The sequence below is a fragment of the Lissotriton helveticus genome, chromosome 4_2 (genome assembly GCF_964261635.1).
Source record: "Lissotriton helveticus chromosome 4_2, aLisHel1.1, whole genome shotgun sequence".
Lineage (NCBI taxonomy): Eukaryota > Metazoa > Chordata > Amphibia > Caudata > Salamandridae > Lissotriton > Lissotriton helveticus.
This window is the reverse complement of record NC_136064.1, coordinates 142954614-143098792: the sequence shown is the minus strand read 5'-3', so window position 1 is coordinate 143098792 and position 144179 is coordinate 142954614. Positions and strand designations below refer to the sequence as shown.

The following is a 144179-nucleotide window of genomic DNA, read 5'->3' as shown; positions in this document are numbered from 1 at the left end:
AGAGGATCAGGGGACTTGCGTGGCTTCTCCGGCGCGTGGGGAAAGGGCAAGTCCCTATTCGGGCGCCATTATGTGGTAAATAAATAAATAATTACCGGTACTATTTTTGACAATAATCAATAAACGGTTAGCTCAATAAATAAGAGTCAAGATACGAGGTAGCTAGAGTTGACAGGCTTTAATTAAGCATAAAGGACAAGAACAGGACAGCCTGTACGGGATCTGGGGAAGATGCGCATCTGGGGGCAGGAACAGGACTGGAAGGGATAACTTGTAATAACAGTACATTAGTATATATAGTTAAACAAAATACATTACAGTCAATACAGTAGGCGTAGCAGTAGGCGGAGTTTGTAGCAGCCGCGAAAGATAAGAGCAAAATGAGGTAACAAGAAGGCGTGTACAGGGCGTATACATAGACATGTGATGCAAACGTAACAGAATATGTCATAAACGGTGCGGAAACATGGAGGGGGCTACCTGAGCAGCTGGGACCTCTAACCTAGTGGTGCGCGCAAACTGACAATGACGTGTTACTAGGGAGAACTGGGGGGCTATGACTTCTGCGCTAGAAGAGGAGACTAATGTCTGGAGTGTCAGAGCGACATGTACCTAAGCATATCTAGTATCTGGTGTTTAGAGAACATGTTGATAGAATCCAAAAGTTATCAGAGTAAAGGCTAACAGACATTAAGACTGGAGCATACATAATTCTTCATGTAGTGCGTGTGCGAGGAATATTCTATGAATATTAATACAGTATTTCTCTTACATGGAGACATAAAGGCTAGACCATGACGGAAACTATTGATGCGATTCAGTAGCTTAGGAATGCAGAGAAGGAGGGCTGGACTGATAACTAGAATCATAACATACTCTTGGCAGACTAAGAGGCAGAGCCAGGCCGAGCCGGGCACTGCGAGGCATGAAAGTAAGCTAAGAGTCAGGGATACAGGTGGGGGCTGTATCGCTCCTCGGAGAGGGTTCAGGAAACAGGAGCTGAATCTGAGTCCGGGCCCTTTTGAGGCCTAGAAACGGGGACAATTCAATGATTTAACGTGCACACTGTAAAACGTGGCAACGTAGGATTACATAGGCCTGATATTCGTTGTATTCACGATAACTGGAAACTGGCATACTAGAGATGGACACAACTGTAATTTCGTCTTTAATCGATCAGGGGGGAATACATGCATATCGATCATGCACATATAACATAACATGGGGAACACGTAGGCACATATAACATGGCAAAATTTACTTTTCCACACTTTGCTTAGAGCTAGCTTTTAGTATGACTCTTAGTGGACACTTTCTACAACACAGGATCAACATAAAGCTGAAGCCACGTCCATTTTCATTTCAAATGCAAAAGAGACTTATAAATGTATTCGACCTGAACAAACCTTTATATTCTAAATGATGTACTTAATCATCCAGTTTTTAATTCTGATTAATGTATTTTGAACTTCCATTCATTTTCATTCATTTTATCATTCATTCAGTGATGTCATTACCTGCAGTACATTTTTCTGAAAATTGGGTTACTGATGCAGTGTATAATATGCTGTCTGTTTTAGGAATAATTGCTACATTTTCAGATCATGATATGTTAGATATTTATTCATATTGAGACGCTTCATACCTCTTACCTTCATTAAGGTTATCAACTCCTACACAATTGTAATGCATCTATAAATATGGTTGTTTAAACACCAATAGGAACTTTGCCAAACACCACCAAAGACCATCTCACGGGGGTGGAATAGTTGAGATACATCAGCAGGGACAACATTAGATTCCACTTACAACACAACAGGACAGACCCAGTTAGGAGATTATGGGTAGTTTAGCATTTTGACACAAATATCTGTCACAAAAATGATTCCTGAACGTCACCAAGGGACTCAGTATGGATAAGGCCAGACCTACGGTATGTACAGATAACATCCAGAGGTAGTGAAATCCTACAGTGTAGGGAAGTTGTGCCTTTTTGGCTGCAAGCTCCAACACTGACAGTAGTAAAAACAAAAGTTTCCTTTGTAAAATTCAATGTTTTAGGCAATCTGAAAACCATGCTTGTGCAGCACTTTTATTTTTCATTTCACTTTTTATTTTTTGCAAAATAGCACTCTTAAATACAGACTGGCCTTCTTTCCTTTTTTATAAATTGCATCTTTCACATACAAGCAATGTGATACACCTTGGGAATACCTCGAACAGGAACTATTCTTTTAATGGTTTCTTAAAAAAAAACAGTCTGAAAAGACTGCAACATACCTGTTCTCTGATGCCTGTTTTTTGCAGTGAAGAATGCGTGGTCATCATCTGTCTGACACTTCCAATGGAAACGCCAGTGGCATTTACCACCAGGCTGGAACTGCTGAAGTCCCGTGCTTGGCTGTGTCCCAAGCATATTCCCATCAAACCAAAGCATTCCTTGCAAATCCAGTGGGTGCCTTTTTGCTTACTTTAGCAGCACCAAGGTATCGATTACAGCACCGGCTGCCTCTGAACCAGCAACTGGCTGTACTGTTTATTCTGTGCTCCACCAACGATTCTGTGAGGTATTAAAAAGGTCTGTTGGCTGCAGCAGCTAGCAACGAAAATGTTGTGTCTCCCAGGCCGGAACTTTTTTTTTCTAATTTTTGCAAAACATGTCCTGAAACACATTTTTTCTCTTATTGTTTCAACTATCACCGAGTGCTTGGAGCTTTCCCTCTAAAAATTGACTTTTTTTTTTTTTTAAAGAAAGCATGGTCTTCTGAACAGTATGTAAGAGTTTTCAATTTTATAAACAGAAACTTTTATATGTAACTACTGACTCTAAAGAGTATTTTTTTAATGACACTATAGATTTTTCCTGTCTCCACAGAGTTTATAGTAATTTTACATATTTTAACAGCTGCTATTTTTTCAGCTTATAATCCACTCTCATGCAACTACCTGCCAATTATATGCAAATGCCTGTTTTAGTCACGTAGTTTGCTTTTAATGGGTTATTCACGATTGCCCATAGATTGGAGTGGGTGGTATGTGTTGGATTGAGGCCCTAAAATAGGTGCGCCGTTTCAGAGGCACAAATCCTTCGTGCCACAAAGACAGGCAGGCACTTTCACCCACTTAAGGATCTTTCACCTACATTAGCCCTCCATTCACAATAACGAGCAACAGAGAATGTCCCTTATCTGACGTGTGCTCTGGGCGCAGAAGACGGTCCATCCTAAACACGTCATCTCCATGTCTAACAGTGACTAACCTATGTCACAACAAATTCTTAGAAATAGAGCCTTAACCCCGCCCATGCTCATGACGAGCTCAGCTCGTCATGAGCCATAGTGGCTGTCTGCGCATGACGAGCTGAGCTCGTCATAACGGTCACAACGCTCGCACGCTGGGCTAATTCCCCCGCTGTGCTGAAGGTTCCACAGAAACGGGTGTGGCCGTGATGAGCTCAGCTCATCATGGGCACACGGCCACCGTGGCTCATGGCGATCTGAGCTCGTCACGAGCATGGTGGCGCTGTGCACGCCCCCCTCCCCTAGCACAGTGGGGGAATCAGCCCCACAGGCAAGGGGTTAAGCTCTTGTGATTTTCCCTAGCACAGGATTATTGATTTCTCCAAGAACTCATTAAATATGCATGAACCACTATTCCCTAAAGGTTCATTCCTAACGTCTTCCTCTGACCGCCTTTACGTCAATACTAACATTCCAAGGCACCTATCAGGTATAAATATACCTCCCTTTGCCCAATTAGGCCAGAGGAGACTGAAACTTCCATGCTGACACTCTGACCTGAGACGCTGCAACCTGCGTCATGCCACAGCTTCAGCTGGCAGAAGTCCATCCACCCATCCTGGAGGGTCCAGCTCGAGATCAGGATGAAGTCCCACTAAGTTAATGGGTTAGACTAAATCCTAGGGGGATTCTTGGCTCTCTAAGACCTACCCACATGCTAGGTACACTTAGGTACATCTAGTTAGGCATTATAGGGGTTTAGGCTTTATCTTAATGCATTCTGTATTTCATGTATGTGTTCATTACTATTGCAACACGGTAGAACTAGACAATGCCTTTTTATTTAACTGCACTGCTGGCCATAATTCTCTGCTACTGTCCAACAGTTGTCGCAGCACATATTACCAGGACTAGAAGAACAACTGTGCAATAAATGTTATTGTAAACACACCCGACTGTTTCTTCTAAGTACTTCTCTGAGATGAGTGACTGAATGAAAAGTAGTATATTGTTTCCATGATCCTGAGGGATGTGGGTTTTATGTTATGTGGCTGCCAGAAGCGATTCCCTTCTTGTCTTCAAGACGTTTCTAGTGGCCTCTGAGCTAGCTGGTACACAGTAATTAACTTTAATATACATGATAGGGGCATACTGACTTCAGTCCTATACCAAGCCTATCGTGTATGTTATTCCAATGCACAGACCTAGAAGGGAAATAGGAACTACACTACAGATCCATTGGTGGAAGGGAATCAGATTTGAGCACAGGAGCAGTTGCAAGAGAACTGTTTTCCTGGGTAAGAGGGGGCTTATAACTTGGCCTGCCCAGGGGGTCAGAGGGAGCTTCCGATGTGGTTTGAGATAGCTTCGGATCTCGCCTGCCCTCCTCCTGGGATAGCCAATGTTCGGTCAGCTCTGTCCCCTGAGATAATACATCGGTGGCCCTTCACATGAAGGCATAGTAGGTGTTAACTATAGCCCCTCCTCCTTGATCGTTAATGTTCTTCTTCCTGCCCATTTTGCATAGCCCTCAACTAGCAGTCCATCGGGCCTTGGTCCTTTCCAAGGTCCTTTTTGAGGTCCATGTGTAAGAGGGGGGCCCAGCCCAGCTATTAATGGGCATGGACGGGCACGCCCTTGGCCGGGACATGTCCGTGGGCATGTCTTGCACAGTGGGCTGACATTGCACTAGTAAGCATATTTGGGAGCATAGGGGGAACTGGGGTATGGAGTCCCACAGCGCTGCCCAACAGCATGGCAAGGCTTTCACCCCAATGGGGACAGCTGTCCAAGATTCAGTCCGACAGAGTAGCAGTAAGGCAAGTAGTTTGCAGCAACATCCACAGTGGGCTGGCATTGCACTATTAAGCACGTTTGGGAGCACAGGGGGAACTGGGATATGGAGTCCCTTAGAAGTGCCCAACATCATGGCACAGCTTTCCCCCCAATTGTGACGGGCTGTCCAAGAATCAGTCTGACAGAGTGGCATTAAGGCGAGTAGTTTGCAGCAACGGAGTCATCTTCTTCACATGCAGAAGAATACCCTCCACTGTGAGTGGGGAGTCCTAGGACCTGGGGGCAAAAATGATAGGGTGCACAAACCACGCATGAACAGTGGAAGTGCGTCCACCCTGGAGACAGATGCAATCTTTCTCCAAGTGACTCCATTCTTTACAGTTTATGGGACCTCCACATTCAAGAGAAGGACCTCAGTACACATTGTTGTTCATCCATCATCAAGGCGGAGACATTCACACATGTGACAGATTCTCTACATCTGGGGCAGAGACCTAGGCATGAAACAAAGTACTATATACACCTGAAACAATCCTACACACCTTATTCCTATTCTCTTCCAGCCTAAATACAGCCCCACCAGAGAGCCTGCCTGCTGATGTCCTCTTTATCTTGCTGAAATTTAGACAGACACATGCAAACCACACTACTCAATAAGAAATGAAAGTACACCATGGAAAGCAGAGCTCTTGTTATTATGTTTGCTGTAAGATACTTCCAAAAACTACATGTACCACCTCTATTCTCCCTCAGTATAATAATGGGAAACTTTAAAAATAAATGACATGGTGAGAGAAAGCAGGGTAAGGAGGACTCCAACATTTAGCTGGTTGAAATTCTGCCTACAGGGCTAATGAATCACATCTCCATCCCACCCCCTGGAGAATACCATCCTCTCCATAGTGCTTCAACCACTTACCAAATGTGCCAAAAGTGCTCCCCTCTTTCTGACAATACTAATGTGGATGTTAACAAAAGTAGAGACAGTGGGAGGGCTATTTTTAACACAGGCCCGAATACGTGCCCAAATACTGAGAACAAAAGGAAGTAGTATGCAGGTACTACAGGGTTAATGAAGTGACTAGAAGGTGGAAAGCTACAGAGTGATTCGTCCAAAAAGGGAATGGGGAATTCCTCCTTTCGGATAAAGTGCCTTCACACACGCAGCCCCCTGTGTGTCATGCTTCATCATTGGGCATGGTCCTCATCGGGTCGGCGGTGCAAAACCGACGGGCACCCTCAGTGGGGGCTCTTTAGTGAAGATCTTTTATCCTTGCTGTATGCTGTGTGTGTGTGTGTGGGGGGGGCCCTATAGTGTAGAAGTGCAGTGTATGATAAGGACTAGGTGAGTTAAATCAGGGGACGGTGTTCAGGGCCACTAATTTATTAATCCTGCCTCCTACCCTGAATAAAAAAGAGTGATGGCGACTATCTACAATAATGTTATAGATAGTTGCTCTTATGTGGTCAACATGTTTCTTGCCTATTAGTCCCAAAGATCTACACTGATGGCTGGTGGTGTGGTGCGATGACCTAGGTATTACCAGTTTGTGAGCACCATCGGCGTGAGGTGTCAGTCAGTGCTGTAGCCAATCTAAGTTTTATTTGTGACTGGCCTGATCGGTCAGCGGCAACGAATGAGCACGTTTAATCAATGCGTGGTTTCAAAGACTCACGCCCACTCGGCGGAGGACCTAACCAGTTTTGCCGGTTCCGGAGGGATACTAATGTGGAGCCAGGAAAGAATCTAGACCCAGATTTACTATGATTTTGCATCATGATTGTGTCCGTTTTGTGGCTCAGCACTGATGCAAAATTGTGTTTGGCATTTACTATGCCAGGCAAAACCACTTTGCATGCCTTTACGTGGTTTTCTAAATACAAAGTGATGCAATGCAGTGCATGGTGCTGCTTTGCATATCTTTCATCGGACAGTCATTACGTGGCGGGAGTATGGATTCTCCTGTGCATTCACCTATGTAATTTGATGCAAAACCAGATTTACTCAGACTTGGAAATCTAGGTTGTGGGCCACAATCATTTTCTCTTTCCATGGGTGCAGCATAGAGGAAAATGCCTGTTTGGAGTGTTTTTATGCTGGAAGGTATGCCTTCTTAAACAAATATAATCCTGTCCGTGATGCTAGGGTGTCTGTGGGTGCTAGGCAGCCACGGCTGTTCTAGCTTAATAGAGATCTGACATGCTTGACGTCTTTGTATGTTGTAGTAGTTATGCTCTCCCCCTCTCACGCTGTGCTGCTATGCGTGAAATAATAGTTTTCTCTCATCATACATGTAGCAATCTAAAATACCATCTAGCATGACTCCCATCAATTAATACATGTTTCATATTTTTTTAATATAGTTCTTTTATAATTGAACTCTTTTGGCTTATTTCATAGCTTCGGCTGGGGAAGGTGTCATTGCAACAGCAGCAGGGCAACACCGAAGGCAGGTCCTGCAATGTCATCATCTACACACACAGGTGTGTCCTAATGTTTACATTATCAATAACACACGATTGCCTATTTATATCACTTGTTTAGTTAAATCCTAATACTATAGATGCCAATGTTTTTGAAGGACCTTTACTTGTAGTAAAAGGTAACCTTGATATTTACACTTTTACCCTATTATATAGTCATATTTCTTAAAATTAAACTTTTTAAGGCCCTTTGTTACATCCACCACCTGCCACAGCTACAAAGTCTGCTCTTAACAGTGCACCGACATCTCGACTGGCACCACACAGGAGTCGGATGGTAGAGACTCGTAATTTAAATGACTGCTTCTTTGCCTTTGGGGATAACTTATTTTTTATGATTTGTAGAGAACCTGTATGTCTTTTATCTTACATCTTATAAGTCTCAAGAGCAATATGATATGATTTGGTGCTTTATGATACATGCATATACAAATGTAAGCATAGCAATATTAGATATCTGTTATGGCCCATCTTAAACTTTAAGAGAGGAATCTGTGTATTACAAAAAGAGTATTTAAAAGTTTTTATAGCATTTTCTTATATGATGTTGGATGGCTTACTCTGCTCTCTCTCTTATCGGCCTCTGTTATACAGCAGTCCCTAGTGCTTTCCTTGACAGCATGATCACCATTTTACATTCTTGGTAAAGGTATCTTTCGGCCCTCTACCATCTGTGGGCCAGGTGAGTCTAGAAACCTGTGTTTTTCCCTTTGGCACCTCTTCATTAGACTTTTGGGAGTGTAGCTAATGTTGACAATCTGTTGGTTGGTGTTGTTTGTTTTCCTTTCTTCTATGAATGTCTAAGTGTTATTATTTCTGCTCTGGTTAATTTTGCAATGGAATAATATTTATTGCACCCAATAGATATCTCCTTAGCTGCTGGACCAGCTACAAGGATACAGATTCAGCCGCTGACATCATGGGGGATCACCGAAACTCAAACATTTGTGACTGGAGCTGGTGAGTTCTCATTGTTGACATATAATATTTCCATACCTGGATCAACCCTCAATTTTATAAATATGTCTTGCACAATTGGAAATAATGATATATTTAGCTAAAACACAATATTTATTAAACTATGAAGAAATATAGACAGCACTGGATTCATTGTACTTCAAATGTTTAAATCTTTTTCTTCCAGGTACTGGGGACATTGTAATGAACCATGTTGTAGAACATCTATGAGCAGAAGATGGCAGGCAGCCCAAGGTGAGAATGCAAATCTCTTTAAAACAACAGAGTTGGCAGCCAGCAGTGTTTGCAAGTAGAAAAGGAGGAATAGGGGGAGCAGGAGCTGTTTGACCCTCATGACCTACGCAGATGACTCACAGATCATTTTTCCCTGTCTGAACCTAGCCCGTCATCTTTGTCTCCCCTCAAACTAGGTCTCCAAAACATCTTCAGCTGGATGACTAGAAACAAGCTGAAATTTAACGGAGATAAAACGGAGATCCTCCTTCTAGGGAAACAACATGACTTGTGGAACCCTTCCCACTGGCCTTCCCAGATGGGAAACTTCCCAACCCCTGCCACTCAGGTACGCAATCTAGAGGTCATTGTTGACAGCTCCCTCTCCATGAAACAACAGGCCAGCAAAGTTGTTGGCCTCTGCTTCACCATCTTGAAGTGCCTATCTCCACCCAAAAAAACGTAGTCAATGGCCTCATTACATCCCGGCTTGACTACGGTAACATCTTGTACCTAGGCTCAAATCAAGCTGTATACGGCGGCAACAGCTCGTCCAGAACTCAGCTGTCAGGCTACTGTGTAGAATTCCTAAAACCACCAGTGTTTCAAACTACCGACATGGCCTGCATTGGCTCAGGGTTTAAAACCGAATCAGATTTAAAGCACTGAACTCTATGTTTAGAATAAAAACAGGTAATGCTCCTAACTATCTACTTGCCCATTCCTACACCCTTAGTCGAAACCTTAGGTCACAATCAGCAGCCAATTTCTGCGTACCCAGGTTCAAACTTGCCAGAATGGGTGGCAGATCCTTCGCTCATCTTGGTCCAACCCTCTGGAATGCACTCCCTCCTTACATCCGCAAGGAGGAAAACCACGCCAGATTCAGGAAAAATATCAAAACCCGGTTGTTTGAACAATAATCTGGAACGACCTCGCAAACCTTCGCTACTTTTGTGCTGTGTCTCGGCGCTGGGAAACTCTTTTTGGGTAGCTGTTGCACCTTACAAGTTTAAAAAATAAATAAATAAATACATTTGAGCAGGACGAAGGCCTGGACCAGGAAAAGGACATCATTGTCTCCACACACACTATCATCAAGAAGGTCACTTCCCTGCTTGGCAGCAGCAGCTGTCCTAATTTGTTTCTGAGGATTATTATTTATACATTTTCCATTCTTTCACTAACAGCCATTCAAGATAATCTAAATTTGAATTCCTTTTTTATGCGTTAATTAATACTGACAAATACCAAGGTGACTTAAACAGTAATCTTAGTTCGTAGCACATCAACTTACCATGTCTGGGATCATTGCATTGAAATATAGTTTAAGGTAAAATGGGGTACTGTGCCATTGAAGTGACCTTTCATGCTTGTCTCGTACAAATATGCTCTTTCCTCACCCACTCTGACGGTAGTCGGTTTTGCATAAAGGATTGCATCTCCTGAATAAGCTTTAATCCATAAACTAAACCCTGAGGTGTAACATGAATTGCTTTAAGGTAGCCTAACTGAGTGCTCAGTGTAAACCATGCACCCTTCCTACCCACTTTCACTGCTGTTGTTATTCGCTATACCAGCAAGTTTATTTTCTTCCCTGCCCCCTCGCACCAAGGTGTTCCATTTTTGGCACCTCCTGATCTGTGACTGGGATCACTGACTAAATATCGACTGAGAAAATATAGACTACCCAAAATATCGATCCCAAAATATCGACAGACAAAATATCGAATTCCTATCTCCAAACAGGTAAATACCAAAATATTGAATCCAAAATATCAATTAAATATATATACTTTGTAAAAATATCAAATTTCTTAAAAATAATGTAAAATTAAAAAAATATTTTAAAAAAATAGCTAAATTATACTCAAAAATACTAACATTACCTTAAAATTATTAAATAATTAATTTACCTTATAAAAAATATACAATCATATTTGTTAAGGGGTAAAAATTACTATTCCCACTCCAGAGAGTGCAACAGTAGGGAAAGCGTTGGATAGCATAGGGGTACATTTTACTATTCTCACTCTAGTGAAAATAAATTAATATAATACACATAATTATCAATTAATTGATTAATAAAAATCAATAATCAATTAAGAATTAATTAATGACCAATTAAAAAGTAATTAACAATGTATTCAAAATAAATACAAAATAAATTAATTAACATTTTTAATTAATTATAATTAAATTACTTCCCACCCTACTACCCTATAAACTCACAACCCGCTACAAAAAATACATTAATATTATTCAAATAATTATCAATTAATCAATTAATAAAATGTAATTATCAATTAAGAATTAATTAATTACCAATTAAAAATGTATTAACAATTTATTCAAATTAAATACCAACAAATTATTTAACATATTTAATTAATTATCATTAAATGACTTCCCACACTATTCCCCTATAAACCCACAACCCGCTACACAATTAAATTACGCAAAAATTAAATACCATAAAATTAATTACTTAAAGTAAATTACAAAAAATATACACTTTTCACACATATACTAACATACAAACCACTTTAAAAAATTCGATATTATTAAAAATTCGATATTTTTAATAACCTATATTATGTACTTTGATACTTTGACTGTCTATATTTTTTTAAATCGATATTACATTACTTACCTTCAAAACGATATTTTTGATGTCTGTATTCTGTCGATTCGATATTGTCCATTCTATATTTTGGACTCGATATTTCTGTTGCTCGATATTTTGGACTCGATATTTAGACCATATACCCTGTGACTGCACTACTTCCCTACCCACTTGTAGCAATGTTGCCCATTCTTGTCATCCCCTGGTTTGTCACTGAACTTCAATCCTGCCTACCTGCAGCAGCGTGTTGTGTTCCTGCCAGCTTTCATTTTTTTAGCTGAAAGCCTTGCGGTGTCTGGTTTTCTAAAGACATTTTGGAGACATTCAGAAAGCTGACCTAGGAATGCATTCTGCCCGTTGCTTACCATTGGGTTGGGGTTTGTAACTCACATTTTCCTGCTTTCTATTTGCTGGCGTTATTTGCTTTAGGCTGCCCAGCTTGAGTTTGTCCATCCCATTGCCCAGACTTTGATTACTGTATTCTTCCACAAACTCTCTACCCCACTCCACCCAATCTATTACACTCCAATACACCCAATCTACCCCACTCCACCCCAATCAACGTCATCCCACTTTACATTGCACGCACATTACACAGAGACACTGAATCATAGTGTGTAAATCAATGTTTAGGAATTGTTACATCTGACAGACTACTACAAGTTGTAAGAGTCACAAGTTATCCATACTGGTAGACAGTATAGTTTAAAAGTTCTTGGTCTGAAAAGCACACAATGTGAATTTGAAATGTGACACCATGGTTGGGGGTTGGCTTTACTAATAAGAATTGATGTGTACCCAAGTTAAACCTTTTTGCAGAATTAGGATAATGAACGACTGGAGGAGGGGATTCATAGTGATCTACTCTATAACTTGCACTTTGTATGCAGCTCTTTGATAGTTAATAGCTCACTTTTCTATATTAGGATTTAAACGTATAAACTGCAAGTAACAAAAGGGGCTCTCTGACAGAAGCAGTAATGCAGTGATCTATTTATATTGCATGCAATTTCTGATCGGCATGGTTCACCTGCTTTGCATCAGGCATTTTGACCTACTCCGCTACCTTATGATGAGTCAAAACTTTCACTAGACATCTAGTGTTGCCACTTGACGTGCCTGAACAGCCCTCTCCCACAATCCATGTTTGCCTGGATGTCAGAGTTTTACAAACTATCTCTGGCGTGGTAGCCCACCATTACTCAGTAGCTTTCACATCAAATTGTAAATATGTTATGTAATTTTGTAACTTATTGTCTATATGTGATATTGTGTAGGTTCTAAACATTTTCCCACCCAATGAACAGTGCTCCAGTTAAGAATATTTAGTAAGAATCTTATGATGGCACCACCGTTGGAGTGTTGTGCTTTTCTAAATGTACTATCCTGTGCAACCAATTCATGTCATGGCGTGTTTATCTAATTTGCAAACCGGCCTTGAGACCCTTAACGTGGCTCTGTATGCGTGGAAATGAACCATCCTTTCACTTTTTTAAGTAAACATTTGGAGTGACATTTTGCTCTGCACATGTGCGCGGTCTAGTCCTGGTGCACATAGTCATGGGTGCAGCGCACAGAGACCCTCCACTGCCGAACACAGAGGATACAAATTAGAGGGAACATTGCCCACCAGTAGTAACAATGTCAATGTATGCCATCATCAATGTACACATTTACAATGTTGTTACCAGTAGAAACAACATCGATGCACAGAATGACCTAGGCATGCATAGATGTTTCGATATCAGTAAAAACAATGTCAATGTACTCTATGACAACTGTATGCACAAAGTTGAGAATGTTGAGAAGAATTATATCAGGGACTCCCATATTATTTTTCCGAAGTTATTATTAATATGTATTATTATTTGAAGTTTTTAAATAGCGCGAACAAGACTCTTGCGAGTAACAGAGCGCTTTACAAGTCAAATGTAAGAGAGAAAACAAAAGTAGCAAAAACAAGAGATATGCGAGGTAGAGTTACATAACTTATACAAATAAAGTCAACTGTCTTGGGGGATCAAATGCCCGATATTTAGCACAGAGACCACGATAGGTGTAATATACAGGAGGTTAGCAGAATTGCCAAAGTTTATGTGAATTGCGCCATGAGGATCGCTTTCACTTCTTTTTTGAAGGAGGTAGACGACAGGTTCATTCATGTTTCAGTGGGCAAAGCGTTCCAGATCCTAGGAGCCATACCAGAGAAAGAGCTCCAGTTTCTGAGCAAGGTAATGCGGGGAGTTGTGGTGAAGGGCCTTATGAGTCATACATGCGATGTTAAGATGAATTCTAGCGTCAAACGGTAGCCAGTTGAGGGATCTGAGGTCAGGGGATATGTGAGAGTTTCTCTTTGAGCCTGTGATGAGTCTCGCAGCTGAGTTGATAGAGGCTCCTAGGGGGGCTGTCGATGCCCTTGGGAGGCCCATATTCCATTTTAGGTAATACTAGGGCTTCAACTGGTTTGCAAGGTCTTCAAGTGGAAGTTGGCTCCTTTTGTGGAAGCGCTGATATGCTTCTGCATCTTTAAGTTGCTGTCAAGAATAATCCCAAGCGATTTTGCTGAATCGACGATGAGCGGTTGAGCTTTGAGAACTGTTAAATGCTTCAACCAATCTAGGAAAGTGGGAGATTCGTTAGGGGGGGGCGATAAGGAGGAATTCTGTTTTGAGAGAGTTTAGTTTCAGCCAAGTTTGGGTTTTTAATAAGGTGGAGTTGAATGATTTGATGTCATCAAGTGAGTGGATCTTGATGTAGATTTGGGTGTCGTCTGCATACATATGGAAATGGATTTTAGTGAGGGTGAGAAGATCAGTAGGAGGGTCCATAAAAAGGTTGAAGAGGGTTGGTGAGAGGGAGGAGCCTTGCGGTACTCCAAGTGTTACAGGCATAGGATTGGACAAGGATTGGTTGACCTTGAATCTTTGTGATCTGTTTTGCAGGAAGGAGGCGAACCAATTAAGTATCAGACAAACCCATTCTGTGTTTCAGGAGTTCAAGCAGGTTGACGTGTTTGACGGTGTCAAATGCTGACGATAGGTCGAGAAGGATAGGTAAACAGGCTTAATTTTGGTCCAAAATTTTTAGAGCTTCATGAATTACATGAGTCATGGCCGTTTCGATGCTATGACCTGCACTGAAACCTGATTGAAATTGGTTAAGCAAGTTGAATTGATCAATGTGATTATACAGCTGCATGTTAACAGATTTTTAGAGGAGTTTGGCTAGCGTAGGTATGTTAGAGGTCGGCCAATAGTTATTTAGGTCCGAGGGGTTAGCTGTTGTTTTCTTTAGGATCAGCATCACCTGACCTGTTTTCAGGCTGTCAGGAATGATTCCTTGAAGGATGGACGTATTTATGATTTTGGTCCATAGAGGTAGTACCAGGGGAATGAAGTCCTTTAAGTAGTTAGCCGGGAGTGGGTCGGTGAAGTGGTTGGAGGGATTCAGAGAGGTTAGTGTCTTTAGAATAGGTTTTTCACTCTAAGTGTTGCAGTGTGACCAAGTTGCGTTGTTTTTGAGTTTGAATTTAGGGGGGGTATTAGATTGGGCACCAACCAGGACCGCAGAAGGGTTCTTATCCATGTTTGAGATGGATAGGAGGTCATTGGGTAGATCAGATTGTATGGATTCTGTTTTGGAAGCAAATATGGAGGCAAATTCTTCACAATTGGGTAAATTGAGAGGGATGGCATTCGAGTTGCGTCCTAAAGAAGTCGGTTTTAGACTTTCTGACTTTCCTAAAATAAGAGTTTCTGGGGAGTCTTAGGAGCTTGAGATGGTCAGCTGAGGGAGCGGCTCTCCAGCGCTGTTCCATTAGTCTGAGGGATCGTCTGTCTTCATTTAGCCTACCGTCATACCAGGGTTTTGAATATTTTGTGGAGGCTCTTTTCAGTTGGAGCGGGGTCATGTTATCAAGAATATTAGTCATGGAGTGGAAGTAGTGATTGGTTAGTCCCTGGACATTATTTAGGTCTTCCTGGGGGCATAGAAGGTTAGAGTTTGTTAAAGCTATTGAACCAGCGTTATTCCAGTTTCTCTTCCAGATCTTAGGTCTCAGGGGTTGTGTTGGGAGATGTTTAACCTCTTCTAGGACTTGGAAAGTGATAATGTGATGATCAGACCAGTCGCAAGGGAAGATTGAGTCAAGCAGTGTGAAGTCCACATTAAAAATTACTAGGTCGAGAATTGCACCTTTGTCATGTGTAGGGCTGTTGCATATTTGGTTAGGATTAAGGTCAGCGATGAAGGCTTTGAGGCTATTTACCCCAGGGTCATTCTGGTCATCCGAGTGGAGGTTGAAATCCCCCAGGAATATTTGCTTATTTTGAGGACTGCTGTTTGACGCTAGAATATCCATAAGTTGCTCTATGAATGTGAGGTTATCTCCAGGAGGGTGGTAGAAAATGTGAAAAGAGCAGATTTGTTTGTTGTTCCTGGCGATGTTTAAGCAGAGGTATTCACAGGAAGAGAAGGCTGGGGCCTTGGAATTAGACACTGTTAGTCTGCTCTGATGTATGCAGGCTATCCCCCCACCTGGCCTGTCCGTTCTGTCGAGTCTGGTGATGTCATAGTTGGGAGGGTTAACAAAATGTCCAAGATGGGAGTGGAAGTGTCATTTAACCAAGTTTCAATCAAGAAGAGAATGTCTGGTACATTAGTCAGTAATAGGTTGGCTATCTCGGCTGCATGTCTGGATGTGGATCTGCGGTTAAGGAGAATACAATTCAGTCGTGTCGTGTTGGGAACTTTGTCGATTGTGAAGGGGATTCTAGTGAGGTTGTTCTCAACTATGCCTCTGGAGTTGTGTCTAGTGGCTCAGTGAGTGTTGATAGGGATAGATTGAATTTGGGATTCTGTAGGAGAGAGAGCTGGATGCCCAGTGCTCAATGGAGGGGGAGGTAGCTCATATGAACGAAGGAGGGCCCCTACTTCTGTGGCCGAAAGCAGGTTTATCATCCTACTGGGATGGGATGGGGCATTAGGGTACAGTAATGTGCTCCAGGGAGGAGATTCCTGAACCTGGGTCTTTGCAGGAAGATGGTGGGAGTGACTTGAGTTCTTGGATTGAGGGAAAGATCTATATTCCTGTTTACTACGAGGGAGCTTGGGTTGTTGTAAGATTAGATCATATGGGGGCCGGATGTCAGTTTTGACCTGCTGGAGGGTTGATAGTATCTGGTCGAGTTTTGGGTGTCCATATTGAAAAGGATTGATGATGAAGTGCGCTGAGTAGTAGCATCTGTGGGGTTGTTTGATGGGAGATCGTGGTCAGGGATAGAGCAAAGTGCTCTATCTGTGTGTGTCAATGGAGGGGGGAGTGGGAAGGTCAGGGTGGGGGGGAGCTGAGCGACTGCTAAATCAGGATCAGTGGGGTAGGGGTGGATTTGATGAGCTGATGGGGGAGCTAAGAGTAGTGGTGGGGGGGGGGCAGGGGGGATGGAGAAGGTGTAGGGTAAAGTGATAGAGAGATGGTTAGGTCAAGATCAGTAGGGGTACTGGTGGGGGTGGCAGGGAGGAGGGGGCAGAGAGACGGATAAGTCAGGATCCATGGGGTTAGAGGTGGGATTGGTGGGCTGGAATGAGGTGCTATGAGAAATGGTGCGGTGGGAGAGTGGAGGGTGGTACGAGGGGTTGGAGGGCAGGAGGGGGCAGAGATAAGATCTGTGGTGGTGAAGGTGAGAGGTTGAAAAGCGGTGATGGGATTAGTGGTGGTGGGCGGGGGAGGGGGTGGGAGTGTAGGGTGGGGAGATTGAGAGACGACTGTGCCATACTTAGAGAGGGTATAGGTAGGGAATATGGGCTAAGGGGAGATGCTTGGAAGGCTGGTTAGGAGGTGGTGATGCAGGGAGAGGAGGGCGAGATAGTGTGTTGGAGGGGTTTAGGAGGGAGGCGGATATGAGGTGGGATGAGTTCTTCGGTTGGGAGTTGTTGATGTCTAGAGTTTGTAACGGAGCAGATGGGGAAAGTTGGGAATCCTGAATTATAACTGGATGAAGCTGGGAGTTGAGGCTATCGCAGCAATTGGATGGAGAGGAGGGGTGCATTAGCGAGACTCTCTCCCTGATGAGTGGAAATATGTGGTCTAATAAACTTATTAAGGTTGTGGTCAGAGGATTGAGTGAGGAAGGTTCCATTGTGGTAGATATTAACAGTGGCTGCAACATTGGAGAACGTGAAAGGTAGGATAGTTAGGGTGAATCCATGCGCTGTTTTCTTCATGGAAGAGATCTTGAAGAGAGAGATAAAGGCTTTTCTCCATTGCGCGCTTCTTTTGGTGAAGAAGATGATGTCGTTCTTGATGACTCCTTTGTGCATAGAGAAGTATGGGTCAGAGACGGGGGTTGGAGGATGAGATTTTAATAGGTTGTGTTTGTAGCATTTTGCTGCTTTTTTGTGAGGTTTGGAGGGTAGGTGAGGGTATAGATTACATTCCCGGTGAACTCCAAAGTGTGTGTGAAGATTACAATTACGGCATGTAAACAAAAGGAGCTGTCTTTGTAATGAGCTGCTCAATTAGGGGGAGAGAGGTAGCATGAGGACAGTCCAAGATGGCTGCTCATATTACTGACTAGTGCTGGCATTGAAGTCCTCTGTCTAGTTATGTTAGACGTGATCAAGGGAGGTATTCCTTTTTCTGTGATGATCTTATTGTGGCCATTTTGTGGCCATTTTGTGAGTTGTCAGTGGATTTCCTCTCAGGGAAATGCAGGGTTTTTAATGGATGCCTAGAGATCAGGAGGCTTCTGGTTCATAGGGCCTCCAAACATACGTGGGCACACCTCCCTCAGTATGCGAGAGGGTGTCAGGGGGACATTCTGGGCATTGATCAGGATTAAAGAGGCTTGTGCTATGGAGACTCAAAGGAGAAGGAGTGATAGGGGTGGGAGGGGGCCACTGTTACCTTAGTTTGTTGCAGTTCGTGGGCACTGAGGACTCAGCTAGACGTCTCCTGCCTGTTCTCACCCCTCTGCTCTTGTCAGGGAGGCTTCTCGAGCTTTCTCGCAACTCCGCTCCGATGTGAGGAGTGATGCATATTCGGTATACCGTAATTGAGCTTGGCCGACGGGCGTGCTCTTTACCATCTGCCTGGAGGGGGGACCCTATTTCCGAGGATGCACTGATATTCCCATATTGTTTGTCGATCCGTGGAGGAATCCTTGTGTGGGGGGCACCAGGTGCTCTTCAGGCATCGATGTGGCAGGGGGTGCAACATGGAGGCACCGTTTAATCCAGGGGTGGGGCTGCCAAGTATGCAAGAATATTATCATAGATCCAGTGGCGAGACCATCCCAACCCGCAAAGATTAGCACGGCGGAGGTGCTTATAAGCCCACGAGGCTCACCCTCCGTGATATGCACATCGTCGTTCTTTGGCAGGATCGGCACATCGGAGGAGCTCGCAGACCAGCGGGTCTCACCCTATTCAGTGTGCGCTCCATCGTTATTTAGGCTGGATCAATGCCAGAAGGTGCCCTCACTCCAGCGAGGCTCCCCTTCTTTGTACAGCGTTCTGTGAGATATTCAGGTGGGGATCATCAGCGATAGCAATTACGTCATGGAGCCTGAGTCCATCAAATGGTGTTTCAAGAAAATTCTCCTATTACTCTCGAGTAATCCAATTACTTCACGGTCGGTCGGTGGAGAGATGAGGAGAGCTATAAGCAGGGATAAATACGGTAGGAAATCCCCCCGCTAGCAGAGCTCACCTATAGAGCTCCTCTCCCATTGGACATCATGAACTCTGGTCATTGCTGTTGGATTTAGCCAAGGTGATCTCGCCGGCGTCACTTGCAGGAGAGCTGCCGTTTACTGGTGAAGCGCACTCGTGAAATAGTTACTGTGGAAGTATCGAATATTGGATAATCGGGATTTTTTACACCTCGAGTGACGGACTACGTCAAGGAATTGCCTTGGGATATTAAACCGGGGGTGTGGTTACGAACTTTCTGAGTCTGACAGTGGACATACCAAGGGACTTGACAGATTGATTTTGAGTATGTTTTAAATGGTGGATACTATTGAGAATTATTACACTGAAGACAAAGTGGAATATAAGCCCTGAAGAAGTCGACTAATCTATTTAGCAAGACGAAACATGTGTTGGCTGTTTATAATTCTTGGAGCTGTCTGTGGATTATGAACTTGTGGATTATGAACTTGAACTTACAATAAACAATTTGGAAGATTACATATTGGAATGTTCTGACTGAACCTCTACGTACTACGGAGACAGACTTGAGTGGACATTGATAAAGACCTTGTGTGCTCGGAGGGGTCTTTTGTATTTATCTCCTCATCAACCCCGAGTCAGAGATACATGGTCAGGCTAAAACCCATGCCTATTGAATAACAGGTCACAGGTGCAGTCTCTCTTAACCCAAATACAAAAGCGCATCCAGGGAAAACCCTGATTGATCGCACAGCTAGATAGCTGAAACACAAATAGGTTAGAGGAAATTGACCACAATAAAATATGTTTTTCGAAAGGATCACATTCCCCAAAAATACCACAAAGGTACATTCCACATGTAGAAAGGAACACTCAGTGGTAATCACGCTCTTCTCATGCCGGACATCTGGACACATGCACACTGGCCCACACTAGCCAACCCCTAGTTCAAGAGCTATCTGTATTTTTATCAGATGTCCACACTTGTTGAATTATAACTGAAATACTTTTTTGAATGTAGAAATTGCTGTATTGTACCTCATGACCTGTATATAACAACGGCCAAAACGTTGTACACTGAGAAACTCTGAGCAGGCGTACTCTGCCGAAGCTCTCCCAACCGCAACGTTTAAGTAAACCAACTTGTTCCTGTTTGGCAGGACAATACCTCTTGTCTTTTCAATTTTATTAAGGTAAATTTACATCTGAGAACTATTTTGGTGAGCCAGATAGCAGAGATTGGTTCAATTTAACCCAACAGCTGTCAAAGGAAGGACCCCAACACAAACTGATTCACATATTGCAAAAAGATTGGTTCAGGAGATGCCATCATTTATTATAAGTTCTGCTGAATCCACGGGGTGAAGGTCAGTCCGGAGACAGCCGTTAAAGGGTAAGAGACTACATCTGATCCTTAGTCCCAACATGTGGTGTATGGCAAACTAGGTCATTTTCATAGGCCACTTTTGCTTTTCTCCTAGTCAACACACTAGAAGAATGCCAAGATAGCTACCTGACCTTGGGCATGGATCGCAAGATACATCCCTGGGTGTTAGTAAGGGATCGCTTGAACCATTGGATGTGGATCAGGGTATGCATAGTCTCTGATTGTTAGTAAGGGATTACTTATACCACAGGGTGCGGATCAGAAGATACGCCTCATCCCTAGGTGACAGTAATGGATAGCTTGGACCACTGGTTGTGATGGCAAGTTGGTAATATAGGTTCTGGGTGTGATATAGAACAAAAATGTCAAACATACTTTTTTTGTTGCAACATTTTTCTTAGTGCTATTGATTCCACACTAGTAGCATCTATCAAAAATGAGAGGTAATTCCCTTTCCTTCTCCGATTGGACCGCTCGGTGTTAGGCATTGACAGGTACAACCCAGGCCGGGTGATATAGGGTGTAATTCAGGAATTAGGAAAAATTAAACCTTGTTGAATCAGGTGTAGCTTGGACCAGGCCACAAGGGGGTGATAGTTGTCAGAATATTTGTTTTTCCTGTTTAAATAGTTGTTCATTTTTGTCAAACTATCATGCTCGCCTAGCGTTGCATATTATGCATGGGGAGAGGGACCACGTTTGTTTGGGTGAAATAACTATTTTACCTCAATCTCTTTATTCCCTATTAGATTTTTTACTTTTTTGTACATTTATTTGATGTTGTGATTCTGTTTACTTGTTACAAATCATGCTGCATGTCTAACTGTTATGTCAATTGAGTAAGTCTATGCTTTTGGTAATAATAACACATTTTTCAAGACAGAAGTTTAGGATTGCTAGTTTACTGCTACAAATCATATCATACTGCTCTGAACTAACAATTGCACTTTTTTTATAGATTGTTATTACTCCATTGCATTTTTTTGTCTCAATTTAATGTTAACCGACTCTTTAGATGCATCAATATTTTTCAAGCTCATGACCAAGTAGATTGGTTTTTGTTACCATCCCTTGTACACATATCCCCAAAATTAGAGTAGATATTGTGATTAATTAAAAATCTTGAGAGAATCAAAATTTTGAAAAGACCTTAAACAAACAAACTTCCCAATCCTTCATTGAGAGTCCACAAGACCACATGAAAGTGAGGTTCCACACCCAGGCCAGGAAACTAGAGAAAAACTGCTATGAGTGGCACACCCATACCAAGAAACAAGTGTTCTCCTGGCCAGAGGGGGGCACGTTTGACACAAACACCATATAATACACAAACACTCACATACAGACAAGATATACAGGACATTGGACGTCAAAGTGGGAGGTCCTACTAGAACTGTGACCCATCGTCGAGGTGGCCCCAGCTTACAAGACTATCCCTGAACCCATAAGTAACGCATCTGCACCACTGGCTTATACAAATCTACTGGCGGAGGTGGCTGATGGACCCCCTCAGGGCACAATTGGCCCTGGCTCAAATTGATACCAAGCGTTCTCAAGGTGAATCCTCATCCATCGCCTGCTACCCAGCTTATTGAGACCTCACATGGAGCCATAAGGTCGGAGGGAGGATTGTGGCACTCCTAGAACATGATTCCACCAGTGGAGGGGAAGTAAGGAGCTCCAGCCCTGCAAGATCTGACTCAGAAGGGAAAGCTCTGGTCTACAGTGCACAAAGACAAGCGTATGGTGTGGAAGAAACATCAGGGAGTGAGATTGAGGCCAAAACAACATTGCCTAGAAGGACAAAACGTAGCACTGGGAGAAGGAGGTAGCCCAGGTGGGAGTTAGTAGAAAGGTAAGAGATAAGGGTGGAGAGAGAGAGAGCTCTCGTTAGGTTAGTCACAAAGGAGAGGGAGTAACACCACCCTCTCCCCCAGGGGAAGATATGCTCGGTCTCGGGACCCATATAGAGATGAGCCATGGGATGAATCAGGGGGAAGGCCCCTAACGACTGCCCTTACATCAGAGAGGGGCTGACAAGGAAATAAGAAACCAAGAAATTCTGACAGAAACACAATTGAGAAACAGAAGGAGAAGCATGGCACCTTTACGAAATCATGAGGAGAGATGCAATGAGGACCTCCCCCGCTCTCTAAACAGGCTGATCAGATCCTTACGCTCCCATCACATAGTGTGTGTGTGCTATTCGTTTCTTAGCATCACCACGCCATTTAGAATACGATAACAACCACTAACAGTACCACCAGTACTGTTACACCTTTGCCGTTTCTAGTCTCCACACGAAGCACTTAAAAATAGGCAAACAATGTGACTTATGTGATCTTGCTACATGCTAAATGACTTTTTCATATATGTCTTGCTTTCGTCATACATGTTGTATGTCCAGGTATGCTTGAGGAGGGAATCCCCCCTTAACACCTAGAGCACCTTAGTGAGTGCGACACATAGTCTACAAAACACTCACTTAATGTTTTTAATTTGCACCAGCACTTTTTATGGAGGAAAGCCAGCATTAAGAAAAGGCACTGGCTGAAACATGTTGACCAACACCGGATGTAGGAGGTTGTAAGTCCGCCACCACAACATCCACTTGCCTTGTTTTTAACCGCTGACAAAGGCCCATTTAAAAAAAATTAATTAACCCTTGGGTATTGGGATCACTGCCAAGCCGTTTTAATCTCACTTCACATTCCACCACACTGCACACTCAGTAAAATACCTGCTCCGCTGTAATCAGGCGTTGCAGCACACCCGGGACACATTAGGTGTCACTGGGTGGGCGCGATGATGAAGCATGCCACCAACCAGGTTGGTGGGTGAGGGCTTCATGAAGACACCTAACAGGTGCCTCCTGACAAGACATTTCAGAGTCCAATAAACAGGTCACCCGTAGCTAGTTCTCTTTGATAACATATAATTGCAAGCATGCTCATCAACACCCAGTATGATGAGACTCCTCTAATTCAGGCCTGGGCAAAGCTGCACAGAAATTCACTCTGGGGAATTCCATGGAGTTGCCGAAAAACTCAGCACAATTCTGTGGAGTTCTGTGAGCGGTCGGAGTAGGCATCAGGATAGGCCAATTACCCTGCAGTACCTAATTAATTAGATTGCAATGGGCTAAAAGTTGTTCATGGTCAAGTTAATTAATTAAATATCTTTTCTCCACGGCCCTGTGCATGCAGAACAAAGAAAGGCCACCTCCATTTAAAGGCTTTCACCACTGAACACTTAAATGAAGCAATATTGACTGCTGCCTATTCTCTGTTTCCCATGGGTCGCCTGTTACTCTCACTGATGTGAGCATTTGCTTTGTAACTCTCTTGCTTGGTGGTCAATCATGTAGCAATTGGGAGAGCAGGAACGTGTCCTTCTACACACTGGCTGTACTGTGAAGCACCTTGTATCTTCTTTGCAGTGATAAATAAAACTTAGAAACAGGCTCCTTCGTCCAGAGAGGCGGGGAATGCTGCCTGGGAGAGTGCAAACACAGAGGAGCACACACACAAAGGCGAAGTACTTCTGAAGTGAACTGCCTGGTGACTACATTTCAGTTTAATGAGCTAGAGCGATGGTGTTGCCAGTGATACCCTGTTTTCGAGACTTTTTATTACAATGTTAAGTTCCTAAATAGTTTTCAACCAAAACACTACATTTTTTTACCACAAAAGCAAATGCTGTTGGCAGTCGCAGCAGGCAGGATCCGACAACCATCCCTGTTATGCAAGCCCTGTCAGATACTGGATTTTGTTGTGGTTGTGGCTGCCTGGGCCTCCCTTGCTTCCTTACCATCTACCACTGCTTCCGGGCTGGAGGGGGGTGACCGAAAATCTGATGAACCAATTATTCAGTTTTCCCCGGGGCTGTGAGAGCTCATCTCACCCCTGTATGCCCCGCCCGCCTCGCCCTTGACCGCTCTCATCAGCTTCTTGTTGTTCTGCTTTCCCTGGGTTTCCACAACCCCCGACATCTCCCCCTGGGACTGCTGAGCGTGCCTGTCCTTGCTCTCCCTGTGAAACCCCCGGTCTGCATTTACCATCAGTTGTGAATAAAGAGTAGAAGCAGCACATCTGTCTACTCTTAAGCACATGTCTATTTCAAATATAAAAAACACTTTCACTAAGAAAATGGAAACTATAAGGGAAGCCATGCACTTTAATTTTCATTTCACTGTCCTAACACTGAACCCTCTTCAAAAACTACAAAAACATATTCACTGAGAAACAAAAGCAAATGTCATTCATTAAACAGCCTGAGCGACAGTTTACTGGAGTCAAATTGTCCTCTTCCCACGGTGACTTTATAACAACCTTTAATAGTATTAGTCACATCCCTAGAATCGGGGTCCTTAGATCTGTTAATAGGGGGCGGGTGGTGGCACCACCGTGCGGGTAAACTAAACTCTGCAATGCGTTGGAGCAGAGCTTCTATCAAACTCCGCTTTTTCAAGCAGAACTCATAGTGGCAAAACTCTGTGAACTTCACCAGCGGAGCTGAGTGTGCCACCCAGCTTAGTTTAGTTCATTCAGACACCTTATCTGGATGTCTTGGAGGAAGTTTTTCCCAGACGTAGGAGGAGTAATGGCAGGGAGCATGAAACCTGGGGAAACTATGACTGAGTTCCTAGATAGAAATGAGAGAATGGAGGGGGCAGGAGACAGTGCAGGCCTGATCTGACACTGGTCCCCAGGTTGTACTCTTCCACAACATCCTCAAGAGGGAACTACCCACGAAGATTCAGACCAGAATAGATAGAGACCAAACCCTGGTTCACATCATACACTATTACCAGAAGAGACAGGAGAAGGACAGGGGGAAGCAGGAGCAGGCCCAGAGAGACACTGCCAATCTAGTTCAACAGAAGCTGAAAAAGAGCTTCACAAAAAACCATCCAATTGGCACCCGTCTAAAAGGGTGCTCCACACATGCACCCTAGAGGGTATTCACCAAGTCCTAGTCGCTGAGGTCCGGGAGGCTGGGCCACAGCCGGCATCATAGAGAGGCGATTCTTTCACAGACTGGGCTACATAGCTAACAGGCAATGCCTAAAAATATACCATGGCCAGAGCAGAAATCTGCAAGGAAAGCCTCTACAAAGCATTCACTCCCAGCGCCAAAGTCAGAACGCTGCCCCTGCATCACCCAATCAGCTGCACCCTCTCTACTGGGTGGTTTGGAGATCATACAACATTTGCTGCAAAAACTGGGAGTTCAGTTCAGCAGGGGCTGGAAGCCCTGTGTACAACAAGTGGGGTGACTGTCGGGGGGGTAGTGCCCTAACAAAATCAGAGGGTAAAAATATGCCATAAGTCTAAACCATTGCCCAAGACACTTACCCACGTCATACCGCTCCCAGTCACATTTCCTTACCTGCGTCTACAGCCGGTCATCAGGGCAGCCATTCTATGTCAATCAGGAATCCATGCTAGAGTTAACGCAGGGCTGCCTCTGCTAATGGTCTCCTGGCTAAAGGGTTGGCTGACCGTGCACTCTCAGTATGTGTGGGTGTAAATGTAAATGTAAATGTAAATGTAAATGTAAATGTGTTGGACTTGTAAAGCGCACAGCTGCCCGTGAGCGTCCCGGCGCTTGCTTAGGGAACCCGTCCTGGTATTCCCCTGTGAGAAACCCCGGCAGGGTGTCCACAAGGTGAAAGCCAGGCTTCCCGCCGCGAGGGGCCGTAGTGGAGATTAAGCAAGCTATTGCCCAGAGTCACAGAGTGTGACCCCGTGAGTTGAGTAGGCACCAGAGCAAGAATTGTCGAGTCCGTGGAATTTTGAGCCCAAGACCCGCCGAGGCGGGGAATCGAACCCTGGTCCACGGTCGATCTCAGCTTCTGGGTCTGCCCCCTCTAACCACTGAGCCACACTTCTCCACTCTCATTGGGTGCCCACTCTCATTGTAGCTCAAGCCCAATGCCCTCACAGGAACCTACATTTGAGGGGGGCATGCATTGCCACGTGTGCTTGCAGTATGCTCATGTGCCCATTCTCAATCTACCTGAAGCCCAATGCCCTCGCAGGAACCTACGTTTGAGGGGTACGTGCATTGCCTCGTATACTTGCAGCACGCTCTATGCCCATTCTCATTCAATGTCAAGCTTAATGCCCTCGCGGGAACTTACGTTTGAGGTGTGCATGCATTGCCTTGCATGCTTACAGACTGCTCGCCAGTGTGTGCATGCAGCTTCCTTCATTGTTCATCATGCCAGTGTTTATTCTGCCATCTTTGTGTGCTCTATACACATGCCACGTGAAAGAGGGATGTCTATCATACCTTCTGTACTGTATTTCTGAGTCTCAAAGGGGGTGAAGTCTATTCAGCATTTTGTGATTGTCACGCTGAGCAGATTCTTGTCACAGACTAGTGGAATTGTATTTACTCTTCTTGTTGAGGAATTGTATGCACTGCTGTTGCCACAAATGTCTTTGGGATCTTCACCTCACTTCATTTTTGTCATTCATGTTACAGTTTTTTCCTATGAGTGTCTGCCATCTACTGCTACAACTAGAGTGCACTTCTCCTTTCTATATAATGTACCTTTTTTTAGGTTTTGCCTGCACAGCACTGTGTTGTGTTTGCTAAATCTATTGTTTATATAAACTTAAAAGGGGCTTACATCCTGCACACTCTCTTTCCTGGGGTTTCATTGGCTCCTGTGCCTGACACTTACCATTCGGGCAATAACCACGCCCAACGCCAGTTCGGGGTAAAAGGCCGCTTTATTGGACAGGGAGGCATTACACAATATAATAACATAACATATCATAGCATCAACATTTCCCAATCTAACACCCCCATCCCCTAATCCAATATCCCCCAGACAACTATTTCCCCACCTTGTTTGGCCTAAACCTCCTCCCCGAGCCTATATCCCTCTCCTGCCTACCTCTTGACTCCAACTTCTCTCCCCTGCTTCCCTCTGTCCGAACCTATTCCTAATGCCCCCAACCCTTCCTGCCAGTCTTGATGTACTCCAAATCTGCTACCTGTCCAAGCGACAATAGACAATAAAACATTATGCGTAAGTAACAAGGAACATTTATTTTATTTTATTTTTTATTAACAACAAAAGGTGGACCAAAAATAGAGGGAGGGAGTGCGGGTCAAAATGCCTCCGCTCTCCTCCCTGCCGTCTCGAAGTGCGCAGCATGGAACGTTACGTTCCATGCTTGCGCCCAGCCCCTCCTGACCAATCCCAGCAAGCCCCCCACCCGCGAGCAGCAGAGGGCTCGAAATAGCCCGGGGGCAAACACTCTGCGAGCGTCACCCCCAGGACCCCATTCTATTGTCCGTAGCATATTTTACTGCATTTACCAATGCTTGTTCCTCATCTGCTTCTCTTATCAGTTTACTGTAGCCAAAATACTGTTAACATCTGCTTTGGTGGAACTATTTTTTCATAAAGTTTTACTTCTTTCTGCTTTTTTGTCTTGCTGCAGATTTATAGAGTGTAGATTTTCACCGGGAGAGATTACGTGATTTTTCCAGAATCACAGGATGTTGCGCCACCCAGACTCCAACTAAGATCCCCAGCTCTTGAATCACCAGCTCTGCCTGCTGTGCTACATCCTTTTCAATCCTGTGGTACTTATTTCCACATACATCATTCTCTGTGTCAAATCTTTTCTCTCGCACTGCAAGCTTTGTTGCAATCACCACACAAAGTGAAAAAAGTATTTAATAAGTATTCTTCTTCACTGCTGTATTGTTTAGGTTCTGAAGGACAGGGAGTGTTTGAACATCTCCCTGATGTGTCTGATGATAAGAAAGTGAAGTGTCATCCAGTGTCAAAAAATATGAGATGTTTTTACAAAAATTGGACAGGCATTACCTGCCTAAAGTGTTTATCATTCTGGCATGCATGCACAACAGCCAGATATATTACATTTTGGGGGAAGTACAGATGAGCAAATAAGAGACCAAGGGCCAGATGTAGGAGGCCATTTACCGACCGGTAACGGCCGATTTCGGCCGTTACCGACGGGTAAATGGGTGTCTGGTATGTAGGGGTCTAAATTTACCGATTCGGTAAATTTACAGAATCGGTAAAATACCTAATCGTAATTTTACCGATTCGGTAACTTCGGGATGTAGGTGGGACTCTTCATAGTCCCTAAGGCCTTACAGAATCGGTATTTTACCACCCAATCCAATTGGGTGGTAAAATACCGAATCCAGGTGTGCATGCACATGTGTGCATGCACACCTATGCCATGTGACAGACAGACATGCCCTTAGGGCATGTCTGTCTGCCACATGGCACACATGCCAGTATTTGGGGTGCTAGAGGGTGTCAAAGTGACACCCCCTGCACCCTTGCTAGAATCGGTATTTACAGAATCGGTAAATACCGATTCGGTAATGCCCATTGATTCCTATGGGCTTCAATGCCCATAGGAATCAATGGGCATTACCAAATCGGTACTGACCGATTCGGTAAATACCGATTTTTACAGAATCGGTATTTCAATTACCGATTTTACCTACATGTCACACCTTCATATTTACCGATTCATGAATACCGAATCGGTAAAATTCGGTATTTATGAATCGGTAAATACGAATTACCTACATCTGGCCCTTAATCATGTTGAGGTGTGTGAATGATAGGGTCAGGGAATTTCTGTGGTTCAAAGGAGGAACTGCAAATCCAGCAATGTGGTGCTAGTCACAAAACAAATTGAACATTGCCAAGCATGTGTGGCAGAATTAATTTAGGGGCCTTCTAAGAAATCTGAGCTGCAAGAGGCCAATGCTGAGGATAGGGTTTTAGATGTAACAATGTGGTGCATTGGGCCAGCAGCAAGGATGGTCCTGCAATTAAGTTATAATGCAGTATTAGTGGCAATTAAGGGCATTATCCTAAGGGCCGTAAGAGTGAACTAGCTCTAAACGTTTGTATAAGGGTAAAAGGACAAACAAATAAGTAAATATGCTGACTGAACCCTTCCTGCTGCAAGTCTCTGATTCTGACATTAGTGTGTTTGTTGATGTTGGCCCACCTACGATTGTAGTTCGGGTGAACGAAATTGAGATGGAAATGATAATGGAATCTTGTGTGCATTTGCATTAATATTGGATGTGAAATTTGAAAAATACTTTAATGGAAAAGTTGTATTGTTGGTACTTGACATTAAACATTTATCCTATGGAGGTAAACCCATAGAGTTGATTGGATATTTGAGGAACATTTCTGTTTAAGGAAAATAAATGAATGGTAAGGTTTATATTTTTGTTGTTCATGACACCATGCTGAGCTGGCCCCATCAGGCTTTAATAGATATTAGGCTTCAATTAATTAAACAATCAATCAATTCATACTTGTAAAGTCATCTTGTCACCTAAAAGGGTATGAAGACACTTGTCGCAAATCTCCATTGAAGAGCAAGGTGTTGTGCCCCTTCCTGAAGTTGGTCAGTTAGAGTGTTGTGCAGAGGTGGAGGGGGAAGTGTTCCAGGCTTCGGCAGTGAGATGAGAGACGGAGCATCCTCTTGGCATGGCATCAGCATATGTGAGGGCAAGGTGTGAGGGTGGGGTGTGCGGAGCGGAGGTTCCTGGGGAAGTGCAGGCAGCGGTTCATGGTGGTGGGTCCTTGGTCATTGAGAGATTAGTAGGCGTGGGTCTCAAACTTGTCACGGCATCTCTTTTGGACCAAGAGACAGTGATTTTTTTTAGGTGTTGTGTGATGTGAATTATCTTGGGCAGGTTGAGGATCAGTATGGCAGCTGCATTCTGGATCATCTGTAGTTAGATGGTGATGGTTGCATAGAGTCCATTGCTATAGTCTAGTTGGCTGGTGATGAGAGCCTGTGCTACCATCTTCCTGGTGCCTATGGGGAGCTACTTTAAGTTTTGGCAGATCTTGTGGAAGGTGGCTAAGGAGATGACATTGACCTGATGTTTCAATCATATCATTTGAAAAGCGCACCCGTGAGGGTCTCAAGGCGCTGGGGAGAATGCTGCTACTGCTCAAAAAGCCAGATCTTGAGGAGTTTTCTGAAGGTCAGCAGGTATTGGGTCTGCCGTAGGTGGATGGGGAGGGTGTTCCAGGTCTTGGCGGCGAGATGGGAGAACGATCTGCCACCTGAGGTCGCTCTTCGGAAGCAGGGGACTGTAGCAAGGGCAAGGTCAGCGGAGCAGAGCTCGTGGGTGGGGGTGTAGAAGCTGAGCCGTCTGTTGAGGTACATTGGTCCCATGTTGTGGAATGCCTTGTGTGCATGGGTGAGGAGCTCGAAGGTTATGCTCTTGTTGACCGGGTGCCAGTGCAGGTCTCTCAGGTGGGTTGTGATGTGGCTGCGGTGAGGGAGGTTGAGAATCAGGCGTGCAAAGCTGTTCTGCATGCGTTGGAGCCGTCTCAGGAGTTTAGCCGAGGCTCTTGCATAGAGGGCATTTCCATAGTCCAACCTGCTGCTGACAAGGGCCTGGGTGACTGTTCTTCTCGTTTCAGTTGGGATCCACTTGTAGATCCTACGGAGCATGCGGAGGGTGTTGAAGCAGGAGGAGGAGACTGCGTTGACCTGTTTAGTCATGGAGAGGGTGGAGTCGAGGAGGACCCCTAGGTTGCGTGCATGGTCGGTGGGTTTTGGAGCAGTTCCCAGTGTGGTCGGCCACCAGGAGTCATCCCAGGCCGAAGTGTTGGATCCAAGGATGAGGACCTCCGTCTTGCCCGAGTTCAGCTTCAGTCGGCTGTTCCTCATCCATTCAGCAACGGACTTCATTCCTTCGTGAAGGTTGGTTTTGGCGGTGTGGGGCTACTTGGTGAGGGAGAGTATCAGCTAGGTGTCAGCGGTGTAGGAGAAGATGTTGAGGTTGTGCCGACGGGCGACGTGGGCGAGCGGTGCCATGTAGATGTTAAACAGAGTTGGGCTGAGGGATGAGCCCTGGGATACACCGCAGATGATCTCGGTGGCTTTGGAGCAGAAGGGGGGAAGGCGGACGCTCTGTGTTCTGCCGGAGAGGAAGGAGGTGGTCCAGTCCAGGGCCTTCTCTTGGATCCCAGCATTGTGGAAGCGTATTCGTAGTGTGTGGTGACAGACCGTGTCAAAGGCGGCTGACAGGTCCAGGAGGCTGAGGGTCGCCGTTTCTCCGTTGTCCAGCAGGGACTTGATGTCATCGGTGGCAGAGATGAGGGCAGTCTCGGAGCTGTGGTTGCTGCGGAAACCGGACTGGGAAGGGTCCAGGATATTGTTCTCCTCGAGGTAGCGGGTCAGTTGTTCATTGATGGTCTTCTCGATACCTTTGCCGGGACCAGGAGCAGGGAGATGGGCCGGAAGTTCTTGAGGGTCCGCCTTGAGTTTCTTGAGTAAGGCGTTGAGCTCGGCGTGCTTCCAGCTCTCCGGGAAGGTTGCTGTCTCAAAGGAAGCAGCAGATGTTGTGTGGGAATGGATCTGATGGAGATCCGGAGTGGATGGTGTTCATGATCTTGATGGTGTCATCGTCGTTGATGTTGGTCCAGTAGAGCAGGAGGTTGGTGCGGATGGTGGTCGTGGGGGCAGAGGTCTCAGTGGTTGTCGGGGCGGTAGTGGCATTGAAACTGTTGTGGATGTCTGTGATATTGCCGTGGAAAAAGGAGAGTTCACTGTCGAGGATGATGGTGAGGTGTGGGTATGGTATTTTGGTGTCGGATGGGTCTGAGATCTGACAGCTAATGGGAATCTTTCCAGAGGGCGATGTGTTTGCCAAAGATCAGAAGATCAGTTTTGTCCATGTTAAGATGCAGGCAGTTGGCCTTCACCCAGACTGAGACATTCTTCATAAAGTTGTGAAAGTTGGTCGTTGTTGAGGTGGGGTCGGCTGAGAGCAAGAGGGTGAACTGAGTGTTGTTGGCATAAGAGAAGATGTTGATGTTGTGTGATCTGACGATGTCTGTGAGTGATGTCATGCAGATGGTAAAGAAGGTGGGGCTAAGGGGTAGACCTTGGGGAATGCTACAGATCATGTACTTGGTTTGCAATGTGATGGGATGAGGCAGACTTTCTGGGTGTCTCCCATTAGCAAGGATGCCACCGATCTGAGCGTGTTGTCTGTGATATCAATCTGGCAAAGACTATCAATTAGTGTGTGGTGGGTGACAGTGTTGAAGGCTGCAGAGAGATTGAGCAGCATCAGGGTGACTGATTTTCCTCTGTTGAGTGGGGTGTGGATGTTGTCTGTTGCTGTGATCAGAGCGGTTCAGTGTTGTGGTTGGTTCTGAAGCCTGATTGGGAAGTACCCAGTAGTTTGTTTCTCTCCAGGGGTTTGTGAGTTAGTGGTTGATGGTCTTCTTCAGTACTTTGGCAAGTAACAGGAACAGTAAGCTGGGACAGTACTTCTGGAGCTCTCTGGTGCCTGCCAAGGGTTTTCTGAGGAGGGGTGTTAGACTTGGCATCTTCTGGCATGTTTCCCCTTTCTTTTTGCTTTCTGACCTTCCAGTTTTGACTCTGTTTTTGCTGGTTTAGTGTCTCTGTGCACTTTCTCACTGCTGTTCAGTGTTGTTAAAGTACAAGTGCTCCGGTTGTAAATTATGTTATGGATTGGTGTTGTCATAGTTGGTGCATTTGATTTACTGATGAGGCCCTAGAAAAGTGCAATAGGAGTGCCAGGGCTGATAAATCAAATGCTGTTTTTTACTTTTCCAGACGGGCAAAAAAAGATTAATGCTCAAAAACGAACCTGTAAAATTTGTCAAACAATTCTTTCAAGGGGTGATCCATGTGGGCTTGCAGCACTGGTTGTGCTACCAACTGAAGTAGCGCTGAAGAGGTAACTCAGACCCGCCACCGCAGGGACTGTGTGCAGTTTGTAACTGCCATGTCGACCTGGCAAGGGCACCCACTTGCCACGCCCAAACATTCTCTTTTTCTACATGTCCGTCACCCCTAAGGTAGGCCCAGGGTACCCTTTTTGGCAGGGTATTGTGTATGTTAAAGGTCGGATATTTACTGGTATGTGAGACATGTCCTGGTGGTGAATTACAATGCATTTCATTTTTCACAATTTCAAGACTACCTTTTCCCATTGGACAGAATTGAGAGTTTGTTTATACCATCTTATAAACATAAGCACCTGTGGGAACAAGATTGAAAAATAATGTTTACTATGTCTGGACTCAGAATGTCAAAATGCGTCTTTCAGTGAAGATGATTTTTACATTCTGTGTTGGAAAATACCACATTTTAGAAAGTAGGTATTTTCTTGTTTAACCATCCTGTGTGTCTCTGCTCGGGTTGTGGGTTGACTGTCTGGCTTTGGAATGACAGGGACCTGGGGAGGTGCAGTGGCTCCCGAGAGCCTGATGGGTCAGGGTTGGGCTGAATAGACCTTGGCTGAATTTAGAGTAGTGGGAAGAGATATCCTTGTACCTGAATGGGCCTGGTCTGCCTTGTACAATGCAGTCTCCACCCCCTGCCAGGAAGCTTCACCAGTGAGGACAGAACTGGTTTGGGCTGGATACGGACACTCTCCGACTTCATAGAATAAAGGATTTGGTGCTATATATTTTGGGGCCCAGACCCCAGAACTTTAGAGCTCTTTTGGATCAAGAAGACTGCCAAGTAGAAGAGCTGGGAAGCTGTGTGGAGGAACTGCCATTCAGCTGTGTGCTTTTCTGTGTTAGCTTGCAGTGGCTGCTTCTGTTTTGAACAGTAAAAGGATTGGACTGAACTATCTGCAATCTACTTCTGTGAGTTTCTCCAAGGGCATGAGGTAGAGCTTTTCCCTGTTCAAGAAGTATCAGGAATAGCAATGACTTCAAGCTCTTCTGCACGCACCACTGGGGACTGTGTGTTTTGTGCTGCAATAAAAGAAAAAGCAATCTGAAGCCATCTATGACACTGGTGCTGAATCTGTGTCCTGAAGGCACGGCAGAGGGCACAGCCACAATGCTGCACGCAACCCTGGTCTGACCAATGACACCTGTAGACAACGCTGCTTGCACCGCAACCTGTGGGCACTGCACTCCGTACCACCTCGCTTCAGACCGTCGCCCTGGTGTCCCCGATGACAACACTTCACGTCGACATTGACACCACTTCATGCACCGTGGTTCGAGGGCACCGCTTGTGAGTTACACAATGTACCATCCTCATCCTGCAGCGCAGCCTTGGCCTACCTACGCCTGCACCGTCGACTTCAGTTCATAAGCTGATGACAGGGCTTCACCAACGATGAGCACTGTGGCGAGCACAACTTCACTCGCACCACATTACTTCACACTGCAGCTCTGGTCTAACCGACGCCACTGGACGACCGTCACTGAGCCGCTGCCTTATGGATTATTTTAGGAGTGTAACTCCCTTATCCTGACTAGAAGGCAGGGTCCCTACTTGGACAAAGGTGTAAACTCTTGCTAACTAGTGACCTCCATTTCTAACAAGGGGTCTGACCTCGCCGCGTATCCAGGCTTAGGAAAATGTGGCTATGGTTATAGTAACATTGAGTATGATGGTGAATTAGGACTGATCTTGTGTCTTTAGAGTCGTGGGGACAGGGGTTGGTGAGTGCTCCCAAGTAGATGGATGCATTAGAGTGGTTGTGTTTAGTTTGCAGAGTTGTTCTCATATGGTGAGCAGATGTTTGATCGGAGCCAGAGGAGGTTGGAGGGTTTTGGATTGAAGGTTTTTGAATGGTTGCTATCTTGTTGTGGAATCGGTTGGCGAGGGTGTCATAGAGTTCCTGTAATTAGGGGATAGAGTTTTCAGTGGCTGACCGGCAGGGGAACTCTCTCACGATGGTGAAGTGATCCCTGGATTGGCTGGCGCTAGTCTTGATGTAATTCGTAAGGACCTCTTTTTTTTTATTTTGATCTGTCAGTGGTAGTTGTTGAGGGCTGATTTGAAAGTTGACTTGGTCATTGTGGTTCCTGTTGGTTGTCCATCTTCTTTCCAGTTGTTTGATCCTGCGTTTTGACATGATGATTTTGGGATGTAACAGCTGGCTTGTTTGGAGGGTCTGGGCATTTTGGCTGGTTTGACAGGAGTGGCTTGGTCACTGGCATTGGTGATCCAGTCATTGAAGTTTGGTGCTGTCTGATCCAAGTTGATGGTATCTTTGGCCTTTGCGGTTCAGAGGGCATCAGTCCATTGTTGCTGAGTGACATTGGGCCAACGACAGAAGGGGATGATGTGATGGTTGGGGTGGGGTGGTGTTGTCAGATCCATCAAAGATAAAGTGTATGATGGAGAGGTCTGACAAGGTGAGTTCCAAGGTGTGTCTGTATCTGATTCTGTTGCTAGATGTAAAGATGACTTCCAGCTTGTGCCCTGCTTTGTGCATTGAGTCAGGTACCAGCTGCTTGAGTCTGATGATATTCAGCCTTTCTCGGAGGTCAGTGGAGTAAATGTCAGTGGAATCATCCAGGTCAAAGTTGAGATCTTCCTGAAAGATGTAGTGTTTGGCTTTTACGGTGAGTGGGGTGATACATTTTGTAATGGCATCGCTGAGTCTAGTTTGTGGTCCTGGTGGTCTGTATGCAAGGGGGCCTCTGATGGTGGTGTTATCATCATTGCAGAGCTGGAAATTCAGGTGTTCCATGATTAGGGTGGTTTTGTCATCAGAGATGGGGCAGGTGATCGATTCCTTGTGAACTATGGTGATGCTCCCTCTGTGTCTGTTGGTGCAGTCACAGTGTTTAATATTGTAGCTCATAGGTACTCCTGTGACGATATCCAAGGTTGATGCGGGGGTCAGCCAGGTCTCTGTGATGAAGGTCACATCAGGTTAAGGGTAGAGAAAGTAGGCCAGACTTCAGTGGCATGTCTGCAGAGATGTCTGGTGTTGATCAGGAGGCAATTGAGTTGTTCTCGGGGTCTCTGCCTCCAGTGTGATATGGCGCTGGTTGTTGGGATGGTGGTTGGTGCTGGGGTGGAGGTGAACCTGCAGCAGAAGCAGGTGAAGGGTCCTGCTGTTCAGCGAGGTTATGAAATGCAGCAGTTGTTGTTGTGTCCAGGGCATAAAAGTCTACGGTGCAGTATCTGGGAAGTGCAGAAGGCCAGGGTTCCTGGTGCTGGACAAAGTCTAGCTGTAGACTGTCTCAGATGAGCTTGCCAAATGCGCACCAGCAGCACACCTTCTGCATTCAGCCATGCAGTATCCTCCATAAGTAGTACTGGGAAGGGGCAAGCATTGGCACCAAAATTCCCAGGTTTACCCTAACCTTCTTGGCAGCAGTTCCTATTTCCCCTACTGCAAAAAATACATAGTACCCATTACTGCCTACATCTAACATGGAACAATCTTTCCCCCTTATTTCAGAGCCTGAGTGCCCACCCAGAGGTGCCATGGTATTTTCTTTAATGGAGATCACACCATTTCAATGTTTCAATAAATCCTAAAATGAAGTGTGTTTCTAGATGTTCCCTCGCTTGAGATGTTTAATTGAGGACAAGCTGGTCTTGCTACAGTGAAAACAGATTTTAGGTACTAGTCACTGTAAGGAGATGTTTAAGATTAAATCTTCTACATGCCCAACTTTAAGATAATGAGTACCCTGCTGTATGGGCTATATGGGCTACATAAGGGTGCTTTATTAATATTTAAATGGAAGGTTTTGACTTGTCAAAATTGACAGTTCAAAATCCAGTATCATGTAACCTAAGTCTCTCGTTCAGCTCTACAGGGTTTGTTTTCACACCCATGGTCCTACGAGTAAACTTAGTTCAATGCACCAATGCTTTAATGTAAAAGACAGGTTGTTATAGCCCCAGAGGACTCTACCCAATACATAGATGAAGGAGCTGCAATGCTTTTTCATTGCTAACAGTCCCTAAACCGGGATTGAAGGACTCTGTGGTGATTGGAAACAACCCTATTTATTCTATTCAATATCAAACACACAAACTGCACTAAGAAAAAGACACCTTTACTAAAAAGTGTATTTATTTCAACAGGTGTGCCCTCTTGCTTAGCATATCTAAAACAACCATACAAAAACAATTAAAAGAGCCTAAATGCATGTTACAAACAAACAGAATAAAATGAACATTTCTTCTGTGGTTAAAATGTCTTCTAAAATAACCTAAGACCCTAAAGTCCACTACTATGTGCTGCTCTTAGAGAGCAGTGAGTGGTATAACTTGCATCAAGATTTTCTTATGGAGGATCAGCAGAATGCCAATCTGATTACAAACACATGTTGAAATTATCAGGCGTCAGGAAGGTAATGTTCCCCGCAAAAGTTAACCCTGTGTCACATCAGTATCAGCTCCTCCCGGACTCAGACTCAATAGCATATTTCAAAGGAACGTACGATACAGTAATATCTCGGGCAAAAAGACCTTCTGTGGCATTATCTTGTGAAATAATATTTGGTGAGGAACCTCTCCTGACAAGTGGCCTGCATCAATGCAGGCCAAAAATCTTGGTGTGGTCTGTGACGTAGATCTGTCTTTTAGATCTCAGATCAATGCATTATCAGGGAAATGCTTCAGCATCCTGAGAATGCTCAGAAAATTCTTACCGATGTTATCACTGCAATATAAGAAAATTGTAGTTCAGGCATTAGTTGGATCACGTTTTGATTATGCTAATGTCCTGTATGTAGGTCTGCCGAAATACCTGCTGGCAAGATTGCAGATAGTCCAGAACTCTGCTGCAAGGGCAATCTTTGGCCTCCCACGCAGAGCCAGAGCTTCCAGTTTGCTTAAGGAGTTACATCTCTAAAAGAGTTATTTTTAAAACTTTGACTCTGGCCTTCAAGGCCCTGCATTCTGTAGGCCCTGCGTACATCAAAAAGAGATTGGCTTTTTATGTTCAAAGGAGGATGCTGCGATCGGCTTCATCTGCCACGATTGCGGTCCCGTCCATCAAACGTGCCCGGATGGGTGGTCGGTCCTTTCGCTATTTAGCGGCCCTCCATTGGAATGGGCTTCCGATCTCTTTGCGGAAAGCCAATAGTCTCTTTACCTTTAGAAAGGAGTTAAAGACGTGGCTCTTTTCTGCGTGATCGCTCTGACCACCTGAGTTGCTGAACGGATACACTGGTCTCTGATCTCTTTGCAAAAGCGCCGGGACACCCGCATGGGTAGCCGTGCGCTATAAAAGAGTATGCACATAACATAACATAAGTGGTGAAGTGACAGTCCTTTTACACTATATCTTATCTAATAAAGAACTTCCAAGATCACCTCAGGCATGTCTAGTAGAACCAATAAGGTACAAATATGCCATGGTTCTTATTTGACTTTGAAATTGAGATAACAAGGCACTTGTTCCAGAATGATGTTGCATGAGGTGTCTTGATGATGTTGATTTCAAAGTGAGTTGACACTTTCACAAGTTCTTGGAAATATATAGACAGACACCACCTGCATCAAAGGTAGACATGTTGAAGAATTCTCAGAAATACATAAAATGGAGTCTTGGCCTAAGTAAAATGGAGTTGGGCCTCATAGTGTTTATGTCACCAGTTTTTACACTGCTACAACCAGGCTACAACAGTAGGCCTGAAGCAAAGTTTGAACTGCCAGAGTAGTGGATGGCACAATAAGAGTTGCAGTTCGCTAGAGGTGCTAACTTACAAGCCCATGGTACAACTTGTGTCTCATGGTAGAAACATAGAGGCGAGTTACATATGCAAGTTTGGGGTAAAGTACTAGACCAATTCAACCATGTTAAAAGGGGATAACCAAAGGCAAAGTCCACAGTGTTCTACAGCCTGAAAAAATAGATAGGGCAAAAATATGGGGTTACACTGTACGCCCTTTCTCCTTATTAGAGCACTCCCCTCTTTAGTCAGTCTACTACCTGTTTCCCTATCCCTTCTCTCCCCCCTTCTCTCTCTTTCTCCTGTTGTTGATCAAGACCAGGAAAAGAACCAAAAACATTTTCCTTCTGGCTGGAATGAAGCTAAACATTAAGGCAGTGAATACATTTACAAATAGTGTAAATAGCAAATATGTATTTTATGTGTATATGTATTTTATAGCAGTAACCTCCATATGCTATCTCAAGGCACATTACATTAGCAAATAGAAATCCGAACCGAGTTTCAAAGGTGGGTCAGATGTGAATACCTGAATTAGAAAAAATATTCCTATTGTTCTCTTTAATATGACCCCGCTATTTGGGCCCAGAGAACCACCTACATGATGCACGTACATGTTATGCATGCCAGCTAGCAATATAGGCAGCTCTTCTCCCAGAAGCCTCCAGTTAGAATGGATCCAATGACTGTGTGTGTCTCATTCTCCCAGGTATGAAGGTCCACTCTGATCCTTAGATCTCTCTGCACAGATTGTGTAAGATAAGCGCACCGCCGTTTGCCGTGTCCGGGTCCCGGGGTTGGACTCTTGTGGGCGCCATTTTGGCTAGGGTTAGTGGAAATTTAGGCGGGCGCCATCTTGGAGCGTCCCGACGCTCGAGCTCTTCATTGCGACGCCTACTTAAGGCGAACTCGCTTGTCTTTCACTCAGATTGGGTGCTGCATTAGCGCAGGTCACGCTGCCAGTGCGCTGTGTTTTTAAAATTACCAGTTTTGTATTTTCGTTATTTTGCTTGGATTCTCCCTTGTTTTTACTATTATTCTGCCTGGGTACTCGTCCCCTTACCTGCACTTAATTTCTGGAAAGCGCACCGCCGTTTGGCGGGTCCGGGTCCCGGGGTTGGACTCTTGTGGGCGCCATTTTGGCTAGGGTTAGTGGAAATTTAGGCGGGCGCCATCTTGGAGCGTCCCGACGCTCGAGCTCTTCATTGCGACGCCTACTTAAGGCGGACTCGCTTGTCTTTCACTCAGATTGGGTGCTGCATTAGCGCAGGTCACGCTGCCAGTGCTCTGTGTTTTGAAAATTACCAGTTTTGTATTTTCGTTATTTTGCTTGGATTCTCCCTTGTTTTTACTATTATTCTGCCTGGGTACTCGTCCCCTTACCTGCACTTAATTTCTGGAAAGCGCACCGCCGTTTGGCGTGTCCGGGTCCCGGGGTTGGACTCTTGTGGGCGCCATTTTGGCTAGGGTTAGTGGAAATTTAGGCGGGCGCCATCTTGGAGCGTCCCGACGCTCAAGCTCTTCATTGCGACGCCTACTTAAGGCGGACTCGCTTGTCTTTCACTCAGATTGGGTGCTGCATTAGCGCAGGTCGCGCTGCCAGTGCGCTGTGTTTTTAAAATTACCAGTTTTGTATTTTCGTTATTTTGCTTGGATTCTCCCTTGTTTTTACTGTTATTCTGCCTGGGTACTCGTCCCCTTACCTGCACTTAATTTCTGGAAAGCGCACCGCCGTTTGGCGGGTCCGGGTCCCGGGGTTGGACTCTTGTGGGCGCCATTTTGGCTAGGGTTAGTGGAAATTTAGGCGGGCGCCATCTTGGAGCGTCCCGACGCTCGGTTTCTTCATTGCGACGCCTACTTAAAGTTGTCCTCTCCCGCGCAGCGGGACCGCGCAGGGGGACACCGTCACTTAGACGGAGTCGTGCCAGAGTCCTGCCCGTCTGCGCTCGTCCGCGTCGAGGAAGCGTGAGCGGTGCCTGGACTCTGGCATTTAGTCATCATACCATCATGCAGAATACCTTGACGCTCAGGTACAATCGCGCCGCTCTGCTTTCTATTAGAGAGAGGCTCACGGTGTGTGTCCATGATTCTGTGCACCCGCTGTCGGGTCCTTATGATTGCGCCTGTGGCAGTTTGTCACTTGATACCCCGTCTGGGGTGCGCTCTGTGGAAAGGAATGCCCCTAATACTCGTACTAATATCTCTGAGCGAGCGTGTACTTAGCATCTGGAGTCTGAACGTGAGATCATTGGTCAAGCACCATCAGCCCTTACGTGACATGATCGAAAAGGACTCTCCTGACCTCATCTTCCTCACTGAGACTTGGCTTCAGGATGCGGACACTGCAATAATCAATCTGGCATTCCCCTCCAATTATACAGTGTTCACTCGTAACCGCACTTCTAGAGGGGGTGGCATAGCTATGGTGATAAAATCCTGCTTCCCGGCTGAATGGAAAGCTCTTGACCTACCAGCGTGTGAGAGCGCTTCTTTTAAGGTAGCCTTTAGTCATCAGTTTACACTCAGCGGTATGCTTATCTACCGCCCGCCAGGGAACGACACTGTCTTCAAGGCCGCTCTTGCTGACGTGGTCAGCTCTTTAGCTCCGAGATGTGCTAATTTTAACATCGTAGGCGATCTCAATATCCATTTTGATCAGGGGTCATTAGCACCTATTAATACCTTGCTAGCGGACCTTGAAGCCATGCAAATGGTCCAACTAGTTACCTCCCCTACCCACACAGGAGGTCATATCCTTGACTCCTTCTTTACCACACTGGAGCGGGCTAGGGTCTCTGACCCGATGGTTGTAGGCTGGACTGATCATCTGCTGGTTAAAGTGTCATGTCCTATAGATGACCCACAATTTAAACCTGTGGACAGACTGATCCTTAAAAGAAATTGGCATAAGCTCAAACTGGAGGAGTTTTATAAGATCTTGGAGGCGCAGCCCCTGGGCAATCTGCTGAATGTGGAACAAGGATATGAGCAGTTTCGTAACTGGGTCCTAGCCGCCCTTGACTCTCTTATACCGATGCGCTGGTCGAAATGCCATGCTAAAGTTCCCAGCCCATGGTATAATGATACTCTTGCCGAGCTTAAGAGAACGTGCCGGCAAGCTGAGAGGGCGTGGAGGAAATCCTTTGATCCCACCTTGAAATTTTGTATTTTGCCCAGCTTAAGATCTATCACAGGGCAATCTGTCAAACCCGGGCCGCACACTATGCCTCCGAGTTTCAGAATAGCTCCAACCCGTCTAAATTAATTTTTAAGGTTCTCAAAGACCTTATGGGGAAACGGGCCACCTCGGTGGAAATCTGCACGGACTCTCACTGTGAAAGTCTGGCATCCTTTTTCATGGAGAAAGTGCAGGCGATCTACCGAGGATTCACGTCATCTGTGCCCGATGTTGAGCAAACCGGTGTGATAGCTACGGTTCATGAAACTCTGTCCTCCCTGCCAGTAATGTCTGACGAGGTCTTCGATACTCTGAGCCTCAAAATTAAATCCGGCTCTCCATTAGATCCACTGAAGCCAGAGTTATTTAGACTTCTCCCTCCCCTATGTTGTGAGCCTATACTGGATCTGATCAATCTATCGCTCACATCGGGTGTGGTCCCTTCTTCCTGGAAGCAGGCAGTGGTCAGCCCAATTTTAAAGAAGCCTAACCTTGACCCCCTACTACCAGAAAACTATCGTCCCATCTCCCTCCTGCCCTGGACCGCTAAGGTCACTGAGGCACACGTGAACTCCATCTTGTCTGCCCACCTTTCTCGAAATAACATTCTAGACCAGAGCCAGAATGGTTTTCGTGCACAACACAGCACCGAAACTGCACTGCTTTTTATGACCGAGCACTTGCGAACGGTGCTGGATGCTGGGCAGACAGCGGCGCTCCTTCTGCTAGATTTGAGCGCCGCGTTTGACACGGTGTCTCACGACATTTTGATCCGGCGCTTGGAGGGTGTGGGAATTGAGGGGACTGCTCTCCAATGGTTTCGTTCTTTCCTCTCGGATCGGTTTTTTAAAGTGGCTATTCCACTGTGTCAGTCCTCTTTCCATCCACTGGGGCTGGGGGTTCCACAGGGCTCTGCGTTGAGCCCCACTCTGTTCAACCTATATGTGAAACCGCTGGCTGCAGTCGTCAGACAATGTGGCCTAACCATGACATCGTATGCCGACGACACGCAACTGGCGGTGACACTCAGTGGTGATCCCGAGGTGAACGCTCCCAGATTCCGTGCAGGACTCATTGCCGTGGCAAATTGGATGCGCACTAACTGTCTGCAGTTAAATGCCAAAAAAACCGAGGTCCTGATCTTAGGAAAGCAGGCGGAGCTCTGGGGAGACCAGTGGTGGCCTCCAGAATTGAGGGTGACTCCCATCCCAGCTGCCGAAGTTAAGAACCTGGGGGTCTGGCTGGATCCTACACTCTCCTTCACCAGCCACACGAAGAAGGTTGCAGCTACCTGTTATGGTATCCTGCGAGGGCTGAGACCGGTCCTCAAATTCTTCGACCCCCCTACTCGGCAACTGGTGGTCCAAGCCTCCATTCTTTCTCGGCTGGACTATGGGAGTGCGCTGATGCTCGGAGTGAATCAGGCGGAGGCCACTAGATTGCAAAGGGTGCAGAATGCCGCGGCGCGAGCCATCGTTGGCCTCCCTAGACAGTGTTCTGTTTCTGCAGTTTTGACTTCTCTCCACTGGCTGCCGGTCAGACAGAGAATTAAATTTAAGGCTCTCTGCCTGACATTCAAAATCTTGAAGTTTTCCTCTCCTCCAGCCCTCGCTAAGCTTGTTTCCTCCTATGTTCCTACGCGGTCTCTTAGATTGGAACTTCTCCATCTGGCGGTCAATACACGGTTTAGACTGAGTAGGATGGGAGGTCGCTCCTTTCGAGTATTAGCGGCAGGATTATGGAATTCTCTCCCTGTCCATATTCGAGCCTTGAATAGCCTTACTTCCTTTAGGCGCGCCATAAAAACTTTTTTGTTCCCAATCGCTGACTGATTCCTTCCTCTTCTTCTCAGCATCGATTTGTTGTGTTGTGGTACCTGATCAGGCGCCGGGACGCCCCGTGGCTGGGGCAGCTGCGCGCCTTATAAAAACTACTAACATAACATAACATAACATAACATAACATAACATAACATAACATAACATAACATAATTCAAAAGCTTTGTTGAAAACCTTCAGAATAAATAATCACTGTAGAGTGAAGAAATGTCCTTCCATCTATTTCATTCCTTTAGGTAATGTTACTTCAAAAAGACAAAATGAAGCATGCAACCATCAATTTTCTAGAAAGTCTGCAATTTTATAATATTAATTTAAACTTTAAATGATCAACTCTAAGAAAACACCATGAATATTTTACACAAGCTTGCTTACAACAATTGTCATGTTATGTTATGTTATTTTATTTTTATATAGCACACATTACCACTGGTCTCTAAGCGCTTAAGAGAAGAAACAGGGCACTACAAGACTACAATTCCAAAGCAGAACAATATGAAAAGAATGGTACTAAATATACTCATTCAGTTTTGATGAAATGAAAGGTAATGTGACTTACACTTACAGTTATTTTGAAAATTGTAAAGTGACCTGTACTCTCTCACTTATTTAACTGATATTTATATTTTAAGCATGCTACACATCTATATATGAGGATAACATTTAAAAGTTCTCATTATTTCAAACAAAGTTCTTTCTTCAGTTAAAAATGGCCTCAAATTTTTTAGGCATCTCTGAAATCAAATAATATTTGCACAGCACTTAACATAACATGTGTATTTCTAAATTCCAGTGTACCTCTCGAGGTAAATTAGTTTTGAATATCAGATTATCATTGTTACCTCCTCATTTTATCATCCTCAGAAGGATTAGGTTCCTGAATAAAACCATTGGCATTTGAATCTGTAACCATGAGAGAATCACAGTTTCATGCAATGGGTACATTAGTCCACTGAGCCACCAGACTAACATATTAATCTACAAACAAATTAACATATTGTTTTTTTCTGCAGCAGACAAGCCAAGAAGTGAGGTTGTGATAATAAAAGATTTGTGTAATCAATTGTAGATATCTGTTTTTTTCATTTGGAAATATGCCTTTGCATTAAGTACTGTTTTGTATTTATATCCGGCCTCCAAATGATGATGTAACATTTAGGAATGAAGATACAACCCAATAGTCCTGCACTCGATGATAAGATGGCAAAGATCTCCACGGCCACCAAATACTTTCCATTTGTGCTGAGATACGCGGGTATGAAAGAGATCCAGACGGCCAGAAACACAAGCATACTGAAGGTGAGGAACTTGGCCTCGTTGAAACTCTGAGGCAAATTACGGGCATAAAATGCAACCACAAAGCTGACAGTGGCCAACAAGCCCAGATATCCCAACATCAGATAGAAGAAGAGAACGGAGCCCTCGTCACACTGGATGATGGTGGTGTCCTGTATCTGTATCTTCACTGGGTACGGAGGATCAAGGAGCAGCCAGACTGTGCAAATCAGGACTGGAGCAAATGAACATAGAAGGACCACTGCACTGGGCATTCTGGTCCCAAGCCACCTTGAAGAGCGGCTGGTGGGATCGCGAGCATTGAACGCTATAATCACAGTGATGGTCTTGGAAAGAATTGTGGAAATGCTGATGGAAAAGATAATTCCAAATAAGTTTTGGCGGATCATGCAGGACAACCTCATGGGATGGCCAATGAAGGTGAAGGGACAGAGGAAGCAGAGCATGAGAGCGATGAGAAGCGCGTAGCTGAGCTCTCGATTGTTTGCTTTGACAATTGGCGTGTCCTGGTACTTCTTGAAGATGCAGAGAACAAGAAATGTGATTAGGAAGAGGAAGCAGGTGAGGCATGAGAGTGTGATTCCCAAAGGCTCCTCAAGGGACAGGAACTGGATAGTTGTTAGATCACAGCGGGTTCTGTCCTCATTGGGCCAGTGGTCTTCAGGACAAGGCCAGCAGTCACGGGAATCTGAAGTAAAGAATGGAGCTGGTTACTGATTACAGTCCTTGTACTTAGGACGTGTCACATTGGTCTTAGAGAGAAAGGTGCAGATTTTGTGAGGCACAGAATCGCGATTACTTCAGTAGTCTTTTCTGTATCTCATTGCGGGGAAAAGACTGGATAAAAAAGTGGGTTCTCCCTAATACCCCTCCGCACAGTAAACTAAGTTAAGGAGGAAAAAAGCCTGGAGACTTAAAGTCCAACAGGAGACACTACCAAGTAGTTTTTATGTGGACGAGTGCCCGGCCAGTACTGAGAGTCATGGCCATCAGCAAGATATGTCAACTAATCTAGATCATACATGATCCTAGCACAAGTTCACAGCTGCCCTGGGGCAGTGCATTCACCTTACTGGGGTGCATTGTCATTGTTTGCACCTGGCACACCTTGTAAAAGGTACACTGGCTGCAAACAATACTAATGCGTAATACGGCCCCCTAATTAGATAATAGTGTTGGCCTGGTGGTCTCATAGCGGTGGTCTACTGACGGAGTGAGTCTGTTTAGGGACACAGTGAGCATTGCCCTGAATCTGTGGCTGCAGTAATGATGCTAGCATCACACACCTGTTGTCGATTGGATAATTGTTAACATCTGGCTACTACGCTATAAATACACACAATTTCAGACCATGATCTTTTGCCATTCCACAACATCACAACACTGAAACAGATAACCGGAAGTGAAGCAGGTTTTTTTTGTTGTTCCCTCTGTTTCTTCTTGCTTTTCATACATGTAATATGTTCCCTTTTTATTCATTTAATATCAATTAAGTACAATGCCTGGCTCCACAAATCCCTGTTATAGAGACAGAGAATTGTCAATCATGGTGGATTAAATCATAATAGTAGAGCCACAATTGTTTGGAGCACAAGTCTAAAATACACCCCTGTCACAGAAAAAGATGATTGGATCACAATAATTGACAGAGTGAAGACTGTAGTTAACAATCAGTGCACACAAGATGAAATTAGGAAGCCGTGTAATGACCTGTGTGGGAGAGTATGTTCCTCGTCCTTCAAGCAGCACATGCTGGACCAGAGGACTGCTAGTGGTACTCCCAGCCTTCCAGTACATTTCATGCCATGGGAGGACAAGGTCTTATCCACCTTACATCCTGAAGGTTTGTCAGGAATCCCTGGTAGAGTGGAGAGTGGTAAGTTATACCTTTTACTGTGTCACCAAACACAAATCTTGGCCAGGCAGCACATTCCCCGGCAGCTCCGCTGTTGGACTTGGCCCTTCTGGCAGTTTCACCCCTGAACTTTTTGCCTTGTAAGGTTACCTCATTATAGTGATTTCTGGTCTTTGCGCACTTTAGCACTGTGGCACAGTGTAAAGTGTGTGCGCTCTCTGAGTGCGTGTGTGAGAGTTGCCTGCCCTCCCATAGGAATGCATGGGGAATATGTGTGATCCCTGGTAGTTCCTGATGCATGGGGAGTGCAGGTGCAAGTTTGGTATGTGCGGACTCGTGTGATTAAATTCTGCGTGATGATGTGTGCGGCATAAATGTGTCTAGTGTGGAAGTCCCACTTCTAGAAGTTGGCCTGTCTGTGTAATTTCTGTGAATTGGCTCTCTGGCTTGAGATTGACTGGAGCTGACAGGTGAGCCTGGCTCTAGGAGTCAGGATGGGTCTGCCCCGGTGGTGAGTGGAGAGATCTGCATGATCGATGTGAGGGAGGAGTGCACCTGGGACCTGAATAGGACTGGGCTTTCCCCACACAATGCTGACTCTGCCCCCTGTGGTGCGACTGATGACCCTAGCCTGGTCGGTGAATGGGGAGAGGGGCTGAGCAAAAGAGTGCTCCAAAACCAGCTGCGTCTGGTTTTTCCCCCACCCTGTACCCTAGAGACAAAGGGATTCTGTGTATAAAAAGAGGCTGTAACCTCCTGTAAAAAGTTCTTGTTTCCTGACTTGAATCTACCAGGGGCGTGCTGCTGCTGGGGCCCAGGGGAAGGCTTGCCTCCCTGGGCCCGGCCCAGCCCCTGGATGCCTGTATTCCTGGAGTTCCTGCTTGGGTCCTAATAGGAGGGGGCTGCTGCTGGTGGGGCCCAGGAGGGACCGCCATGGGGGCTGTCTCCTGCTCAGTATGCTGGCCCCTGAGCCCTGCATTCCCCTCCTGATGCCCTAGGACTATTTTTGCTCTGTTTTTGTCCTTTGGGGCTGGGTGGCAGTCCCTTTAGAGCCTGGGGCACTGTATCACCATTTTGCCTGCTTATTTCATTGTGCCCGGTGCGCAGGTGCCCACCCTGCGTCTTCGAATTATTTTATAAATTTATATGAGTGCCCACCCCGTTTATAGGTACCCTAGCCGGTGCCCACCCCGCTTCTACTTTTAGTTTATTCACCGAGGGAGCCTACCCCTCGTTTTGGCCCCCAAGTAGTCACCGCTGCGGCCGGGCCGAAGACAGGAAGTCAGGCGGCCGGGAGCCTGGAGCAGGGCGGGACTTCCACTGGCTTCCAGGAAGTCCCGCCCACCGCCGCGCCGCGATTGGCTGCCCGCTGCCGAGACATGAAAGAGAAGCCGCGAGCCTCGCAGGCTCCTCTCTGAGTCCCGGTCCCGAGATGGGGGACCGGGTGAACAAGGGCGCTGTCGGGCGGGGCTCCCAGGGATTGGGAGAGCCCCGCTACCGCTGCCAAGTGAGTACTTCTGCCTCCGCCCCCCCAGCCGGTGAGTTGGCAAGTACTGGGGCGGGCTCCGGGTATGCCTCAATAGTGCCGGTTCAAGCCCGGCCTGTGTCTTGAGCGGCCCCCCGCCTTAAGGGAGGGTCGCTCCAACGTCGGGGGCACTTATGCATTAGAGCCCATGAGGGCTCCAGGGGCCATTGTCTTTTTGAGTCCCCCGAGAAGGACTCCAATGATTCCGGCCATGTTTTATCTCGAGACCGAGAGGCTCCAACGACCCCGGGGGCATCATTATATTTTGAGCCCACGAGAGGCTCCTACCTACGCCCACATATTTGGGGGGCATTTCGGGAGGTAGAGCGGCCCTGGCTGGCAGCGGACCGCTCCCCCCACAGTGGGCAGCATTTTCTTTCGAGCCACGAGGCTCAAATGCACACAGTTATTTCAGAGCATAGAGGGCTCCCCCCTTGTGCAGGTCTGTCCTAAGGGCCAGTGAGGGCCCCCCTGTCGCAGTTTTTGAGTCACAGCTGTCGAGCAAGTAGAGGACAGCTGCACCGTTTAGGTTTTGCTTCTTAGGGGACTTGTTCTGTGGACTCAGGAGTGAGTAGCACTCCTTCGCCCTACTTTGGCCTTCCCCAGCTGCGCAGCACTTAGTGCCAGCTACAGCTTTTAGGCCCTGGTTTTGTCCCCAGCTGCCCAGCAAGTAGTGGGCAGCTGCTACGTTTAGGTTTTGGCGCAGTGGCGCAACCTGGACCCTAATGTGATTTATGTGCTAAATGTGAGTTATGCGCTAATGCTTTGGGTGTTAGGAAATGTACTGTGTGTAGTATGTTTTGTGCGCCCTGTGTTCTGACCCCTCTGAATTTGTCTTCATGTATCATGTGGCTTACCTACACCTCTGAATGTGTCTTCATGCATCATGTGTCTTACCTACCCTGCTGAATGTGTCTTGATGCATCATGTGGCTTACCTACACTTCTGAATGTGTCTTCATGCATCATGTGTCTTACCTACACCTATGAATGTGTCTTCATGCATCATGTGGCTTACCCACACCTCTGAATGTGTATTCATGCACCATGTGGCTTACCTACACCTCTGAATGTGTCTTCATGCATCATGTGTCTTACCTACACCTCTGAATGTGTCTTCATGCATCATGTGTAAAGCTTATGGCCTATATCCTTAAAATGTATTTTTATACTTAGGTGGTTGTTTTTCCTAGTATAGTTATACTAGTGAGTTCATGGTTCCCTGCGTGATATTTTCCTAAGGTGGTTAGGGTTGCGTAGGTGGTACTTACCTTTTACCAGTGGTTACTGGTTGTGTGCTACATTTGCTATTTGGTGCTACAGTTATTATATGTGCTAAGCGTTATTCCTACAAAGTGCTAATTCTACCAAGTAGTAGTTCTAAAAGTGCATATTCCTGACAGTGGCCTACGTGACCCTGTCCCATTAACATAATCCCCTGTAAATTCTGCCTGTGCCTCTGGCACATTGTAAATTGTGTGTTTATTATCTAATGTGTTTGGTATAATACAAAGGCTATTTTTATATCTAACCTTATGTGGAGTTTCCTTTGTGGTGGCCCTTGGGTGTTGTTGCTGGGTGCGTGCGCAAATACTTAACTTACATTGCCTCCGGGATTAGCTTTACTGCTCGTTTCACGTTGCCTAGAGGGTGAGCAGGGGTTATCTTTGGCGTGTAACTCCCTTGCCCTGACTAGAGTGGTGGTTTCTGCCTGGCTTTGGCGCAAGCCTCAGCCAACTGGAAACCCCATTTCTAACATCCGCCTGATCAGTCACGCCTCCTCCAAGCCGCAGCAGCAGAGTTCGAGCCTCGTGCTCGACTCTGCAGACAGATTCAAGTCGTAATCTCACACTCTCGTGCTCCTGGCATCTGCGCTGTGAGTTAGTGTATACGGGTTGTGTTATTGTGTTTTTGTGTACTGTGCCTTTTTCCTTACAGGTTCGCCTGCATTTCTTTAAAGCGCCGTTGCACCTTGCCGGACAGCAAGCCCCGCCCCCTCCATACTCCTCCCTGCTTTTTCCCTGAGCCCGCCCCCTCCCCAAAGAACCCTGCATACAAGCTGCACCTCACTACACCAAAGGAGATTTCTCATGCGCTCCCTACCACTCCACCGTCTCCGTTAGCACTGCTACCACAGCCACAAACTCCACTCCTCAGGCTGCCCCCCCGAAAACCCCATCCACTGCATCCTCCTCAACGTCAGATCCCTCCTCAGACACGCCATTGAGATATGGGACCTACTCAACACGCTCACACCCAATGTCGTCTTTCTCACCGAAACCTGGACTAACGCAAGCTCCGGCCCGGACATCGCAACGGCAACACCAGACGGCTGCAAGCTCAAGAGATTGGACGCTCGAACTGCCCTGGATGTGGCATTGCCATCGCTCACAAAACCTCCCTCAAACTCTCCACACCTAACACCAACGCCTCTATTTCCAACGTGGAAAATCTTCATTTCCAAATCCACACCAACCCCAAGACCACGCTCAGAGGCACACTCATCTACAGACCTCCGGGGCCACGCGCGCAGCCCACTGCCGCCATCACGGAACTAGCCTCCGACCACGCCATCGCCTCAACGGACTACATTCTGATAGGAGATCTCTATTTTCAACTCGAGAACACCCAGGACCCCGACTCCATCATGCTCCTGGAGAACCTCTCCATCCTGGGACTCAAGCAACTGGTAGATGCCCCCATCCACAAGGCAGGGAACACTCTGGATCCCATCTTTACCGCCGGGTCCAACATCTGGGTCACCCACGCCTCGAAGCTCCTCTGGATGGACCACCGCTGCATCCATTTAACTTATACGTCCAGCGCCGCTCCCAAACAAGCCCCTCACCCCCACGACGCAACTGGAACAAGATCACCGCATACCTTCTCAACTCCACCCTCCTTCAAGACCCCCTGCAGCCACCACCGACACAGAACACGTCACCATGGAACTCCCCAGCTGGATTAACAGATGCGCAGACAAACTTGCCCCCCTAGGGCACGCCACCACCAAACACCCCCCCTAAAACAGCCGCGTTCACTACCGAGCACCTTGAGGCCAGATGCACCTGCAGACGACTCGAGAAGGTCTGGAGAAACCAGAAGACCCCATCATCACTCTACGACCACAGAAGCGCCATGAGAGCCTACCCCCAACTTTTAAAAGACACCAAAATAACTTTCATCAACTAAAAGATAAATGCCAATGCCGCCAACAGCAGCGCGCTTTTCAACATCATTAAACGTCTCACCAAACCCCCTGCAAAGAAACTGACATAGCACCCTCCCTAGACCTCTGAAACAAGCTGAGCACGTTCTTTTACCAGAAGATCATGACCCTCTACCACAATTTCAACAAACGCCCTCTCCCTCACCGCCACTACCTCCACCATCCCGACTATTACCACTTGTTCCGCCGCCTCCGTCGACCTCATCACCGCCACCATGAAGAAGACCCCCACGGACTCCTGCCCTCCTCACATCTTCCACAGAGCCTCTGATGCCATTGCTCCAGAACTAACCCGCACCATCAACTCCCCCCTGGCCTCGGGCACCTGCCCCCTGGAATGAAAACGCGCAGAAGCAAAACCCCTCCTAAAAACGCCTTCTGCTGACCCTACGGATTTAAAGAACTACTGACTCATCTCCCTCCTACCCTTCGCCGCCAAAGTCTCAGAAAGAATTATCAACTCCCAGCTGACCACATTCATAGAAGAAAACTGTAGCCTGGAACCGTCCCAATCCGGCTTCCGGAGCAACCACAGCACTGAGACGGCCCTGATTGCCGCCACTGACAACATCCGCATGCTACTAGATCAGGGACACACCGCAGCCCTCATCCTTCTGGTCCTTTCCGCAGCTTTCAACACCGTTTCACACAGCACACTAACCACCAGACTCCACACCTCTGTTCCATCTTTTAGCACTTCTTTTATTTCTTTTTGCACCTCTCACTTCTTTCTTCACCCCTTTTGCGTCTTTCTGCACCTCTGTTCCTCCTTTCTACACTTCTTCTGTTTCTTTCTTCACCCCTCTTGCCTCTTTCTCCACTCCTCTTTCCCTTTCTGCATCTCTGATGCTTATGTCTGGACTTCTCTAGCTTCTTTCTTCACCCCTTTTCCAACTGCGACTGCTGGTTCTTTCTACATCTCCCTTACTTTTTCTGCACCCTTAGTACCTCTTTCACAAGCCTCTTCCCGCACCCCTCCTGCGTATTTCTGCACCTCTGTTCCTTCTTTCTGCACTTCTTTTGTTTCTTTCTGCACCTCTCACTTCTTTCTTCACCCCTTTTGCCTATTTCTCCACCTCTGTTCCTTCTTTCTGCACTTCTTCTGTTTCTTTCTTTACACCCTTTTGCATCTTTCAGCACCTTTATTCCTTCTTTCTACACTTCGTCTGTTTCTTTCTGAACACCCCTTGCTTTTTCTGCACCCCTTTGCCTCTTTCACAACCCTCTTCCTGCATCCCTTTTGCATCTTTCTGCACCTCTGTTCCTTCTTTAAGCACTTCTTTTGTTTCTTTCTGTACCTCTAACTTCTTTCTTCACCCTGTTTGCCTGTTTTTGCACCCCTATTCCCTCTTCTTGTACCCCGCTTGCCTCTTTCTGCACCTCTGTTGCTACTTTCTGGACTACTCTTAGTTCTTTCTGTACCTCTTTGCTTCTTTGTGCACCACTCGTGCTTCTTTCTGCACCCCTCTTCTCTCTTTCTGCACCCATCTCACCTCTTTCTGTACCTCTGTTCTTTCTTCTGCACATCTTTTGTTTCTTTCTGTAGGTCTCATGCTTCTCTCTGCCACCCCTTGCATCTTTCTCCGGCCTCTTCCCTCTTTCTGCACCCCTCTTGCCAATTTCTGCAAATCGTTTACTTCTTTCTGTACTTCTTTTGTTTCTTTCTACACATCTCTTGCTTCTTTCTGCCAACCCATGCCTCTTTCTCAAGCCTGCTTCCCTCTTTATGCCCACCTCTTGCCAATTTATACACATCTGTTACTTCTTTCTGTACATCTTTTGTTTCTTTATGCAAATCTCTTGCTTATTTCTGTACTTCTCTCAACTCTTTGTGTATTCAAATGGAAAGTGCTAGCTGTCAGGTTTAAAGGACTGAGTGCTCTTGTGACGGAGGTAGATGTCAACTTGTATATGTATTCTCAAATGTGTTATGCGTCTGAAGATGGTAGCTTAAAAAGTGGGTAGCTTCTTCTATAGGTGGTTAAATGTTATTGTTTGCACAGGTAGACATGTTTGATGTATATAGGTGTTATAGAGCCCCTCAAATATACTATTGAATACTTATGTGACCTGTATTATGAGCAGAAATAAATACATACACCATTTTGTACACATATTTACAGAGTATGCTGTGTAGAACACAGGTATTGAAGTATGTCTATGTTTGCATGACACTCAGTAAACGCAATGACAAGCATGCAAACCTTCACAAACTTGGTCAGACTTACAACAGTGATATGCTTAGGATTGTTGTTTCATATTTGGTAGGTGGGCCTAACCTTCTGAGCAGTCGATTAATTGTGAACCTTCAAGAGAAAAGTAAGGTTCAAGAGAAGGTTGAGAGAAGGATTAATGATTAGGGTACTTTGTATGAGTGTGTTGTAAGGTACATCAACGTAGGTCTCTTTCTGCACCTCTGTTGCTTCTTTCTTTACTTTTCTTGCTTCTTTCTGCAACTATCTTCCTCTTCTGCACTTTTGCTGCCTCTTTCTGCATTTTTCTTGCTTCCTTCTTCTGTACCTCACTTGACTCTTTACGCAACTCTGATGCTACTGTCTGTACTTCTCTTGCCTCTTTTTGCACCCCTTTCCCACTTTCTGAACCTGTCTTGCCTCTTTCTGTACCACTCTTGTCTCTTTTTGCACTTCTCTAGCCTCTTTCAAAAACCTTGCTTGCTACTTTCTGCACTTCCCTTGATTCTTGATTGCACACCATTTGCCTCTTTCGGCACCTCTGTTGCTTCTTTCTGCAGTTTTCTTGCATTTTTCTTCGCATCTCTTGCTTCTTTCTGCACCCCTCTACCCTCTTTTTGCACCCCTCTTACTTCTTTCTGCACCTCTGATGACTGTTTCTACACCTCTCCTGCCTCTTTCTGCACTTCTGTTGCCTTTTTCTACATTTCTATTGCTTCTTCCTGCTCTTCCCTTGCCTTTTTCTGTACTCCTCTCATGCTTTCAGCCCCTCTGTTACTTCTTTCTGCATTTCTCTTGCTCCTTTCTGCACCTCGATTGCTTCTTACTGCACCCTTCTGACTTTTTCCGGCACCCATCTTGCCTCTTTCTGCACATCTTTTTAACTTTCTGCCCCTCCCTTCTTTCTGCACCTCTCACTTTTTTCTACACCTCTCTTACATCTTTCTTCTGCACCTCTTTTGGCTCCTTATGAGCCTCTCTTACCTCCTTCTGCACCTCTGTTGCTTCCTTCTACACTTCTCTTCCCTCTTTCTGCACCTCTCTTGCCACTTTCGGGATCCTAATCTCCCCTTTCTGCACCTCTCTTGCCTGTTTCTGCACCTCTCTTTCCCCTTTCTGCAGTTCTCTTGCCTCTTTCCGCACCTCCATTGCTTCTTTCTGTACTTCTGTTGGATATTTCTTCACTTCTTTTGCTTCTTTCTGCACTTCTCTTGCTTCTTTCTGTACTTCTCTTGCTTCTTTCGGTATCCCTCTTGCGTCTTTCTGCATCTCTCTTTCCTCTTTCTGTACCACTATTCACATTTTTAGGCACCTCTCTTGCTTCTTTATGTACCTTTCTTGCCTCATTCAGCACTTCTCATGCCTCTTTCTGCAACCATGTTGCTTGTTTCTGGACTTCTAGTTCCTCTTACTGCACCTCTCTTTCCTCGTTCTGTACCTTAGTTCCTCTTTCTTCACCTTTCCAGCCTCTTTCTGTACCTCTACTGCCTCCTTTGCACTTCTCTTGCCTCGATCTACACTTTTCTTGTGACTTTCTTCACCTCTTTTGCTTCTTTCTGCACTTTTCTTACTTCCTTCTGCACCCCACTTGCCACCTTATGCACCTCTGTTGCCTCTTTCTGCAGCTATGTTGTTTCTTTATGCAACGCATATGCTTCTTTCTATACCCCTCTTACTGCTTTCTCTACCTCTCTTGCCTTTTCCTCTACATCAATTGTCTCTTTCTGCACTTCTCTTTCCTCTTTCTGCAAATCTGTTGCTTCCTTGTGCACTTCTCTTGTTTCTTTCTTCAACTCTCGTGCCTCTTTCGGTACCTCTCAAACCTCTTTCTGCACTTCTCTTGCTCTTTCTGAAATCTGTTACTTCTTTGTGCACTTATCTTGCTTGTTTGTGAACCTCTCTTGCCTCTTTCTGCACCTCTCTTTCCTCTTTCTTGCCCCTTTTTGCTTCTTTCTGATCTTTTCTTGCCTCTTGCTCCACCCCTCTTCCCTCTTTCCGCACCTCTCTTGCCTGTTTCTACACCTCTCTTTTACCTTGCCGCAGTTCTGTTGCTTCTAGCTGCATCTCCATTGCTTCTTTCTGTACTTCTGTTGGATATTTCTTCACTTCTTTTGCTTCTTTCTGCACTTCTCTTGCTTCTTTCTGTACTTCTCTTGCTTCTTTCGGTATCCCTCTTGCGTCTATCTGCATCTCTCTTTCCTCTTTCTGTACCACTATTCACATTTTTAGGCACCTCTCTTGCTTCTTTATGTACCTTTCTTGCCTCATTCAGCACTTCTCATGCCTCTTTCTGCAACCATGTTGCTTGTTTCTGGACTTCTATTTCCTCTTACTGCACCTCTCTTTCCTCGTTCTGCACCTTGCATCCTCTTTATTCACCATTCCAGCCTCTTTATGCACCTCCGTTGCTTCTTTCTGCAGTTCTGTTGTTTTTTTATGCAACTCGTGTACTTCTTTCTGAACCTCTCTTCCCTCTTTCCGCACCTCTCTTGCCTGTTTCTCCACCTCTCTTGCCTCTTTCTGTACGTCTCTTGCCTCGTTCTACACCTTTCATGTGACTTTTTTCACCTCTGTTGCTTCTTACTGTACTTTTCTTACTTCCTTCTGTACCCCATTGCCACTTTATGCACCTCTCTTGCTTCTTTCTGCAGTTCTATTGTTTCTTTATGCAACTCATTTGCTTCTTTCTGCATCCCTCTTTCCTCTTACTGTAGCACTGTTCATATTTTTAGGCACCTCTCTTGCTTCTTTATGTACCTTTCTTGCCTCATTCAGCACTTCTCATGCCTCTTTCTGCAACCATGTTGCTTGTTTCTGGACGTCTATTTCCTCTTACTGCACCTCTCTTTCCTCGTTCTGTACGTTTCTTCCTCTTTCTTCACCTTTCCAGCCTCTTTCTGTACCTCTACTGCCTCCTTTGCACTTCTCTTGCCTCGTTCTACACTTTTCTTGTGACTTTCTTCACCTCTGTTGCTTCTTTCTGCACTTTTCTTACTTCCTTCTGCACCCCACTTGCCACATTATGCACCTCTGTTGCCTCTTTCTGCAGTTATGTTATTTCTTTATGCAACTCATATGCTTCTTTCCATACCCCTCTTACTGCTTTCTCTACCTCTCTTGCCTTTTCGGCTACATCAATTGTCTCTTTCTGCACTTCTTTTTCCTCTTTCTGCAAATCCGTTGCTTCCTTGTGCACTTCTCTTGTTTCTTTCTTCAACTCTCGTGCCTCTTTCGGTACCTCTCAAACCTCTTTCTGCACTTCTCTTGCCTCTTTCTGAAATCTGTTACTTCTTTGTGCACTTATCTTGCTAGTTTGTGAACCTCTCTTGCCTCTTTCTGCACCTCTCTTTCCTCTTTCTGGCCCCTTTTTGCTTCTTTCTGATATTTTCTTGCCTCTTACTCCACCCCTCTTCCCTCTTTCCGCACCTCTCTTGCCTGTTTCTACACCTCTCTTTTACCTTTCCGCAGTTCTGTTGCCTCTAGCTGCATCTCCTTTGCTTCTTTCTGTACTTCTCTTGGTTCTTTCTACACTTCTTTTGCCTCTTTCTGCACTTCTCTTTCCTCTTTCTGCAACTCTGTTGCTTCCTTGTGGACTTCTCTTGTTTCTTTCTGCAACTCTCTTGCCTCTTTCTGTACCTCTCTTGCCTCTTTCTGTACGTCTCTTGCCTCGTTATACACCTTTCGTGTGACTTTTTTCACCTCTGTTGCTTCTTACTGTACTTTTCTTACTTCCTTCTGCACCCCTTGCCACTTTATGCACCTCTCTTGCTTCTTTCTGCAGTTCTGTTGTTTCTTTATGCAACTCATTTGCTTCTTTCTGCATCCCTCTTTCCTCTTACTGTACCAATGTTCATATTTTTAGGCACCTCTCTTCCTTCTTTATGTACCTTTCTTGCCTCATTCAGCACTTCTAATGCCTCTTTCTGAAACCATGTTGCTTGTTTCTGGATTTCTATTTCCTCTTACTGCACCTTTCTTTCCTCATTCTGCACCTTGCTTCCTCTTTCTTCACCTTTCCAGCCTCTTTCTGTACCTCTCCTGCCTCCTTTGCACTTCTCTTGCCTCGTTCTACACTTTTCTTGTGACTTTCTTCACCTCTGTTGCTTTTTTCTGCACTTTTCTTACTTCCTTCTGCACCCCTCTTGCCACCTTATGCACCTCTGTTGCCTCTTTCTGCAGTTATGTTGTTTCTTTATGCAACTCGTATGCTTCTTTCTATACAACTCTTCCTGCATTCTCTACCTCTCTTGCCTTTTCCTCTACATCAATTGTCTCTTTCTGCACTTCTCTTTCCTCTTTCTGCAAATCTGTTGCTAACTTGTGCACTTATCTTGTTTCTTTCTGCAACTCTCTTGCCTCTTTCTGTACCTTTCAAACCTCTTTCTGGACTTCTCTTGCCTCTCTCTGAAGTCTGTTACTTCTTTGTGCACTTATCTTGCTTGTTTGTGAACGAACCTCTCTTGCCTCTTTCTGCACCTCTCTTTCCTCTATCTGGCCCCTTTTTGCTTCTTTCTGATATTTTCTTGCCTCTTGCTCCACCCCACGTCCCTCTTTCTGCACCTCTGTTGCCTGTTTCTACACTTCTCTTTTACCTTTCCGCAGTTCTGTTGCCTATAGCTGCATCTCCTTTGCTTCTTTCTGTACTTCTGTTGGTTCTTTCTACACTTATTTTGCCTCTTTCTGCACTTCTCTTTCCTCTTTCTGCAACTCTGTTGCTTCCTTGTGGACTTATCTTGTTTCTTTCTGCAACACCCTTGCCTCTTCCTGTACCTCTCTTGCCTCTTTCTGCACGTCTCTTGCCTCGTTCTACACCTTTCATGTGACTTTTTTCACCTCTGTTGCTTCTTACTGTACTTTTCTTACTTCCTTCTGCACCCCATTGCTACTTTATGCACCTCTCTTGCTTCTTTCTGCAGTTCTGTTGTTTCTTTATGCAACTCATTTGCTTCTTTCTGCATCCCTCTTTCCTCTTACTGTAGCACTGTTCATATTTTTAGGCACCTCTCTTGCTTCTTTATGTACCTTTCTTGCCTCATTCAGCACTTCTCATGCCTCTTTCTGCAACCATGTTGCTTGTTTCTGGACTTCTAGTTCCTCTTACTGCACCTCTCTTTCCTCGTTCTGTACCTTAGTTCCTCTTTCTTCACCTTTCCAGCCTCTTTTTGTACCTCTACTGCCTCCTTTGAACTTCTCTTGCCTCATTCTACACTTTTCTTGTGACTTTCATCACCTCTTTTGCCTCTTACTGCACTTTTCGTACTTCCTTCTGCACCCCACTTGCCACCTTATGCACCTCTGTTGCCTCTTTCTGCAGTTATGTTGTTTCTTTATGCAACGCATATGCTTCTTTCTATACCCCTCTTACTGCTTTCTCTACCTCTCTTGCCTTTTCCTCTACATCAATTGTCTCTTTCTGCACTTCTCTTTCCTCTTTCTGCAAATCTGTTGCTTCCTTGTGCACTTCTCTTGTTTTTTTCTTCAACTCTCGTGCCTCTTTCGGTACCTCTCAAACCTCTTTCTGCACTTCTCTTGCCTCTTTCTGAAATCTGTTACTTCTTTGTGCACTTATCTTGCTAGTTTGTGAACCTCTCTTGCCTCTTTCTGCACCTCTCTTTCCTCTTTCTGGCCCCTTTTTGCTTCTTTCTGATCTTTTCTTGCCTCTTGCTCCACCCCTCTTCCCTCTTTCCGCACCTCTCTTGCCTGTTTCTACACCTCTCTTTTACCTTGCCGCAGTTCTGTTGCCTCTAGCTGCATCTCCTATGCATCTTTCTATACTTCTGTTGGTTCTTTCTGCACTTCTTTTGCTTCTTTCTGCACCTCTCTTGCTTCTTTCTATACCACTCTTACCTCTTTTTGCACCCCTTTTCCCTCTTTCAAAACCACTCTTAACTATTTCTGCAGCTCTCTTGCTTCTTTATGCACTTTCTTGGCTCATTCAGCACTTCGTTTGCCTCTTTCTGCAACTCTGTAGCTTCTTTCCAGACTTCTCTTTCCTCTTTTTGCAAATCCCTTACCTTGTTCTGCACCTTTCTTCCTCTTTCCTCACCTTTCCAGCCACTTCATGCACCTCTGTTGCTTCTTTCTGCAGTTCTGTTGTTTCTTTATGCAACTCGTGTACTTCTTTCTGAACATCTCGTACCTCTTTCTGCACTTCTCTTGCCTGTTTCTAGCCCTTCTTGTTTCTTTCTGATCTTCACTTGTCTCTTGCTCTACCCCTCTTCCCGCACCTCTCTTCCCTGTTTCTATACCTCTCTTTTACCTTTCTGCAGTTCTGCGGCCTCTAGCTGCACCTCCTTTGCTTCTTTCTGTACTTTTGTTGGTTCTTTCTGTACTTCTCTTGCTTCTTTCTGCACCTCTCTTGCTTCTTTCTGCACCCCTCTAGCCTCTTTTTGCACCCTTCTTCTCTCTTTCTACACCACTCTTTCCTCTTTCTGCAACTCCCTTGCCACTTTCAGCACTTCTCTTGCTTCTTTCTGCACTTGTATTGCTTCATTCTGCACATGCCTTACCTCTTTATGCACCTCTGTTGTTTCTTTCTGCAGTTTTCTTGTTTTTTTTTGCACCTCTCTTGCTTCTTTCTGGACCCCTCTTCCTGCAACTCCCTTGCGTCTTTCTGTACCCTTTTGCCTCTTTCTGCACGTCTCTTTGCCTCTTTCTGCAACTCTGTTGCTTCTTTGTGGACTTTTCTTGCTTCTTTCTGCACACCTGTTGCTTCTTTCTGATCTTCTATTTCCTCTTTCTACATCTCTGTTGTCCTCTTTCTACACATTTCTTACTGCATCTCTGTTACTTCTTTCTGCTCTTCTTGTGCATCTTACTGTACCCATTTTGCCTCATTCTATACCTCTCTTGCCTCTTTCTGCACCTCTCTTGCCTCTTTCTGCAACTCTGTTGCTTCCTTTTGGACTTCTCTTGTTTATTTCTGCAACTCTTTTGGCACTTTCTTTACCTCTCTTGCCTCTTAAGGCCCTCCTCTTGCTACTTTTTGATCTTTTCTTGCGTCTCATTCCACCCCTCCTCCCCCAATCTGCACCTTTCTTGCGTCTTTCAGCACCCCTCTTGCCTCTGTGGGCATTAATTTTCACTCTTTATGTACTTCTCTTGCCTGTTTCTGCACCTCTACTGCCTATTTCTCCACTTATCGTGCCTCTTTATGCACCTCTGTGGCTTCATAGTGCATTTCTCTTGCCTCTTTCTTTACCCATGTTGCCTCTTTCTGCACATCTGTTGCTTCTTTTTGTACTTTTCTCGTTTCTTTAAGCACCAGTCTTGCATCCTTCTTCACCCCTGATGCCTTTTCTGCGCCTCTCTTCCCTATTTTTGTAACTCTCTTGCCTCCTTCAGCACCCCTGTTACTTCTTTCTGCACTTCTCTTGCTTTTTTTCTGCACCTCTAATGCTTCTTTCTGCATCCTTTGGCCTTTTTCGACACCAATCGTTCCTCTTTCTGCACATCTTTTCAACTTTCTGCACCTCTCTTCCTTCTGCTCCTCTTGCTACTTTCTGCACCTCTCTTGCTTCTTTCTAATGCACCTTTTTTGCCTTTTTATGCGCCTCTTTTGCGTCCATCTGCACCTCTGTTGCTTCTTTCTACACTTCCCTTCCCTCTTTCTATACCTCTCCTAGCTGTTTCTGCACATTTTCCACTTTCTGCAATTATCTTGCCTCTTTCTGCACCTCATTTGCTTCTTTCTGTACTTCTGTTGCTTCCTTCTGCAATTTTCTTGCTTCTTTCTGCATCCCTCTTCCCTCGTTCTGCACCACTCTTCTATCTTTTTGCACTACTCTCCCTCTTTCTGCAGCTCTCTTGCCTCTTTATGCACCTCTCTTGCTTCTTTATGCACCGTTCTTGCCTCCTTCAGTACTTCTGTTGTCTCTTTCTGCATATTTCTCCTTCTTTAGGTACATCTCCTGCCTCTTTATGTACCTCTCTTGCCTCTTTCTGTACATCTCTGGCCTCTTTCTGTACTTTTCCTGCAACTTTCTGCCCCTCTGGTGCTTTTTCCTATATGTTTCTTGCTCCATCTGCACCCCCTTGCCTCTTTGTGCACCTCTGTTGCTTCTTTCTGCATTTCTCTTGTTCTTTCTGCACCTCTCCTGCTGCTTTTTGTGCCTATCTTCTTTAATGTTGTACCTCTCTTGCTTCTTTCTGTATCTCTCTTTCCTCCTTCTGCACTTCTTATGCCTCTTACTGCAACTCTGTTGCTTCTTATGGACTTCTCATGCCTCTATCTGCACCTCTCTTGCTTCTTTATGTGCCCTTATTCTCTATTCCTGTACCTCTCTTGCCTCTTTCTGTACCTCTCATGCCTCCTCTTTCACTTCTCATGCCTCTTTCTGCAACTCAGTTGCTTCCTTGTGGACTTCTCTTGCATCTATCTGCACCTCTCTTGCCTCTTTCTGCACCCCTGTTACTTCTTTCTTATCTTATTTTGCCTCTTTCTGCACCTCTGTTGTCCTCTTTTGACACATTTCTTGCTGCATCTCTGTTACTTCTTTCTGCATTTCTTGTGCATCTTTCTGTACCCATTTTTGCCTCGTTCTGCAACTCTCTTGCCTCTTTCTATACCTCTATTTTCTTCTTTCTGTGGTCTTTTCTTGTTTCTTTATGCACCCCTCTTTCCTCTTTCTGCACTTATGTTGCTTTTTTCTGCATCTCTCTTATTTCTTTCTGCACCACTCTTGCTTTTTTCGGTTTCCCTATTCCCTCTTTCTGCACCTCTCTTGCCTTTTTCTGCACCTCAATCGCCTTGTTCCGCATCTCTCTTGCCGGTTTCTGTACCTCTCTTGCCTCTTTCTGTGCCCTCTTACCTCTTTCGGCATTCGTGTTCCCTCTTTCTGCAGTTCTCTAGCCTGTTTCTGTACTTCTCTTGCCTTTTTCTGCAGCTCTGTTGCTTGTGTCTGCATTTCTCTTGCCTCTTTCTTTGCCCCTGTTTTTCTTTATGCACCTCCGTTGCTTCTTTCTGCACTTCCTTGCTTCCTTCTGTACCTCTCTTGCTTTCTTACGCTCCGCTGTTGACTTTTCTGCACCCCTCTTCCCTCTTTATGTTCCCCTCGTGCCTCTTTATGTACTTCTATTGCTTCTTTCTGCATCCCTTTGGCCTTTTTCCGCACTCATCTTGCCTCTTTCTGCACATCTTTTCCACTTTCTGCACCTCCCTTCTTTCTGCACCTCTCGCTTCTTTCTACACCTCTCTTGCTTCTTTCTTCTGCACCTTTTTGCCTCTTTATGCCCCTTTCTCTATATACCATCTGCACCTCTGTTGCTTCTTTCTATACTTCTCTTCCCTCTTTCCGCACCTCCCTTTCCTCTTTCTGGAACCCGGTTCTCTCTTTCTGCACCTCTCCTGCCTGATTCTGTAACTCCCTTTCTGATTTCTGAAATTCTCTTGCCTCTTTCTGCACCTCTGTTGCTTTTGCTTCTTTTTGTACTTCTGTTAGCTCTTTTTGTACTTCTCTTACCTCTTTCTGCATCTCCCGCATCTTTCTGCACCTCTCTTCCTTCTTTATGCATCGTTTTGCCTCTTTCATTACTTCTCTTGTCTCTTTCTGCAACTCTGCTCCTTCTTTCTGCACTACTCTTTCCTCTTTCTGCACCTCTCTCGCCTCTTTCTGCACATTTCTTCCTGTTTTTGCGCCATTCTTTCCTTTCTCTTTCTGCACCTCTCCTGCCTCTTTCTGGTTCTCTTTTTGTACTGCTCTTGCCTCCCTTTTGCACAACTCTTGTGAGTTTATTCCCCTCTGTAACTTATTTCTGGACTTTTCTTGCTTCTTTCTTTACCCCACTTGCCTATTTATGCACCTATGTTGCTTCTTTGTGCAGTTTTCTTGCCTCTTTCTGCACTTTTGTAGTTATCTTGTTTCTTTCTGCACCTCTCTTGCTTCTTTCTGTGACCCTCTTCTCTATTTCTGTACCTCTCTTGGCTCTTTCTGAAACTCTCTTGCACTTTTCATGCCTCTTTCTGCAACTCTGTTGCTTCCTTGTGGAGTTCTCTTGCCTCTTTCTGCACCTCTCGCTCTTTTTGCATCCCTGTTACTTCTTTCTGATCTTATCTTGCCTCTTTCTGCACCTCTTTTGTTCTATTTCTACGTATTTCTTGCTGCATCTCTGTTACTTCTTTCTGCAATTCTTGTGCATCTCTCTATACCCATTTGTGTCTTCTTCTGCAACTCTCTTGCCTCTTTCTATACTTCTGTTTGCTTCTTTCTGTACTTTTCTTGTTTTGTTATGCACCCCTCTTTAATCTTTCTGCACTTCTGTTGCTTTTTTCTGCAGCTCTCTGGTTTCTTTCTGCACCTCTCTTGCCTCTTTCTGCACCTCTATCGCCCTTTTCTGCATCTCTCTTGCCTGTTTCTGCACCTCTCTTGCTTCATTCTGAACCCTCTTGCCTCTTTTGGTATTCATTTTTGCTCTTTCTGCACTTCTCTTGCCTCTTTCTGCACTTTTCTTGCCTCTTTCTGTATCTCTCTTGCTTGTTTCAGCACTTCTCTTGCCTCTTTCTGCACCCCTGTTTCCTTTTCCGGAATGCTCTTTCCTCTTTCTGTACTACTTGTGCATCTTGAGGCACCCATGTTACTTCTTTCTATACTTCTCTTGCCTCTTTCTGTTTCTTTCTTCCTTTTTCTGCACCTCTCCTGCCTCTTTCTGTACATGTCTTCCTCTTTCTGCACTTCTTCTGCCTCTATCTGTTTCTCTTTCTGCACTACCCTAATGAATTTATTTACCTCTGTTGCTTCTCTCTGCACCTTTCTTGCTTCTTTCTGTACCTCTCTGCTTCTTTATGCACCTTGTTTCTTCTTTCTTGTTTCTTTATGCACCCTTCTTACTTATTTCTGTATCCCTCTTACCTCTTTCCACATGTCTCTTTCCTCTTTCTGCAACTCTATTGTATCTTTCTGCAGCTCTCTTGCTTATTTCTGTACCCCTCTTGCCTCTTTCTGCACTTCACTTGCCTCTTTCTGCAACTCTGTTGCTTCTTTGTGGACTACTCTTGCCTCTATCTGCACCTCTGTTGTTCTCTTTCCACACTTTTCTTGCTGCATCTCTGTTACTTATTTCTGCACTTCTTGTCCGTCTTTCTGTTCCCATTTTGCCTTGTTCTTATCATCTTTTGCCTCTTTCTGCACCTCTATTGTCCTCTTTCTACACTTTTCTTACTGCATCTCTGTTACTTCTTTCTTTACTTCTTGTGTATCTTTTTGTACCAATTTTGCCTCGTTCTGCACCTCTCTTGACTCTTTCTGCACCTCTTTTGTTTCTTTATGCACCTTTCTTGCCTCTTTCCTCACTTCTCTGGTGACTTTCTTTCTATACTTTTCTTGCTTCTTTCTGCACCCCTCTTGGCTCTTTCTGCACCTCTGTTGTTTCTTTCTGCAACTTGCTTGCTTGTTTCTGTACCCTCTTCCCTCTTTCTGTACCACTCTTGCCTCTTTCTGTACCCTCTTGCTTCTTTCTGGTCTTCTCTTGCCTCTTTCTCCAAACCTCATCCCTCCTTCTCCACCTCTCTTGCTTGTTTTTTGCACCCCTCTTGCCTCTTTTGGAACTCCTTTTCCCTCTTTTTGCACTTTGCTTGCTTTTGTCTGCACCTCTCCTGACTCTTTCTCCACTTCTCTTGCCTCTTTCTGTACCTCTATTGCTTCTTTCTGCACTTATCGTGCTTCTTTCTACACCACTCTTGATTCTTTTGGCACCCCTATACCTTTTCTGCATCCCTGTATATCTGTATGGAAGGAGTTAAATATTTCACTTACAGGCTGTGTTATCTTCTCCGGATGAATGATTGCTAGACTCAGTTCCCCAGTACATACCCATCTAAGTGTTTCTTAGCTTGTACCATTGCTTGCACACCTGATTCTCTGCATTTTGTTAACGTTTACAGATTTTCATTCTATTATTCAAATTGCAATTTTTGTATTTACTTCATTAGTTTTTCCAAACATCCTGCTTACTTCCAAACACTGTATATGTACTCTCTCACTCTCTTATTCATATATTTTCTGCTAGAGTTTAATTCATATACTTGTTAAATATGATTGTTCATCTCTCTTTCTCTTCCTCTGTATAAGTTTGATTTGCTGTATGCAAAAAGCAAGCTGAAGAATTTCACACAGCTCTCATGCAAGCGTTCCATTAATAGTAACCTTTTCAAATTTGCTTTTATCAACAAATAACAACATGGCTTTCATATTTTTAAAGTATTATAGGTCTTCTCAAAGATCATGATTGTTAACCCATTCTTAACTTCCTTTAAAGAAAACTCAATGTTATAGGACATTTGTGCAGATCTGTGGATCCACCACAGCTCTCAGGGCAGCCCCCCTGTAATTTTGTGGTAGATCCAAAGACCCACACGGGAATACAAAATCTTGTTAAAAAATAAGGCTAAACGGTTTCTTTTTGTCTAAATTTGTATCCCAATTAATATTTTTCTATGCTACTACAAATATCCCTTAACGTTTGCACTCTTGTTTTTTTCTTACCTTTCTTACCTTTTTTCTGCTCCTGTTGCTCGGTTGCTATGATGATTAGTATTTTAAAATACCCTGCCAACAGTAGTTCACATATTCAGTACACTTTATAGAGCAGTGTGCTACCTCCTATACCACCTGTATAGAGTGTAATTCAGAGTTTGGACTTACAGGCATATCACATACACCCTAACTTTTTACTAAAATCACAAAACCCAATCAAACATCTCCTTACTTTTTTCACAATAAAACAATCTCGTTTTTACCACTAACATGATATATCAGACAATAAAAAACATCTTTCAAATTTTTGTATCAAGACATATTCTTCACTGACTACTTTTTAAAATCTTTCCTACACTCCTGCAGCCTGCTCTTGTGTGCTACTGCTCTTTCCTTTGAAAATGGTTAGAGTGTGGATTGTGGGTTACAGCTATGTGTTTTGGTCTAGAAAGACTAATATTGACAGGGACCTGGGTTTGTCTAATGTGGATAAAACTTGGATTGGCCAGAAAAGTTTAAAGTGGCATCAGCTGCCTCCATTGGTTGAAAGCATTATAGATTGCGAACATCCAGACTTCATGATTGTACACTGTGGAGGCAATGGCCTAGGCACTCTTACTGGGTGGGACCGGAAATCCTAATGAAGGATACCTTTAGAAAACTATTGATAATTTTACCTCACAGTGCCTTGGTGTTTCCAACTTATTCCAGTGGCAGAAATAGAATATCCTCAGACCTCTTGGGATACGTTTTACCTTATGATACTAAATGAGTGTTGTGGCATGCAGCCTCTGATTCACCACTTTTCTTGACGTGTACTCTAATTGTTTGATGACTTGATTTGCGGAACCTGGTTTTGACTGAAAAGCTCTTGTATCCTGTATAAGTGAGTTGTATTAAGCTACAACTTAGCACCATTTGAAATCGTGTTTTTATTATCAGTTCGACATCTGATTGTGATTAGCTAGCATCTAATCTGCAGGCACGCTGCCACTATGCATTTAGCTCTGTTCTTATGTAGTAGGCAGGCGTATCCGGACGGGAGCAGAACTTTAAGGTTAGCACATGGTGGAAGTTGCAGGTTTTCATTTTATGCAATTTGGGTTCGCATAACCTCTCCGCATGGTAATGTTTTGAATTTTTGATTAATTTTCACGAGTGCGTCCTGTGGAAGTATAATTCATTATGGGCGATCACAATTTAGTATTCCTTTAGCTTTCGCATTATTTTTGTTTTTAGGTCCAATTTTATTTTAAATGAAGGGTGAAATAGTCTGCTTTTGATTTCCATCGCATTACACGCATTTGCGTTACGTGCCGGTTTGAATTTTTTAAACACACTAGGGTTAACATCCAAGACGCTGTTGGGACATTTTGAGGAAGCGTGACACACATCGCTGTGAGTAAGAGTTTTTGTATCATATAGATGCACTGCATTGTAGTGAGTCTCTTAGTTATACAGGTTTTTTACATTTAGCGGGCCTCATTTATGAAAAGTGACGCATCGCTGCGAGAAAACAGCGATGCGTCACTTTTCATTGCGCCCTCCTTGCGACCCCAATGATGAATCATATTTACAATATGACGCATCATTGCGCAAGGACTTACAGATACGTCCGTATTTCTGACGTATCTGTAAACGCAAAAGTGACGCATTGCTGGAGTGTGTCACAAAAGTGACGCAACTCCAGCAATGCGTCCTTTCACATGGGGAAAGCCCCATGTGAAAGGGCCTGCGTCAGTCTTACGCCTGCTGTGAGGCAGGCGCAAGATTTTGACGCAACAGCGTCCTAAAAGTGACGCAGTGAAATCTCATAGATTACTATTACGAGGCTTTTTGCAGGGGAACACCCCCCTTGCATACATTATACCTGGCGCAGGTATAATTTAGCGCAGGGGTTTACAAAGTGACGCATCTGCTTAGATGCGTCACTTTGTAAATAGTGCGCAACAGGAGACATGTTTTACGCTGCCGATGCGTCACAAAAAGTGACGCACCGGCGGCGTAAAAGTGACGCAGGGCCTCATAAATGAGGCCCAGCGTATTTTTGTTTTGTAGCTGATAGCGAACCTAACAAAGGCATGGACATTGCCTGCAACACGATATAAGGTAACCTTCGGTGTAGATTATATTTGGTGTTTAACATGCAGGACACATGCGATGAAGTAACCGAGTATTCACAATTCTCTATGTTTTTGTCCATTAATGGTGTAGAGTTTGAAAACATTTTTTTTTGCCATTGGCCAACTGTCCGATGTTTTGCGGCTTGATAACACCCCTTACGAAAAAGGTTGAGACATATGAGGGGGAGCATCATCTTTTACGTGAGTGATACTTTTGAGCACGTCATAGTCATTTGATTTTGGCTGTACTTTGTCAAGTGGTGATTTTGACTCACTTTGCGGGACATTTCTCCTTTCTGTTCACTGCCAGTCCCCTAATATAAGTGTTACATTTCTGGATAGGTGAGTTGACAGGTATTATGTGGAGATACCACACACTTTTTGGGTTATAAGGAGCCCTGGATCTCTTGAATGAGGTGTTTTCTTTGGTATACTCACTGGCGTGCACACACTCGCTTTTAGACATGAGAGGTGTGTTTTACACACATTCTGGTGACAAGCTTGAATCTCCTAGTACATTTTTCTTATCTATTACATATTTTGCATTTGCGGAATTCGGTACATGCCCGATAACTGTTGAATATAATGATATTTAAGCTTGACTTTGTTAGAACTATGGCATGGTGAGGAGTTTATTTATTGTTTTTCTTGTTAATTATAGTGTTCCCCTGAAGAAGGGTCAGCCTGAAATGCATTGGGACTCATAACACTACATGGGAAATGTAACACTACAATGAACATGAAGATGATCTGTACATGTAAACTCACTGCACAATAAAAGAAGAACAGAACATCATGAGGAACCCTGTTGAGCTGTTGAGTTTTTGATTATCTGATCATTTAATTGCCTAATCGTAACTATGTATTTGTGATATACATCATATTTGCAAGTGGTTGGATGAAATTCCTTTTGCATATTCTATTAGTATTATGATACATTTTTGTTCATAACTGGTCAAAACATGCTAGCAATATGCTTGTGAAAAGTGCTCCTTGTTATTTTGAGACAGTCTAGTGTCCCAAATGATTTTGATTAAAAACAAATTGCTGCCAGCAAGAGGGACTACAGCCAGTGCCAGAAACCAAAGGAGACTCTGAATGATTGGTAGGTCCTGTCCCTTGCAAGCTGCAGGAAATTGGGCATCCTGCATGGCACGATTGGCAACCCGCTGGGTCCGCTGGGCCCTTCGAGAGTGAGCCTGAAGAGAAGTGGTAGCTAAGATCTGCCCAAGTTTCAAACCACCACTCCACTTATTTTGGCATCCAGCCACCGAAGTACCCATGGACCACATTTGCTTCAGCCAAGGCTTGGTAATCTCCATTTGGGCGATCGACCCCTTCAATGACATTTCCAGCCCGAAAGGGCATCACAGCAACAGAGACTCATGTCAGCTATGGCCCTGCTGCTGAGTTTCTGCCTCCTGAAGTTTGAGTTGTCGAGTGTAAAGAATCTTTGAACCGAGCTACCCCTGTGATTGATAGAAGCCAGCTTCCTCTGCACCTGGAGCTGCTGAGCAAGGTAGAAGAAATCCAGCTGTCCTAGAAACACTAAAGCTTCTTCTGTCCATGGGTAGAGGTAAACTCCATCTCCAAGTGTGGTTTTGACGAGTGCTGCAAGTTCGACTGCTCTCACTTATCCTGTTAAGTACCAAAGATAGCCGAGTCACCGCTGCACTCAGACTCCCTGGGCATGGTAACAAAGTAACCACTGTTGGAACTTGATCTAGGGACCCACCTGAGGGTTCCTTTGAAATCACCCAGCAAGTGACCAATTGCCACCTGTGCTTTCCCCCATTCATTTCAATGGGAACATTTTGACTTGAAGTACATCTATTTTTGAACGCTTTAAAAATGCACAACTATGGCTGTATTTATGATACAAAGTTAATTTTGAAATCTTTATTTATATTATAATACACTTTATTTTATGAATTGGTGATTAATTTCTTTCAGGTTGTCTTAATTACTTATGCACCAGAATGGTACTGTAAAAACTTAAACAAATTTTCCTCCAATAATGCCTGACTGCTCTTTGCTACACCATAATGATTGTGCGCAGGATTATTGTTGTTTAATCCAAGGCCCGCAGCCATGACACAATACTAAACCTTGCAACTTTGATGCCCAGCAGTGTGGATCCTGAACCTGTGTCTTGTAGTTAATTGTGTATGAGAAATCCTCAATTGACTTGAGCATCAGAAGCATTTTGTAAGATTTGGTTTGGTGTTTCTAAAAAAAAGATTTGATTGTAGTTGTTGGTGCTCTGTGTTACATCCCAATTTCAAATGCAGTTAAAATGTGAAAGTGGTTTAGTAAGTAAGGATGAATGTTTAAACACATTGATAAGTTTCCATAACTTCTAAAAAAGTAGTGCATAATGGAGAATGTCCTGAGTCAGGATCAGCCCATTCGGGACACTTCAATTATAACACAATCATCACATCACACTGATTTTACAATGCAACTTATTTATTATTATTATTATTTAGAGGTTTTCTATAGCGCTAGCCAGACCCGAGGGTATTGGAGCGGTTTACAGCATAAAAACATTTATAACAAGGAGACATTTATAACAAAATACAGGACAATCTGCTGGGTGTCGGAGGAGTGCAATTGAGGAGGAAAAAGTTCAAAAGGAGGCGTTTCAGTTCTGCTGAGTGCCCAAGGTGCACCATTGCGGTAGAGAGGTTGAGGAGGCCGAGGTGCGGCAATGAGGACGAGGGGTCAAAGAGGTAGTCTCAAATCCCAGGGAAATGCAAGACCTATGCAGGAAAAGATCTCTTTGCGGTGCCGATCCAGGGGTTGAGAGTTCAGAGAGAGGGCAGGAGGAGGGAGGTGGTTGATTCGATGACTGAAAGGCTGCCCATTGAGGGGGCACTGAAAGGTGACAGCCTGTGGAGGTGAGAGCGACACGTAATTGCGTTCGGGAAGGCGCAGTTAAGGTAGAAGATTTTTAGGAGGCTTTTGAATTTAGGAAAGGAAGGGGTGATTCTGATGTTGACTGGGATGGCGTTTCAGATTTTCGAAAATTCCCTGCGAAAGAGCGGGTAGCAGTCTTTTGTTTACGCGTTTTTAGGGGAATGAGTAGGAGGGAGTTGGAACTCCTGAGGCTTCTTGCTTGTCCGGCTTTCTTGAGTTTGAAGGCTAAGTATTCCGGTTTCCCTGTGTGCAGGGCTTTGTGTGTGAGGCAGGCAGTTCTGGAGCTGGCCTGCATTTCAACTGGGAGTCATTTAAGATCTCTGAGTGCAGGAGTAGTGTGGTCGAATTTCTTGATTCCGGTGACCATTCAGGCTGCGGCATTGAGGGTGGTTTTGAGCGGGGCTAGGTGAGAAAGAGCTGTACAGGAGAGAACTGCGTTCCCATTGTCCAGTCGGGACAACACCAGGGATTGGGTGGCTTGCTTGAGGTCGAGTGGAGGGATGTGGGGTTTGATTTTGTTGAGGAGCTTCAGATTGAGTAAGGCGCTCTTGGTGAAGTTTTTGATGTGATTTGACATCGATAGTTTGTGTTCAAGGGTGATTCCCAGTGATTTGACCGAGGTTGCCAGGGTGAGATTTCCGTTGAGGGAATCAATAGCTTTTAACCATTCAACAATTTGTGAGTTTTCTTCCTTGTTGGAGACGAGGAGGATCTCAGTTTTTCCCTGATTGAGTTTGAGGTGGTTCGTTGATAGCCATTCTTGGACTTCTTTGAGGGTATTGTTGAGTCTTTGAATGTCGTTAATGGAGGAGGTTTCCAGGTAGATCTGTGTATCGTCTGCATAGAGATAAAAGGGGATATTCGTTTTTTTTAGAATGGAGGTGAGAGGTTCCATGTATGTGTTGAACAGTAGAGGGGAAAGAATGGAGCCTTGAGGGACGCCTCTGTTTACGGGGACGATTTGGAGGCAAAGGATTTGATTTTCACTCTTTGGGAGCGGTTGAGGAAGAAGGAGGAGAACCACTGGAGGACCACTTCGTCTGCACCAACCTGTTCTTTGAGAGCTTTGATGAGAAGGCTGTGGTCTACAGTGTCAAAAGCAGCTGACAGGTCTAGGAGGATGAGGAGACAGCAATGGTTGCGTCGAGGGAGTTGAAGATGTCATCCATGATGTTAAGGATTGCACTTACCATACTTTTGCCCTAAAAGTATTATGCATTCTAATGGTATGCATTGTAATGGTATGTGTTGTAATGATGAAATATGTTGTAATGGTAGTTTTAAAAAATGAGTGGTAATATACTAACGCAACTGACTTTACATCACATGCCATTACAACACATGCCATAACAATGCATTATGGGCTTTGGGGCAGATGGTAATAGTCATTTTTACCCTTACGCTATCCAACACTTTCCCTACTGTTGCACTCTCTGGAGTGGGAATAGTAATTTTTACCCCTACGCTATCCAACGCTTTCTCTAATGTTGCACTCTCTGGAGTGGGAATAGTAATTTTTACCCACCCGCTATCCAACATTTTTCCTACTGTTGCACTCACTGGAGTGGGAATGGTAATTTCTACCCCTAGGCTATCCATTACTTTCCCTACTGTTGCACTCACTGAAGTGGAAATAGTAATTGTTACCCCTATACTATCCAACACTTACCACACTTTTGCCCTAAAAGTATTATGCATTCTAATGGTATGCATTGTAATGGTTTGTGTTGTAATGATGGAATACGTTGTAATGGTAGTTTTAAAAAATGAGTGGTAATGACATGCGTTGTAGTCTAATAAATTAGCACAGTTAATTAAAACCAATGCAATAAAATGTAATCATAGCACTGTTGCCGCATTAAAAGCAAAGCGAAGCAAACCATCAAATTTCAATTCACACACATATTAATGATGAGGCAGTCTTGTAGTTACTGTTGTAATCATGTGACAGGCTTCAAAACCAAAGATAAAATCATTTGGAGCAGAGACACTAGGGCAAAGTGCAAAACTAGTTTGTGATAAGTTTTTGGGGAGGAGGAGCTGGTAGGGCGTGCGTCGGAGAGGGAGAAAGCAGATTGTCCAAGAGTCTCGCATATTTTCCGGACCTTGCAGGCACTTGAATACCTGGGGAAGTAAAGCAGAGAGTAGATGCCTCCCAACATGTATTGATGCCTCTTTTTAGATATCAAGGTTTTAAGAGAAGCCTTCTGGGAGCGTCAAGGGTGGGACTGACAACAGCACAGACGATGCAGCCATGATTCAGACCTGTAATTGCACAGTCCGCATGCCCCCTCCTCACTGGTTGGAACAGACCTAAGAGTATCATGAACATTATATTTTCGCGGGCCATGTGTGTTCAGACTATCAAGAAGGTAAGTTTGAGGTACCCCAGGGAGGTATGAGTCGTTCAAGGAGAGCAGGATAATTGATGGGTTTTTTTATGTCTAAGGCAGGAACAAGTGGGGGTTCACAAATCTTGCCACGATAAACATTCCATTCAGTGCAGATTGCTATCCATTTTCAGGGGCAGCCATGTGCTGCTTATACTGTCTTCTCCCTTACCATACACCAGTCCATATCTGCCTTCCAGGTACTCAGCGTTGGTGGTGCCGCTGCTCCCCACAGATGGGCAATGTTCCATTTTGCCACTATCTGCCCAAGAATTGCCCAGAGCTTTCCCTTGGTGTTAAGGTCCGAGGGCTCCGGAATATTTAGGAGGCATCTCTTGGCTTCAGGCCTAATTACCACTTCCCAGACTGCACTCATACATTCATTAACTTTTCCCTAGTAGTCTTGAATTAGTACACACTCTCAAATAATATGCATAAATGTGCCTTCTAAGCCACATTGTCTCTTACACAACCCCTCTTCCACCCTGCCCATCAACACCAGCCTAGGGCCGGAGATAAAGATTCGGTGTAAAAATTTTAACCAGACAAGCCTCAGTTTGGATGAGATAGCGGCCTCCCTAGGAGAGGACATTGCTTCCTGCCATTCTTCATCATCCAACTCGAGGCCGTCCCGCCCCCATTTCTCCATCAGTGATATTAAGCAATCTGGAGTGTTATGAATGAGTTTTTTGTATGTGAGGGAGATGGCTTTGTCCAGAAAGTACCCATCCAGCAATCTATCCTCAAGAGGAGAGGATTCTGAGGGGATGACCCGGTGGGGATGTTATCCTGGAGAGAGTGTCTGATTTGTATATATCTAAAATATTCAGAGTCCGCTAGTTTGCGTGTCTCTTGGAGTGAAGCAAATGAGAGCACCCCGTTCGTTCTCCATAGATACCTGATGCGGGAGAGCCCAATTAGGTCCCATTTATCAAAGCCCTTCATCTGCCCAAGTGTACCCAAGCACTCGGAATCCGACAGTGGAATGGCGAGCGTGACCCTCTTGGCCCAGCCTAAGCTACGGATGTCTGTGTGCCAGAGCTGGACTGAGTGGTGTGTAGGTCCTGTTAGTAAGTATTTGTTGGGTCTGGAGTAGATCGCCCTAGTGAAGCCGCCACCTGGGAGTACCCATTTGTCCATTCTGTAACCGGGGGTCGTCCCCACCGTGTTAAGTGCAATGGTTTATGGTTGCAAGATGTGCCTCCCAGTAATACTTTTTAATGTCTGGGAGTCCTATGCCACCGTCATACAAACAAGCTTGAGCTTGTGAAGTGCTATGCGCGATTTATCATCCCACAGTAGATTTCTTTGGGTCCTTTTGATACCTTTGAAGAACCTGGGTGGAACTAGGTCTTGGAAGCTCTGGAGGACATAGAGGAAACACGGCAATGTCATCATTTTAAAAAGCGCTGCCCGGCCCAATAGAGACAATGGTAGCATCTTCCAGGTCAAGGTGTCTCGTTTGAACCTATGTAGAGGGGGCAGGAGATTACGTTCATAGCGGAGTTTAACGTCGGTAGTGATGAACATACCCAGGTATTTAAATCCGTCTGTGCCTGTCAGGATGGGGCAGTCCCTTGGCAGGGAGGGGGATCTCATACAGAACATACACCAGCAACTTGCTCCAATTGATTCTATAGCCAGAGTTTCTCTCAAAATTTGTGAAGCTATTTAGGACAACCCGCAGCTCCTTCTGGGGAGAGGCGAGATATAGAGGGTGTTTTCTGCATATAGGGAGATTTGGTCTTCCCATCTCTCAGACCACCTGAGTCTCCTGATGGAGGGGTCTTGTCGTATCCAAGTCGCCAATTGCTTGAGGGACAGGGCGAAGGGTAGAGGTGAGAGGGGGCATCCCTGTCACATTCCTCTGCCAAGGGTGAAAACCTCCAAGACTTTTTTATTTACTACAACTTGGGCCAATGTTTCTGCGTAGAGGAGCTGTACCCACCCAATAAAATTGGGGCCAAAGCCCAACTTCTTGAGGACCGCAATTAGATACGCCCATTCGAGTTTAGTGAATGCCATAGTGGCATCTAGCGAGACCACTATTGTTACTTCCTGATTGGTGGCCTGATGCCCCAGTACTCCATGTAATCTACGCAAATTGAGCGCTGTATTACAGTGTGGCATGAAGCCGGACTGATCAGGGTGGACCACTTTGTCTATTACTTGTCTTAGCTGGTTCACCAATAGTTTGGCCAGGATTTTAGGCTCTGCCTTTAGCAGGCAGATAGGTCTAAAGGAGGAGCATTCATCCTCCAGCTTCCCTTCCTTGTGTATTGTAACCAGCTTGGCGATGAGTTGGTCACATGGGAGTAGGACAAGTTCCTTATTGTCCTCAAACATTTTCCTGAGGTACGGGGCTAGCTTGTTGGGTTTAAGTTTGTAAAATTCAATAGGCAGTCAATTGGGGCACAGAGCTTTCCCAGGCCGGAGTCCTCCTATTACTGTAGCAATTTCATCATTTGTCAGCTTACTATCGGAGTCAGTGAGGATGGGTAGTTGGAGGTCTACAAGAAGTATCGAAGAGTTCTTCTCTGTTAGTTCCAAACTGCTCTAATACACTTGCCTGAAATGATTAGCAAACTCAAGCACTATGTCATGGGTTTCCGTCAAAACGGTTCCAGCGCTACTCTTGAGCTCTGGCACCAGCCTTTTCGCACTGTCTTTCTTGTCCAGCCAAGTGATTAGCTTGCCTGCTTTGTCTCCTAGTTCGTGTAAATATTAATCTCTGTCCCTTGCACGGGTTTTGGCAGCATCGGTCACAACTGCTTTTATTCTGCCGCCTTAAGTTGCAAGTTATGAAGGGTGGCCAGATCCTCCCCCTCTTACACTACCTCCTCGAGGTGGAGGAGGTCATGCTCAATATAAGTCATCGCTTTATCTTTTTCCTTGCGCAACCCGGCTATGGCTGAGAGGGTATATCCCCTAATGACCATTTTAAAAGCCTCCCAGAGGGTGGTGGGGGAATCGATTGTGCCTTTGTTGTCCTGGATGTAATGGTCAAGAGTTCGGCTGAGTGTAGTTTTGACTTTGGGGTTGTGGAGATTCCACAGGTTAAAGGACGTTACACAACCTTCCCTTTTGTCTCCATCTGTTAGATGGATCAACAAAGGGGAGTGATCAAAAATGCCCCTTTCCAGATGCCTAATTTATTGTATAGTTGTGTTTTGTTGTACAGGCATAAGGATATAGTCAATTCTGAAGAAGGTGTGATGCGATCCCTAGAAGAAAGTGTATTGTTGGAGACCAGGATGGCGCATCTGCCAGAGGTCTGTGACGCAAAGGCCTCGAGGAAATTTGAGAGCCAATTGCTCGCTGCACTGATATCTTGTGGTGGACATTAGTTATGTTCTGTTAAATGGACATTAGTTATGTTATGTTAAATGGAGTTTTGTAAAGCGCTCAGCTACTCAGACAGAGTGTCCCGGCGCTGACAGACCCAAAGAAAACAGCACAGAACAGGGACATAGGGGAATTATTGGCAGAACAGCCATGTCTTGAGTTCTTTTCTAAATGACAATAAGTTGTCCATCTTCCTTAACGACACTGGAAGCGCGTTCCAAGCCTTAGGCGCCAGATGTTTAAAGGAACGGCCTCCGATCCGGGCACGTCTAACGGCCGGAGTCATAGCTAACGCCCAAGAAGCTGAGTGCAAGGCTCTGGCGAGGTGGTGGAAGCCGATCCTGCTCCTCAGATATCGTGCGCCCTTGCCATGCAGTGCCTTGAAAGCGATTGTAAGAGTCTTAAAGATAATACGCTTTCGTATGGGCAACCAGTGAAGGGAAATGATGAGCCCCGTGGCATGGGATCTCCGGCCAAGACCGAAAATTGCCAGCGGCACAGAGTTCTGCACCACCTGCAGGCGGGACAGAAGGCAGTCCGAGAGGCCAAGGTAGAGCACATTCACATAATCCAGCCTGGACCCAACCAGAGCCTGGACAATCGTCCTCCTGTGAGGGATGGAAAGGAGAGGCAGGATTTTTTTCAACATTTTGAGCAAGCCAAAACATTGCCCGACCAGGCCCAGAATCTGAGGCTTAAAGGTGAGACCATTATCCATCTTTATTCCGAGGTTTTTTGCAGCCGCGTTGAGGGAAGGCAGGCAACTAGTCATTGCAGTAAATTTGTTTTACCCACGTGCCAGGTATTTTTTAACCATTTTTTCACCTCACCTCACTCACACTTTTGTAGACACACCCCCTCACATAGTTCACTTTCAAGTGCTCCTGCGTATTCGCGAGTCGTAGCACGCCGCATCCCGTAGAGGGGTGCGAAGGCCCCGATGATGAAGCATGACACCAAGGGGCCTGTTGGTGTGTGAGGGGCATTTATACAACACTGTGTGTTCCCCATCTTTTGGGATCACCACCACTCTGAGTGGATTCTACTTTGTTTATTCATGTTACTAGGGAGGCCGAATCCACTGACTCTCTCTCTCCCCCCTCTTGTTAAATTTGCATCTAGGAGTTGCGTCACGTTGTAAAGCCCTGTGCCATAAGGAGGCGTTCCTGCACAGGGGGGGGTGTTCCTGCGCAGGAACGCCTCCTAAAAGTGGCTGAGTGAAATCTATAAGATTTCACTCAGTCACTTTCAGGCCAATGCTGCGTCAAAACACTGCGCCTGCTTGAAGCAGGCGTAGGTCTTGATGCAGCATTGTGAAGATGGGGCACCCCCGAGCCTTGCTGGAGCTGCATCGCGCTTGCGACGCAACTCCAGCAATGCGCCACCTTTACGGCACAGATGCGTCACGCATCTGTGCCGTTTTTGCCCCATCAATCAATCAATCAAAGCATTTATATAGCGCACTACTCACCCGGAGGGTCTCAAGGCGCTGGGGGGAGGGGGTCCGCTACTGCTCGAACAGCCAGGTCTTGAGCTGCTTCCTGAAGGCGAGGTGGTCCTGGGTCAGGCGGAGGTGGGTCGGAAGGGAGTTCCAGGTCTTGGCGGCGAGGTAGGAGAAGGACCTTCCTCCTGTGGTGACTCTTCGGATGCGGGGGACGGCGGCGAGGGCGTGGCTGGTCGATCGAAGCTGGCGTTTGGGAGCGTAGAAGTTGAGGCGGCTGTTGAGGTAACCTGGGCCTTGGTTGTGTAGGGCTTTGTGTGCGTGGGTGAGGAGCCGGAAGGTGATTCTCTTCTTGACCGGGAGCCAGTGCAGGTCTCTCAGGTGTCCGGAGATGTGGCTGCGGCGTGGTATGTTCAGGATGAGTCAAGTTCAAGTTCAAGTTCGGGCATTTGTATAGCGCACTACTCACCCAGAGGGTCTCAAGGCGCTAGGGGAAGGGGTTCATTATTTGTCGAATAGCCAGGTTTTAAGTTCTTTTCTGAAGGAGATGTGGTTCTGAGTAAGGCGGAGGTGAGTGGGGAGTGTGTTCCAGGTCTTGGCAGCCAGGAAGGAGAAGGATCTGCCACCCATGGTGGATTTTCGGATGCGCGGGACTGCGGCGAGGGCTTGATTGGACGATCTCAGTTGGCGGGTGGGTTTGTAGAAGGACAGGCGGGTGTTGAGGCATTCGGGTCCTAGATTGTAGAGGGCCTTGTGTGCGTGGGTGAGAAGGCGGAAAGTAATTCTTTTGCTGACGGGAAGCCAGTGGAGGTCTTTTAGGTGTCCGGTGATGTGATCTTGGCGAGGGATGTCTAATATGAGTCTCGCAGACGCGTTTTGGATGCGCTGGAGTTTTTTCTGTAATTTTGCTGTGATTCCGGCGTATAGTGTGTTACCATAATCCAGTCGGCTCGTGACCAGTGCGTGGGTGACAGTCTTTCTTGTCTCGAGGGGGATCCAGCGGAAGATCTTTTTGAGAATGCGAAGTACGTTGAAGCAGGAGGACGAGACTGCGTTGACTTGTCTGGACATCGAGAGAGAGGAGTCTAGGATGAAGCCAAGGTTACGTGCATGGTCTGTGGGTGTGGGTGCTGTGCCCAGAGTGGAAGGCCACCAGGAGTTGTCACAAGCTGAGGGGGAGGATCCTAGGATGAGCACCTCCGTTTTGTCTGAGTTGAGTTTTAGGCGGCTATGTTTCATCCACTCGGCTACTTCCTTCATGCCTTCGTGAAGATTGGTTTTGGTGGTGTTGGGGTCTTTGGTGAGGGAAAGGATTAACTGGGTGTCGTCGGCGTAAGAGAAGATGTTGAGGTTGTGTTGACGCGCGATGGAGGCGAGAGGACTCATGTAGACGTTGAAGAGGGTGGGACTGAGTGAGGATCCTTGGGGTACACCGCAGATGACTTCGGTGGCCTCTGATCTAAAAGGGGGGAGGCGGACTCTTTGAGTTCTCCCAGCGAGGAATGAGATGATCCAGTCTAAGGCTTTTCCTTGTATGCCGATGTTGTTGAGGCGATGTATAAGGGTGCTGTGACAGACTGTGTCGAAGGCGGCTGATAGGTCGAGTAGGATGAGGGCCACTGTTTCTCCGTTGTCCAGGAGTGCTCGGATGTCGTCGGTCGCTGTAATGAGGGCGGTTTCGGTGCTATGTTTGGCTCGAAACCCGGATTGAGATGGATCAAGGGAGTTGTTGTATTCAAGGAAGGCGGCGAGCTGGCTGTTGACGGCTTTCTCGATGACTTTGGCCGGGAATGGGAGGAGGGATATTGGTCGGTAGTTTTTAAGTTCAGAGGGGTCTGCTGTGGGTTTTTTCAGAAGGGCTCTGAGTTCGGCGTGTTTCCAGCTTTCTGGAAAGGTGGCAGAGTTGAACGAGCAGTTGATGACGTCACGGAGATGGGGTGCGATGATGAAGTCAGCTTTGTTGAAGATGTGGTGGGGGCAGGGGTCGGTAGGTGAGCCAGAGTGGATTGAGTTCATGAGGCGAATGGTCTCTTCAGTGGTGATTGGGTTCCAGGCGCTGAGGTTGTTAGTTGGCGGAGTGGGATCTGAGGGGGGTGGGGAGGGTTGATCGCTGGGAGTATCCTCGAAGCTGTTGTGGATGTCGGCAATTTTGTTGTAGAAGAAGGAGGATAGCGCGTCGCAGAGGTCTTGGGAGGGGGTGATGTCGTTGGATGCTGCGGTGGGGTTGGTGAATTCTTTGACGATGTTGAAGAGTTCCTTGCTGTTATGGGTGTTGTTGTCGAGACGATCCTTGAATGCTGATTTCTTGGCGGATCGAATCAGTTGGTGGTGTTTGCGGGTGGCTGTCTTGAGGGAGGCCATGTTGTCGGAGGTTGGGTTTTTTCTCCATATCTTCTCCAGGGTGCGGCATAGCTTCTTGGATTTTTTAAGTTCGTCATTGAGAGTCGTGCTGAGGTGTTCTGGATCCGCTGGAGTTTCTTCTGGAGCTTGCTGGTGGTTCCGGCATAAAGGGAGTTGCCGTAGTACAGACGGCTGGTGATGAGGGCCTGGGTGACCGTCTTGGTCTCGGTGGGGATCCACCGGAAGATCTTACGTAGCATGCGCAGGATGTTGAAGCATGACGAGGAGACGGCGTTGACTTGTCTGGTCATGGAGAGGGAGAAGTCCAGGATGAATCCCAGGTTGCGTGCGTGGTCTGTTGGTTTGGGTGCGCTGCCTAGGTCGGGGGGCTACCAGGAGTCGTCCCAGGCGGAGGGTGTTGATCCCAGGATGAGGACTTCCGTCTTGTCCGAGTTCAGTTTCAGTCGGCTGTTCGACATCCATTTGGCTACGTCTGACATCCCTTCGTGGAGGTTGGCTCTGGCGGGGTCGTTGGTGAGGGAGAGGATCAGCTGGGTGTCGTCGGCGTAGGAGATGATGCTGAGGTTGTGCTGGCGTGCTATGGCTGCGAGGGGGCTCATGTAGACGTTGAAGAGTGTTGGGCTGAGCGAGGAGCCTTGAGGAACGCCGCAGATGACTTCGGTGGCCTCCGATCTGAACGGGGGAGGCGGACTCTCTGTGTCCTTCCGGCGAGAAAGGAGGTGATCCATTCCAGTGCCTTCTCCTGGATTCCGACGTTGCTGAGGCGCTGTACTAGGGTACGGTGGCAGACAGTGTCGAATGCCGCGGAGAGGTCCAGGAGGATGAGAGCCGCTGTTTCTCCGTTGTCGAGCAGGGCTCGGATGTCATCGGTAGCTGCAATCAGGGCGGTCTCGGTGCTGTGGTTGGCCCGGAAGCCAGACTGCGAGAGGTCGAGGGATCCGTTCGTCTCGAGGAAGGCGGCCAGCTGCTTGTTGACGGTCTTCTCGATGACTTTAGCCGGAAACGGGAGCAGCGAGATGGGGAGGTAGTTCTTGAGGTCGGTGGGGTCGGCTGATGGTTCCTTGAGTAGAGCGCTGAGTTCGGCGTGCTTCCAGCTCTCCGGGAAGGTCGCGGTGTCGAAGGAGGTGTTGATGATGTCCCGCAGGTGGGGTGCGATGACAGCGTCGGCCTTGTTGAAGACGTGGTGAGGGCAGGGGTCTGTCGGAGAACCGGAGTGGATGGAGTTCATCGTGTGGACGGTGTCCTCGGTGCTGATCGGTGTCCAGGCGTGGAGGGTGGCTGTGGGGGGCGGTGGTTCGGTCGTGGCGTGCGTCGGTTGAGTGCTGAAGCTGTTGTGTATGTCCGTGATCTTGTTGTGGAAGTAGGAGGCGAGGGAGTTGCAGAGGTCTTGCGAAGGGGTGATGTCGTTATTTCCGGCGTTGGGGTTGGAGAGCTCTTTCACGATGTTGAAGAGTTCCTTGCTGTTGTGTGCGTTGTTGTCAAGTCGTTCCTTGAATGCGGTTCTCTTGGTGGCCCCATGGTGCGCCGCATTGTAAATGCGGCGCACCATGGGTGGCGGAGCTGTGGCGCACTGTGGCGCATATTAACTGGCGCATCCCTGGGGATGCGCCAGTTAACATAAATCTGCACCCTTGTTCTTATCACAGGTGAAAAGGACCTGGGTGTAATCTACATAAGAGATGATCTGGGGACCGCAAGACTCAGCCACCGCTGCCAGAGGGGCCATATAGGTATTAAACAGAGTGGAGCTCAGAATGGAACCCTGAGGAACCCCCACCTCCAAAGGAGGCACCACGGCTGAGTACGGAGGGGCCCAGACCGTCCGTCGGCGGTCCGAAAGGAAGGACTTAAACCATCTGAACACCGTCCCATCCACCCCAATCTCCGAGAGTCTTGCTAGGAGACGGCTGTGGGGGACGGTGTCAAACACCGCCGAGAGATCCAACATCACCAGTAATACCTTTCCCCCACCATCAAGGACCTCCCTGACTGCCTCCGAGACCTCCAGCAATGCTGTTTCGGTGCTCATATTAGCCCTGAATCCAGACTGAGTTTGATGGAGGGCACCATGAGTCTCGACAAAGTCCGACAAGACAATTTGTACATACTTTTCCGCGACCTTGGCTAGGACGGGGAGCAGAGAGATGGGCCAATAATTAGCATGGCTCTTAGGGTCCAGGGACTTTTTTTTAGTAGCGGTAGAACCAGTGCCTGTTTCCACGCTGACGGCACCACCCCCACCTGTAGAGAACAATCCAACATAGGATTAATAATGGGGTTCAAGTCCTGGGCCATCTTAGCTAAAAACTTGGTGGGACAAGGGTCCAGCGGAGAACCAGATTTCATTTTGGACAAGAAATCCAGCGAAGTCCTAAGATCAATGGAGGGAAACTCAGACAGTATGGGTCTATCCACTCCAGTCGGGAAAAAGGGTGGAGCAGCGTTGTTGGTCTCCCCTAGTGAAACCAGCAGAAACGAGGATTGGATACTGCGGATTTTCTTAGCGAAGAAGCCTGCTAATTCGAGGACCCATGGCTCAGAGAAAGAGCACTTGGTTGTCATTGAGGCCGGGGAAGTAAATTCCTTCACAATAGTGAAGATTACTTTGCTAGTGTTGTCAGCCTCATCAATGCTCCTGGCGAAGTAAGCCTTCTTTTCCAGGTAGATTTCCTTGTGATAGGCCTTGACGCACTGTCTATAAGCTACTTTGAGCGTCTCATCGTAACTCGAATGCCATACCCTTTCGGCCTTCTTGCAATGCCTCCGACTGGTGTTCAGTGCTGGCGTAAACCACGGCGCCGAAGCCCGCGACGAGTTCTTATACACCGACTGAGATGGTGTTAGTTCATCGAGACATTGCACCAGCCAAGTTTGAAAATGTTCTATATCATCCTCCAGGCTGCCCCTGAGCTCACACGGATGATCAGTTAAATATTGCGTAACCATCTCCACCGAGATTTGACGCAGAGCACGCTGAGGTTGAGGTTGACGCCCAGACCCCTAGGAGTAGACCTGGATTTACCCATGATATCAAAGCTCACCAGCATGTGGTCTGACCACAGCACTGGTTTAGGCACTGCTGTTACAATAGGGACAGTGGAGAATATTTCGTCGAGGGTATGGCCCTTGTTATCGGTAGGGGCCACAATATAGGGCAATAAGCCCAGAGAATTGGTGGTGTCAAGCAACTTCACGGTATCAGCTGCATCTGCCTGATCCAAATGAATGTTGAAGTCGCCCAACAGTAGGCAGTGTTTAAACTTCACACACAGAGATGAGATTGCAGTGTACAGATCATCATGAAAGGCCCCGATGGGCCCTTGCGGCCTATAGACGAGCAGTCCCGCACAGGATTGGTATGGTGAGAGGGTCAGGCAAAAGCCCAACACCTCTGTCAGCTCCCCGGTCTTTCCTAAGCATGTAATAATTCGGAGGAAGGGCGGTAGCAACGTCCGGGCCCGATAGCTCACCCAGCCAAGTCTCTGTCAAGAAAAGGCAGGCAGGTTGACAGTCTGATAAAAAGTTAAAAAGGTCCAGAGCAAGTTTGCTCACAGAGCGCATATTCAGCAGCGCGCATGAGAAATTGCTGCTGGAGGTTCTCTTACCACTCTCCCTTGCGCCCTGGACGGCCTGTTCCAAGGGGGCATTAGTAATTCCTCCCTTGTTCACGAACCACCCACATCTAGGGCAATTAAAGTTACTGTTGGAACAGTGGAAACTGCCTAGACTATTGTCATGACAATTCCCTTTTAAACTTAAAAGGTGTGCTGAGGAGTACCTAAGAATATTACCCGAGGAAACCACCGAAGGAGCATCAGCCCGTCCGCCGCCGTTCACCTCCGGGACGCTGACGGGCGCAGACGGGCTTTCCTTTGGCACGAAGGCATCCCCGTCTGCATTTATAGTGCCCGCCCTCGGGAAGCAGCAAGCCTAGTCCACTGACTGGCGAGCCTGACCTTTCCAAGATGTCCGCCCCACTAGTCCACAGCCTCCCCGTCCCACAATACCCCTCAGCTCGTAGTCGGTTGAGAGGGGCAGCGGTGATTAGTCAAGTATGCCCGATACAACTGCGTTGAAGTCCCCAACCAGTACAAGTTGCCCTTCTGGAAGGGTGAGTGCGAAGACTTCCAGGTCCTTGTAGGACTGGGTCTGGAGACCTGGTGGAAAATAGATTGCGCCTCACCCATTACCCCGAGACTGCTGCATAACGCCCCAGTGGGTCGGTCCAGGTATGCTTTATGCTGAGCGGAAAGGTGTGCTTAAGTAGGATGCCCATCCCTCGTGGGCCAGTGGTGAAGCCGGCGTGTGCCACCATTCTGTATCCTCATCTATTTAACATCTTACAGGTGTTACCAATTCGGTGTGTCTCTTGGAGTAAAGTAACATCTGGAGTTTGACGTTTTATGTATTGGAGCACAATACTTCATTTCACCTTGTCCCCCAACCTGTTAACGTTCGAACATAGTATATTTAGACTCTTATCCCACTGCGCATTCATTTTTACAAACAGGATTCCTGCCGTATTTTCTGATCATGCAACACCGCCAAAGTAGAGAAGTTTTTTTTGTGGGTGACAAGGAATTTTCCCGCTCCCCTAGCATCTGTGCAGTGTCATGTGTCTCGTCACCTAATCTAGCATAAATTTCTGTAATGAGCTGAAACAAATATTCCTTTGAGGCTAAGTGGTGATTCTGAAGCTTGCCTAGTCTAGCAACCAAGAAAAAAGAAACAAACAATCCCCACCACAGCACCCTACCACTCTGCAACCCAGCCTTGTAGGTTTGGAACTACCCACATCCCCAATAGCAGGGTGCCTGCCGCCCTAATAACTAACTTCCTAATGAGGTTGCATGGCACTACCCCCCAAGTGTGCTCACCCCCGGGCCTGCAACTCCACCCTAGCATCTGCGAAGACTCCGGAGGCCCTTGAGGGCATTGTCCGTTCATGTATGTCCTGGACTTTTGTATCAGCATGCCAGGGTTCCAATCCCCATCAACAAAGGAAGATCTATACCTTAGAGTCGCCAACAGGCACATAGCAGTTTGCTCGTCAAAGTCATTCCCTCACTCCCTGGGCTGTATTGTGTCCCGTAAGGAACATGCAGACCAGGAACTTCTGGACCTGGATGGGGATCCTGTTCTGTCTAAGCGGTGGTCCGAGGTCACAGGAGAATGTTGTCTGTGATTCTGCCAGTTGGACTCCTCTCGCTGCTGGTGTGTTTGGGAAGGACCCCCGTACAGCCAGTGTTGTACCTCTACCAGGGTGGTGAAGAACCAGGATTTGTCGCCGTCCACGATCTTGAGTTTGGCCTGGAAGAACATCATGTAATTGAGTCCCCGATCACTGAGGGCATGTTTCACTCCTTTAAATGAGCGTCTTTCTCGTTCGACCTTCAGAGTGAAGTCTGGGTAGAACCTTATCATTGCGTTCTCATAGTGGAGGTCGGCGTGGGTTCTGGCCAACTGCAGCATTGCGTTGCAGTCCTAAAAGATCAGGATCCGGGCAATAATGGTCCGGGGAGGGGCCCTTGGTTTCATCTTAGGGATCGGAGCTCTGTGCACCCTCTCCACCGTGAATAGCAGGGACAATCTCTTAGGCTTGAGATGGTTCAGCACGAGGTCTTCAATGAAGAGGTCCATGCTCGGGCCTTCTGCCCCTTCCGGTGCCCCAACCACCCGTAAGTTGTTTCGATGGGCCCTTCATTCTTGGTCATCCAGCTGTAGGGGCAGTAGCTTATGTTGGTGCTTCATCCTTTGCACTCGTTCTTCCATTGTACGCGCCTCTGTCTGTAACTCTCCAATATGTTTTTAGGTCACAGTGACTCGTTAAGATGTTTTCCACATGTCGGTCCTCATGAGGTTCATCTTGATTGTAATTTTATCAATTTTTGTTTCCAGATTCGTCCCAACTGCTCGAATCGCAGCCATGATTGCACCCTCGGATGGCTCTTCTCCGGTCGCGTGTTCACCCTGCGCCCCTTCTTCAGCATGCAGCTGTTACAGGACAGCATACTTGTCCATTTTTTTGGCCTGGACGGCAGCGGTGCTCCCCTTTGGTTTTGCCATAGGAAGGTGTGTCCCTAGTGTGTACGGTTCCCAGCCATACAGCTCAGCTACAGGCACCTGGCTCCCAGCACTAGATGCGTTCCACAGTGAACAATGGCAGTCCGCAGGTCTGCGCGCCCAGACAGACAAGATGAGGAACCCCGAGGAAATATGCCCTCCGGTCTTTGTTTTAGCTGTTTACACACCCTGGGTTCTTATATCGCAAATATTCACCTAGTGAAGAAAGAAATGTATTGAAGGCCATCAGCCCCGGAAGGCCCAGGTTCCCTGAAGCCCCTTCCGTCTGCTGCAGCTGTCCGAGCGTGCAAAATGCCACCTCCCAGGCCAGGATTCACTGCCTCTCCATCAGTTCCAGCGTAGCATGCAGATCATGCGCTGGCTCACCTTGTCGACTATTAAGCGAGCACCCCAAGTTTTACGTTTCAGCCTGGCTCCCGGTACCTGACACATTCCCCCACGGGTAAAGGTAACCCAGCGCTCAGCACTCACAAACAGGCAAGTCGGGACTTCAGCTGAGTGCTCCTCCAATGCTGAAATCCTGTCATATGACCTGACCTATGGAACCTACTAGACACCTTCTCTCCAGACGTCGCCTTCCTTACGGAAACATGGATGAATGCCTCCTCCGCACCAGACATTACCATTGCCATCCCTGAAGACTACAAAATCACCCGCAAAGACCGTACCAGCCACACAGGAGGAGGAATCGCTATCGTCCATAAGAAATCAATCCGCATCTCAACCAGCTCTGACGCCAACCTCGCCAACTCTGAACACCTTCACTTCCAGATCCACATCGACCCCAAGACCACACTCAGAGGCACCCTCCTCTACAGACCACCAGGACCCCGCGCAAAATTCAGTGAAGACATCGCGGACTTCGTCACTCCACACGCGCTCCCCTCCAAAGACTACATCCTTCTGGGAGACCTCAACTTTCACCTTGAAAAGATCAACGACCGCAACACCACCACCCTCTTGGACAACCTCGCCAACCTAGGACTTAAACAACTAGTCACTTCCCCCACCCACATCGCAGGTCACACACTAGACCCCATCTTCACATCCAGCAATCATGTCTCCTTCAGCCACACTACGGTTCTCCTATGGACCGACCACAGCTGCGTTCACTTCACCTACAACAAGCCGAAACCCATCAACCACTCTCAACCTATCCTGCAAAGAAACTGGAAGAAAATAACCACGGACCAATTCTCCGCATCGCTCCTTCGAAACTCCCCAGCCCTCTCTTCTAACGCCAACGAAGCCGCCGCCAACCTCACCCTATGGTTATCCAACACCGCCAACACCTTAGCTCCACTGAAAAAACGTCAAAGCAAACCTGGCAGCAAGAAGGCCTCATGGTTCAACGACGATCTCAAGAAGTCCAAGAAACTCTGCCGCTCCCTCGAAAAGGCCTGGAAAAAAGACCCAACCACCAGCACCAAGGACGCCTTCAAAAGCGCCACCCGCACTCACCACCAACTAATCCGAAAAGCCAAGAAAACAGCATTCAAGGATCGACTTGACAACAACGCCCACAACAGCAAGGAACTTTTCAACATCGTCAAGGAATTTTCCAATCCCTCAGCCAACTCCAACGACATCACCCCCTCTCAAACCCTCTGCGACTCCCTAGCCTCTTTTTTCCACAACAAGATTGCAGACATCCACAACAGCTTTGACAACCTACCCGGAAACCAACCCACCCTACCATCTGCCGACCCTCTTCCCCCCGCGAACACCCTTAACGCTTGGAACCCAATCTCCACTGAGGACACCATCCGCCTGATGAACTCCATCCACTCAGGATCCCCCACAGACCCATGCCCTCACCACATCTTCAACAAAGCAGACTCCGTCATAGCACCGCACCTCCGAGACGTCATCAACTGCTCCTTCAACTCCGCTACCTTCCCTGAAGACTGGAAACACGCTGAACTCACCGCCCTTCTGAAAAAACCAACAGCGGACCCCACCGAACTCGAAAATTACCGCCCCATCTCGCTTCTTCCATTCCCGGCCAAAGTCATCGAGAAAGCCGTCAACAACCAGCTCGCCGCCTTCCTCGAAACCAACAAATCCCTCGACCCCTCACAATCTGGCTTCCGAGCAAAACACAGCACTGAGACCGCCCTCATCGCAGCAACAGACGACATTCGAACTCTACTGGACAATGGAGACACAGTCGCCCTCATCCTCCTCGACCTCTCGGCAGCATTCGATACAGTCTGCCACAGCACCCTTCTACAACGCCTCAATAACATCGGAATTCAAGGAAAAGCACTTGAATGGATCACCTCGTTCCTCACCGGAAGAACCCAGAGAGTCCGCCTTCCTCCATTCAAGTCCGAGGCCTCTGAAGTCATTTGCGGCGTACCCCAAGGATCCTCACTCAGTCCCACCCTCTTCAACGTATACATGAGCCCCCTCGCGGCCATCGCACGCCAACACAACCTCAACATCATCTCTTACGCGGACGACACCCAACTGATCCTTTCTCTCACCAAGGACCCCAGCACCGCCAAAACTAACCTACACGAAGGAATGAAAGAAGTTGATGAAACAAAGCCGTCTGAAACTGAACTCAGACAAAACAGAAGTCCTCATCTTAGGTACATCCCCCTCTGCATGGGACGACTCTTGGTGGCCGGAAGCCCTTGGAAAAGCACCCATCCCGACAGACCACGCACGGAACCTTGGCGTCATCCTGGACTCCTCACTCTCAATGAACAGACAAGTCAGCGCCGTATCCTCTTCCTGCTTCAACATTCTTCGCATGCTCAGAAAAACATTTCGCTGGATCCCCTCCGAAACAAGGAAAACAGTCACCCACGCTCTGGTCACGAGCCGACTGGACTACGGAAACACCCTCTACGCAGGCACCACCGCTAAACTCCAGAAGAAACTCCAACGAATCCAAAACGCCTCAGCCAGGCTCATATTAGACATCCCACGCAACGAACACATCTCTGGTCACCTTAAAGACCTCCACTGGCTACCCGTCAATAAGAGGATCACTTTCCGTCTGCTTACCCACGCACACAAATCACTCTACGACATCGGACCAGATTGCCTCAACTCTCGACTGTCCTTCTACACCCCCTCCCGCCAACTACGTTCTTCCGGCCAAGCCCTCGCCACGGTACCTCGCATTAACAAGACCACCATGGGAGGCAGATCCTTTTCATACCTGGCTGCTAAGACATGGAACTCACTCCCCGCTTACCTTCGCCTCACCCAGAACCACCTAGCGTTCAGAAAGCAGCTTAAAACGTGGATATTTGACAAATAATCCTCCTCCCCTCCCAAGCGCCTTGAAACCCTCTGGGTATGTAGTGCGCTATACAAATTTTTATGACTTTATGACTTGACTTGTCACAAGTGCCATGTGGAGTTCTACTCCAAGCATATCCCCACAATGGGATGACAACATGGTTGAGGCATCCAGCCCTGACAGTTTAAAATCCCAGGAGGGCAGCCTTTGTTTGAGGGGATCGCCAGAAAATGCTGCTACCCAGGCCTCCCCACCTCAGCAGCTCCAACGCAGTTCACTGGCTGTGTACCAGATTGGCCCGTTATTCAGGCAGCGACCTCCCCAGGCTCCAGGCAGCACATTGTTGTAAGTCCCTGGCTAATTTTGCTCACTTGGGGTGGAAGCACAGGTCACCATCGGGTGCCTTCTCGTCCACCAGTGTAGCAGACCTCAATTTTCCCGGTCCCAGGCAGCATGAACTTAGTGTGGGCACTGTTGAGGCTCGACTCTGCCCCATGGTGCTCCCACTCACGGCTCCGATCGGAGAGCAAATCCCTCTCCGTAACTCCGGCTTCACCACCTTATCCGGGGAGAGAGTCACACCCCAGCTGCGGGAGATTGTCACGGGGGCACCGCATGTAGTTTCCGTCCTCCAGTCGCCAAATAATGTGTAGATATTAGGGGTTTTGTACGGGGCCGGCGGAGCTCACAAACTATTCCACCATCTTGGCTGCTGCCAATCAACGCCCTCCATAATTGATGTTTTTAAGACCTGAAAGTCCATCGGGTAGGAAATTTGTCTAACCTGCTTGTTGATAACCCTTTTCCAGCCTGTGTATGGAATAGAGTCTGCAGTTAGTGATGTTTCGTTAATATGTAGCATTCTTATGGCTTTTACAATTTGACGGTTCCATGGATTCCCGGAGCTGGCAAGAGTTTCATTTAACCGGGCTTTAAGTATGTTATCTGCGGCTTTTAATGCCCTTATATAGTACTTCATGGTGTCAGCCTCACAGAAAATCGATTGTCTTTGAAGGCCCAGCTCCAGTCATAGTCTTGTCTTGTGGATGTAGTTCGGAAGACTGAAGATTTTTTTATTAATGATAACCTGAATGTGGTCGAGACTGGCAGAGCATGCACCAGGAAAGGCCTGGCGCCCGTAACTTAAGGCAGGAAGAATGGTAGCTTCAGTCACTTTCAGAATGGGTTTGGTAAAAGGACTACTCAGGGACTGGTTAAGTTGAGTCAGGCTGTATGTTGTTGCTCCAGCTCTCTTTTTCAAAGCAGCCAAGTGGGCTTATGGTCTGGAAGACTCTCTAAACCAGACCCCCGGGTAATTGTATTTTGATATTGTTTTAATCTTTGCAGGCCCAATGTTTCACGTTTAACTTTTCTTTTTCTTACAACAACCAAAAATCAAGACCTTGGTCTTATCCTGGTTAATTTTAAAAGCATTAGCTGTGTTGTATTTGTGGAGCGTGCACAAGGCTCTTTGGAGGCCAGACTTTGCATGGTCCATTATAACAATATCATCAGCAAATTGCAGAATGTGCAAGTTCTTTTTTTGGATGGCCCAGTTTTGGTGGAAGGAGACTCCTTTTCTCCAGGAATCTCCCCAGGTCAGCGGTGTAGAGGTGGAACAAGAGTGGAGAAAGAACACAACCTTGTTTTAGGCCGTCCAATGTTGGAATTTTTGCAGAGACTGTCGGTGGGCCAGTTCTGACTCATACCCTATATGTTCTTATGCAGGGAGATAAGGGCTCTGAGAAGCCTCTGTGGAATCCCCCACGTATACAATTTCCTCCATAAAATGTTATAGGACACATAACCGAAGGCGGCGCTGTAGTCTATGAAGCAGCAATAGAGGGGGAGTTGATTTTTTTTGCACTTCTTGTTGGCTCAGAATGGATAGGGCAGTGATGTTGTAAATTGTGGAGGCAGAAGATCTGAACCCAGTTTGAAAGTATGGTAAAATGTTATTTTCCGCTACCCATTTTTCTAGCGACCTGAGAAGACACCGAGCATAAACCTTATCCTCAAGTGCAATGAGTCAGTAATGAAAATTGGGCATAAGATTGAGCCTTTCCATGAGTCTGGTATCCGATAGGTAGTAAACGCACAGTTGTATAAGGGAACTAATAACTTAGCCCAATCTTCCAGCACACATTTGAATACAGCAGATTGAAGGCCGTTGGGCCCTTAAGCGCCATCCTTTTTTAATGGATTTCAGAAACTTCCAGACCTGGACAGAGGTAGTCAGGTCATGGGTTTCCATCCGCGTAGTGTGGGCAGGATCTCTGTTTTTGACCTCAACCAGGTCCAGGGTGTCACAACAGTATTGATGAGTCACATGCTGAGACCAGACTTCTTCACAAACTGCGTTGCCCCTGCTCTTGTTTGAGGAACGCATTTTGTTTATTTGGTTCCAAAAGTGGGTCAGGTTTTTTTCCTTTAACAGGGCAAATATTTTTATCCAGTCATTCTGTTCTTTTTGTTTCTTAGCCTCCCATGTTGATTTTTTGTAGGTTTTACGTAGTAAGGCCATATTAATAAAAGAGAGCTCTGTACGTTTCCATTTACGCAGGCGCACAGCCCTCCTTAGTGCTCTTCTTTGGGTGACTAAGACTGGATTGAAAATCTGCTGCGGGAGAGGCCTGGGGAGTCTGTGATGAACCACAGGGCCTAATAAAAGGTCTCGTAATTTAGCAATGGCATTGTCCCACCAATGATGATAGTCTGTGGGAGGGTAGTGAGTGAAATTTGTAGTTATTTCTATGAGCCAAGTGGCCACCATATTGGCACCTAAAGAGTCCAATTTGATTTGTCTGACTAGAGTGTGGAGTTTGGTCTGCGTTGAATTCCCCACTTCAAGTTCTTCAGCAGCAACAGGAACTTGCAGGTCCATTGTTACGGTAATAGGGTAATGGCTGCTCTCTGTTGGAGTGGGAATCTCCATTTTAACTAACTTACTTGCCAAAGTTGGGATAAGAAAATATAATCAATGGTCGAGAGATTTTTAAATGTTGGAGATAGACAGGTACTGGGATCCTGTTCCAATGGGATATGCTTCGCAGAGCGTAAAACATAATTGGTTAAAAAAGTGATCATGGCTTCTTGCTCTAATGTTTTGGAGTCTAAATGAGCATTGGATCCCAGATATATGATGCTAAAATCGCCTAATAACAGAACTTCAGCAGAAGCGAACTCAAGTAAAAGCTCTTCCAGATATTTAAGCAGAAGAGCTGTTGCTCATGACTTTGATATTTTAGCTATGTTGTGGTAACAGTTGATTAAAAGCAAAGGGAAGGCCCTGGTTGGAGTTGAATGCCTGGTGATTAATACAAGTTGCCCTGCCGTAGAGTTGTGATAGAGGGGGGTAGCAGCGATCTTGCACCTATGTTTAATAAAAATGGAGAGGCCCCATAAGGTCTACTATAGGAATTAGGCTGGGATGCTGGTTGAAAGAGTTCATAGTAGCCATGGAGAGCCAATAGAAACGGAGAGCAGGTCTCTTAAAAACAGATAATATCACTTTTGCTCTGATAGTCCACTGCTGCATTCCAAGAGGACATTGTCAGTTTAGGCTCTGTCCACATGCTTTGTAAAATCATGCGATGTAATTGTTTGCATTATAATGTCATATATTTGCTCATCCTCTCTATCCTGAAGATCAATGATCTGAGGGCATCATACAAGCTTAGAGGCACTAGTTTTAGAGCAACCTCTATGAGAGAGGACCTATAACAGGCCCTCAGAGATTATGAGGTAGAAAACCTCTGTAACTACCCCATAATAGGATGAGAAGGTGGTCATAGACCAAATTGCTGAGGGAGAGTACTCTAATGATCCTGAATCACAGAACTTCTCCAAACCCCCCAACACCAGAGGAAAATGACTGAAGTCACTCTGGAATCCCCTCCACTTGTAGAGTGGCAGGAAAAGTTCATGTCCAGCTTAATAAACTCTCCTCGGGATGATAAAGTTAGAATTAGAAGAATGGTGCTAACTCTTGAGATAAACAAGAGCTAAGATGGACTAGTCCCCAAGGATGGTGGCAGCAACAAAGGTAAAGAGGAGACTGTTGACCGTAAGATGTCCAAAGGATTGTTCCAAAGTTTAGTGATGGAGATGACATAACCAAATGGTTAAAGCTTTTGAGTGAGCTTGTGGTATTAGGAAAGGTGGTCTCCAACACCGGGGCTCTCTAATTTTGGGGTTATTCTAAGTGAAGGGCCGTGATAGAATTCTGACCCTTAATGAAAGTGTGGCTGAGTCCCATTCACACATTGAGGGGACGCTGATTGAGGGGTTTGTTCTCACCACAGAGTATTACAGAGTAACATTCAGGGAGACCCGAAAGATGCAGGACGAAACATGGGTGGACTTTGTTGACTCCTCAGTTACGGCACTGCATGGCTGTAATGAATGGACACATGATGGTCTGTATGATTTGATTATGAAAGAGCACATTTTGAGTAACTTTACCACAGAGTAATTGAAAGAGCTTCCGCTAGATTCTGGTTTAACTTCTCCTACTGAGTTTGGGAAGAGATCAGATACTTGGGTATGATCTAGAGCACACAAGGAGCTACAGAGGGGTAACTCCAAACAGGGGGTATTGGCCCACAAATATCAATGAAGGGAGGTAGTAAGCCCACCAGAGAAACTCTTTTCTGTACACCAGAACCCTAAACAACAAGCAGAGGCAGAGAGCCCCAGGTCATAAAAGGTTTCTTGTTAACAGGTTGTATTTTTACTACAGAGGTGACCCAGCCTGTTCCAAGAAGAAGGTGTAGCCATAGAGGAGGACTCCTCAGAAGAGGAGGGCCTCTTAGATTTAAGCTGGGAAACAGGACTAGATGGTAAGCTAGTGATACCTGAGGGTGGGAGTAGGTACTTTCACCCCACTTGGGTGACAGACACATATGCCAGTCATACCATAGTGGTGGACTTGTTGGTGACCCCAGATCAGTATGTGAAGGGAGAAAACAAGAAGTTATGGGAAGCCTCTAGGAAGGTATAAGGCCTGTATCCAAAGTGTCCCTGGAGTGGGAAGGTACCCCTTGTTGGCACACAATGATGTTTAGTTCTGACCTTCCCTTGTATTATCTCCTGTGCAATGACGAATCAGAGATTGGTCAGAACCCAAGTGGTGTGTTTGCCCAGACCATCCCCCAACACAAGGTTCCTGGTACCTGCAGTTGATAGACAGATGTCCCCAAAGAAAGGAAAGAAACGAAAGAAGAGGAGAAAAAGGAAGCCACTTGTAAGGCACTGGTTAGGCTCTCCCTATTGCCCACTTTTATTTGCATCCTCCCAGAGGAAGTGACCTATGCAAAAGGATGTATGGCAGAGTAGGGCCTGCAATTGTACATCCAGATTGTTTGCACTTTATTTACTGCCTGACAGACCAGGGAAACATTCCCAGGGTTAGGCTGAGTCTCCTGAGCTTTTGACTTGGGGGTTTGTGAGGGTGGTAAATCAGGACCTATCCTGATAGAGACCCCTGCGCCCACATTTTGGACCAATTTTGACCACTAGGTGCTGCTTTTTTTACTCCGATTAGGCTCTGGGATCTGCCAACTAGACCCAGGGCCTGTGCTCTGTTTACAAGTAAACTGTACCTGGTAATTTGGTATAATTATAAAGGGCAATGCCTGACCCCTGTAAGTCCCTAGTATATAATAAGGCAAGGGGGATTCAAATTACGTATGTGTCCCTAGTATATAATAGAGCAATCAATCAATTAATTTGTAAAACGCACTACTTACCCGTGAGTGTCTCATAGCGCTGGGGGGTGTGGTGGGCTTGCTACTGCTGGAACAGCTAGGCCTTGAGGAGTCTTCTGAAGGTCAATAGGTCCTGGGTCTGTCGTAGGCAGCTGGGGAGGGTGTTTCAGGTTTTAGCGGCGAGGTGGGAGAATGATCTGCCACCGGCCGTTGCTCGGCGGATGCGGGGGACGGTGGCGAGGTCAGCAGAGCAAAACGGGTGGTTTGGGGTGTAGAAGGTGAGTCGTTCATTGAGGTACGCTGGTCCGGCGTTGTGGAGGGCTTTGTGAGTGTGGGTGAGGAGCAGGGAGGTTTACAGGCCCAGAAGATTTCCTGCAGTAGAGTGTGTATTGCTGTGCTGCCTGCTTCAAAGGACTCAAACTGCCTTACTGTTACATATAAGTCACCACTAAAGATGCCACTATGTGCCCTCAGTGATAGGGTACCTTGGAACTATTACTGGGTATTATAACATATGTTTTATAGCCCTGGTAAACGAAAACAGTCAATTATGTTTTTTTCCATAGTATCGAATGGCTTTATAGGCTAACATTAAGATATTTTATTTAACCATTATATTGTCAGGAGCCCCCTTAAAATATTCTTCCAGGTATCTAATTAATAGATAAGATAAATCCAACAATTTGACACTGTTAGATTTATAATAAATATTACAGAAAATAAGTTAAGAAACTTTATTTTCTATGAACTTACCAGCTGCCCTCTCCTGATTGGCCAGTCTTTCCATGGTTGAACCAGAGCTGCTTGATGCAGTGTAAAGTGTCCTGTCAGAGTAGACAATGGATTTCTCGTGGGTGGAGAACTTTGGCTGTAGAAGCAAAAAGGTAGGAAGTGGGTGGGGAGCCAAACTGGTCATCAAAGGGATAATGACTGTTTTGGACCAGAACAGGTTTACCCCCATCAGGCACCCCCAGCCACACAGGAACCTCAGTAATTAGATTTGTTCAGGAGTTTGAAGAGGTGCATTAGTGAAACTTAGCCACACCAGTGGGTTGGCATATCCAGCTCTAACCCAGGATGAGAGACTTTTCCATGTTAGATTTTGAGAGAATAGAGAGTTCTGAGAAAAGATGATGCAGCACTTTGGAGGAAGAGGTCATACACCTGGATGGCACCCTGCTTCCCAGTGGTCATTGGTACCCCCTGCTTCACGGCCAGAAACTGTGAATAAATACAGGAGAGATGCATTGATCTTCAGATCTGATGCTGAAACTGTAAGGAGAAGTAGAATTGCCATGCTGGAAACCCAAAAAGTCTGAAGGACTGCAACTACTGCACATTCTAGGACTACAGCTCTAATGCTTTGCTTCAAGAAGGATTAAGGATTGAATGCCCTGCATACTACTGGTTAACAGAGCTCACCTACATCATCTATGCCAAGAAGTCCCCATCTTGGAGTGCATCCAGTGGGCTTTTAAGGAGTTGGCCAGTTACATTGTGGTAGTTATATCCCCATAGCCAAAGGAACATCCCAGAGATTCTTGACCCCTAGATTGGTGTTGTGAACACTCTGAACCCTCAAGGAGACCTTCTAGGACAAGTTCTAGAAGTTTGGACCACCTTTTGTGAAAAGCTTCATAAGCTGACCAGGTGCATTGTGGGAGTTGTAGTCAAGACGTAAACTAGAGATTTGGAAACCTCAGCTGGCACTGCGGACCACTTTCCTGCATCAAGAAACACTTCTGAAAGTCCTCTTGACTTTGTGCACATCCAGCATGACCTTTTTTAACCCCTTGACCTCTATTTGCTTCTAAGTGCTAATTTTGCATTTACTCTTTAAAAATTCATATCTCTGGTTCCCTGTATTGGATTTTTTTCCTTTTGGTGTCTATTTGTTCATAAGCATATATTTGTGTGTTTATAAATTGGAGTTGGATTTTTATTTTCTGTTGTGTCTTACTTATTTAATGTTTTGATTTTTTTAAATTTTTTACGCACCTGTCTCTTAAATTAAGCCTGCCTGCTCGCTGCCAGCTATCGAGGGTTGAACAAGGGAATCATTTATTGAGACCTTGACTGAAACTATTATTGTGTTTCTGGACTTTTTACTAGTGGTAAGTCCCTACTTATCACTACTAATAAACCACTTGACAACAATGCGGCAACAGTGAATTCCTGCTTTTGATTCCTGTGTGTATGTCCATAGCTGTCTGCTGATACTCAAACTGTTATAAAGGAACTGAAAGTCTTTATTGGGATATACACAGTAAGCACATTACATTCTGACGAGGGTCCGGCGTTTAGCTCTAGGGTTTACAGGGAGCCAATATGAAGTTTGGGTGTTACTCTGTGTTTCTCTTCCCCCTACTAACCTGAGGAAAATGATGTAGTGGAGAGGGAAAAAAGTGACTTATTGCTGGCTTTAACAGCTGAGGTACAAGGCTCAGGTCACAATTGGTTCCAACACGAATATGGGGTCCAGAGGGCACTCAATAACCAACCTAGACAATCTCTGGGTAGTTGAACTCCTTATAAAATCCTGTTTGGGTAAGGGTACGGGTCCCAGACATTTGACACTCACAGCACAGTGTCGGCAGCAACACCATTTGATCTCAATGAATGTCTGGCTGCTTTACAGGAAATGTACAGCTTCCAGGTTGAACAAAGCAACGTCCACATCAAATACACCTCCACTAAGGAAGCAAAGGAAGTACCAGCAAGACCTGATTAGGTCCCAAAAGATGGGCATCTGATCAGGCAGAAAATTCTGGACAAGAACAAATATGGGCCATCTTACAGAGAGCTTTTGTCTGTTCTGGCTATTGAAGGTAGCAGAGCTGTGCTTCTTCCTTCCTGTGCCGGCCACAAAGACAAAAGATTTGTCTTCATTGATCTGGTGAAACCACTTTATGTGGCTGATTTTCAACAGTAAGCTACAAGGGCGGTCCCTACAAACTCTTGCTATCATACAGGAAGTTCAGATAGAAGTTTAAATAACTAATGAAGTATCCTCTCTCCAACAAAAGATAACAATAAACAACAGCGGAGTATGTTTTCTTCTTGTTGCTACAACTATTACAATTGTACAGTCAACTAGTGCAGAAACACAGGTTTCAATTTGGAATTCTCACAAGAATACTGTCTATGTTAACATACCAGATATCGAGTCATCTTCCAGTTATATTAAACCTGATGAGCGGCCAAAAATAAATCGCAGTGCCATCAACTTTCATGATTTCTCTTCAGATTCATCTGAACCACCACGAACTCTGCTGTGGTTTTCAACACCTAGGACTTATTGACGTTGATATGAAGGCAGTTGGGGGTTATCTACTCCGCGACTGCTGCGAGGCCACTCCAAAATTTGGAGCGTAGGGTCATCAGAGAGGGACACCACCAACTGCGTATCATCAGCATACAAAACAACGGTAAGACCATTGTCCCTGGCCACCGCGGCTAGGGGTTGGACTTACAGATGAAAAAGGCCAGGGCTCCGTGCCGAGCCCTGAGGAACACCCTGCCCGATGGACTGGGCGCGAGAGAGGAAGGGAGGGTCAAATACTTGGAATGTTCTGTCTGACAGGAAGGATCTAAACCATTTCAAGGCTAGGCATAGGACACCAGCCTTCTCCAGATGATGTAAAAGGATTCGGTGGGAGACCGTGTCAAACTGTGCACTCAGATCAAGCAGTATCAGTGCCACAGAATGCCCCTCATCCAGAATGGTCCGTAGGTGTTCGATCACATCTAGGAGAGATGTCTCCGTGCTGTGACCAGGGCAGAAGACATTCCGGGATATATCCAAGAAGCCAATGTGATTCAGAAAGCACATGAGGATGTTATTTGTATGTACTTTGGCAATTTTAGCTACCCATGGCAATAACGATATAGGGTAGAAATGTTCAAATTTTGCCGGATCCAGTGAGGGGTTTTTAAGTAGAGGGACTACCCTTGTCTGCTTCCACAGCCTATCGACAACTGCTGTTGTAAGCAAGATGTTGATTACCTGACACAATGGTGCAAGAAGCACAAATAGGGAATCCCAATACTGGGCTGGCTTCAAGGGATCAGTTGGAGAGCCAGATTTAAATTTCTTGCTTAACAGGAGAAACTCATCCTGTGAGATGGGTGGGATGGCTGCCAAAGTATGAGTGGGAGGGGGACCATGTGAAACAGCAGGACCAGTGATGTCAACAGAAAAAGACTTATATATGGCTTCCACCTTCTTAACAAAAATGGTAGCGAGGTCCTCACACTGCTGCCCCGACGTAATCACATAAGTAGATGAGTCTCTCCTATTTTTAAGATCATTAAGTATTTTGAAAATACACTTGGCTGGGTTCTTACTAGACTTAATTTCATTGGCTAAGTAGGTCGCCCGTGCGGAGTGTATGGCCCTGTGATAGGTCTTAATCGCAACTTGGTAGCATTTCTTAGCCACAGGGCCATAATCCCTTCTCCAAACCTGTTCCACTTTTTTACAGGATTTGTGCATGGTGGCCAGAGAATCATTGAACCATGGATTAGAACTCGAGCAGCGGGCCTTGGACCATTTAGCTGGAATGAGGGAGTCTAAGGCATGTAAAATCCAGTCACAGAGTGATTTATACGCCAAATTAGGGTCACTAGCTAGAACAGGGGGACTGAGTGACATGATGGCATGTAACTCCTCCGGATTCAATCTATGCCAACGTCGTCTAAAAGAAGCCATTGGATCAGCTCTGTACACAGGCTCATATAGAGGAAGAGACATGGAGACCAACAAATGTTTGGACCACCACACCGGACTAGGTGACTTGACAGTAAGAGAGGGGATGTTGGAGAAAACGGGGTCCAGCAGGTGACCAGCAACATGAGTAGGGCCCACCACAAACTGATTAAATTGGCAAGCAGTAAAATCTGCAAGTAAGCTGCTGATTTCAGGATCAGCAGAGCAGTCAAAATGCAGGTTTAGATCACATACAATACTGAAGTTAGCAGCTGTCAATGCCAGGGAGCCAACGGGCTCAATAAGAGCAGATTTAAACTCAGTGGCTGGCCCCCGGGTGCTATAAACTAACAGTCCTGTCATGGTAAAGTGAGCGCTAAAGGAAATTCCGAAGTGAGCGCATTCGCAGCCAACCACATCCTGCTTAACAAATGAACAGTGGTAGAAAGATTTAAAGATGACAGCTATGACACTGCCTCTGGATTCCCTATTTAAAGTCAAAATACCAAACCCCTGAGGGAGCACTAAACCAGGTTCAGCCACTATAGCATCGGACAGCCAGGTTTCAGTTTAAAAGAAAACATCAGGCAATTCATCATGTATTAGGTCATAGATCCCCATGTAGTGTTTAGCCAGAGAGTGGACGTTAAGATACAACATTTTCATAGAGGGCCTCGGCGGGGACAAGGGACGATAAGAGATGATGTGAATCAGAGCCAGAGCTATAACAGCAAAAAGGTCCTTATTGAGGAGTCCCTGGGGTGGCACAACCAGTGCTGCAGCCTCAGAGGACCCTTTTTAGTACACATGCTCTAGGTACAAGGGATACCATTCGCTAGGGATTTATAGTGGTAACTGAAGTTGTGCCAATCCTGGTACAGTTTTAGGAAAGTGATCTGAGGCTGGGAACATGGTTAGCAAATCACATGAGCACCATGTCCAAAGTGGAGGCTTACCTTGCAAAATTAGGAACTTTCCTAAGGTCCCATCACTTGTATTGCATGCTGTGTTGTAAGTTTGTGTCATGTGCTTTCAACGGCTTCAGTGTTGCACACCTCGTACACAGGATATAAGAATGGTGCAAATTAAATGAGTGGCCATATAATGAAATAATGTATACATTTTTGTCATTGGCAGGCATTACCAGGTGCAACTAGTCTTTCAAACTTAGAAAGACAGCATGTTTGATACTTACTCCCACAAACCAACCAAACTGTTAGGTTTATGACTGTATTAATCAAATAAACAATAAGGTTTACCCTTTGCCCTGACAAAAAAAAGTTGGAACATTAGTTGCCTTAAATAAGAGCTGAAACTAATATGGGGATGAATGGATAATTGTACAGAAAGTCATCCACGTCTAATTAATTTATTAATCAGACATGGAACACAAAAAATAAATTAAAATGTGGTTGTCTTTATTCAAAATGCTCCCTCAACCAAGGTTGTGCTCATCCTGGCACATATGACCAGAATGAAAACCAATGATGAAGTGTGGCACTCATAGAGTTGGTGAGGTTCTCTCCAACACCCCATTGTGTTTTTTATGCTCACGAATACCCACTTACGTACTCGTGAACCCACTCAGATTCTCACACACCCACAACCATACAAATTCAATAAAAAAACAAAGGGTACAGGGATGTTATAGTTAAGAAAGACAATTAAAACACCTTAGAAATCCACTGAAAAAAACAAAAGATAGAGGGATGTTTTAATTAGGTTCACGTTTCACTTGTACAAAACCAGTGAAATTCAGCAGTTATAATGACCTAAGCTAACTATTACTCGCGCCCGCAATGCACTGCTTATGACCTCACAGATTACATCACTCATAACATGGTCAGTGACATCACTGATAACATCACTCAAAATGGTGAGTATGTTTCATAAAAGTTTCAGAGACTTAAATACATACTAAGCAATTGAGCTCCTCACAGATATGTATCAACTTGATATCGCCATTGCGGTGGCAAAGTTTATCCAGGCTGTTAAAAAGTTGTTCATGGAATAGGAAATAGAGGATCAGATCGAGTAACGAGGAATAGAGAATTACGTTTTAATCTTTTAATATTTTAAAACAGGTTTTAGTGAAATCGATCTACCCGTAGGGGTAAACATCACTTACAACGAAACTTTTACAACGCACTACCATTACAACGCGGTCATTACAACGCAAACTATTACAACGCATTGCGCTGGGGGGCGCTCTAGGGTAGGGAATAGGTTAATTTACTATCCAATAACCTTCCCTAGTGTCCACGGGGACTGGAGTTGGAATAGTAAATTAAACTATTCACTATCCAACACCCAAAAGCGCTATGCGCTGTAATGGTATACGATGTAAAAATCGTGTTGTAAAGGCAGGTGTTGTAATAGCCTGCATTGTAATGTCATACATCCACCTGTAGGATGTTTGAATGTGTTTTATTTGTTGTATGAAATTGTTTTTAATATAACTATGATGGAGGATACGGAACCTCATAGTACTTATGGAAACGATATGCGGTTTTAGTCATTATTTTAAGAATTTTAAAATAAATGTGTATTCTTGGTGGTTTAAAGATCAATGATATAAATAAACTTAAATTTTGACTTGACTTGACTTAAAATAATTACTAAGATGCTGCATAAGGTAAATACTATTCTTTTTGTACTACTAATAAGTGATACCATTTGTAACAAACCTGATTTTTTGGGGGGATTTTTTTTATTGAGAATTTATTGGAACAAAACAGATACAACATAGAATTTTTTTTTTACAACAAAAATCCTAGCAGAAATACATTATCTGATAATATACTTCGATAAGCAGAGAAGCTACATAGATAAAATCCATACATTAAATATACATATAAATAGGTGTTTGCACATACATATAAATATATCTAAAAGGGGCTCCAACCCCAGTTAATTATAACTACCCCTCCCTCCAATTGTTTAGGGGGGCCCATATCTTATTACCAAAATCACGCTTTTTATTACCCTTGTGGAGATATAGAGTGGATTCGATATTATGAATACCAAGAAGCCTGGTCAGCCACATTTGTAAGGTTGGAGCATTTGGATCCTTCCAAGCGGCTGAAAGTAAAATACGTAATACGGCGACGTCCAGAAAAATAAAGGCCTCTGTTTCTTTATTCATAAGAGCCGTTTTATTTTCGCTCCCAAGGATCATCACCGTCGGGGATAGGCTGATCTTTAAGCCTAGCAGCCCCTCCAAAAATTTCTTGATCTCAGTTTTTATCAGGCTAAGCTTCTCGCAATAAAAAAACATATGTAAAAGATCTCCAGGGCCTTTCTGGCACCTGGGGCAGTTACTATCGATCCTCATACCCCAATCGTGTAACTTGGATGGTGTGTAGTACAAATTAAAGAGTGTTTTGAAATGCTGAACCTTCAGGTTTGAGAACCGTAGTACCTGCTTATCCAAACCCAAAGCTTTATCAAGATCGGTATCCGGATCTTGAAGTCTGACTGCCCAGGCAACCTCGTGCTTCTCAAGATCGTCGGGCGATCTTTCTATCAGAACTTGATATATACTACTAATCCTATCGCCTCCTCTTAACAAATATCCCAGCACAGGGCAATAAGGACCGGGGACGATATCCGAGATAACAATTTTGAGTGTTTGTGAAACCTGGTGATACTTAAAGATTTGGCCGCTGGACAGTCCATACTTCTCCTGTAGCCAGTTAAAACTCATAATGCTACCATTCAGCATCACGTCACCCACCGTCCGGATGCCCAGCTGCTCCCAGCCTTTCCAGGCCTCATCCATACTCAAGTTTGGTTCCACAGCGGGGTATGCATATTGATCTTCGGGATATGAAGCAATTTCTGCAGATTTTTCCACAGATCCCAGGCGCTAAGCGCCTCCTTATACCGGGATTTTTAAAACAATCTATGGCTAGTTTTTCTCAGCAGTGCCCCCACGGCCTCCTTTCCCATCAATAGTTCGTGCATTGAGGGTGGAACATATAGATCAGAGATTCATCAGTGATATCATTTGAGATGTTATATGTGGGGTACTAAGCAGTCCATTGCAGGGGTGTACTTTATAGTTAGCTCAGGTAACAATAACTGCTGAATTTCAATGGTTTTGTATGATAACTATAATGTCCCTCTAACCTTTGTTTCATCAGTGAAAATATATATATATATATATATATATATATATATATATATATATATTTATATATATATGACATTAAGGAAGAGTGCACAGCAGGTAAGAGCAGCAGGCAGTCCTCTGAGAGTTGTTCCTTTGGTCAAGTACTGATCTAAAGAGTGGGTCTGAAGGTACTATTTGTATACTCTGGTGTCCTTCTTCTGGAAGGTGAGAAAGCTTCTGGAAAGGTTCTCTTAAGTGCATAAAATCTCCTGATTCCCCTGCCCCGGCTTCAACCTGGCTGCAGTAACAACAAAGGGTAGCTTGCCCCTTTGTGTAGTGTCAGAGCACGGGCTATTCAAGTGTAAGTCAGACTATGCATTGCTCACCTCTCCCCCCCAATCCTGCTAGCAGATGGCCCACTCAGGCATACCTAATCCCTCTATGTTTTAACTGCCTGGGAGGAATTCACAAAGTTTAATGGTCAGGTACACCCAGTCATGTAACCCTGGCCAGAATACAGGTACAAAAGGGCTAAGGGCAGGAAAATGGCAACTTTCTAAAAGTGGCATTTTGAAAAATGGTAATGAAAACTCTACATTACCATTAAAGAAAGTTTATCATACCAAGTTCATAGGTATGAAACATGACATATATACTTTGTCCCAGTTAGGAAATGCAACTTATTGGTGTAATAAGGAATCTTCAATTTAATTTTATGTGAGGGGTAGACCTCACAGTAGTGAAAATTAATTAAGGAGTTTCCATTACCAGGACATTAAAAGTACATGCCTCTTCTTTTAATTACACAGAACCCTGCCCTACGGGCTACATAGTACCTACCTTAGGTGTGAGATACAAGCAATAAAAATCAGAGTTTATTGCTTAGAAAGGGGGTTTAATTGTCAAGTTGACATGGCAGTATAATACTGAATTCAGGCCGCAATGGCAGGCCTGTGGATATGTGGAGAAGTGTGGCTCAGGGGTTAGAGGCAGCAGACCCGGAATCTGAGATCCGTCCTGGACCAGGGTTCAATTCCCCGCCCCGGCGGGTCTTGGGCTAAAATATTCCACGGACTCGATAATTCTCACCCCGGTGCCTCCTTGACTCACGGGTTCACACTCTGCGACTCTGGGCAACAGCTTGCTTAATCTCCACAACGGCCCCTCGCGGCGGGATGCCTGACTTTCACCTTGTGGATACCCTGCTATCTCACAGGGGAATATCAGGAAGGGTTCCCTAAGCAAGCGCCGGGACACCTGCTTTGCGGGTAGCTGTGCGCTATATAAGCTCAACTACATTTACATTTACATGTTTTAATGTGCTACGTAAGTGGGTGGTACAATAAGTGTGGCAAGCCCCCTGGTAACATTTAATTTACAGGCCCTGGATGTATAGCATATGTTGCACCTGTCAGCCTTAGAGTACCCAAACTATTTGCCTGCTTACCTTCTCTATTATCTGACTCATTTGTTGGTCTTAGGTTTCTGAGCACTTTGCCACTGATAACCAGTGCTAAAATCCTTGTGTTTTGCCCTTACAAAAACATGGTAACATTGGTGGATACCCAATTGGCATATTCACTTTACTTAGAAAGTGGTAGACAATATACCTAGGGCCTGTAAATTAAATGTTAAAAGTGGGACTACAGCACTGGTGTGCCTTCCACCTTGTGTTCAAGATTGATGCAACACTAGTCTGCATCCCACACCTTGCTGTTGCAACCAATATCAAGGCACTCTCTTCACTGGGCCTGCATGGCTCATGTCCCCGGCCTGTGCTCCATCATGGTTGGCCTGAACTGTTGAATTTGCCATGGTCCAATGTGACCAGATTGCCCCCATTGACGCTTAAGGCTTCTAAGCAATAGAACTCCTTTTATTATTTAAATATTAATAACATTGACTTTTAATTATTGGATTTCTGACCTTTTGATGTTGATTTATTTATTAAAATATTCTCTATTGCTTTTAACGTGTTTCGAGTTTTTTCATAGTGTCAGTGTTTGCGTGTGTGTTAAATAAATACTTCACACATTGCCTCTCTAGATAAGCCTGCCTACTTCATGCCAAGCGATCAGAGGGTGAACACAGGTTTTCCGTTAGTGTGTATCAAGCTTACCCTGAATAGAGAGGTGCTCCTTGCTTGCCAACTAGAGACCCCATTTCCAAAATTGGTGATCAGTTCTGAGGATAGGACTTGTGTTTTGTGCAATAGCATATGGTAAACATTGTTTAATAAAACTCTATACTAAGACCAATTCATACCCTTTCTAACTCTCCCAAATTACCTTTTTGATTTTTGAGCTTAACCATGTCTCTCTCTGGAGAAGCAGCACCTGCACCTGCAGTAATTGATTTTGAGCCGGCCAAGTCAGAATCCTAAACTGTGGTCCAGCTTTAGGAGTTTTACAAGTAATTTCAAGTATGTACACGGAAAGTGGAACTGGAGAAAACTGTGAGATCCTGGGCAGAGGTGCATAATACAGGGGCTAATGTTGCAGATAAGGAACAAGAGATTGAGGAGGAAATAGGACTTCCTGTGGAGAAGGCCAATTAGTTGCCATAAGCTGTGGTTATTTCACTCAGGGTCTGATCAAAGAACCTGACCCCAGAGAAGCTAGAGGACAGGCGAAAGGAGAGAATACTCAAACTAAAGCTTGTCAAGTTTGAGCAGTAACAAAAGCTTACCAAACTAATATTGGAGAATGGACAAGTGCTAGAAGAAAGGTGGATGGCTCTTGAGGAGAAGAAGAAATCCCATGAACTGAGCCTTGGAGAGCTGGACAGCAGAGCACTTCAGTTGGAGTCCAGCAGTAATGGCAGCAGCATATTTACAGTACCTGCTACCCAAAGACCTTGTGCCCAGCTATATGGATAAGTGTTTGCAGCTTCTGAAGTGGTTCTAAGAGTCCACCAGGTCCCAGAGGAGTGTTGAGGTGGTGGTCTATGGAGGTTCATGCCTGCAATGGGGAGGGACACACTCTTTATACTAGGGGTGAGGGGCCTCACATGCTACACTGCAAAGAAGGCTATCTTCGTCAGTAAGATTGGACTGCCCCTGAGAAGTATAGCCAACACTTCAGGGGCAGCCTCAAATTCTCATCACTGACTTGAGTGAATGTCTTGAATAATGCTAACAAGGCACTTTCCCAATGTGTTATCCCTCTGCACACATGTTGTTATGAATATACATGCATCGTGTCATACGATCAACTATACATTCATATGTGATGTTGCTATTCTTGTGCAAAGAGGTCTGACACCCTTAGGCCTGATACACTCCTTATAAAAGTGCTAAATAAATACACACATAAAAATATAAGTAAATAAATAAATATGAACTTCAACTCTGTGTCAAAGCTCTGAGGTCTGTTCATGCACAGCATGTGTTCCATATGATCCATCAATGCCAAGTGCCAAGTCAGGGACATCTTTAGTATTTTGGGGGCCCGGGTCCGAGCTTATTTTGAGAGCTTCTGTTCGGGAACGGCTTTGAATTTATGTTCCAATTTCTGCTCTTTGATGCCCTCTTTGGCCAGGTCACTGCCGGTGCACAGGTGCACTCCTCCATTCCAAATGTGTTTATATCTAATATTTGGGGATAGTGACAGTAGTTTTAAATATTGCAACACAGCAGCAGCTCACTAACAGTACTATAAATAATCTCCGAGACACCCTCTAATTTCTTATATGAGAGGTCCTGTTTTAATCCAGATGTTGCATGAAACATAAACACAACTGTTCTCTCCAAAATGCTTGTAATAAAAACTCACACATCACCCCCATTGAAAATAAGTTGAAGGAAAACAGTATTCAAAACAATATGTTTACAAATTATTCAAGGTCACTGGGGCAAAACTCTGTAGAATATAGCTGGCTCTCTCAGGGGCCCCTTGAAAGGCTGGGATGCTGGCCAAGAGGCCACTTTGCTCATGCCTTAAAACGTCTCTGTGCCAAGCTAAGCTTTCCTATTAGTTCTTTGGTACCTTGTCCAGAATACATGACATTCATGGTACTCCTTGTACTGTATGAGTGATGGCAGAACAAACAGGGTGCTGTTCCATGATTAGATAATCATTTATTCCACTGACTCCAAAGTGGCTAAAGTGGTCCGTGAACTCCCCGGGGTGAGGGGGAAGAGCTCTAGGACATGAGGGCATTTTAAAAATGTTTCACAAGGTAAATCATTCCATAGATATGATATTCTGACAAAGAGTAACATTACCAATGTGGGCCTGCTTGAGTCACTGAAATGCAGTCCTTGGTCTTGTGCTTTTCCAAACATGACCACGTCCCACTTCTAGTAGCACAAGTGATGTATCCCCATCAGAGTCACAGGATACTCACCTGTCTCATTTGAAATCTCACCAGCAGAGCAGGGAACACAGTCAAAGCAGCAGACAGGCCATCCTTTCCTCACAGACTGTCTAAACCCAGGGAGGCAGCTCTCACTGCAGAAGGAACTGGGAGCCTGTGGAAAAGAACAGATACAGAGTGAGAAATGGAAACCATAACTTTTGAGATAAAAAATAAATCACAGAGAGGGACTTATGGCTTGGTGGTAAATAAGGATACCATAGGGTACTGAACCATGCCATACCAAAGCATATCATACTATTCCATACCACACCACAGCTATCAAAACCATCCTGAAGCCCACTGTCTACACATATTACCCTGGGTTGAAGGGGCTTACACTCAGAGTCAACTTGAGTCAATGGATGGGAACACCCTGGAATATGACACTTTAGAAAGCTTGAGAATGCAAAGTTGGGTGTTGAAAACATAAGACCTAAGGCCAATATAAACCTCTATAACAAGCATGGACTGAAGAAGGGAAATACACAGGCAATATCAGTGTCACTGTGGGAGTTGCTGTCATCTTTAGAACAACCTGTGTCAGGGCTTAATTTGAACCGATTGATGCTGGTGCACCTCCCGGCACCAGCCTGTGTTATTCTTCACCATATTTTGACCCAGAAAAGCAGAGAGAAAAACACAAAAGAGGGAATGAAGGAAGAAGAGAAATACAGTAAAAGAATGACAAAGGGAGAAATCAGGGGTGCAGAGGAACACACAGGAGGGACATTCAGGGGTGAGGAGTGTCTGGTCATGGATGAAAGATATATGACTGGGAATGAAGACTATGCAGCCTTGGTATTTAGCCCCAGCTGAGCAAACGTTTAGGCCTGGCACTTATTATTTTACAAATTAAGCACTGGTGTATGCCATCATCACATCCTAATATATGAGAAATTCATGCAATTCAGTAAAATTACATTTTATGACTTCAAATCTCTTAGGGTTGCTGGTAAATGGTATATTTGCATCTATTCTGATCCTCATGGCACACATTACACATCTGGATACCCTTGAAAGACCACCCTTGATGTGTGCTCCACAGGAGTCCCTTGATAACTCCCTGCTGCTGTAGGATACAGGCAGCATTAAGCCTGGACCTACCCAGGGGTGGCCTGGCTGCTTTTACGCTGTGTGGACAGCATTGGCTGCAAATAATCAATGAAGTAAATTTGAACGGTCTTGTCCAGCTGTGCCTGGCCTACATCCCTACTCTATCTGGAGTCTGGATTAGTAGAGGGACTAATCCCTCTGGATGTTACTCATGTATTTCAGGCATTATTTCATACCTTGCACCTGGTTACCTGGTTTCACCTCTCCCTACTTTAACCCCATCTATGCTTATGACGAGCCCAGCTCATCATGAGGCACAGTGGAGCTGTGCTCATGACGAGCTGGGCTCGTCATAACGGCTGCAGCACTCCCCCGCTCGGTAAATTCCACACCTGTGCGGGTGTTTTATTGGAGTGAGCGGAGTCATGATGGGCAGCATGACGAGCTGGACTCGTCAATAGCACCACCGCACCACGAGCGGCTCCTCCGCCCTGCACCACGGGGAAATTACCCCCACTGGGAATGGGTTAAACATAATCACTGATTCCTCTCAGACACTCGATGGGGTACTCTTTATTTATGATACTACTGGATCAGACAAAATCACATTAGAACAAATTATTATATATTTGGCAAGAATACATTGTGAGAAAGTGCCATCTTTCTTGCATGGTATGCCACCACTTTTTGCTGAATTGCTGATGTACTTTGACTGAGTGTGCCCTGGGCTCCTGCCAATCAGGTGCCCAGGGCCTATGTTCCTTCCCTAGAACTGTGTTGAAACTAAAACCCTGAGTAAGAAAAAGTAATCATAAGACTACTTACCTGCTAAGTGAATTTCCACCCATATGATAACATTGGTAAAAGTTTCTAAGTTTCAACTTTTAACCCCTTTGCTGCGGGGCGTTTTCACCAGCTGTGTGGGGGGTGGCCGCGCACGGTGCCACCATGCTTGTGATGAGCTCAGCTCGTCATGACGCACAGTGGAGCTGCACTCATGACGAGCTGAGCTTGTCACGACCACACCCGTTTTGGAACGTTCAGCACAGCGGGGAAATTATCCCCGCGTGCTAACGTTCCAACGGTCATGACGAGCTCAGCTCGTCATGAATGCAGCTCAACCATGCCTCATGACGAGCTGAGCTCGTCATGAGCATGCAACGGGTTAAAAAACAATAATCTGGCACATGCATCAGCTTAGGCTTTTGCGATTCCTTGATTGCGATTTTTAAGGAATCGCAATTAAGGAATTGCAAAAGCCAATGCATGTAGGAATCGCTATAAAAATAGCTATTACTACACCTTTCTTAATTGCGACTTGCAAATTGCTAGTCGCAATTAAGGAATGCTGTCCAATTCATTCCCATGGGTCTCCAGACACATAGGAATGAATTTGAGATTTGGATTGGATGATGCATCCCAAATGCAAAAATACCCATTGCAAAGGGACAGACTGTGAGAATCTGCCCATTTACGACCGGTTTTTCCTTTGCTGCCTGTGCCTGAATATTCCTTAAAAATTACTACTGTAACCAATACGCTTTTACATAATTGTTTACAGGAAATGTCCCAGGACTAAATCTAGGACCCAGTCCTGTGGTTAGAAAAGTAATCTACAAAGTAATTAATTGCATTTAACTAGAAATTCACATTGAGCTCAATGTTGCATTGTGTTTGAATTTGTGTTGCCCATTGCAACCACTGTAACTATTGTAAACAAAAAGTCTATTTGAAAAGTGTTTAACTAAAGTAACTCATTCTGAGAAAGTATATTTTGATACCTTGTTGTTTCTAAAATAAAACAACTATATCTTTTGATACAAAACAATTGGCCTTGAGTTCAGTGTTCTTGAGTGTGTGAGACCATTTACTGACTGAGTGTGTACAACAAATGATTTGCACTGTCCCCTGATACTGCCTTACTGCTCGACCAAGCTACCACTTTATAGAGTAAGGTTATATCTAACTTTAGCCTCTGACAGACTTCTGGGGACTGTGGACTCTGTGCACACTGTACCTTACTTTGGTCCAGTCTATACAGAGCCACTTTCTTACATTGGATCAGCGGTGGGATACAAACTTGCATTTGTTGCTCTAGTTGGTTACCATTTGATCACACAACAACAGAACTCAGAAATTATCTTTAGAATTCTGAAATTGGTTTTTCCAAAATACTAAAAGTCTTGCCAGGGCCTTGCTAAAGTTCCATTAGAATTTTAGAAAAATATAAAATTCCCTATAGTCAAGGGTAGAGGGTTAGAACTGTCACTTTAGAATATCTCAACAGAACCGAGCTCTTAGTGAAGATAACACCATGGACCTGGTTGAGGAGCTCAACCTCACACCTTACTTACATTTGTATTTCAAGGAATTGAGGTCCTTCTGCAAAATTAAAAATATAAAAATGAGCCTGCATCCAAACAAACAAGGGCTCCAGGAGCTCCCGTCTGAGTATGCTAAAGGCCACCCCTCTGAACATGGTGATGACCAGTCAGAAGGGGAAGCGGTAATAGAGGAGGAGGATAATTCCCCCCCTCCAATCATCTCTAGGGCGCAGAGGGCCTTCGAAACCTCTGGGGACTGTGGACTCTGTGCACACTGTACCTTACTTTTGGCCAGTATATACAGAGCCACTTTCTTACACACATGGCTTGGGGCCAGTGAAAGAGTCAGATGTTTGAAAAACTGTTTCCCACCTTACATGTTATGGATAAGAGAATGCGCTTGAATGCTCTGTTGGCCCATTTCAGCTCCTTATTTATTTATTTTATTTAGGTGCTTGTATAGCGCAGGACTCGACCCCCGTAGGGGTATCTCTGCGCATGGTTCACCTAATGTGCATCAAAACAGAGCTTTAGGAAGGCATATAGGACAGCTGTTAGGAACAGATGTGTTTTAAGTGTTCTCCTTCATACTCATGATAAACCTATTTACCGTGAATAACAGATCAAAACATAAAGCCCCGTTCAGGTACTCCTGAAATTCTGGATATACCATTAAAATTTACTGCATGACAATTAAGCAACATTCTAGGATTCCTCATCAACCCTTCAGTGTTGAAGCTGGACACCAAGATGATGCAACCACTGGCGTTTTGGCCTGACCATCGCTGCCATCATGTTCACACATCCATGGCAGGCAGTGGTCCACTTGAATAAGAAGGCAGACTTGTATATGGTATTTCAGTTCCTATACTATATGACCCTCTGAACCAGACCAGACATTCTAATAAAACACAGTGTCCTCTTACGCAGGACACATACTACAGATGAGACATAAAAAAACTATCTGACATGTTTGTTGACCATCTGCGTTAAGGAACTGCCACACATAATATGAAGATGCCGCTCACGTTTGTGCCAATCACATTCTTTCCCTGGGCCTTGTGTTAAGAATTATTCCCAAATGTAAGTCTTGTTATGCAATGTGGCCTAATGGTATAATCTTTGTAAAATATAATAACAGAAGTTATCAACGTTATGCATATGGCACTTGTATACTTAATATTTCAAATGGAACAGATGCCATCTGCAAAGATGAAAGGCACCTCGCATGATAAGGAGCAGCTGATAATTAATGTCACATGTGAAGAAGAGATGCATCGGCTCAGATTTACAAAGGGTTTGGTTTGCGCTTGCATCTCATTTCTAAACCACCCTCTTCTCTTCCACTATGACAGCTGTGTTTGTCTTTTTTTTAGTAATGAGTATTTTTTTGGGTGATCAGCTGAACAAGAAGAAGCACAGTGCAGGAGTCTGCTTTAGACAACAAGGATGTTTCCTCTCTGCATCTGCAACAATTAAGGCTTAGGCCCACCTTTAGTTTTGCCCCATTAGGGACCCATTTTGTTCACCTTTCAGCCGAGTAGGAGCTGAACTTAGTTCGGGGCTTAGAGGGGCGACTACTTTGGTGGCCATCTTGGGTGGAGCAGGTTGCTGCTCTAGTGGTTGGCAAGAGGCGCCTGATACGATGCGCTCAAGCACTCAAAATCAGACGGTCCCTCTACGCGCAGTGTACACAGTAGCGGGCGCGCCTTCCCGTGCCAAAGGAGTGCCTAAGGAAAGCCCGTCTGTGCCCGTCCGTGCCAGGCCGGGCCAGGACGTGGCCAGGGGCACTGATTTTGAGACCCCCTTTGCCACAATTACTATGTTATAGCGGGGAACAGTTGCGGGCACTGCGATGTAGCGCGACCGTCTGCTGTCTCGGCTGGGATCCTTTAGAGGAGGTAAGGGCACCATGTCCACTGTGTAATCATATAGGGCCAGCGACCTGCAAAATATAATCATACTCTTTCGCCCTACTAAATTGCCGGTCCCTCCCGAGGCACTTGGTGGAAATTCGCCTGCTTTTGGAGGGCCCAAACCTAGATGCCCTTTTTTTGACAGAGACGTGGCTAACCGAGGCATCAGACCCAGACATAGTCCGGGCTCTACCTCCTAGGCATTCAATCTGTAGGTATGACCGTCAAACCGGACGTGGAGGAAGAGTGGCCATTATCTTTAAGAACTCTTTTGTCTGTAGAACCTCGGAGGGCCCTCTCCTGGACTGTGAGAATTTAGGCTTCTCCATCGCCTACTCTCCTACCTGTACTTTCTCAGGTATTCTTTTTTATAGGCCACCTGGAGACCATCATGTCATGGTTTCTGCAATAACCTCCTGCATAAGATCACTCTCTCTATCAGCAATACTTCTAATTTTTCCATCCTGGGTGAACTCAATATACAACTCGATGAGGTAGAAGCCTCTTCATTGCAGTGTTTGCTGGACACCTTGGGGGTTGTACAACTAGAACAAATCGTGTCAGGCTCTACGCATGCAGCAGGACACTTATTAGATCAGCTCTTCACAAATCTTAGTAATATTATAAGTGACCAGCCCAGCTTCGTTCCTTGGTCTGACCACGCCCTGCTCTTCTTCATTTGGTCTCCATCGGACCAAAACCACATAGTCACCTTGTCCAAGAAGCTGAGCCGGACCTGGTTGAGATTATCGGTGGAGTACTGGGAGACTGCCCTGAAGAAGTCCCTGCCGGTTCCTCATGATAATCCCGTCATTGCTAATAAGGCCTTCAATAAGTGGTTACACTCCACATTAGACTCCATCCTTCCCAAAAAAGTGGTCCGCCACCGGGAGGGCCCAAACAAAAAACCATGGTATTCCGGGGATCTTAAGCAGCTCAAACAACGCTGTAAAAAGGCGGAAAGGAAATGGAGGAAAGATTACGCAATCGACGCAAAAAATGAATACAGATTAACGGTCAGATTATATAAAAAACAATTACAATCTGCACAATCGATCTACTTCCAAGAAAAAATCTCGGAAGCTTCCAACAGGCCCAGAGAAATCTTTAAAATATTTCAATCTCTGGTCACCCAACCCGTGGCCACCAGAGCCTTACCTCATCCACAGAAACGCTGTGATGATCTGGCCGCTTTCTTCGCTGCCAAGTTGACCAACATTTACTCTGGCTTTGCGCCAATCACTCTGGTATCTGGCATTACTGAGAGCGCGGTCTGGAATCACGAGAAGGTTGGACCAGACTCCGCTGGATGCCTCGAAGCCTTCCCGTTGCTTGACTTGCCCACTACGGAAAGGCTACTTGGTAATCTTAAATTGGGCTCCCCTTTGGATGCGGCGCCCCCGGCTGCTCTTAAACAGGTGTCGGAGACGGTGTGTCCTATTATAATGCATGTCATCAATTTGTCATTGAAGTCGGGAGTGGTGCCCCCGTTTTGGAAGTTGGCGAAAGTCATGGCCCTTTTAAAAAAAAAAACAATTTGGATCCCGAAGACTTAGCCAATTACAGGCCCATCTCGTTGCAACCTGGGCTCAGTAAAATAGCAGAAAAATATGTCAATCAGGTACTGTGATTATTTGTGGAGACCACAGGAGCCCTTCACTGCTCCCAGACAGGATTCAGAGCCAAGCAGGGGACAGAGACCACGTTGGTGGTGGTGGTGGAGGCAACAAGGAGTATTGTGGATGCCGGAGGCTGCGCTGCGGTGGTCCGGTTGGACCTCAGCGCAGCCTTCGACACGGTTAACCATGCCCTCCTGCTCCACCGTATCCGCCTTGCAGGGGTCGCTGGAATGGCTCTCAAATGGCTCCAGTCCTTTCTGGCAGAGAGATCTTTCTCAGTTTTTGAGGAGGAGACGTTATCCGACCAACTTCAACTGGATCACAGCGTTCCCCAGGGATCCTCACTTAGCCCCACCATGTTTAACATCTACATGAGACCACTGGCTGAGGTGGTGCTTCCCTGGGGAATTCAGCTCATCACCTACGCTGATGATACTCAGTTGGTCGTCTCCTTAGCAAGGAATGACGCTATAGACCAGGGGATTACCAACCTGACCTCATGTCTTACCAAGGTTCTGGATTGGATGACCTCCTCATTTCTAAAACTAATTGGGGCCAAAACTGACATCAAGCTCCTGGGTTACAAAGCCCCCATCAACCTCGACACATGGTGGCCTAACTGCCTGGGCCCTCCCCTCACTCCAAAGAACCAGATAGAGAGCCTGGGGGTGTGGATTGTTTCCTCTCTGGGATTTCAAGTCCAGGCTAAGAAGGTTGCGGCGACCTGCTATGGACTACTGAAGGTACTTAGGAAGGTCTTGAGTCTTCTTCCCCTTGAGGCCAGACGCTTGCTGGTCCAGTCGTTGATTCTTTCGTGGCTGGATTATGCAAATGCTGTCTACCTCGGGGCTCCAGCAGGGTCCATTCACATACTGCAAACCGTGCAGAACTGCGCAGCCCGGCTGCTCCTGAAGGTACCCAGACACAGTTTGGCGAAGGCCTCACTTCGGTTCCTCCACTGGCTGCCGATACACAAAAGAATTTTGTTCAAATCTTTGTGCATGGCACATAAATCAATCTTCAACACCGGCCCTATCATTCTTCAGCCCTTGTTCCGTTGACACCAGTCCCTTAGATCATTAAGATCTAATCAGCGTAATCTGTTGGTAGTACCAAGGGTGAAGCGAGCCCGCATGGGCATCCGCCAGTTCTCCTTCCAAGCAGCCAAGTGGTGGAACAAACTCCCAGATAACATCAAGCTTGAAATTAATCATCTGGCCTTCAGTAAGCGATTAAAGACACATCTGTTCCACTGACTGTCTCCACCCTGTCTTTTGGTCTAACAGTGCTGGGATGCCTCAGGGTAGCCATGCGCTATAAAAGAGCGTATTCATTCATTCATTCACTTCTGAAAAGGAGGCAAACACACACACCCCCTTAAGGGATATTCACAAGCAGGATACAGAGCAAAGTCCAGTCCTTTTCCTTTCCAAAGCAGAAGCAGTAACAGTAGGCCAACTCAGCAAAGCAACACACGTCAAAGGGGCAGTACTCCTCCTCCCAATTCTCAAGCTCTTCTCATTGGCTCGGGTTCCTCTCGATCCAGAAGTGTTTTAAGAGTCTTGGGTTTTAGGTCCAATATCCCTTTTGCCTTAGAAGTAGGTATACTTTGAAACACAAGTCATTGTAGTTTAGAAGTGAGTGCCTTCCCTAGCTTGGGCTTGGCTCCATACACACTCCGGGGTGGTGGAGACAGCATTGTGAGGGTCACAGCCCTATTCAGATGTCAGTGACGACTCATCCCACCACTCTAGCTCAGGAAGACCCATCAGGATATGGAGGGTACACCTCAGCTCTTTTGTGTGACATAGTGAATGCGCAAACAGCCCCTCTCAGTCTAAATCAGACGTTGATTCCACAGGCAGGCAGGGAACCAGAATGGTAAAGCAAGAAAATATCCAATTTCTAATTGTGGCATGTTCGCACAATATAAACACAAAATCAACTTTATTAAAAGATATTTCTTAATGTTTTGAGTTTCAGGGAGTCTAAACATCCAACTCTCTAGCTCGTCCCAGTTTAAAGTTACAATTGTAAAATGTCACAATGCAACTCCAATGCTAACGTATTGAAGAGGTATACTTTCAATAGTGAAAACAAAATTGACAGTATTTCACTATCAGAACATGTAAAACACACCAGCACATGTCCTACCTTTCACAAACACTGCACCCTGCCCATGGGGCTAACTTGGGCCTACCTTAATGGTGCCTTACATGTAGAAAAAGTAAAGGGTTAGGGCTGGCAAGTGGGTCCACTTGACAGGTTTAGATGGCAGTTTAAAACTCTACTGCAGACACTGCTATGTCAGGCCTGAGACAGGTTTACATGGCTACTCATGTGGGTGGCACAACCAGTGCTGCAAGCCCACTAGTAGCATTTGATTTACAGGCCCTGGGCACATATAGGGAGATTTACAAGGGACTTACTATTAAATTAAATTTGTCAATCATGAATAACCAATGAGAATCACAATTTACCCAGGGAATACTTGCACTTTAGCACTGATAAGCAGTGGTGAAATGTCCAGAGTACAGAAACAAGAAAAATCGAAGTTCAGCACAAAGTCAAACAATACAGGAAGTCAAAATCAGAAAAGACAGGGGGAGCCAAGCCAAGGAGGCCAGGTCTAACATTTTCCATATATGATTGTAAGGTCTTCCTGTGTCTTCTCTACAGGGAGTCGAAGATCCATTTTGGTTGCATTCGGACTCCATTTTCAGTTGATTCTAATTCTCATCACCTACATCTGCATAATCTAGGCCCATGATGTGAGCTTTAAATGAGTGACACTCAATTCACGTCTTTCGATACCGCCACCACAATGGTGTCTAGCCGCTAACACCATTAAGGGCAAGATATCTATTTCTCGTTTGTGCCAATGTTCCAGATTATGGGAAGTACAACTGATATGGCTGCTTGTCTTCTTACCATGTTTTCATTAGATTCCCTTGTTTGTTTAATTCAGGAGATCATTGGGATATGCCCCATGGCTAGCCATGTCTGCAGAGATCAACCCTCTCGAGAGATCAACTCTATACATTGATGTGCCTCTTTTGCATATAGAAAAGACGCACAACAAAGTTAACGAAAGGCTAATAAATAATTGGAGCTAGAGAAGATAGTGGTCCAGATTACAAATAAATAACGCACCGAAGCGCAGGAAGTAAAGTTCTTGTGCCGCATTACATGAAGAGGAAAGAGCAAAAAAGTGTCTTATCATGGAAGACGTGTATTCTGCTCTCTCCCAGGCGCTAGTGCTCATTGTGCTCTCACGCACAACAACAACACTTAAAGGAACATTGCCTTCAGAAGTATGTTATGCTATGTTATGCTATGTTATATAATGTTATCTTTTGTTATGGTATGTTGTGTTATATTATGTTAACTTATGTTATGTAGTGTTATGTTAGATTATGTTATGTTATAGTATGTTATGTTATGTTATGTTATGTTATGCTATCTAATGTTATGTTGGTACGTAATGTTATGTTATGCTATGTTATGCTATGCTATGCTGTGCTATGATATACTATCTTATGCTATGATATGCTATGTTATGCTATGCTATTTAATGTTCTGTTATGTTGGTGTGTTATGATTAAGTTATGTATTGTTATGTTATGTTGTGTTAGATTATGTTATGTAATGTTATGGTATGCTATGTTATATATTGTTATGTTATGCTATGCTCTGTTATGTTATGTTGTGTTATGTTATGCTATGTAATGTTATGCTATGATCTGTTATATTAGATTATGTTATGTAATGGTATGTTATGCTATGCTATGTTGTGTTATGTTATGCAGATTTCTAGAGCGTACTAGCACTCGGGTCAGTATTCAGGCATTGAGCAGGTGTAGGTCTCGGCACATCCAGGGCCTACTGGTGTTACTAAAAAATCCAGGTCTGCAGATTTCTTCAGCACTCAAGAAGTGAGGAGGAGGCATTGCTGTGTAGTGGCGGGACATTCCACACTTTAGGAGGGATGGAGGAGAAGGCTGGACTCCGGGATCTGTTTATCAATATGCATGGAATTCAGAGTCCAGACCATCATATGTTGCATCTATCTGGTCCATCAGGTGGTAGTACCTGCCCATTTCTCTCACAGATCCTCACCTGGTTGTCTCCTGTGCTCCACATCATGACATTGTCATCTATCCTGATCTGCCTCCCTTCAGGGGCACTGGATTCATAGGTCCCCACCTTCACCAGCCTCATGGAGCCTTCAGGTGAGATCTGGATGTTTAGAAAATCAAACACCGCCGGCACATCACCATTTTCATCAAAGAAAATGTCCTCTCCAGAGGTGGTATTAAAGCGCACACTCCTCACGTAGTGCAGCATCTGAAATTAGAAACAAAAGGAGTAATAATGAACACATTCACTTGTCTCACCTTCTTGATCAATGTGATTTGTGTATGTAGCAGGGAATAGTTGGCTGGAGGTTGTGAAGAAATATTAATTAGCAAATGAAATCCAAACATACACAGAACACTAATTCTTGCACCTCGTGGTGAGGAGACCACTGGTCCACGCACTTGACGTGTCACCCTGATATGCGCCTAACGCTGACAGGTGTGAAATTGTTTCTGCTTCCCTGCTTAGTTACTGATTTGGTTTCACAATGATCAACACTATGCATAGTGACTCTAGTCATCCAACTTCAACTCACCTCCATCCACCAGACAGATCAGAGGTCTAATCCGAGTCTGTCCTCTACATGGCAAGAATGCGGGTACAGAAAAGGGGATGCATCGGTTCTGATCCGTGCAGCAGTGCTGATACATTAAGATGCTTTATGTATAAAACTTCAGGATCATCCTATACTGGGTTATCAACCATATGACAGGATGCGTGGTTCTCACAATATAAGAACCCACAGAAGGGGAACATTTGTTTTTGTGTTTCTAGTATTTGTTTTACCTGCGATGTCACAACCTGGATCTAGCAATTAAGCATGCGTTGGATGTATAACAATGTTCATCCCCTATATTTGTGGACCTCCCCTTCACTCTGGGAGTGGTGCCCCATCATTAAAGGCACTATGATCACTGTGGTAAAGAAACACCTTTTGGCGCCACACTGATTCCGTGCACCTCCTCAGGATATGTTGTCACGTAGAGCAGTTTGCTCACAGTGCCACCATAAGTACCCCTAAGTCTAGAAAGGAAACAAATAGTTTGGGCAACCTCAGAGCATGACAACCCTGATCCCCAGGAATCACTGTAACGGAACACTATCATTCCATCATTCATGCTCAATGGGAGAAATATACAAGAAATACTCAAAGGGGCATTTTGATTTTTGTATAAAATACATGAGCTGCAATGATCAATTGACAGAAGCAGATAAAACTGAATGTTAACATAAGGAGGGTGTAACGAATGAACGATTCCATCATCATGCAAAGCAGTGCACATACGCTGGCATCTAAGTAACGGGCATAGGGGTCTCCCACTATGTGCTCCCTAACCTCATTGTCCAGGATGTGTGTGCTCCGCGAAGAATCCCTTATTGGATGTTCTAACGCCCCATTACCTGAAGGCAAGGTATGGCCGTCCCAGCTTTGGTCACAGGTTGGACATCCCCCCACGCAGAAGGAACAACAGGAAGCAGAAAAATCTGAAATGCCACCATGATAACCTGGCAGTGACCACAGAGTGCTCCTTTAATTTGAGCACGGAAGTACGTGTACATTTATAACAATGGGATCCATTAAAAAGGATATTTGACGTGGGTGGGGGAAAAGTCCTAACTTTCATGAAAATAAGAATAATCTCTAAAGTCTCATCAGCTAGGGTCAGCTCTATGGCGTCTGTAGTGGTATTAGCTTAGACACATTTCTTTGCACAAACAATGTCTTCCCTAATCATGGATCTGCACCCTCTAACATGGCTTATTGAATCAATAGACTTATTTTTTAGGGATTCCTCATTCTCATATCATGTGGAATAATTTTTAGGAACATTAATCATGTAGATTTTTTCACACTGGGTAGTGTGAGAGGTAGAAGGTCCTTTCCAGTGATGTGGCATATCACGCCTCACATTTTCTCTAGGTTGAGGTTGCAAATGTCTTCATGTTGCCTCATATGCTATTTGACCTAGCTGACCCCCCACGACATCTTCAACCATTCTTGCTGTGCAATTACTCAGAAATTTTTTGTAATCGATACCAGGGGAGTGTCATGTGAAACTGTATGTAACAACTGTCTCCTAAGGGCAACATCCCTCATGTGCTAGAGACCAGGTTCTATGCCTTGACTATTGGATTCCCAAAGCCTGTGTAGCAACTTATGAATAAGCCCAGTTAGTGTTCCAATTGTGGTTTTCAGGGTACAAACCTCCTTACGTAAGTCATATATAGAGCTAGTAGCTTCAGGAACAACTAGGACTGCATCAATGGGCGGAGAGGAACTTCCTTTTTTATATTTCCCCGTTTCATCTGGGACCTCAGTAACAACGCTCATTTCTGACAGATCTAACAGAGGTGAACATCTATTGCTACGTGGGAACTCACTAGTAGATGTTGATATGTCAGTGGTTATATTTGTGAATCATCCAGGAGTATTACATAGGTTTCCCTGGGCTGGGTGCTGGTACCATTGTTCACCTTTCTGAACATGCTGTCTATACGCCCTTCTTTAGCAAACGTTCTGTGAGCTATGGAGGTCTTATATCAAGGCACAGAGTCAGCAGCAGCTGGAGCCTGTAGTCCCTCTCACTCAAACAGTAAATCATCAGTATGATCGAGGCCACAGCTGCCCTTTACAGGGCTCTGTGTCTTCTTGGATTTCATGACTACATTGTGTACTCCACCGGCCCATGTCACCCCCTCCGCAACCCACCATTTCCTGATGGGGCCTCCGGCAGACATGGAAAAGACTGAGAAGGGAGATACAATGGGACAAGATGAACTTCTAAACCAAAGCACCCAAAAAGGGGTGCAAATAAATCCATAGTTGGTCTTCAATGGAAACAATGCCTTAAGTGGGTCTTCTTTCTTCATCCTTGGGGGAGAGAAAACAAGGCCCCAAGCCACAACAGCCAATGGGGAAAAGCCAACAAAATAATAAATAGACTACAATACACACAGTACCTTGAATGGAGCCCTGAAGCGCAGAAGTAAGAGGGGTGGTGCAGCCCACCCTCTTCTGGGATATGATGGGCACAGATGGGCCCGCCCTTGTTCTGGGCTTTGCCTGGACATGGCCCACATACACTGCAAGGGGAGAGGCAGCGCTTAATGCATGTTGGTCACGCCTCCCCAATGGCAGCGGCGCAAGGGCAAGTTTCACCCTGGGACAGGGAGTCCCACCAGGGTTTGCAGCAGGACAAGATTGCAGACCCAGCAGTCGCACGAAGGCAAGTTACACCCTGGGGCAGGAGTCCCACCAGGGTATGCAGCAGCAAAGGTTTGTGGCCCCAGTAGGTGGAAGCATCCCATACTGTGGAAGAAGAGACAGTGCTTTATGCATGTTGGTCACACCTCCCGAATAGCAGCAGCTCAAAGGCAGGGTGCACTCTGGAACAGGGAGTCTCACCAGGGTGTGAAGCAGCACAAGGTTGCAGCTCCCAGCAGTGGCACAAAGGCAAATTGCACCCTGGGACAGGAATCCCACCAGGATGTGTGGCGGCAAAGATTTATGGCCCCAGCAGGTAGAAGCGTCCCTGTCCACTCTCGTTTAAATCCTAACTTGTTTTCTCCATTATGTCTGAGCCTCCACTCCATTTTCAAAATGGATCCACATGCCTCTCTCATCTTTACCCTTGTTAACTTAGCTCAGCCCATGCAACATCAACCTTGCTAAACACGTCGCTAGCTAGACCTCACATTCCAACATTCACCTCCTACCCTGTCTGTCAACTTAGTGCATGGGTGTAACACAGGCTCCTATGGAATATGCACAGCAGATAGGCCCACAGCACGACAGTGCACACCGTCCACTCGGCTTACCACGTGTTAGACAGGGCAATCCACTTGACATAACAGCACTGCAATTCCGTCTCTGTGTGACCAGCATCAAGCCTAGGTCAAAAGTAATCCTTTGACATCTATACACAAATGACAACAAACATACACATCATATGCTCAACAGCAAATGATGTGTGGTTAAAATAGAAAAGTCCTAGTTTGTAAAGACACAACAGTTTTCAGAGGGAAAGTGTGCAAAAAATTACAAAACTCAACCATTCCAACTCTTTTCACTCAGCACTCACCCCTGTTGAGTAGTGGCCAAAGTGCTGCCGTTACATTAATGTTGTCAGGCTTTAGCAGTGCAAGTGTACCATAGGATCCCTCAATGTTCAGCCAGGCAGAGGCAGATCACAGTCACATCCATAGCACTCACAAGTGATCTGGCCAAATGCAGTAATGCTGACGATGCATTGTGTACCCAGAGTGACGTGTGAACTTAAGTCAAGGTAGTCATGAAAGGAACTGCAGGTTTGAAAATCATCATTCCAGGCCGTAAACTGAGGGATATTTCTGCCAAATACATTGACATCTTGGCCCATTCCTGAGTGTCCCAGGTGAGGGTTGTTGCATGTTGATTGAACATCACCCAGATGCACTATGGATGCAAAACCAAGATGTTAAAGGTGACTGCGCACTGAAGGCAGTGCTCTGTTGCTGGGCTCTTTATGCATTAGCATTTATGTGACCCTGGACCCTGGACAGCTGTCTATGGACTGCGTCAGGCCAGACTGGCACACAGCATCCACCCTCAACTAAATAAACTCCACATCATTCCTGTTACCAACAACTGAGGTTCAAACTGTTTGCATGAACCAATCCAAGAAGGATATTGTTGCAGTGCTCTGTCGTGCTGAATAGGTGTACCTTCACCGGTGTCACATGAGGGGGCTAGAAGGGGCATGAATGTCCAAACACACAAACATCTCTTTCACTCAGAATGTACTAACAGGACTTGACATAGCCTAGCATTCCCAACCAGGCACTTAGATGGACACCATAAATTACACTTTGAAATGTTTAGACTTTGCCTACATGTCTGAAACATTAATGGCACACAAAGACCATGCAGCACCCAGTATTGTCCCTGAACAAGCAGATGAAATCTCTTGGACACAAGCAAAACCCATTCCTGACAGTCTTGTGACAGCCAGTAATCCATATGTAGCTAAGTCACATGTGAGTCACCTAACTGATATCACTATTACAGCCTCCGGCAAATACAAACTGTCTGCTATCTCAGGTGGAATGTTGACGACAGATATCTTTTCACCAAGATTTGCCATTCTCACTAAACTGAATTATTCTTTCAGGATGGACAATAGTTTCTCCTACAAATGACTCTTTAAGTAATTTGTTTACATAGCTTTTTCAGGGAAACTTATGATGCTTGTCAATATTTAAACACTTGAATACAACACCTTTTGTAAATTTAAAGCCTGCTCAGTTTCATATATTGTGCAACAGATAACAGAGTTCTGTTTGATCATATCTTTTATGATTGGTGTATCCAGCTCTTTATGTAGCATGTAGGATGAAGTGGTGTGTAGTACAGCCAGTATCTTACATAAAAAAACGATTTTCCTGGGTTTGAAGAGAAGTACTCTCTGCCATGCAATTCTCACAGTGCCAGAGGCAAGCCTTTTTTTGCATATAGCCAGGTCTAAACTGGGGTGCTTTGGTGAGAAGAATGATGGATTTAACCTAGATCTCTTGACTGGGGGAGAATGTTTTGATTTTTTATGCATTCCGTCCATCAATTGTGTGTCTTTTGATTTTATGCCCCATACTGCAGCTCTGTAAATAGGAGTAGGAATGCATGTGATCCTATATTGTTTATTCAGTTCTCTTATAGGCTTATTTCCTATTTTTCTAGAAAATCGGTTCAAGACCTCCGTAGTTCTAGATGCTTTGGCTTTTGCATTTCTGATGTGTAGGTCAAATGTGTTAGCATTTGGAAATTCAATGCCAAGATAAGAGAAGCTCTGTACTTCTAGGAATTTCATATCCTTCACTTAGTGAAAACTTTTTTGAGGATTATCCCTTCCACAGACTTTAGTGTATGTTTTAGATAAATAAAGCTGTTTGTCTTGATTCTCCATATACGATGTGAATCCCTCAATCAAGTGCCACAATCCATTTGCGGTTTTTGATATCAGGACCGCATCATCTGCTTACAGGAGCAGATGGATCTGATCTTCTCAACGCATATCTCACTTCTGTAGTCAACTGTCACGAGGACGAGCTCCCTGTCCTGGATGGACGGGGCGTACCTGCTAACTTCTGTCCATTTCCGCCCCGTCCGCAGGATCCCTTTGATGTGGCATGGAGTGGGTCAGCGCTGCCTTCGCTGCCTCCGCTGTTGGCCCTCCCTTCTGTGACGTCAGGGGGGAGTCCCCTGATGATTCCGCCATTCAGCCTATCGGGAGCGGCCTCGTCATCAACAAAGGCCCTATCAGCGGATCAGGAGGAGGATAAGGAAGTGCCGGGGATTCCTACACGCGCGGTACCTGATGGGAAGACGCCGACCCGCGAGGAGAACGCCGACACCGAGGAAGACGGAAGGGGAGAAGAGCCATCGCTGGTATTGCCGAAGGAGAGACGCGACAAGCCAGGAGGCCCACGGACCCACGAGCCGCCCTGCCACACTTCCAGGGGAGAAGTGTGGCTAACCAAGGTACGAGGGCGTCTACAAGGGTTTTTCACCGCACGGGGCGGGACGGAGTAGGACGAGGGTGGCCACGGAACCCCGCACGTTCTCCTAAGCACATAGTCATAGCAACGCTGGGTACAAGGTGGTGGACCCTGGTGATCCCTCACTTCCCCTTCCCCCCTCTCATGCTTGTCCCTTCGTTACGCCACTAACGAGGCTCTCCTGTGTCTCTTTTCTCCCTGACTGCATCCGGAGCCGAGAAGCCCCGAGGAAAGGGAAGACGGGGACCCTGGTGTATACCTTCCCAGTGCAAGACGACTCCACGGCAGGAGGAACTCTTTGAGTGGAACGAGACTCTGCCCACGGGCAAGCCCCTTATACTGTCAATAAAGGACTTGTTTGGACTGCACTTTCTGTCGAGTCCTTCCTTCCCCGGCCCCTCTGTCACAACAACCTTTTATAGATTTGAGATAGGTGACTGATTAGATCTACTGGCCCCCAACTCCATAAGGGTCTTTCATAATGGAGCGTCAAACATAGCTCTCTCTTCTTAGTGTTTAACAGGAATGCTTCCCTCAAACATGCATCATCCACTCCTAGTAGTCACCATGCAAGGTGGTACCCCACAGATCTAATAATTCAAAAAGCCATGTGTAGAAGACTAGCAAGAAGATGACCTCTTCCGAAAAAGATGCCTATAAAAATGAAAATCAGAGAAGCATGCAAAATCCATATCATCTTTACTCAAGCCAAGTGTAGAGTTTGTTAGTAAAAGCTAAATCAGGCTCTCCGCCAGACCCAACCCACCCTTTATAGCATCTAGTTTATCTACCATGCTCATACTGCCCATTACACCCCTTTGACATCTTTCCTACCACTGGTTTAGATAGTAGTGTAGTTTTTAGACCCATAAAAACCATAAAGCAGATTAAAGGAACCATTCCTAATACTGGCCAATCTCTCTTCTTCCGCTTTTAGGTAAAATCATGGAAGGTCTGGTAAATATACAGCTGCCACCTATCTGGACGATCATGGGATTCTCGACCCCCCTCAGTCTGGTTTTAGAGATTGTCACAGCACCAAAACCCTGCTCTTGGAGGCTACAGATGCCATAAGCCTTTCCTTCGATGCTGTCTATCCAGCTAAGATGGTGTTGCTCAAAAAGTCTGCTGTCTTTGACTGTATCCCATATCATCTTGGTTAGCAGGCTTTACAAGGGAGCCATAGATGGAAAAGCTTTACACTGCACCATAGATTTCCTGGAAAACCAGACGCAGATGATCTCGTTAGACTCTTTTAAGTTGCATACCATGCATGTAAAAAAAGGGGTCCCTCAGGGCTCTTCCCTGAGATCCACATTATTTAACATCGACAGATGTTAAATTGTGCAGCTTTGAGGACTTATCTAAAGGAAATGAAACCCAATTAGACATCTTGCTTTGGCATGGTTTTGACAAAATCCATCTATGATTCACTAAGTGATGTAACAAAATAGCTGCTTGGCAAGAAATTGCCTTCCCTGTGATAAAACTGAGATATTGCTGTTTGAGGAAATGCAGCTATTATGGTCTTCTGATTGGTGGCTATCCGAGATGAGTCTTGCCATCAATGCTAGGTAGGCAGTTGAAAATCTCGGCATTAGTCTCAATAAGCCGCTATCCTTGAAAGATCATTTCACCTTTTTCATATGTGGACAACTCTCAATTTCTGATCTCCTTTGATAGTGACCTTGGGCTAGGTGTACGACCCACCAATTAGCGAGTCGCAAATTGCTTCACATTTGAGACTCGCATTTTCTAACTCGCTAATTGGAATGCACAACAGTGTCTCACTCTCAGGCACTGTTTGCGATTCCTAATGGGGTCGCACATGCATGCCTCATTAATATTAATGATGCAGGAACAATTTGCAACCCCTTTAGGAATGGCTAGCATTCACAGGAATGGTGGCCTGCTGCGCTCAGCAGACCACCATGTCTGTAACTGCTTTTTTCTAATAAAGCAGTATAAAAAAAAAAGGCATCCAGTTTTTGTGGCCGTAAATGCGGTCAAAAAACACTAGTACATAGCATGTTCATTCGCTATTAGGAAGAGATATCCTTTCCTAATAGCGAGTGTCGGAAATGCTATTTGTATCTTTACATGCTTTTACCCTTATTTGCAGCCGCAAACAGGAGGTTCTCCTATTTGCAGCCGCAAAAAAGGGTCATACATCTGGCCCCTTCTTTCTATGAAGGCATGCTTTACAGACAGATTGAAGGACATCATGGAGTGGATGGCTGAGAATTTTCTCCAGCTAGAGCCAGCAAAACGGAGATCATGCCCTTTGGTAGAGCTCAAGTGCTCTGGTCCCTAGGCGGGCGTCCAATGGATTTGGGTAATGCATCGACCCCCAAATCCGCAGCAAAAAATCTGCGTGTTCGCTTAGACCAAACTCTTACTATGGAAGATCAGGTCTTTGTTCCTGACTCCAGGGAGTGATCAAGTTGCCTTTCAGGATATCAGAATCCTGTCTTGGTGGCAGCAAATGTGTGAAACACAGGCTTGTGCCAGAGCGCACAGCGCTGGATCAACCTTTTGAGCAACCTCTAATGCAGCCACATAGGTGCATTCCACATCACCCTCAACACAAGATTATTGTCAGGGAGTGAGAAGGCATGTTGTTTAATACCAAACATGACACATTAGGAGGTACTATGATGGAGCTGCCATCCTCGGGTTTGACCTGATTGTCAGCACATGTGATATTATGGACCATGTATCACTAATGGTAAAGGGAACTATAGGGCCCTATAAGCTTGCACTTACATATCTGTACATTTGATATAATGCACCCTTCCTTCTGGGCTCAGAAGGCCTACTTTAGGGCGACTGACATATTTTAAAAAACTTCTGTGACCTTGCTACCAGTTGTGAGGGCAAACTCGAGGTGGGGCAGTTTGCACTTCTCCTACAGTCTACAATCCCAGGCATGCTGTCATCTTTTTACTTGGGTGACTCAGGGTGGCACAATCAGTGATTCAGGTCCTCATGACCCATTTTTTCCCATGCCTAGTTTACAACTGGTACCACTTATCAAGAACTTAGAAGGGGGATAAAGTCCTTGCCAATTGGGATTACCAATTCACATGCATCATTTTTTAGGGAGAGAGCACTGAGACAAGTGGCCTGGTTAGCAGGCTTCAGTGCACCTCAGAGTCAAAATCAACATTGGAGAACATATGTGGGGAGAATAGGAAAGTAGGATCTGCTTTCATGGTTACCCCCACTTTTTGTTGGTGTCATACTGTTTTCTAACTAGTCTGACCGGGATTCAGCTAATCAGTACCCCAGTCACTGTGATTCCTCCCTAAATTGGTTATTCTGAGTACCTTGGTATATTCATAATCGACTGCTGGTGTACCCTAGTATATGGTACTAAGGTGCCTAGAGCCTAGGTCCACCAGTGGTCCACCATGGGCTGCAGCATATGTTATGCCAACCATAGGGTACCCTCCAAACTATGACTACATGCCTGCTATTGCAGCCAGTGTGAATTGGTGCAAGCCCCTCTCACAAAAAATATAGCTCTCCTTACATGTAATACCACTGCACATGAAACCTGTACATTACCATTCTAGCAGGCCTTCAGTCCTGAAGGCAGAGTGCTTGATTCTGTGTGTGAGGGCGGCCCTGCATGACCAGACCACCCCTACAAAACCCAGAGTCAATACTCCAGGCTTTGTAAGTGAATCAGCTCTGATAATTTATAGAGGCGAAATTTATTACTCGATTACCATCTCTAAATTGGCTGGAACTAACCTGGGCATGTTTGGTATCAAACATGTTAGAATCATACCCCATCACTGTATCCGGTGTTGGAGGTATGATTACATCCACAGTGGGGCCCCTACAAGGAGCCCTCCATACTCCTGGGATCAATTTTATAGAGCCTGACAGCAACCTAGGGCTTCTGCCGACCACATACACGATTCTGCCCTCCTGCTGCTGAGCCAAGCCAGAGCAGGGGAAGGTAGGACAATAGGTTTCCTGCTAGTCCTGACTTTCTCGATCGGCAAGCTTCCTGAAACGTGTATGTCGGTGCTCAGTACAGGTCTTCCCAGGCCTGTGGACATCAAAGACAATGGCAGGAATCTCCCTTAGAGTGAAGGAGTCACTACCCTGAATCCATAGGCACCACAACACAACTGAACAGTTTGCCGATCCTGAGCTCCCACTGACTCCACAAGGCTCAGAAACACAGGAGGTGGTTCTCTTCTACTGCAAGGCCTGAGCTGTCCTTTCATCAAATTGAGGCCAGTATCCCTCATCGGGGTTTCTACAACTGAACCCTTGTGCACCGCTTCATTGTATCACTTTACCACACGGCAATCGGCCCGGTTGTCTCGACCGACTCATGCCAATGCAGTCATATACATTGAAAGTTTCTATCAAAGAGTCTGTCCCTGCTAGAACTGATCAGTACCAATGCGTTTGGTTGGAACGGATGGACTCTGTTGTATTCAATGCCTCAGAAGTTTGGGCAGAGCAACCAACTCAGTGCAACAGTGCTGGAAGCTCCTCAACACCTTTTTACCTGGAAACTTGAACTCGAGGGGCCTTTGTCTTGTGTGCTTCCTCGTCACACCTGAGTGACATAGACTATGTCCCCTCTGCTTTCAGGTACTCTTCGACTTGAACTCACATGTGGGTCTCAATCAAGTCTTTTTGTCCTCCGATGGTAAGACTGCAACCGCAATGTACCGATTGAGTAGTATTGAGTACACATAGTGTATTCTCTTTACACATGAACTTTTTGGTGCTCTTAGACTCTTGCCTGGGGTGGTTTCTTGGGTCCTCGACTCTTCTACGTCTCTTGGGTCCTGTCTCGAAATAGATCATGATTCACATACTACTATTTTGACTTATGGTCTGCTCTCCTCCGGGGGACCAATGTGTATTGATTCTAGTTGCTGTTCTATGTTTGAAGTATTGTGTAAATTGTGATTATATCAGCAGGTAGGAGATATCATAATGTGTTAGTGAGTGATTGTAATACATATCTATTTTTATATGTATACTATGTGGTTCTTTTTCATTTAGCCTACACTAATAGATTAGATAATAGAAAACCGAGCTGCTTTGCACTCCATCTGGATTAACCCTGAAGGCTGCTCTCCACAGCTTCTGCTTCAAGAGCTTTCCATGGTTATCTAAACCCCTAAAATCACCATAAGGGTTGCCTGGGTCAGTTCAGGATGCTACACTTACATAAGTGAACACCTTATACTGATCTGGCTTCTCGCAGAGGGAACCTGGAAAAAGACTGTTTCCTAACATTAAATTATGCCTTGGTCCCAGCAATTGAATCGTTCTTACTGCATACATTAGTGATGCTTGAGATGTCTGGAGTCTTCTTAAAAGTCTCCTAAAAGGCCATTTGATTCCAGTTGTGGAGAAAGGTGACAGACAATTGTTTCAAGTACATTTGCAATACCCCTGAGATATGTCAGTAGCTTTAAAGATTGCATAGGCCCACTGAAGATTTTTTTTCAATGGAGGTCATGATGAATAATCCTGGGTGGAGTTTGCAGAGTTCCGCAACGTGAAACTCCGCAAAGTGTAAAAGAACTCTGCTGCGCTACGCGAAGCTCCGCGAGTGGCGGAGTGCTTTAGATAAATTCTGTTTGCAATGATTTTCAGTGCCAGATGCTTGTCCGCACTGTGCAATCATCATGAACGGCACCATGCACAGCACAAGCGGGAGCTGCTTCCCTTTGTGCTGTTTGAGTAGATTTTTACTCGAGCAGCAGCTTTCTCAAAGCGAACGGATGGTTTCTCACCGCAAGCGGTCACGAGGATACACGACTACTCATAATGAGAAATCTGACTGCCCGAGTTGAGAAATTGAAGTGGACAATCGGGAACGAGGAAAAACGGGAGGTAGATTATCTTCGCTTCCCAACTTGACGTTGACGAACACGAGCGAGGAAAAAACTCAGCTCCGCTAAGTGGAGTTTTTGGGGAATCCGCGGGCTCTGCGTAATGCGGAGTGTGAAAACCTTGGCAAACTATGTGAGAGGAGCGGAGTTCATCACCCAGACCTAAAGATGATGTGTTTGATATCTTGAGTATGAGGACTTTCAATTTTCATTATGGTATGCCACCCTGTTCCTTGCTTTATTTGATTTTTATATATTGATATCACATGACACTCATAATTTTTGACACTAAAATTTAGAATACTTACAACATTCTTCCCTTTGTTCTTTTGATGTTTTTATATTATGATTTAATATCTCTCTTACAACCTGTAATTGGGAACTTGTCAATGGCTAACTCACTCTGTCACTCACAGGGACCAATGTGAAAGGGTAGGAGGGAGAGGGGTGGTGGGGCGTACTAAATGCAGATTATAGCACATCTCCTTACATGGGGATGGGAAAGAAGGGAGGAAGGAAGGATGGAGAGGGGGACCAAGACAGTCAGGGCACGAACTTGGATATTTAGATAACTATTACCACACAAGAGAATGTAGCATTAGAACAAGACAATTATACAGTATAGTAGTCTTTAGTCTATCTAGGTGCGGACCTGGACCTTAGTGATCTTCTAGGAGCAGCAAAGTCGCTCTCGTCCCCTTGAACAACAAGCTGAGGAACAACACCATGCCACTGAGGGACAATTCTGTCCATGCGCCAAGTATGACCTCAAGCAAGTTGAATTACATTTCTGCCCACTTTAGTTACCCTCATGGGTTCGGAGAACCTTGTAGCCTCCCTTCTTCATGGTTTTGGTAGGTCTATACAAACCCAATAGCCCTCCTCTGAAAGTCCATGGTTTAACAAGTTTTATCTCATCATACCTGCTTTTATATTTAGACTGATGAACACTTACTCTTTTGTCAATCTCATCCTGGTCTACTCCACAGGGTTATGACCTTTTCCAAGGAGGTGAGAGTCTGGGGACTCTTCACTTCAACGAGCTGAAAGGGGAAACCCCAGTGACTGAATTAGGGGTTGAGCAATAGGTCAACAATGTATCTTGTAAAGCTTCTTTTACAGATATTCCAAAGACCTCTGCTCGCTGCAGACATTCTTTCACTAATCGGTTCATACGTTCCAGCGACCCGTTGGCCTGGGGTTAATATAGTGCTCTTTTATGGTGGGTAATACTGAGTCCTGAAATAAACTCTCTCATGCTTTCTGGTGTAAATTGTACACGGTTATCAGTTCCAGGACGTCAGGGATACCTTCATTGAAGAATATATCCTTCTATCTGGTGTTCACACTTGTAAACTACCCAACAAGTGTGGTAGTCCACCATGACACATCACAGTGGTGTTGGTGGGATAAAATGTTCCCAATGATGGGGCAGTGGCAATGCTCTCCTTCACTGTGATGGATGCTGACTGACACTCTTCATCCCACACAAAAGGGGTCCTTGCTTGTAGCAATGTTAGCAATGGCTCCAATATACTAGCATCGTTACAGACAAACTTAGCATAGTACTAAAATGAACCCAGGAATGATTTAAGATCTTCGTCTCATGTGGGAGCAATGCAGTGCCCTGAATAGCCTCAACCAAGTCGACCTTGGGCTTTGTTCCATCTTGAGAAATAGAGTGTCATATACAACACTTTTCTTTTTTTACGATTAGACCTGCTACCTCACGTTCAATTAGTACATTTCTCAGAATGGTGTTGTGCTCGTCCAAATCTTTTTCATAAATAAGAATATCGTCCTAGAAGGATAGCGTACATGGGAGGTCCTTCAATACATGTTGCATGATCCTTTGGAAGGCAGCAGCTGCTGAGGCCAACCTAAAGGGCATGCAAATGTATTGGAATGCCCCAAGAGGAGTTATAAATGAGGCTAAATGACAGTAGTATAGGTGCAGCTCCACTTGGTGGTAAGCCGATGATAGGTCTAACATACTAAAACAACTTGCACCTTTGATGAGGGTAAGAACGTCATGTATCCGGGGCAAGGGATGCCTATCCACCCAAATGTTCTCATTCAAATCTCTCAGGTCAACACATAACCGGGTTTCCTTGCTGGACCATTTGGTGCTAAGAGCTATGGGGGCCACTCATTGTGAGCTTTCTATTGGTGCAATAAACCCTTGTGACAACAGCCTATCCAACTCAGCTCGCAGGGGTGCCTGCATCATGTGTGGTATGGGCCTGACTGGGCCTGACTTAGTGGGTCACTGGTCGAGCATTGGTTTGGAGCTTCATGGAGTGTTGGTAGTTTTTTAACTGCCCTAAGTTATCTGTAAAGACCTTAGGAAAATCGTTGCACACTTCAGCGCCCCCTACTGACGGATCTACTAATAGAACTTGATCAGGACTGTTGGGGTCTAAGTTAATACCCAGTTCTCTTTGGTGGTTTGCACCCAATAAATTGGATCCTTTCTGCGTGATATATATTTTACCAACTGTGCTTCTCCCTTTAAATCCTATGTTCATGGTTGTCATACCTATCAAGGGTATGGGGTCAACATTTTACCCCCACCTGGATGGATGTCTGAAGGTTGTATGTCCTGTTGTCATACGGGAAACATTTTTGAGAATTCCTCAGCTTGCACCAAAGTATAGTGTGAGCAAGAATCCGCAAAAACAGTGACCTCTCTCTTGTCTAAAGTGACAGTACACAAAGGAAAATCAGCAGTTTTGTCAGTATCGTTGAGTTGATATGCATGTTTGGTTTCTTGGGGAGGTTCTGCTTTTGAACGTTGATCTCGGCAAACCCTATCCAAATGCCCCCTTCTACTGCACTTGTGACATGTGACTGATCTCACTTGACACCCTACATAATTGGCTAAATGACCACACCGGTAACACTTCAGTTTGGTGCCCGCTGGAAGAACGCTTGGTAATTTACTTTTGCTCTCTTTGCTGACCTCCTAATTACCTATAGCATTAATCTCAGCCTTAACCTAAGCATGTTTGTCCCAATCCTCCTTCATTGCTGCCATGCAATCTGCAGTATGCTCAATCCCCACTGCTATCTCTATAGCCTGTTTAGGATCTGTTTTTTTAATTTTTTTGCAGAGTTTTATATAGCGCAAACTAGACCCGAACCGAATCGGGTATCAGAGCGCTTTATATAGAACGAGTTACATTAGATGAGGACACACATTTATTTTAGGCACAGGGAGATTAAGTGATTTGCCCAGAATCACAGGAGGTTTTGGCATCATTACCGAGACTCAAACCCAGATCCACAGGTCTGAGGTCGAGCGCCCTAGCCGTTAGGCCGACTCCTCCCCCTTAATAGCAACTAATAGCCTCACCTGTATTTTAGTGTTGTTTGTGTACCTTACCATCTGATCTCTGATGAGGGAATCATGTAGTGTTTCAAACTCGCATGTGTTGGCTAAACCTTTCAAAGCCGCTATGTACGTTTTAACTTTCTCATTCTTGCCCTGTACCTCCGAAAATAATTTATACATTTCCAATACCACATTAATAATTTTACCAAAATGATTTTCTAGTCTGTTAACTGCAACCAAGTACACATTTTCATCATCATCGCTATCATTCTCTGCTTCTGCAGATGTTATAATGTCATAAGTTTTCCGGCCCTCAATACTTAAATTATGAAGTAGAGTATGTAGTTTGCACAAAGAAGATACTTTTTCCCCTCCTATTGCAAATAAGTAAGACTCCATTAGTCCAAACCATTGTTTCCACTGTAAATGGGGCTCTCCCACTTCGTTGAGGAAAGGAGGTGGTTGGGACATATTTGAAGTGACCATTTTCATTCCTGCCTTGCAGAGCTATGTCAATTTGGAAGACACTGTGCAAAAAAATAAACAACAGTAAACACGCTAAGTTCAACATAGCGGAGCCAGGTTTCCACACTGTGATGGTGTACAAGCACAAGCTGTGCTCGTCAGCGTGAACAATTTGCAATTCTGGGAGGAAACTTTGCAACAATGAGACACTCAAACAGAATCTGTCTGAGAGTGTGAGGTAGACTGCGAAGCGCAGCAACAAGTGGGCTAGCAGGGTCAGGAAAATGATGATAATAGCTGTGCCTGTCTGCGTGTGGAAAGCATAGACAGGCAGGAGATGATGAAGGACGTTGTATATCCTTGTAAGACGGGGCCAGGACAACTGTGGCAATGATGGTGATAATATAGCCATGTCAGAACTGGGGTGGCAGAGTGGGCTAAAGAACGGTGATGGATTAAACCCAGAACTTTTGACTGGGTGTGAGTGTTTGATTGATTCAGATGCTCCGTCCATCTCCACCCCCTTTTGTACTGATGTCAGTGTGTGGAAGGCAAAGACAAGCAAGAGAATGCGATGAGCATTGTGTACACCGTAATATGAGGCCAAGACAACAGCAACTCTTGTAGAAACTGCTGTGCCTGTCAGCGTATAGCAATGACGACAAGCGTGTAAAACCTATTCACAGACTGCGGCCCCTGTAACTTGACAGAAATGTCTATTTGACTGTGAATGGTGAAATAATAAAAAAGAAACAGGTGTGAGAGGAAAGGGACCAGTTATGCAAGAGTTAACCTTGCCCGCCTCCTCACTGAGGAACGCCTACAAAGGCCGTCCTAGCGCTGATCCACCTCAGAAACTTCCGCGGGGAAGATGGAAGCAGTGTCCGATGAGGATTAAACATCAGAGCCTGCTGGTAACTTGAGTAGGCTGCGCAGTATGAAGGTAGCAAGGCGGGAGCAGCGTCCGATAAGGATTAAACTCCAGAGCCTGTTGGTCACTTGAGTAGGCTGCGCAGCATGACGGTGGCAAGATGGGAGCAGTGTTCGATGAGGATCAAACACAAGAGCCTGCCAGTCACTTGAGGAGGCTGCGCAGCCTGATGGTGTCGTGCCCAAGGAAATCCTCGACTTTGAAGACGGAACAGCGTAGCTGATGAGTGAAGTCACGGGGGCCTGCTGGTCTTGTGAGGAAGCTTTACAGTGCGACGACCGCTCCTCTCAGTTCCACACAGCGGCAGTAGATAAGGTCACGTGCCCTCTAGGTACACCACAGGTGCTTCCTCATCCACTGGGCACTCACAGTGCTCTCCCCACGATCCTTGTCACACGGGGTAACTCAACTCCTCACATCCACAACAAGGGATGCTTCAGTACCATGCCACACAGATGGCGTGAAGGGAGTTTCGCTAGTTGTTCAACACCGCAAAGTTCATGATACATCTTCACCATCATTAGCCTGATGATCACAGTGTATATATACTCATTCCAAAGCAAGCAGTAAACAACTTGATGCAGTAATTATCCAAGTGGAAGCAGCAGTTCTTGGTAAGACAAGAAAACTCACTTATTCTCTGTAATGCTTCCAAGTATCAGCTGTAACTGGATTACGTATTGGGGCTGATGGTGAACTGTACCCACACGGTTGCCCGTTGCCAGTGTTATAAAGGAGCAGAAAAGGCAGGATGACTTGTAGACTCTTCTTCATTCGTACCTTTCACCATCACAGGTTCCAGTCAGCTTGGGTCAGCTGTGGAATGTTCTGTACATCACAGGTAGGCGTATACCAACAGGGGAGGAGGGAGTGGGGTGACGGGGCATACCCAGTACAGAATATAACAACATAGTTTAGTAAAGATGATTTTTATGTTCTGTATTTGAATATACTACTTTTAGAAAGTGGGTATCATCTTGCTTAGCCATGCTGTGTGTCTCTGCTGGGTTGTGGATTGACTGTTTGGCTTTGGAGTGACAGGGGCTGGTGATGTGCATTTACAATATATAGCCACTGGGGGGGGTCAAGGTGTGTCCTGTCTTTCCTGGATGAGTCAGGGCTGGGCTGAGTAGACTGGGTCTGCATTCAGAGTAGTGAGAGGAGTTTTTACTAGCACCTGAAAAGGCCTGGTCTACATTTAGAGTGGTGGGAGGAGATTGCCTTGTACCTGAATAGGGCCTGCCACAAATGCACAATGCTCTCTCCACCTTCTGCCAGGAAGCAGGAACAGAGAGGACACGACTGCTTTGGGCTGAGCAGAGACACTCTCTGCCCAAAAGAACAAAGAGAAACTGAGAATACATATTGGGGCAGAGATGCCAGAACTTTAGATCACTGCTGAACTAAGGGATTGTCCTTGAAGAAGAGCTGGAAAAGCTGTCAGGAGGACCTGCCACTTTGCTGCATGCTCTGCTGTCGTGACCTGCTGTTTCATCATACTTCTGTTAGAATTTTCTTCAAGGGCTGGACGAATAGCTTTCCACCTGTTGGAAGTCAAAGGGAGATAAAATCCTGCAGGGAACTTGTTGGAATCAAGGAACCTGCCAAGGAAAAGAGCTGGAAGAGCTGCAAGGAAGAGCACTGTCACTGCAGTTGCTGCTTCTGCCTTGGGTAGTGAAAGGACTGGACTGAACTTTCTTTACTTGTGCTGAGTATCTCCAAGGGCTTGAAGTAGAGCTTACCTCCTGTTCTCAAGTTTCAGGGATTGTCAAAGACTTCACTGACCACTGAGTACTGCCTCTAGAACCATGGTTTCAGTTGCCACAGAGAGGGGACACCAACAGTCGCTGGCTCTGTGTCCTTTATGGCACCGCAGAGGGCACTGCCACATCTCGTACCACAACCCTGGTCTCACCAATGACGATGACTCCATCGCCCATCGAACACTGCAGTCTGGACCAACAGATGCCAGCTCCCCGCAAACCATCTCTGTCGCCTACACCGTGATCCGTCAGCACCGCAATGAGCACTGCCTTCACTCTGCATCGTAGCTCTTGTCTCACCCGTGCCACTGGATGACTACCACCGAGCCGCTGCCCGCACCGTGCTGTGAGGGTACCACATGCCGCACCACTATGCTTCATATCGTAACTGGAATGGTTGCCATGACCAGCCTGCACCAACGCATCGGCCGCAACAAAGAGGTACTGTTGAAGAGTCTGATGACACCACAACAACACGTTTGGATGGAACTGTTGGATTCTGTTGTTTTCAGCACTGAAATAGCCTTGGACAGAGCTACTGACTTCAATGAACTGCATTTTAAAGTCATTCCTACAAAGTGCATTGTTTTAAATGTTGTATGTTAGATTTTTATCGTCTGGTCATATTTTGAATATTAAAGTATTGTATATTTCTCTAAACTGGTGTGGTGTCCGTTCGAGGTGTTTTACTGTGTTACTGTTGGTTATGTGCAAATGCTTAACACACTGCCTCTGAGATAAGCCTGTTTGCTCATGCCAAGTGATCAAGGTGTGAGTAGGAGTTACTTTAGATGTGTATCCCCCTTAGCCTGACTAGGAAGAAGGGTCTCTACTTGGACAAAGTTGAAAATCATTGCCAAGTAGAGAACCCTATTCCTAACAGAGTTCATCTGCTTCCTCCCTCAGTATCCCAGTCTGGGTCCCTGCATGCTGTCCTGTGTACCGAGGGGTATGACAGAAAGGAACAGGTAAATATAATGCAATAGATAAGGGCAACACATAAAAAGTATACACACAGTAGACTTACTGGCCTCGATAACAGGTGTGTCTTTAACAAGCATGAGCTGGGCGGTAAACCAGCACTTTAGGATGCTGCTCATGGCACACCAGTCCAGATGTGAGGAGTAAATTAATAGAAACAAGGCACAACACAACAGAACAGACTGATAAGAGGTCAGGGACTGGGCACGCTGAGGGAACTAAACTGTAGGAAAAAATCAAAGATAAGGAAAAAACATATGTTTGTGAGCACAACTGAAAAGCCAAATCACTTAATGGTTGTATGTAGGAACCTGGTACACTTACCTCAAGCCCTGGAAGTGGGTGGAGCAGGGGTCTGCAGTTATAGGTCTAATGTTCCAAGGTTCATATTTGTAAGAGGCTTGCGCTGCCGTTGTGTTACATGTAGTGATGCAGCAGCAGTGAAAACCTTTCAATATTATCTATGATGCCGCACAAAGCCATGTTGTGTGTGCCTTCAATTGGCCTCAAATATACATAGTAAGGCACGACAGCTCAGATCCCTGTGTCGCCTTACTCTGTGCAAGGGAGGCGTTCCATGGGCGTTGCGTTAGGTGTTCCCACAAAACACCCATGGATTTCGATGCATCCCCAGAGTTACAAGAGTCTGTAAACCTGGGGATGTGCCAAAACATTATGCCTCCCAGGGGAGACTCAACATGGTCAAATATATGTATTTCTCCTGGTTGTTCATCTTCCATTCTGAAGCACACGTGGATAGAAGAAAAAGCCTCCCTTCCTGCACAAAAAACAATCCTGCGGTATGATGCAAGTATGCCCTCCGCTGGCGCTAGGGACAGGCAGACAAAACGGCACCAGCACAGCTGGAAAAGACAGGCATGAGCTGCATTGCATAGATACAGAGCATTCCTGCCCTTTCCTTCTGATGTGGACCAGAGCAGCAAGGTACCAAAAGCCCACACATCTGGGTCCAATTCTTTAAAGTTTTGACTGACCTATCTTCCAACTCGCCCAGCCCCTGCACAGCAGGTCAAGTTTTGTTATTCCCCCAAGCCTTAATTCTGATGTGTGACCTCCTTTCCTAGGTATTTCACATACCCTAATGCTGGGTAGGTCTTCCCTGCTTGTGTGATTGGATGCTTTGAGGCTGTAATTTGAGATTTTGCTGCCCCACACTTCCCTTGTCCAGCTTTGCTTTCTGGGAGAATCATTCTGGTGAAAGAACACACTGCCCTACAGAGAAATGTTGTAAGGGTTCAGGTCACAACAGACTTATGAATTTCACAGGCAGTGTATCCAGCCCAAGTCCATGTATCATTCAGGAGAGAGGTTCTTCACTAGGTCATTTCTGGATATTGAGCTCTAGCAGTTCTACACTTCAATGTTTCTTCTTGCAATACCCTCATTTCAAAGTGGATGTTTTTTGGGCAGTTACAGAGGCTTTTCACTATTTCAAATGAAAATGGAGAGCTTATGTCTGTTTGACCATAACACCACACTGAGACACTTTAGTATTTCCTCACATTTAAACATGTTTGAGACACTACTAATCAAGTTCTTCTCAAATAAGGAAAAATACCTGGAATGATGATGTTGTTAGAGAAGTTTTCAGGCACTCTAATGTAGCCATAGTAGTTTCACAATGAACAAAAAACAACAAAAAATATCTCCTACCTGCCATGACTTTAGATGTTGTACGTCAAGACATCTATGGTTCTGGAAGGGCCCCATCTCAGTTCTGCATGACATCAGGTCCTGCAGAGCTTGTGCCAGGGCATACGCTGCCAGGTAGGTGTGATAAGTGTAACTCATTTCAGACAATGTAAACATTGACTCCAGGTCTTCAAGCACCTCTGTGCCAGTGCACTGCAGCTCCCCTTCCATAGCGTCCACTGGCCCTGAAGAGCTGGCATTGTTTGACCACTTACACCCAAAGGCTGCCTCCCAGAAGGAATGGATGAAAATATCTTCTGGAAACCTAGAGGGGTGAAGGCTCTCTAGGAAAGGCTTGAATCCGGGCATGTCAGAGGAATGGAGCACCATTGCCAGGGAACCATTCATTAATCGCAAAGAGGGCCATGGGAAATAATCTAGAGTTATTGTTACACTAGTTGTGAAAATCCACATTCTATCAGTTATGTTCAGGTCACTCAACTCCTGCAGAAGAGGTCTAATTTCCATCTCATAACAATCGCAGATGATAACCCTGGCAGTGGAGATCCGTATGCTTTCGGCGATGCTCCTCAACTTTTCCATTGTTAACTTGTCCTGGATTTTTTCCCAGAATGAGAAGCAGACTCCCACGCTCTTCAAATCTTCCCCAAGATCGTTGCCCCACATGTAGTAGATGTCAACATCTTCAGTTATTAGTCCTATCCAAGTCCAACCAAAGTGCTTCACTAACAGTGCTAATGCTGTAGCCTGAGGTCTCATGGGTGGAACGGTGCGTAGAACAGATGGGAACTGGACTTTGTCACTCAGGGCATCGTGCACTGCTCCATAACTGATCTAAAAGGGAAGCATAGTGAACAGACCAATACTTTACGACCTAGGAGAAATTCTGAGACTTTTAGTTTTACACCACTCAAATCAAAGATGACATTTTAATTTCCAAGATATGATGAGATATCACAAATAATAGCAAAAACATGTTTATGTTATATACTCATGTTAATTAATGTTGTCAATTTAATTGTAAAATAAACAAATATATATTTTGAATATATTACATTAAAATAAAATATTTTTTCAGATGTTCACATAAAAAAATCCAACTCAAGTTAAAAAATATATCTTTTTGTTATGTATCGCGAATAGTAAACATTTTAGTTAACATTATTTCACATGGGTTTTAATTTTAAAACCCTGCCTCTAATATTTTCGTGACGGGCTGGACTGAATACAAATTCTGAGCTGGGATACCATCCGCCTCACAACCAACTCCGACGACACCCTCACAGCCGCCGAACACCTGCAGTTCCAGATCCACACCGACCCCAAGACAACCATCAGAGGCACCCTCATCTACAGACCCCCGGGACCACTCACTCAATTCAGCGAAGACATCGCCGACTTCATCAGCCCACACGCCCTCCCCTCCGCTGACTACATCCTCCTCGGGGACCTCAACTACCACATGAAGAACAACAACAACCGCAACACCAACACCCAGCTAGACAACCTCGCCAACCTTGGACTCAAGCAACTGGTGACCACCCCCACCCACTACGCCGGCCAAACGCTAGACCCCGTCCTCTCCTCCAGCAAGGACATCTCCTTCAGCCACGCCACCGGACTCCACTGGACAGATCACAGCTGCATCCACTTCAGCTTCAGAAGGACCACGCTCCACCACCACCAGCAACAGGTCCCCCGCAGAAGCTGGAACAAGATCACAGCCGACCAGCTCGCAGCATCCCTGAGCCAGAACCCTCCCACCAGCTCAGCGAACCCCAACCAAGCCGCCAACAACCTCACGAGGTGGATCAGCAACTGCGCAGACGACCTCGCTCCACTGAAGACCCCTCCCAGCAGACCCGGCACCAAGAAAGCATCTGATATTTGATATTTGATATTTGAGAGGGTATTTGTAGAGCGCGGCGTTCGCTCCGGAGGGAGCATCATGGCGCTAAAGATCCTTATACCCAGCCTCAAGGGGTAAGGGGGAGGCTAGATGGCAGCTCTGGTCCAGTCGTCGGGGAGGCTATAGATCCAGGTTTTGAGAAGTTTTCTGAAGGGCTTTTCTGAGGTCTGTATTCTCAGATGACTAGGCATGTTGTTCCAAGCCTTGATGGCCAGGTAGCTTAAAGTTTTACCACCTTTTAACTTCAAGTTAAACCTGGCAGAGGTCATGAGATTGTCTTGGGCGGAACGGAGAGAGCGAGTCGGATGATAGTGAGGGAAGCGTCTGGTTAAATATTTAGGGCCGGTGTTGTGGAATGCATCCTGGTTTACCGACGAACTCAAGAGC

At 45.6% G+C, this 144179-nt stretch overlaps 1 protein-coding gene across 1 annotated transcript; it reads right to left on the bottom strand.

Moving 5' to 3' along the window:
- Window positions 1–44978: 44978 nt before the first annotated feature.
- LOC144751987 (vomeronasal type-2 receptor 116-like) lies at window positions 44979–136555 on the bottom strand. The gene is made up of 5 exons (XM_078639945.1): window positions 136121–136555; window positions 120305–120532; window positions 109262–109385; window positions 76458–76463; window positions 44979–45880 (listed from the first exon to the last, which is right to left on the bottom strand). Exons 1-5 carry the CDS (start codon window positions 136553–136555, stop codon window positions 44979–44981), a joined length of 1695 nt encoding a protein of 564 aa, XP_078496071.1.
- Window positions 136556–144179: the final 7624 nt, after the last annotated feature.

Coding starts and splice junctions, on each gene's coding strand:
- LOC144751987 (XM_078639945.1), bottom strand. CDS start 136,555: ATGGTCACTTCAAATATGTCCCAACCACCTCCTTTCCTCAACGAAGTG. Junction 120,533..136,120: donor CCCTCATCAGAGATCAGATG/GTAAGGTACACA, acceptor TTCTAATTTCAG/ATGCTGCACTACGTGAGGAG. Junction 109,386..120,304: donor GGAGCACAGGAGACAACCAG/GTGAGGATCTGT, acceptor TCTTTTCCACAG/GCTCCCAGTTCCTTCTGCAG.